General features: G+C 42.4%; 3 protein-coding genes across 15 annotated transcripts; 2 read left to right on the top strand and 1 right to left on the bottom strand.

The window, feature by feature from the left end:
* The first annotated feature begins 24124 nt into the window (after positions 1 to 24124).
* Positions 24125 to 25547, top strand: PTH (parathyroid hormone). The gene is made up of 2 exons (XM_033063401.1): positions 24125 to 24275; positions 24881 to 25547. The coding sequence occupies exons 1-2, from the start codon at positions 24190 to 24192 to the stop codon at positions 25125 to 25127; spliced, it is 333 nt and encodes a 110-aa protein (XP_032919292.1). The 5' UTR covers positions 24125 to 24189; the 3' UTR covers positions 25128 to 25547.
* Positions 25548 to 29115: 3568 nt separating this feature from the next.
* On the top strand, positions 29116 to 57028 carry BTBD10 (BTB domain containing 10). 7 transcript variants are annotated; one of them, XM_033061563.2, is made up of 10 exons: positions 29146 to 29311; positions 29831 to 29865; positions 36685 to 36843; positions 48666 to 48859; positions 49522 to 49807; positions 51226 to 51328; positions 52032 to 52152; positions 53122 to 53319; positions 53885 to 53995; positions 55989 to 57028. In XM_033061563.2, the coding sequence occupies exons 3-10, from the start codon at positions 36743 to 36745 to the stop codon at positions 56297 to 56299; spliced, it is 1425 nt and encodes a 474-aa protein (XP_032917454.1). In that variant the 5' UTR covers positions 29146 to 29311; positions 29831 to 29865; positions 36685 to 36742; the 3' UTR covers positions 56300 to 57028. The 7 variants fall into 7 exon arrangements, with proteins under 7 accessions (XP_032917459.1, XP_032917456.1, XP_032917454.1 ...); XM_033061565.2 differs by lacking the exons at positions 29146 to 29311; positions 29831 to 29865 and adding an exon at positions 29122 to 29138; XM_033061566.2 differs by lacking the exon at positions 29831 to 29865 and having other exon boundaries at positions 36719 to 36843.
* Positions 57029 to 57280: 252 nt separating this feature from the next.
* Positions 57281 to 105410, bottom strand: ARNTL (aryl hydrocarbon receptor nuclear translocator like). 7 transcript variants are annotated; one of them, XM_033061556.2, is made up of 19 exons: positions 105389 to 105410; positions 81020 to 81143; positions 80226 to 80373; positions 77487 to 77507; positions 76564 to 76602; positions 76176 to 76217; positions 75103 to 75260; positions 73250 to 73329; positions 72169 to 72261; positions 71086 to 71203; positions 69011 to 69160; positions 67055 to 67301; positions 63006 to 63112; positions 62572 to 62722; positions 61946 to 62034; positions 61012 to 61120; positions 59352 to 59445; positions 58308 to 58410; positions 57281 to 57979 (listed from the first exon to the last, which is right to left on the bottom strand). In XM_033061556.2, exons 3-19 carry the CDS (start codon positions 80363 to 80365, stop codon positions 57819 to 57821), a joined length of 1902 nt encoding a protein of 633 aa, XP_032917447.1. In that variant the 5' UTR covers positions 80366 to 80373; positions 81020 to 81143; positions 105389 to 105410; the 3' UTR covers positions 57281 to 57818. The 7 variants fall into 7 exon arrangements, with proteins under 7 accessions (XP_032917447.1, XP_032917444.1, XP_032917450.1 ...); XM_033061553.2 differs by lacking the exon at positions 105389 to 105410 and adding an exon at positions 105351 to 105379; XM_033061559.2 differs by lacking the exon at positions 105389 to 105410 and adding an exon at positions 105351 to 105379 and having other exon boundaries at positions 67055 to 67298.
* Between the last annotated feature and the right edge of the window lie 22328 nt (positions 105411 to 127738).

Here is a 127738-nt window from a genome sequence, read left to right as displayed (position 1 = left end):
TGAACTAGACACACTGTAAGCACAGTGCCTGAGTGTTTTGTTTTGTTCTTTGCCTCGGTGTGTAGGTGGTGAGTTCTGCTGAGCTCCTGTGAGCACAGGCTCCACAACCACACCACTGTGGGCTCTGGACTTTCTAAGCCCAGTGTTACAAGGCAGGTAAGAGTATGCAGCACTAATTTTGGACAAAAACACATTACAGACATATTGAAACAAATACTCAATCCAAGCCTTAAAAAACAAGAAAGCTCAGAAAAATAGAGAACAAGCTGTGTCAGGATAGAGCAACACAGCTCTGGCTGTCAGTGGGGACACCAGGCAGAAATCAGGGGAGTGGCAGTAAAGGCACTTCAGGGTTTGTGATCTCTTAGGTTTCATGGTGTAGCATGAAATGCCCCTGCCTGTTCATCACTGATGGAACATAGGGATGCAGACTTTTCTCAAAGCATGGCAGCAGCACTGACCTGGTGGCTTTTCTTGCTAGGGTCAAATGCTTGTCAGAGTTAGGAGAGCATCAGGGGGATGCACAAGCAGAGCAATGTCTGCTTCTTCCCCTTAGGAATGCCACTAAAAGGAGCTGTGCCTGCAGTCTGAGGCCCAGGCAGCGTTGTGCTGTTCTTGCCCTCCCTCTCAGAGACTGTCCCTGTCCCTGTCCCTGGGGGAGCCTGCTCAGGAGCCGTGACAGGCAGCTCACAGAGACCCCCAGGCTCTGCTCCAGGGCAGAGCAGAGCAGACACACACACACACAGCTGAAGCTGTGATATGTTCTAGAGCACCTGGCAAGTTGCAAGAGCCCTGTCTCTCATTGCCCAGCTAATTAGTGTGAGTGCAGTGCCATGAGGTGCAGTGACAGTGACGCTGCTCCCAGGGTTATGCAGCTGGCTGGGCTATCTGATAGCTCACATAGCCAGGGACCTTCCCAGGGATGATGGCCTAATTATCTCTCCTCACAGCTTTTGATTTAAAGGAGCACCTTTTCTCCTGGAAGTCTGAAAAAACCCACTTTTGTCTGTCTTTTAATGGTAAATGCTGCAGCAGAAACAATCAAGACTTGCACTCCCAAAAGCCTGTGCTCTGGACAAAGCCACATTTTCTCTTCAGTATGACAGAATCTGGGAAAAAAATATCAGGTAACAAGAGTTCAGTTACACTGGAGCTAAAAAACAGTGCTAGGCTTTCCCCACTGATCAAACTGCTGGACCTGCAGAGGGTTTGGGTGATCCCCAGAATTGCCAGGCCTGTGCAGATTGATGCTCTGGGAATGCCTTTGGGCTCACAAGCACAGATGTGACACTGCAGCACTCATTAGCTTCTCTATCTGTGCAGTCAGTGGGCAGGAACTCTGAGCTCCAGCACAGTGCACATGTTCAAGACTTCTGAAACAGTCTCCTTGGCTTTTCCCTCATCTGTTTTTTAACATTTTATGCCTATATGTCAGTTCTTTCTAATTTTTTTGACTAATTTTGTTGTCCAGAACAGTTATGAAAGTCCATTTCTCGTCTTGTGTACCCAAGATTGTACAAAGATATAAAGAGAAAACCTGGGTTTATTCTTCTTCCCTTATTTAAACATGAGAACATCTTTTTAACGTGATAGAACTTATTTTTAACCCTGCTCTAATGCAAAAGACTTTGAGTTTCTGTTAGATGACTTCAGCTTCAGCAGGCTGAAAAATGTTTGTGTGGTTTAGGGTTTTTTATCATTTTGGCTTTCACCTATCATATGCAACATACAGTTTTAGCCATCTTCTCTTCCATGGAGCTCTTTAATCTCCTTTTGGGACAGCTTGCAGCTGCTCTTTAGCCAAGCCATCACAGTATTTCTTCATGAGTGCTCTGTGTTGCCATTCTGTGTTGCTTGTTGGTTTTATGTTATTTTTGGGGCAGGCTAATCTTGCTTATAATTTATGTTTGGGGCCACAGCTGATTTCTTCATCAAATGCATTTGGTTTTGAAGTTCTGCAAGGGATTACCCTGTCACAGGGCACTCATTTTAGGACTGCTTTGCTGGGCCTAGCTGGAATAACCCTTTTGGTTAGTCCTGCTGCATTAGGAGCTTTCATACTTTTAAACTTCTGGGTTTGATTAATGCAGCCTTGCCCTGTAGCTGTGAGTCAGCCTCACTTGGCAGCATTTACCTGGTCACCCAAATGACCAACCCTCAAAACTCTGGAATAATCTCACCACACCCACCAGCATCCTCTGTCCTTTCCTGAGCTGCTATCCCCAGTTTCTCTGGGATGTTATGTTATTGCAGAGCTCTGTCTGTCTGAATTTCATAGAATCTTACATACTGGAGGCTGATTATTGTAGAGCTTTCTCCACAATTATTCTGTATTGTTTATAAACCCACTTCATTTGCAGGTCCTGAACCCTTTCTGATTGGTGCTTCTGGGATTCAGGGCCTGTCCTTTTTACCCTCTCTTCCTACTGCCTAGGCAGTGGTGGAAGACTTGTTTTAGGGTACAGTTTAAAGTTATATAATCCCAGCTGAAAGCTGAAGAGTTATCTTTCAAGTAATAAAATATTCATTTGCCCCCACCAACATTTTAAAACACACTAAAGAAGCATTTTATTCATCACTGCAGAGTGGAGTTCTCTAGAAGGAAAATATTTCTTTTGTAATTCTTAACAAACAAAAGAAAAAGCTCAATAAAATAGCTGATCAAATTTTCTTCTAAAATCCATGGAGACTTTAGGAAAATGTCATGGGTCAGAATGTATTTTCTTGCTGATGGTTATGTGATGCAATCAGCACAGTCCACTGTGGGAAATACAGAGGGAAATACACTGAAGAAAATACAGAGAAGTTGCTTGTAGGTGTGAGGAAGAAAACTTAGAGAGAAATTCTTAGTGTTTCCAGGTACAGAAGGAAGGCACAGAGTGCTCTGGGGAGAGCAACTGATACAGGAAGCTCTAAAGAGTAACAGAGTCCACAAAGTTGCTGGAACTTATTATTTTTTTAGATATTTCAAGTTGTTTTGTGAGGATAAGGAATTTTTTGTTTCACAGAACGTTTAAGCCCTTCTTGTGAAGGAAGAATGCTAGGGAGGACTCAGATCCTTGTTTTCCTGGCAGGCTTGAAATGTTAGAAAATAAGAGTAAGCTGACTACTTCTGCCAGGAAGAAAAAGATAAATATCAAAACTGAGTCAGAAAGGATTCTGTATGCCACATCCCAAGCCATGTTGCAGAGTCTAAACTGAAGGAAAACCGAGAGCCAACTGCACATTTGGAACTTCACCAAGATTTGCTCACAGTGTGCTGGAACTCAGCTCTGCTTTCTGATGTCTGCAAACCCATTTTCTCATGAAGAGCTGCAGACATAATTTCATAACTTGGAGGATGATGGCTTTTAGGTTCCCAAGACACATAAAGTGAAGTCAGGCTCAGGATGAGCAGTTTTCCTCCACTGATCCCTTTCTGCTGTGCCATGGCTGATACAAACAGTCACAGCTCTGTGTGTGTTTGTGTTTATGTGCAATCCCTCTGCTCATTAGAGAGTAAAGAGTGAATACTCACCAGGAGACAAGTGAAAAAGCATGAAATTCCTTTTGTGAGTGTGCTGGTCTGCTCACATTGCAGAAATGGGCTGGAGTCCTCAAGGCTGAGACAGGATCACAGGTTGAGGAGAGTGTACTTCATTCCAGTGAGCAGCACATACCTGCTTGCAAATGGTTCTCCTCTCTGGTATGTTTGGTTCCTTGGACTCAACAACACGAGGCTTATATTTCACTTTTACTGTAGTGAAGCCAAGGTACAGAAAATTTCAGCTGAAGGTTAAGCAGCCTGGGAAGAATAAGATTTAGGTTGCTAAACCCACAGTTGCTGCTCTTCTTTCTAAGCCAAACTGAATCTGACTCTGTCCTACATGCATATAAAAATATTACAGTATTAGGTTTATCTAAAGACTTCAGCAAATGTAGCCATGAACTCTGAAAAGCTGGAAACATGGAAAGGCTGCAGCTGCAAGTCTTACAGCCTTGGAGAGAAGTTGCATTTAGAAAAAAGCAGTATGTGTAGCATGTTTATTCAAGACATGTAACAGTTTAAGGACTATTGTGTAGAGATAGTGGGGCATTTGAGATGGTTCTGTGTCCCCTCACACAAGACATGTATTTTTTGTTTGCCTCAGTCTGAAAAGTCACTCTTTTTGAAAGCATTTACTGTCTCCCAGCAAACAGTGGCAGTGCTGGGCAGGTTTTGTCCAGAGAGCAGAAAAGCAGCTGAAATGTGAGTTTTCTTTAGTCCATTTTGCTCCATCCAATTTGTATATTTAATAAACCATCCACATAAGGGATATCATGTCATATTCACGATGAGCTACCCACAAGCAGAGCAAAGTGTGGGATTGTTACTGATGAAAAACTCAGTGTTAATGACAATAAATGATGCTCTGTACTATGCACTGACCCTAGCAAATAGAATCTGCTGGAACGGATACACAAATATTTGTGTGAGTCATGCCAAACCAAGGCTATGCTTCTCAGGGGTGAAGCTCATTCTTAGAAAGGAGGAAAGAAACGTCTTTCAATTCATAAAGCTGACTCAGAAAATGACTATGCATGTCCTAAAGCATGTTCATACAACTCTTTACATGGTTTACAGGCCTCAGCTGCTTTGTTCCCACTGCCTTCAAACCACCTCGTTAGCCTAAGAGCAGTGAACCCCAGAAAGTGCCCCTGGCAACACAAACCACATTGCCCTGACCCAGAGAAAGGTGCAGGTTTTGCACAATGTGATCCCTCAAGGCAAGCAGCTGGAGGAGCAGCTCCAGCCGAGGTTTGCTCATTCACGTTTCTGTCCATGTGGGGCAGAGGTGCACGGATCCTGTGTTTGCTGCAACCTAAACCCCCAAGTGATGAATCCTCCTCTGTCCCTGTGTGCTGTGTGTGAGTTGTGCTTGCTTCACACCTTTGCCACAGGCAGGGAGGGGATTACAGCTCTGAACCTGCCAGTTTGGGGAGAGGGCAAGGGCAGCTGCACAGCCAGCCTCCTCCTGTCATCTCATCTCTGCTCCCTTTCTCCCTCTGCACACCATCTGCATATGAGTGGGATCCGCTGATGCCTTGGGTTTCAGCTTTTTTATTTTTCAGAATCTCTGCTGAGTAGTGTGTAACTCTGAAATTTCCTGTTAGGTGTTAGTAAGTTCTCTTCACAGGGGAATTGGACAAAACAATTCCTTCCCAGCTGGAGAATCAGGGACAACTGGTACCCAAAAGCAGAAACAACAGTCAGGGAAAGGGGGCAAACCAGGGGCTGAGACTTCATAGCCTGAGGCTGTGCTTGGATAATTGACCCCAAGATGAACCAAAACTTATAAAAGTGTAAAAACTCTTGACCAGGATCCAGCCTGGACTTGATTTGGGTGTTGCCCTGGCTGGGCTCTTGTACTGCCCAAGGTGAATCCTTTCAATAAATACCTGTTTTATCCTTTCAATAAATACCTGTTTTATTCCTTTTGCTGTGTCTAGTCTCTGTTCCAAGTCAGCCTTTCCAGGCAACATGACACCTCAGTTTTACATGCAGAGACAGCTATTGAGCCATTTCTGAAAGACAAATAAAATTTCTGTTATGGAGGATACTGCAATACATTGCATGCTAAAAACATTCCTGTTTAAAAAAAAAAAATTAATCTTTACTCCTGATTCCTAGTGAAGTTTTATGTAAAAATACTTTGTAGTTAATTACATTGGCAATTCTACAGATAAGACTGTATGAGGAGTGGAAATGTTTCAATAGCCTGTACCTTCCATTTGATTTTTCTTTTCAAACAAAGAATTCAGGGGAGTAGCTGCTCCAACATCAAAGTCACTACCGAATATTAATATTGGAGCATGGATTCTGTGTGCACTGATTTCCTGACACATTTGAATTCTGAAAGATGAAGAAGATTTGGTGTGTTGACTTAAGGAGATGTCTTTATGTTTGTAAGAAGTATACAGTTTTTCTTGCACCAGAACTTTGCCTGGGGCTTTACTGGGAATGCTTTTACAATTCTACTATATTGGGGTGATTCAGTGTTTTGAATTATTGCAGGCAAAAGTTCAGAGGTTGAACTCGATGATCTTGATCCAGATCAGGATATCCTACAATGATTACATGATTTTCTCTAAAGCAAAAAGTTTGAAAAATGGCTAGTGGAGCAGATCCTAAAGAGCAGAAGTTAAATTATTCCTAATGTCAGGTCATGCAGGAAAAAATTCAATCCTAGAGCCATAGGAAGCAAATATTCTTGAGCATTATCTCTATACAGCTTTATTCATCAGCAGTGCCATGCTGAGTAAGAAGAGCAGCTCCTGGGCCTGGGTTTCTGTCAGGAAACAACACTTCATGCAGTATTTTCTAGAATCTCTCACATTGCAATCTCCAAGTTTCAGCTTTCTTCTCTTTGTTAGCCAGGGTTAGCACAGACTGGAGTCTCTGTTGCTTTTGTTCAATGCATTTGTGTGTTAAAGGTAAAGGGCACAGTAAATGCCAGCTTTGTATAATTTGCAACTCTGATCTTGTGCTGCCTGAGAACAAACAGACTCTTTATGTGTGGGAACAGTGACAGCCACATCCTGGTCTTCACCATGAGCAATTGGGTGTTCCATTTTACCTGGAACTGGAACAGCTTGTATGAACAGAAGCTTAAACCCAAGGAAAGGAAGCAAAGGAATAAAGAATGGTGTGTCTCAATAGGGCTTAGCCTAAAGTGAGCCTAGAAGAGAAGGAACCAGATGAACCCTGCATAATTGTGTCTACAGAGCTGAGAGGGCAAAAGAAAAAAAGTTTAGGATGGATATTAGGTAACTACAAAAAGTCGACAAAACTACTCACACCCTAAGAGCAAATTTAAATTTCAGACTTAGCAGCCAGACAATGCTGGCCTCCAAAACCTTCCTCTGTTTCATTGCTAACCAGAATGCTCCTGAGTGTGTCACAGCTACATGTGGCAGAGGAATTAGGGAGCAAATGGTGGGACCAAGAGAGCCTCCTACCGATGGAGGACACCTGAAAGGAATGTGCAGGAGTAAGGTGACTTGCTTGTTGAAAATAGAAAAGGGTCCAGAAGAATTCACATCGTTTATTAATGATGTAAACACTTGCCTCCTGCTCAAAGACAATGGACAAGGTGAGAAATATCTGAGACACATAAATCACCTCTACTTTCTGGCATAACACTTGCATCATGTGGAGGAGAATGTTGAGTAGAAATATGCACAAACCACACAGGGAACAGTGGGGTTTGTTCTTACAATAAAACTTTGATCTTCACTGCTAAATCCCTTTGCCTTTGTTTCCCAGTTTGTAATGCTGGATGATAACCCATTTGAAATGATGTTATTTAACCATTAAAGTAGTATTTGACAAATGTTTTAAAATTTCCAAGAATTTTTGGCCTTTTTATGAAGTATTGTGCTGATTTTCCTGGAATTAAAATCTCTTCCTTACACCATCTGGGGGACATCAGTTATCTGAAACTTCCATATGGCACACTCGTTTGCATTCCAGCAAGGTTTTTTCCTTGCTCTTTTGAAAATGTTGACAAATTTGACTTCAAGAGAAATGTTTAGCTATTATTCATTAATTTTGAGGGTTGTAATAAAAAGCTGATGGGATTGTTTCATCTCAACATGAGAGCACCCTCTAGAGGCAAATAACACAAACTGTAGCATAAACCTTTACCAATCCCTTAAGTTATTGTTTTCTTTCAGAATTCTAAGGGCTTTCAGAATTATGTTCAATATACTTTTAATAAATATTCCCAAATTAAAAAACACTCTCAAACAATTAAAATGCTGTTTGAGATTTGCCATTAGCCAATTACCTACACCTATCCAGGCCAGAGAAAGGGTCACTTCAACTTCTTTTATTAAGTACTGGATTATTTTTTTTGCAGCTTCACCTAGCTGTGCAGAGATGCCTTAGATATACATTTTATGGCATTACAGTCTGCTTTATAAATCCAGTGTATTCCCACTGATCCCAATGCAGCAATTCTCAGTTATGAAGTTTCCTTTAAACCAGAGGGATGAAATATTAATCCTCTTGTTTCCATTCTCTGGGATGTCACTATCTCCTTTTCTGCCATCACAACGTAATCCTAAAGTAGGAAAGGTCTTAATTTGATTATTGAAATACTTCTTATGCTTTGTACTTCTAGTGCTTCCTAAGTGTTTGCTAAGGAGGGTAAGATCTAAGTGGTCATGGATTTATTTTTCTTTTAGGTTTTATGCCTGGAAATCGTGTGAACTGCACACAGCACCTGCAGAGGATTGAAGATGGAGCTCAATATGTGGCTCAGCTGGGTTTAACTTCCTGTGCTAGGAACAAATGTCAGCTGACAAAATGTGACAAAATGCACTTGTGCTCACTCCTTGTAATTCCAGCAGAGAACACAATTACCTTTGAATGTTGGAGGAGATTGAAGCCTTTTCTGGGATGGCAGTTGAAATTTTCTTGAAGGATAACTCCAGGTTTGAAGGATAATTTCAGGTCTAATGATACCAGAAGATCACTGAAACCAAGGACTTCCAGTACCCAAGGGGAGCCTACAAGACAGATTGGAAGGGACTATTTCAAGAGCTTGTAGTGACAGAACAAGGGGGAATGGCTTCAGACTGAGAGAGTAGGTTTGGATTAGATATTAGGAATAAATTCCTTCCTGTGAGGTGGTGAGGCCCTGGTATAGGTTGCCCAGAAGAAGCTGGTGCTGCCCCATCTCCCTGGAAATGTTCAAGGCCAGGTTGGATGGGGATCTCAGAACCTGGTCCAGTAGAAGGCATCCCTGCCCTTGGCAGACAGGATGGAAATAAATGATCCTTAAGGTCCCTTGGAACCCAGGACATTCTGTGATTTTCTAAGGATCAGATTATGTACTTGAGGATACATGTGTCTCTCCACAGGGAAATCAGCATAAAAGTTTGTCATGGTTTACCCTGGCCCCACACAGCTCCTTGCTCACTCCCACACCAGTGGGATTTGGGGGGAAAAATGAGAAGGGTAAAATCTACAAACCTCATGGGCTGAGATAAGAATAATTTCATGGGGATAGGAAAAACTGTGCACACAAGCAAAGCAAAACAAGGAATTAATTCCCTGCTTCCCAAGGGCAGGCAGGAGTTCAGCCAGGACAGCAGGGTCCCATCACAGGTAATGGTCACTTGGGGAGGACAAACACCATCACCCCAAATATCCCCCTTTTCCTCCTTCTGCCCCCCATTTTCTGTGGCATCCCATGGGCTGGAATCTCCCTTTGGTCACTTGGGGTCACCTGTCCTGGCTGTGTCCCCTCCCACCCTCCCAGGCACCCCCAGCTCCCTCCCCAGCATGGCTTTACAAAAAGCACAGAAGGCCTTGGCTCAGTGCAAGCCCTGCCCAGCAACAACAGAAACATCTCTGTGTTATCAGCCCTGTGTTCAGCACAAATCCAAACACAGCCCTGCACCAGCCACTGCAAAGAAAATTAACTCTACCCCAGCTGAAACCAGCACAAAGACATGGAATTTTATTCTCATTGGGAAACAAAAAAAACCTGTCAGGGTATTTATTTTCTGCATGCCTTAGGTTTTAGGGGATGGTTTTTGTATTGGAACTAAGGAGGAACTAAGATGAAAGAGGGAAAATTATTTTAACATAGATCAGTGGCTCTCAAGTCTTCTGCATTGTATCAAATTACACAGCTCAAGTCCCAAGAAAGTGGAGGAAAAACATTTTCAAAAGCTTGTTAAGTGCATGCTTTAAAAGTATTAAAAGTTGTATTTTACAAAAGCCATGCGACAGTTCTGAATTAGGAACTGTTTGGCACAGTCTGTTTTCAACTGAGCAGATCTTTGGAGACAGCTGATTTCTGAGGTTAAGACTGCATCAGAATACTGATGTAAGTGCTATTGTGTAAGTAAGGCACTGTGTGAATCACTACCACTACATCTTGCTTCTTACATCTTACTTCTCTCAAATACTTACAAATGGTTTCATACAGGCCCAGTTTCTGCTGTTTTTTTCCTGTCCAGAAATCTGTCAGCCTGTGCTCTGCAGCTGATTAGAAACACTCCTATGCCCAATTCATGCAGCTCAATATTTGTGGTAGTGACCTAGCTGGGAGGAGAAGTCAACAGGAAGGTGGGAACATCCTAAAGTATTCTTTCTAAATCTGTAGGAGTTCACCTGTCAACCCTTCAATTGAACAAGAAATGAGCTACATCACAGTCCAGATCGAGCCTTTGTGCAACCACAGTTCATTGACTTGGGCAGGATGACTGCAGGGTGAACTTGGCCCAGTTTCTCTTTGTTCTCACAGTGACTGTGGGAAGGTTCTGTCACACCTGGGCTGCACCAAGAGCAGTGTGGGCAGCTGAGTGAGGTGATTCTGCTCTGGTGACCCCACCTGCAGAGCTGCATCCAGCTCGGGGTCCCAGCACTGCAGACATGGACCTGCTGGAGCCAGGCCAGGGGCAGGCACTGAGGGGATCAGAGACATGGAACATCTCTCCTGAGAGAACTGGGATTGCTCAGTCTGCAGAAGAGAAGGCTTTGGAGTGATCTCCTTGCTGTACCTGGAGGCAGCCTGCAAGAAAGATGGAGAAAGACAATTCACAGGACACTGGCGAATGGCTTCAAACTGGAAAAGGGCAGGTTAAATTGGATATTAGGAAGAAATTCCTTCTTGTGAGGGTGGTGAGACACTGGCACAGATGGCCTAAAGATGCTGGTGCTGCCCCATCCCTGGAAGCGCTCAGGGCCAGGCTGGATGGGGCTTTGAGCAACCTGGTCTAATGGAAAGTGTCACTGTCCTTGGCTGGGCTCTTGCATTAAGGACCATTAAAAGCCCCCTCCAACCCCATCCATACTATGATTCTGTAATTCTACATACTGTATTATTTGGATACAAATGGTTCAGGTTTTTCTTTCCTTAGGAATAGGGGGTTTGGCCGTCTGTTTTCTTCTCACAAACGTGAGAGATTTGTTTCTCAATGCAATGAATAAGGAATCCTGTATCACTAGTTCCAGTAGCAGAAAGAAACCCATTCATTGTGCACCTGCTGGTCCCCCATGCCCAGGAGAGGGCAGCAGTAATAGAAAAATATCTTTGTAATACATTTAAGAAGTGAAGGATATCCATGGAAAGCTGATAAGCAATTTGCCATCAAGATTCTTACCATTCTTTCTCATTTTCCCAGCAAGTGAACCCCTGTCCTTGCTGGTAGTACATGAGACTCTTGAATCTTTTATTGTGGATGTCATCAAAAGAAACAGCCATAGAGAAGAAGGTCCCCAGGCCAAACATCAATGAAACCCTTAGTTCCAGAACTTGTCCCTATAAAAGTTAGAGGAAGTCTCTTAGAAAGCCCTGGCCTGCCTCCCTAAAGTGTCACCAGCTCTTCAGGGACACAATTTGCAATTTTCTTTAAATTTAAACTTGGGTGGTTTTGAACAAGACTTGAGTCTGTTGATGAGGTCAATACACTCACATCAGATATCGGGATTTAATAAAAACTGCCTTTGCCAAGGAATGCTGAGTATCCCTGCTTCTACAGCATTGAAAGAACTGTCTCTACTGGGGAATGCCTGCTTGCCTCCCAGAACAGAAATCTGGGAGCTGGGGAATTTGTTCTGTAGATTCTCCTTTGGAGATCACTGGCACAGAGAGCATTTCCCAGCAAGAACGTTTGGCCTGTGGGAGCAGTGCTCTCAGAGGAACCTCACATGAGAACCTGTGCTTTTGAAAATACCAATAAAAAGCTCAACACCCTGGCAGTCTGCTCTCAAGAACCACCTAAGAAAATTGAATTTACACTGAGGGCAGCCACTGCCACTGGACCCTTGGAAGTGTTGTCACAGCTGTTTTGGTCAGCAAACTTAATTATTCAACATTTCATGCACTGTGTGCATGCACTGAGCAAAGAGAGAAGCATTATAGAGGGCTGCTTCTCCTTGGTGTGTGTGTGTGATCTGGTGTGATAAATTCAAACTACACCTGCTCCCGCATAAGCTTTTGTACTTTTGCTTTGTTTTTCTGGTTCTGAGCTGGATATCTGGAGAAATCAATCGGCTGTTCAGATGTAATGATAAAATGAGGCAAGAAAAGTGCATGTTGGGCAAAAAATGACCTTTGTGATACCTCCATCTCAGCAGATCCGCCCTTGATTGCAAATATTCATGACTAATGGCATCATTTTAATTACAATGGAACACTTGTTGTTGAGGTGCTGCAAGTGCATTACATTTTCAAAACCTTTTGTATTTGAATGTTTTGCCAGTGCTTGCTGAAACTCCTTGAGCTGCAATCATTTTCTCTGAAACTTGCCAAAGCCAACTTACAGCCAAAACAATGTCTGACAAAAATTCTAAATGAGGTAAAAGACATTGATGGAAAAGCTATTTAAATGCACAAATGTTCTTCACATAAATACTTTCATATAATTATTTTTTCCATGTCTGGATTCTTTTCCTGCTGAAAACAGAAAGTGAGGAGACAAAATTCTGGTGGGAAATTCATGTGCCAGTGGATGGTATCTCTTGACAAGGGATATTCTTAGGAATATAGACATTTCTAAATCAGATCATACTCAAGATCCATCTTCTCTACCTACCACTTTTTAGCATGTTCAAATAATTCTGAGAGAGGAGTGAGGCAGGAACTTCTTTGTTTATGTTGGTAATTCTTGCAGTGGTTTCCATTTTAATTATTCAGGCAGACAATGTACCAAAATAAATCTTAGTGTTGTATAACACACCAGATCACTTTGAAGAGCTTTCTTCAAAGACTGACACAACCTGCTCACTGTCCCCTGGAACAGAGGATATTTCTATACAATATTTTGCTTAGTGTAAACAAAACTAGATACTGAAGATCCTCTACCTACCTTACACAACTTGTTTCTTTCCCTAGTTACTGCATCACTTGGCTTATAATTAAGTGGCATTTGAAATTAATTGAAATTGAAATTGAATCAACCTCACTCTAGATATCTTTAAACATATTTACTTTATTTTCCCCCTTGCTTTTTATTTTTTGTTGGAAGCTGCTATGTAACTACCTCAGGCTAGAATCCTTTAAAAAACAACAATTGCTTCAGAGACAGGGTGGTAACTGTGATCTGAGTTGTTTGCAGATCTTTCACATGATTTTTCCCTTTGCTTCAAGAAGGATGAGCTCAGAAACTGCAGGTCAAACATCTTCAGTGTTCCTGTACAGCCACAGCTTGGTACAAGACATTAACCCTGCAATAGTTATGGCTGGGCAAGGACTGGGAAGAAAGAGCACTGCTGCTTGAAAAATGGGAGATTCTGACTAAGGGAAAAAGTGTTTGCCTCCAAGGTAATTAAACAGGTTGTGCAGAGAGCTTCCAGGATTTTTTCTTTGCAGATTTTCAAGAGCCAGCTAATAAAACATGCTGGGTCTGAATGAATTGTCAACCCTGTTTTGAGCAGGCACTTGTGCTACAGGACATCTGAGTATTTAAGTGTTTCTGTGAAACATGAGATAGTTGAAAGCCTCCTCTTTTAAAGGTGTTACATGGACTGTGGTCTCTTCTGAACACTGATAAATTTAAAATGCCCTTTGCAATTTTTCATGGTCTGTACTAAAAAAAAAAAAAAAAAAAGAGCTATTTCTATGGAAAATATTGATGTGATGTCATCACCTAGTTAGTCTAATGCTATTTACAATGCAGGCATAGAAGCTGAGCTAACACCTGTGTCTCACCATCACAGAAGGACTAGGATGTAAGTAAATGCCTGTGACAAAGTATTTATCATACTTGTGCAGTGAGATAGCACAGAGAAGTGTTTCATTACATGGAGGTGGGATTGGCACCAGAAATAACAGCTGTCAGTGTGAGACTCTCCAGAAATCCAGAAAATGACAATCATTCCAGTCAGTGCTCACAGTTTTGCAAAGAGCTTTTACATCATGCTTCAAAAGAACAGAGTTATAAACTAAGCAAACAGTATCTATTCATATTTCTTCAGAAATATGGTATGTAGTGTGCCATAGGGCTGATTAGAAACTAGGAATAAAAATCCCAGAGAGAATCTCAACAGAGATGGATAAAATAGTGAAGGCTGATGGAAAGCAAATAAGTGTGTCTGGGGAGCACAAAACATAGACACACATAAAATGAAAAGCTAGTAACACACAAGAAGCTTAAAAATCCAGCCTGCAAAATTTTTTTGCAGGGGGAGACAAGATGAGGTTGCAGCCCTGGCAGAGTGGGAAATCTGTGTATCTGGCAGGTGTCAGATCCCTGTGCCAAAAGCTGGTACACATTACATAACAGAGCAGCAGTAGGCTGGCAGCCCCATGGCTGGAATGCCCCTTCCCACACCAAACCAGGTCAGCTTTTGCTCTCCACAGCCATGGAAATGTATCTCCAGTCACAGGAATGATGCAGGGACCCTTGGGTGATATTTCCTATTATTGCAGGTAGATTTCAGCTTTGAGATTTGTGCACATAGATTTGCTGCTTTAGTTTGATGAGAATTAACCACGAGCAAGAGAGCTGTTGTGGCATTAGTGGTAACACAGCTGTAGGGCACCCTTTCCAGAAGGATTCTGTTCTCTAAGTATGTCCTCAATGGGATGAGCTCATATTTGAGCATGTCCACAGATCTGTCCATTGCAATGCACTGTCCTCTCTTTACATTAATCAGGGAGCAGGGCCACAGTGATTGCTCAGCCTGAGGAGGCAGAAGCTGGCAGAAATACATTTGCAGGCATTAAGGACTCCTGGGGTATTCTCTTTGCAAGTACTTCCAACACACAGCTCCATTTTAGATGGCCCTAATATTTTTAGAGAGCTAGAATTTGATCCAAGAATTTTTCACTCAGCATACTCTAGGTGCAGTGGTTCCTTTAGGGAGAGATTTCAGAGCTCCAGAATGAAATCTTCCTTTTAAATATATGATGCTAGCTAAATATTAATGGTTTCCAGAGGAAATAACACTTCTCTGGCTTCTCATGCAACCTTAAATTCAAGGCCAACCTTGCAAATGTGTACCATTCTGTTTGAGTATTTGCTTCTCATATAACTCAACCATGTGCATCCTAGTACATCAAAAAAATGCTTTTTTGACCCTACCCAGTTGCACAGTGTTATAATCTGATATTTCAGACCTGCTGTTCTTTTTAAATATTCTTTCTTAAATATAAATATCTGCAGCCAAGGCCCAAATCCTGGGATGCTGAAAATTAGCATTTGCTCCTTTGAGTTGGTGTCAACTCAGGAGCTGCTCCAGCAAGTGCTATGTGTAAACCAGAGGGATGCACTAATTTTAAAGTGGTGTGCAAAGAACCCGATTTGCAGAGTGAATGAGGATGTTTAGAGAACAGAGTTATGTAATTCATCTATTCTGGGGATTAGCCATCCCTGAAGTTCTGAAAAAGGTAACTGGGTTGGGCTATTTATAGAGTGTGTTCCTGCAGTTCCAGCACAGAGCTGCATTCATCTCAAGCCCCCTTCTCTGTGTGCCCCAGGTGAATTTATACATCACAAATGTCTATAGATCCCTCAGATCCAAAGAGATTCCAGGGTCCAGGATGCACTCCCACCTCAGCATTTGTTGGCATGTTAGTATGCCCTATTTCCTATCAGCTTCTGGCCATGCCTTGGGGTTTTGGGTCATTTGTTTTACACAAAGATTCCTTGTGGGTGTCCTGATGTAGGAAAGAAGAGAAGGAGCACTAATCATGGGAAAACTAATGCAGCAATTGCCTAAATTACTCTGCTTTGTAGTTTCACAAGGCTGCTAGGGAAGATGGCTTAGGATCCTTCCTTCACATGATTCTCTGTTTCTAAGATGCCTTTGTAGGATCACTGTAAAAGTATGAAGCCCCTTGTTACTGCTACAGGGTGAAAATTGTGCAGAATTAATGAAAAACTACAATCTGTGATCAGAGTTCTCAATCTTGAAGTAATACAAAATTGTACAACTTACAGGAAGAGAAGGAACAGTTTATAGAAGGATTGTGTAGGCTTGGACTGCTTCTTCTGGATTCTGCTTTTTTGATACAAATATTTGTGTATGTATAGTAATTGCTATCTTTTCTTAAATGTTGAGAACCAGCCATTTGTTTAGGTAGCGGGCAGTGAGAAGAGGGCAGAGGAGACAATAGGAGAAGTCATCTGGGTGATGGTGAAAAGCCTGCTCCTCAGAGAGGTTTACCCAGAAAAAAACAATTTAAGGACTAGATTCTGTAGGGTTGATCATTTTAATAATGACCAGGAACCATGGAAAATGAAGTTACTGCTTGGGCAGAATTGGTTCTTTCTTACCCTCACTAGTCTGTCCCATGAGACAGGGAGATCACAGTGTGAAAAAAAGAATAACAGAAAACAAGGGCAGAAAAACAGGGTTAGATCCTCAATTACTCATCTTTCCAGTTTGCCATTCATGTCCATTGTAAGCTAAGCAAATTTTGATTTTTTACCTTGTCCAAACTGCAGAGATTAAAGTGACAATGTGCAGTGCATGCAAGTGGTGTGCTAGGTCTTTTATAAAAAGCAGAGAAAATTAAGATGAAGAGCCTGGGTGTCATATGGAAGGAGACACAACCTATGAATAGATTTCAGTGGAAGCTAAGCAAAGGAAAAACAGTTAAAGATGAAAAATTTTAAATTGAGATAGTCTGTATAGCATTCATATAAGGTGCTATACTTCTTGGTGGACTAGACTGTGAGAATTACTATTAGATTTTCATGTTAGAACTGATATTTCAAAAGATGCTAGGAAAAAAATTAGTTTTGAGAAAATTTTTGATCAACACAGAAAGATTCAAAAAGAAAGATTCAAAACATATATATAATTAAAATAATATGCATAGATTTAAAATGAAGAAAATTATTAGTTCCAGAATTTGATTTTGACAAATATTAATAGTCTAGCCAATAATTTAGTGAAAAAGCTGTATTAAATAAAGCCAGGAAAACACAGAAAAAGTGTTATCCCTCTAGCAAATAATATAAATGTATGCAAAAATACATAAAGAGATTATAATGAAGAAACTTCAGTTCAAAATATCTATCCATGGAGTTAATCTTTGATAAGTATTTAGCTAGAAGTTTTCATTTAAAGGGGTTTATTTCTAGGACAAAGTCCTTAATATGTAACAGAAAGCATTTTATTTGCTGTATTTTACAGCTCAAATAATGAAAATATTTGTATTAAATATGACACATTTTTAATTCTTAGCATCACCATTATTAGAGGGTCTGCATTTCCTTGCATGTTTACATAGCAAAGTATTTTCTTTCAAAACTCAAATGATGATTTATGCCCATTCTGTACATTTCTGAGTTTTTCAGCAGACTGTGGGCTAAGATTTTTTTCAGGATAGTCACTGGATCGCAGGAAAGGTCTGAAATGTCATCCTGCTTTTGCAAATTGCACTCATCATTCCCATGAGATTTCATCAGGCTCCACATTGCTTGCTTGGGTGCTATCTGCTCATCTGCACTGACTGCAAAAAATATGGGAATATGAACCTGAGCTATCTTTTCAGGAGAAAGGATAGAAAAATACGTGGCTACCTGCATAAAACCTGCAGTCCTTCCCTGGTTTATCCTCTATCATCCCAAGTCTTCATGGTTCTTTTATGCAGAGCTGGCACAAGCACTCTTCCAATGGTTTTGGTAGGTCAAACCTGACACTTGCAGCTATCTGCTGTTCCTAATGTTTAACTATCCAAACCTTTTTTAGTAGATGTCCTGAATGCTTTTAAAATGCTGGTTTTATTGAATGTGCATGTGTGTGATTGTGTGTGCAGAGTTTTATTGAAGAGAAGTTCCTGAATCCCAAAGTCTTGAGACTGGCCAAGGAATGGGAGTGGATTTCAGACTGATTCCTGTTTCAATATCAGATGCATTTCCCTCTGGGATTACTTGTGCTCCAGGAACTGGTGTCCTTGTGTGGCTTGCCAAGGATGCCATGCTGGTTTCAGGGATGGCACTAAAGAACCTGAGCCCTCAGCAGAGCTCCAGGTGTCCTGCATGGCACTGGAAGGCAGCTCAGGCCTGCACTGAGCACTCAGAGCCAGCAAGGGCCTGGAAATATGTGACTAGAGATGTGTGTGAGTATGCGTGTGCATAATCCAGTTTGGTATTATCCCTAAAATCCAATGATCCAACAGCAGTAGCTTCCTACTACTGGAAAAGGTCATAAAGTACTGTATTGTTCATTATAGCACTGAAGCACTGACAGCACGGTGTCTCAGTGTCAGGAGGGCTAATATTTATTAATTACTGACTGTAAAATAACTTCTCAGAACTTTAAAATCCAAATCAAAACTTAGGCTTTCACTCACAATTCTATAAATATTTATATACTTAGTATACACTTCAATGACAGAACTTTAAGAATGTGCCATGGCTTTTCTTATTGTTCAGGATGCACAAGAGCATACTTGTTAGTGACCAGTGAAATATGCAGAGACTCAGAGGTAGCTCTCCTTCATAACTTCCCTTGACAGCCATTTTAGCATTCCTCCAGGCTGCTCTGGGCTGTTTCACCAAGCTTCAGATTCTTCTCATGAGAGAGAGATGAGGTAAGCAGGAGGCTCCATCTGCTCTTCAAAAGAGCCATGTAATGCTCTGTGACATTCTAGGCAGCCACTGCACAGGGTGGCATGCAGGGAGCGAGCACTCTTGCATTCCTGATCCCATCAGCAGAGCCTGCCATGCCCATGAGAGGTCAACAGGGCCAGGAATTCTCTGATAAACTGGACATGGCTGAGTTACAGTGAGGGCAAAAGGAAGTGTCCAACCATTGCATGTGTTCCATTTAATTATCTAAGTCTAGAAACAATTTGGATCGCAATTTCCATGACAGTGTTCAGTCCATCTTCCCAAGTAAGCCAGTGAACTTAAAGTCAGGTGAGTGGGACTAGAATCTACCAGCTTCTCTTCTCTCTCTGATCTCTCAGTGATGTTTGCATTCTATCCATCTTTGTCTAAATGCCCACAGCCTAGAAAAAAGCATCATCAGTATATACTTCCCTCAGAAAGAAAACGGGGCAATTTGGGAATGTCGTGATTCTCAAGTGAAAGATTTTACACAACTGGAGAAAAGATATGCTGGTAAGCAATTATGTCCAAATGCAAGTTGCCAGTGGCTGCTAAAACCAAACTGTATGAAGCAGACTGGACATAAACTCACAAACCAAAACTGTGATAGGTAACCTGTTGAGAAATCCTTGTGCTGTTTTTTATCCAGCTGGATAAAAAACATGGGGTTGAAGCTTCATGTGAACCCAAAACCCACCTGAAGATACTCAGCATTGCTTATATAAATTACTGCTGCTGTGGTATTTGAAAAGCCACAAATCTTGTCAATCAAATGAAGTTCTAAAGAGTTTACTGACTGTCACTTTGGCTCTTCATTGTGTCAAGACAGAAACATTCCTTGGACACATTTAGAAAGTTGCCTCACCAATCATCCAGTGTGTCATCAATTACTTTGTTCCCTTGCTCAGTGACCTACTAATATTCTTTAAGCCATAGCTGCAGTTAGAAAGCATTTTATCTGGAACTACCCTCTGGAACAAGCAATGTGGGAAAAGCCTGCTGTTGGAAATGGCACTGCAGGAATCTGACTGCAGCACTGAAGCCTTAAATCTGGAGAATGAAGAATTCTGAAGGAATATTAATACACCAGATGATACCATTAATTTTTGAAAATGTGCTTTAGTCATGAAACAGTACAATTCTAGAAAGTTTTGTGTACTCTAACCATATTCCAGTGATGTACCTCAGGACGGCTTTAATTTCAAGATGTGGTATAATAATTCCCCTTGACAAAATTAACAGAACATGCAAAAAATGTTTAACAGTAATTGAGGATTTTTGCAATATGGTAATTTTTCACCTACCTGTCTCATTGCTTTCCCCTTGCTTTCAGCCCTGGAGTCTGATTACATCCAATGGCACAAATTCAACGTCAGTGGCACAGCAGCTGCAAACAAAGCAACGCTGATTTCTTCATGCCCAATTGGTTCAGGTATCTGTGCAATCTATAAGGGAAGGTCAGGGAAGGGTAGGTTGCTGGCTGATGGAGAAAAGCTCTTGTCAGAGGAAAAGGCTGTGGTCAGCTCTTCCCTCCCACACTGTGCTTCCAGCACCTTTGGTTTTTCAGGCCTCTCCCTCATCTCCAGAAGCACCATGCCCTGCCTGGTATCTGTAATGCCTCCTGGCCTGGAGAAGCCTTTCCTGGAATTCACTTTTGAGAAAATATTATTGTATTGTCTCATTCCCAATAGCATTCTGTGAGCTTAGGTGAAGCTACTCAAGCTTAGATCTAGCCTGAGAAAGTGTGCTGCTGTGCATGAAGAAATAGTCACACATTTGAACTAAAATCTTCTAAATATTATTGTGTTTCAGCCTAAAAAGGAGCCCGTGCTCCCTTTGTCATCTTCCAAAGGAGAATAAATGTCAGTATTGCAGCATCTACACCAAGAGTTTGCAACCAGTTTCGGAATCAGTTGCCTTTGTCTGGCAGGTACCTGGAACATTTAATGGTTTATACTCTCCTGACTGCCCCGTTCAGTTGTACCCACTGATTCCTGCTCTGGTTGTGTTCAGAATATGGAAACTCAGAATCCACTGTGTTTTCCCTCTTCTTATTCCAAGAGGAGCAAGAATTGTCTTCTACAGGTCAGGTCTCATTTGTAGGCACAAAGAATTCCTAAGGATCTGCAGATTTTTTCATCCATATTTTGCCTTTGTATTTATGTGCACAGTCTTATACCCACAAAATATCATGAGAGGCCTTTCAACTGAAGATATAATATTTAATTTTTCTATCTGTTGTTTCTTCTTTATGGCAGTATTTATAAATTTGGATAGTCTTAAGCCTCTTACTGATCAGCAGCTCAGCACATGTTAGCCCTGGTTTCCTGGGGTCAGTTCAGTAGTGCCCAAAAGAGATCTGAATTTGTAAAAGGATGCTTAAGACAGGGAAAAATCTGAATCTGAATCATCAACATTAAAAGAGCTCAATCCCATTTTCAGCTCCTCATTAAACACTGGATACACTGTGTCCAATGAAAAGTGCAAACAATTACAGCAAGGGGTAAAAAACTCCATTCTCTTGGTCCATTATCTGTCACTCCAACGTTTGATATGCCAAGTTTAGCAAACAGGGGTGACACTGGGTAACTTATTAGCAGCTGTATTTTCAAATAATGTAATTTCTGGGTGTGAAGGAGAATAATCCAAATCAAGTAAGTTCTTTTTTCTGCATAGAAAGCAATACCAATTTTGAGCTGCCATCCAAAATTTCTTTAATTACCATCACAGATTCTATTTGTTTACAAATAATGGGCACATGTTGAATATTTTTTATTTTTGTGTCCTCACTGTCCTGAAATAAAGGGCCTCTTTTTCAAGGCATCAGGTTAAGCTATCTTTGTTTGAAATTTTAGGTACAACCCATCACTACTTTGAACAAAAATGGCACTAGATTTTCTAACACTAGATTTTCTAACATTTTTTGTCCTTTACTTCACATGCTAAAGGTTCTGTACGAATGCCAGGCCTCTGGGAAAAAAATTACCTTGAGAGTTTCATTCAAGGTTTTGCATGTGTTACAGTAAAATCTCAAAAAATTGAGTTTTCTATTACCAACTGTGTGGAGATTTTAAAATCCTCTACTGTTATGCCATTGCACTGTACGTTTGTAGTCCCGTTATACTTAGGAATATCTTTTAATAATATTTTAATCATGTTTTAGCCTTCAGCTTAATGTCCTGGTGTTTCCAGGAGATCCAAATCTCTTAATAAAATGCATTCCCATGAACCCCTGTATGCTGCATTTAGGGGGAAGGATACTGTCAGCTGACAATATAATGCTGGAAGTTATCTTTACTCAGTTTTCCTGAAATTGTTTAAGTGAATTGTTTAATTACTTCTCACTTTGCTCACTACAGACTAAGGAAGCCATGAGATCTTTTTGGAGTTTCTGCTTCTTCCCTCCCTCTCCCCATGTAATTTTACAACTCTTTATGAAATACAACAGGAATATAACATGAGCCAAAAGCACTCATGGTAAAGGCAATCATATCTTACAAATTCTGGGTTACAGTATGCAGATGCAAACTGATTTTTGTGTTTCTGGATGTTTGTTTGGGGTTTTTTGAGGGGAGAAATACACTGGAAGTCAGAAGAAGCATCTAACACAGGAAAAATATCTTGCAACAAAAATAATCTTCCTTCATGCATATGGGAAATTACTGCTGATTTACACATTTCACTTCTCAGAAAGCAGGCAGAATTCTGTATTTTCTTTCCCAAAATTTATAAAGTACTAATTTTTACTTCCTTCAGTTTCTTCAAATGCCTTCATTCTTCTCAGCACATCTGTGATATTAAGGGCTATTCACAGGTATAGGTAGAACAGAGCAGGTAACACCATTTCAGCAACTTCACAGAGGCACCAGCTTCTTATTAAAAACTTGATTCTCTATCATGCTTGGGGTTTCTGCTCCTTTCCACTATATTCTTTCACAAAGAAACCTTGTATGTGACCTGAAGTGACTATTCTTATTTCCCACAAGTACTATAAGTATTTTCTTCTCAGTATTCTGTGAAAATACTTGGTTGTAATCTTTCACTTGTAGATAGATCACTATCCTTAATTAGTGTCTCATTTAAGTTTTACCTGCCTGCATTTAACAACTCAAAGCTTTCTTTGCAAATCCTTCCAACAGCTTCAGAGCTCATATCATCTTGGGCAAATTCTGAATTTAAAAGTCAAGCTCCCTCTCAGCTTCCCAGGACTTTCTGTTGAGGCCTGTTCACCCTGTAAATGAAATGTCAAATCAACAAAAGCATCTGAGGGTGGGTACATGAGGGTCAGGAGGGTGTGTGTGACAGTGACATCAACTGAGACAATAAAAGGGCTTCCAAGTTACTTAGGAGCTCTATTTTGAAGTTACATTTAAGGGGTCCACTAAACCAATTCAGTGGTCTTTAAATACACTTGACATCAAGAGACAGTCATCCGCTGACATACCCAAGCCAGAAATCTCTTTAACATTCTAGCTGGTAAGTATACTCTACTTTTTTTCCAAATTCTTTGAAATTAGAATATTTTATCATTGATTCTTTACCCATTTTTGTGCTAGTTTCTTTTCAGACTATCTTAAAAAACAAGTGAATATTAGTAAGATCAAATAGTTCTGTTAGTTGAACTAAATTTATGAAATTAAAAAGTCAGAGAGAGTGAACAAGAAATATCTTGAAGCAAATTCAAATTCTGAATTTATAATCCTGGGTTAGATGGACTTCCAGGACCTCACTGATACTGTCATGTCAGAGACTTTGTTCTAAATGCTTTTCTGACCTAGAGCAAAGCTGCAAAGAACCTATTGCAAAAAATGGCATTGTGGAGTTTTATATCCTTTAGGTTTCAGCTACTCTGCATCAAATTTCTTAAGGGGTAACAAAAAGATGCCTTTTCTGCCTGCCAATAGTGAAAATCCAGACTAAAAACTGATACTGGAACTGTGTCATTTCTGCCTGTTGTAGCATCATCAATGGTAAATATTTTCTAAATATATTTCAAAAGGCAGTTCTGATGATGATGCAAAAATCAGAGGGGAATTCATACAGGAAATGCAGGATTATCCCTGAAAAAATGAGCGGCTTAATTCTGATTTCTGTGACTCAATAGGGACTGGCTTAACTTAGTAGAGTTATGACTCTATGCAAAATTTTCAGGGAGAGTGTCAGCCTCTTCATTCTAAAGAATATGCAAAAGAAATAGAGAAAAAGTTTTATTCTAGAAAATTTTTCGTTTGAAGAGCTATACACAAGTATTTCACTGGACTTGAAGGCTACAAACTCATAATGATGATGGTGATGATACTAATAATAACATTGGTGCTTTTCACCCAATTATGTAAGAGCTCCTAGATGATGATGATGATGATGATGATGATGATGATGATGATGATGATGATGATGATGATGATGATGATGATGCAGGCCAGCTAAAGCTGACCAAAATTCATGGAGTTGCCCAGGAAGTAACAATGAGTTGCTCACAAAACTAGTATTAGAAGTAAATCCTTCATTTGTAGTCCTTGTTTTAACCTGTTTCACAAAAAAAAAAAACCAACCAAAAAACAAAAAACAACAAAAAAACCCTCTTGTCTGATGAAATAACTTGGATTACAGGCTTTACATGTATTCATTTCTACCTTTGCAGACAAAATGACTTCTATAAGAAACCTGGTCTGGGCTGCAATCCTTTTATGTGCCATGTGCCTTTTTACATCCTCTGATGGAAGACCAATGGTGTAAGTGCGTTATCTCACACTGGATGGCTCTGCTGCTCCTGAGAACGTGGTGGTTTGGCTGTGCATGTGTGTGAGAGCTCTGTCCCTGCTTTTGAGGCCTTTGGCCAAGCTGGCCAAACTCTGCAAACGGCTGTAGAGGTCTCAGACACTCTGAGTGTATATATGTATTTTGAAAATAGGCAGCTGAGTAGAGGGATAACAATCATGTAAGTCTTCTCTTATTATTCAGATGGGATAAGCTCCATTTCTTGGGAGTCTGCACAGGTGCCCATGTTTTTCACTGGGAGAATCTAGCTTGGACATTGACATCCACCAGCTGAGAAACAAATCCACAGGGAATTATGGGGACAATATTGTCACAACACTGAACTACTTCCCACTTTTGACACCTTGTCACTGCTACATCCATCACCAAACACAAATCAGCACCCAGCCACCCTCTCTTCTCCAGATGTCACTCCAAATCAGCCAGGCAGCTTCCTCAGCTCTGTATTGTGCTTCCCCCGGGGCTGTTCCAAGGTGTGCAATGGCTCCCCGGGGCTGTTCCAAGGCGCGCAATTTCAAAGGGCCCCCCGGGGCTGTTCCTTTCCTTTGCTTTGCAGCAGGAAGAGGTCGGTGAGTGAGATGCAGCTGATGCACAACCTGGGCGAGCACCGGCACGCGGTGGAGAGGCAGGACTGGCTGCAGATGAAGCTGCAGGACGTGCACAGCGCCCTGGAGGACGCTCGCACCCAGAGGCCCCGCGGCAAGGACGACGTGGTGCTGGGCCGCAGGCTGCTCCCGGAGCACCTGAAGAAATCCATGGATCTGGACAAGGCTTACATGGAGGTCCTCTTTAAAACAAAGCCCTAGTGAGAGCAGCCAGAGAGCCAGCACATGTCTGTGTAGCATTGAGCAAGTAGGGCACTTCATTCTTATTTATTCCGGTTGCAGGAAGGATTCAAGGCTCTCTTCAAGAGTGAGACATCTCACAACCAAATAATAAAATGTATTTATTACAGTCTACCCAGGACCACTGCTGGGTTCCTTTTGGCTGATGTATCTTATAAATTGCCAGCATAACATGAAAAAGAAACCCAAACCAGTAAGAAAGCTGGAAAACCATTTAAGGCCAGTTCTACAACTCTTCTACAGGCAGTACTTGTGTGTTAATCAGCAAGGAATAAATGCAGGGGAGCCTGTCTCCAGAATAGGGCCTAGGGTTAAACCTTGTTTAACTTTGTACTAATGGAAATACATAAATTAAACCCATGTCTATTTTCAGAAGAAATCAGATGAACATTAATTACACAGCAAAAGCTGCATGGTAATAATTTAGGATTAAAGAGTGCAAACAGAAAAGAAATAGGCGAGGAAGGCAAAGCTTAAGATTAAAGTACAAAGGGCTAAAATTAAAACAAATTCTAAGAATTTTACAAAATACAGAAATGAAGGGAGGGTTTGATTACCTTCCCCTCCTCCAAAAGATGAAACCCTCTAATTAACTGCAGAAACAGTGGGAGCAGAGATGGTAGCACATAAGTAAGCATGGCCCTAACTATAGGACTGGGGAATGATTCCATTCCAGACAATTACAAGTGAAACAGAAATCTTGTGATGTATGCTTTCTGTCCCTCATTTTCTGCCTCTGAAATTCTGTACATTGTGCTAGGCCTCATGTGTAATTTTTTTGTGAGACCAGTGGCTCTCATGAATAAAATTACACATTTCCATATGCAATCTGTGGTAGAATTGGGATCTCGGTTTTCCAGACCTCCAGAATAAGAACCATTAACATGCAGAAATCAAACTGGGAGAGGAACCATTAGCTGGAATACATTCAAACTCCAAGCAAGACTCAGAAAGAATTGTACAGGGGAAAACCAACTTTGGCAATGATTTTTAAAAGCAGCAAATACAAACTGACTTGGGATGGTCTGTGTACATATGTGCTCAGTTATTTCTGATGAATAAGAAGGTTTTCCAAGCAGGAATGCTGGTGAGTCCCTCCAAATTTGCCACTGGCAGAGCTCAAACCCAGCTAAATTGCTGCTGTAAGCCCAAGAGGCTGCATGGATGTTCCCATGCTGGCTCTTATCTGTTTGTTTGATGTCTGGCACACCTTGGAGAGCCTTGTAAACCCCTCCTCACTCCCTACAAATAAATAGACAAATATTTACAAATATAAATGCAACCTGCTGAGGGCTAGAGATGTGTTTGTGACTAGAGAGCTGCAGCCCATCCTCTGGGCCATCCCTGTAGCAATGCAAAGGCCCTGATGCTGGGAGCAGAGGGCACAAGGCTTCTGTGCCACCTGTCTGCTTGTAGGATCGAGGCCTTAAGGTGCACTTTCTATTTATTCTTTAATCAGGCATCTGTGCTAACTTCAATAAATCAAATTGCATTTTTGTACCTATGTCTCACTTACATATTACTAAATAAAGTGGACCAAAAGCTCTTGGACATCATTTTAAAGCATGAGAACTGACTGGCCTGTGACTGTTTGGATATAATAAGACTATTATGCCATTTAATTTTATGACAGGAAAGTAAGCACAAAAGTAATTTATATCTTTCCTTTCACTCTTCCTGCAAAAGGTGTTTACCTAGCACAAACCTATTTATGTCCCCTTACAATAATGACACATGCAGAAACTGTATAATCTTCAACCTGTTTCATTATGATCTAAACAAAAAATTCTATTCTCTGAACAACAACTCCTCCTAATCTTCAGCTATCCAATAGATGAATCATGATTGCACAAATATTTAAGCTTCCTGTACACTTACAGTATGTCTTTTCAGGACTGAAGACAGCACAGTGGCAGATCAATTAGTGCTAGGTAATGCCCATTAAATATAAGATGTAATATTCACATAATTACTTACTAATTATCTAGAAAGTAAATTTGTTATGGCTTTTCAGCCTAAACCTCTCATCAGTGTAGCAGCAGTTAAAACAGCAAAAGCTGAAGCAAAAGGGGCAGAGGATGTTATCAAAAACATTTTAATAGCAAAAAATGCAAAGATCTGCACCTGGACAAATGTGCAATTTTGGTCATCTCTCTTTCATAGACTGAGGGGACCAGAAAGAGGATGGTGAGAAATCATAGGGCCACTGAAATGCTTATATATGATAATAAATCTCATCATCATAAATTGTAACAGCAGCAGCCAGAAAAGAAATAAAAGAGGTGTTATCAAATAAAGGTCTATCCAATAACCAGGCCAGGTATAGCCTCACTAGGGTGGAGGAGAGGGGAATATAATCTGACAAAGGGCTTTTTTGCCAGCACTGTGTCCTATCCTGAGCAGATGCATCTTGACTGTACACACCTGTGCTTTGTAGAATTCTCAGTGAAAATCAATCGAGTCTCTCACTGGTGACTCACTGCATCGATCCTCAGGGGAAGCTAAACAGTAGCACATGAAAATTACCCAAAAAACCAACAAAGTAGTGAAAATTCAGCAAAGCCAAAATCAAAAGAAGCCAGACAGAAACGAGACAGATTGTGGTTAGGCTTTCTAAGATGCTCCTGATCTTGCCTGCTGTAAATGCTGGTGTTTGGTGTCGCTTGGTTCACATGTGGCATCCGGCTCCTCGCCTTGTTTGCACATTCTGACAGCTTTTGTGCCAGCTGCTTGTCCCTCATTGTTCTGCTGCTGCCTTTCTAGAACTGTGTGGTCTCTCTGGTCATTGTTAAATGATGGCAAAGAGAATTCAATTAACAGCTTCACGGTTTGCTGTCTGCTGGAGCAAAGCTGCCATCCTTTGGGGGGCATTTGGATATAGCAAAGGCACAAGTCCTTGCTCTCTTGCCCCCTCTTCCCCTCCTGTCCCCAGTGCGTTTCACATGGTATGGAATTCAAACCCTGATTGTATTTCATCATGATGCATATTTTAGGAAAAAGACAAATGTTTTCTTTAGATCTGGGTTATTCCTAAACACACTGCAGATTCACAGACTCTGCATTTCCTATAGGGCTGTACAAACATAGAGTTGCAATTTAAATCAGGAATCAGTTTTAGGATGAAGGCTGAGATATCAGAGACGCCACCTCAGCTAGATACAAACTGTATTATATGGCAGCTATCATCCCCTCAGTGCTGCTCTTTAGAGGAGATCCTGGCTCCACAGAGGAAATCCCGGCTTCTCAGGGAGAGCCCTGCTCCAGAGGGAGAGCCTGGCTCTACAAGGGAGATGCCAGCTCCTGAGGAGAAATCCCGGCTCCTGAGGGGAGATCCCAGCTCCTGAGGGGAGATCCCAGCTCCACAGAGGATAGCCCGGCTTTTCAGGGAGAGCCCGGTTCCACAGGCCGAGCCTGGCTCTACAAAGGGAGATGCCAGTTCCACAGAGGAGATCCCAACTTCTTAGGAGGGATCCCAGCTCCTGAGGAGAGACCCCGGCTCCTGAGGGGAGATCCCGGTTCCACAGCGGAGATCCCGGCTCCACAGAGGAGATCCTGGCTCCCTCGCCCCGCCGTTCCCATGGCCGTCGGGCGGCGCTCGCTCTCCAGCACCGCCCCGGCCCCTCAGACCGGCCGTCCCCACTCTCGGCGGAGGGCTTATCTCGTTTCTACCTGACTTGTTGCGGTGCCGCTTTTATTAACTCATTTCATTCCCCGCGGTATTTCTTTTTCCGCTGGCTTTTTTTATTCACAGCCTGCAGGTTTTCCACCCTCCCCTCCCCTCAGCGAGCCCCCGGGACGCTCCCTGGCAACGGCGTCCCGCGCGCGCCTCGCCCCGCCCCGCCCCGCGAAGTCTCGCGAGATGCGGGCGCTGCCGCGGCCTCCTCCGCGGCGCGGGGGCGGCTCTCGCGAGAGGTGGCGGCGGTGCCGGGCCTGGCGGAGCGGCGGCGGCGGGAGGCGGCCGCGCCGGAGCCGGTGAGTGCGGGCGGCCGGGGGCGGCCGGCGGGCCTTTGGCACCTTTCAGCCCGGCGTCCCGGGGCTCTCGCCGGTCCTGCTGCAGAGCCTTTGGCATCGGGAAGGATCCCTCCGGTGCGAGCCCCGCGCGGCGGCGGGGTCAGGCGGAGCAGGTGGCAGCGGAGCGCGTCCAGGTGGGTTGGGAATGTCTCCCGAGGGGGAGGGTCCGGGAGCCGCCGGTCAGCTCGGTTCGCTCAGCCGCCGAGCCCCGCAGAGCGATCTGCCCGCGCTGCCGCCGTGCCCCGCAGCTCAGTGCCGTGAGCGGGCTGGGCACGGCTACAATTGCTGCTTTTCGCCGTGCGTGTTTGGGGGTAGCACCTGCAGGCGCTCGGAGGCCTGCACAGAGCCAGCGGTGCTGCTCGGGACTGCCTGACAGCCGTCCTGTCATTCCTCAGCACTCATTTACCCGCGCGAGCCATTTCAGCATCTTTATCGTCGTTATTCTACGTAACCGTGTTTTATTTGCAGAAAATATCAGCTGTTTATATCATAAACATGTCGTAGATCTGTCATAGTGCGGTTGCTCGTTGCAGTTGCCTGTCATTAGTTGTTTTCTTTGCGTTCACTTTTGTCTGTAGCTACTGCGTCTGCATCCTTTTCCTCTTTATCTCTGGTCCCATCCAGTGTGTCACTTTAGAACCCTTTTCTTTCAGAATTTGGATCGAGCTCCATCATAGACCTCTCCCAGGTTTGTTGCTGTCTCTTGTCTGGCTTCTTTGTCCAAAGGAGTGTTTAAGCCTTGTGTCTTTTTGTTCTGTGTTGTTGGCTGCCTCTTACAAATTCGAATACATGCTTAAAATCTGGCTTCTCAGTAGCCTTTTGACTATTGATATTGTTCTCCTTACTTCTGTTGGCCTGTATTCTTCACGAATCACCTCTGGTGATTCATTTAAAGAGGACTCAGCTCAGTTGCTGCTTCAGTTTTGTTGATCTTTTCCCTGGAAGATGCTGTCTTTCCCTCCTAGGTTTGCCAGAGAAACTCAGTGTCCCAGAGAAACAACTCAAATTATCAACCTCATGCTGTTCAGAGTCCATAACCTGGTGGACACACTTGTTATCTTTTTTTCCTGAGCTAAAACACGTGTCTCTGCATCATCTGGTGTCAGATACCTGGAATTCCTGTGGCTTGAACACAAGTACAGTCAAAAGGAACTGGATTTTTTTTTCTCCTTTTTTTTCTCCATTGCCCTGTAGTTAAGGAAGACTGTTGCACTGTGTTTGGCAGGTCTGTCACTGTGTCTTGGGACTGAGTTGCAAAACATCAGAGGTTTTACTTTCTTTTCCTGTTAAGATCCAGATTGCCAGAAGCCTTTGAGTGTTACCCTGGGTTTGTACCATTTCTGTCTCCAAAGCTCATTGTGCATCCTGCCTGTGCTTGTCCTTGCCCTCTGTGCAGATGGTGCTGTTTGGGGCTGCTCTGGAAAGTGTTTTCAGCACGTTTGTGTCTTAATGCCAGGGAACCTGGGGGTTCAGAAAGACAACAAGCTAAAGCAGCTTTCATATCCCACACTAAATTCCTTCTTGAAGCCCACTTTTCCTTTTAGGCACAATTGCATTTGAAAGTGGTGAACAGCTGATGTGTGGATGACATTGTGTGTTAAATTAGTAACAGATGTCATCACTGTTGGGTTTTCTGTCACTTTGTTATAAACTGTGTTTTTGCAGCTTGTGTGCTTCAGGCTGGGGCTGCTTTGTCCTGTATTCATACACAAAAATCAGACCCTCATTCTGTGCCAGTTCCTTTCAGCACAGCTTTCCTCTAGCAACACTGCTTAAATCTTGGCCTGGTGCAGTTGCTTATCAGTGAAAGCATGTATCTCTTTTAAATGTGTATGAAAGCTAATTTAGACTTCATTTCAGGTGGGAAAAACAGTGTGTGGAGGGAGAAGTTGCTCTATTTGTGGGGCTTTTGACAGTCGAGCTGGGCAGGTTTCCCACAGTGAGCCCTAATGCAGAGGGGGAGTTGGGAGTCATCTGCCTCTTGCTTTTTAGGCTTCCAGTGTCAAATAACTGTTCAATCATCATGTTCCCTTCAGGAATTACAAAGTTAAAGTTTGCAGGCTGGTCACTGGATATCTGTTATTTATGCTGCTGTAGATAGGAGTACCATCAGCTTCCTGTGACTGCACAGGTTTTTCTTTCCCCCTTTTTTTTTTTCTTCTCTCTTGCTCATTAAGAGGAACTTCAATCCTGACCTGCTATGTTAATGTTGAGCCTGTATTGCAAAGGATGTCTCTGAGCTGTGCTTTAATCAGTGTCAGTTTGATAATATTTCAGTGATGATCATTTATAAAGCTATTTTGTGTGGCTGAATTGTGACTGATGTCTGCACTAGTTTGCAAGAAACTCACTTGACAGGTATGGATTTCCATGGTATGTGGTGTTTGCATTATGAGCATGTGTCCTTTGAACTGCATTTCTTAATTAGGATGTAATGTCACCATGCTTGAATTCCCAGTGAATCTGACTTGGAAGTTCCTTTTTGTTGTTGCTGCTTTCGTGCTTTGATGACTAGAGGCAGTGAACAGCAGACTGTCACCCCTTACAGAAAGTTTAAATATTTAATCTGAGTCTTGGAGCTTTTTTTGTCACAACTGATGCCAGGTTTTGTCCTTGCTGGCGACTTGTATGTTGGAGCTTCCTGATTGTCCTGGTTTACCTTTCCAGTGCTGAGGGAACAGGTTAGAGCAGAGGAACTTCTGAAACCTGTCCTGCTTTTGGAAATGCTTCTGCCCAATGCTCAGAGCTGAACAGATGCCTGAAATATTACATTAGTTATTTGAATGTTGTCCTCACTACTGACAGCAGGAGCCATCAGATCTTTGTTCCACCTGATGAACTGGTGGCCAGAAGACATCTTGGCCCTCTGCCCCAAAATTGCAGGGTACTGTAATCATCTTTTTTAGTAAGACTCCAGATTTTTGCAGCCTACAGGTATTCTCAGCAATTACAGTGTGACTGACTGGCTGGAAATGCATTGATGTTGGTTTTGATTAGCTTTACTTCTTTCCTGAAAGATTTCCAGAGAGCATTTTCTACCCCCCTGCTGGCCTGCAGTGCCTTGAAAAATGCAAGTCCTGCATTTCACAGAAGTGCATATCCACTTCTGTCCAGCACCTGATGTTGTCTGTGTCTTGCTTGATCTGCTCAGCAACCTTTGTGCATTTTGTTTTGTCATAGCACAGTGTGAATGTGCTTTAATTCTTATTTAAAATAATCTGTTCAACATTTATCACAAATTGGTGTATGATACATCCTTTCATGAGCTCTTTAAGTAGTGCTGTAAGCACATTAATGACTATTTTGCAATATCTGGGCTGACTCTACCACATTGACTTTTAACTTCTCAAACCCACTGTGTCTTTACAATTCCCTTGGATTTCAGTAGCCTACAACTTCCATAAATTGGTGATGGTTCTGGCTTCAAGTTGATGTTAGCAAATCTGAAGTGTTCTAGCTGTCTGTGCTGAAAGCTTTGAAAATTAAAGTCTGCTTCCTGATTTCATATTATTCCCGGTGATGACTCTCTGGAGTATTTGCTTTCTGCAGAAGGGTATGAAATCATTCTTTACACCTGGAGAATTGCTAATTAGCTCATTAGAATGTCAACCACTTTGGCCAATAGGCCAGTGTTGTGTGATCTGCTGAGGGTATTTGGATTTGATTCTTTGTTTCACGTGCTCCCAGTGCCTTTTCACCTTCACCAGCATTTCAGATGTGGTTCCTTGTTTTCGTGGAAGGCTTAGAATAGGATTTGGGGCCGGGTACTTTTGCAGGGATTTTTTTTTTTGGTTGGTTTTGTTTTTTGTCTTGTACACAAGGTCAGACTGTTCTTCAAAACGTGCTTTGTTTACTGTCTGCAGAGTGAATCCATGCAAAAAAACCCAAAAAACAAACCACAGCTGAAAAGTTCTTTTCTGCTGCGGGAAAAAGTGGCTTTGCAGAAATGTTTAAAAATTAATCAGGATGACTGCTTAGTTACTTCAGAGTTAATACAGCATTTCTAATTGAAAAAAAAACTGTTTTCAACAGAGCAAAACAAAGGAGTTCCTTATTTATAGTCTTAAAAATTTGTTAAAACTTACAACAAAATTGAGAAGTACATTTGTTTATAATCTGCACAAAAGTGCTATCAGCAGTGGTCAAGGAGAAAAAATTGGCTGTGTTACAACAAATTGTTTTTTAGAGAAGTGTTAATTGTTGAGATGCTGTGGAGTGGAGGATGGAGGGAGGACTGTCCATAGTGTGACATGCTTGGAACTGAACAAGAAGTTTCACAAGATTAGCTTTGGACACTTGGGATTGTTTCCTTTCTTTTCCTAGCTGTGCCCTGGTTGTGAGTTGGGTGCCAGCCTGGCACTTCATCAATGGCACTGCTGGGGTTCCCTGGGAGGAGGGAATGCTGTTCTTCATGGGAAGCAGTTCCATTTGTTTGTTTCTGTCCTTCCATGACCTCTGTTGTCTGTAAGGATTTGAGTGTGGAGCTGCAGAGCAAAGCTCATGGAGGAGCTGATCCTACTCTGAACAGGCATTTTCCTTGGAGTGCATGTGGACCTGCATCTTCCTGCTGAGTTTTCATTATAAAAAAGATGGGGAGAAAGCAGAGGGTGGGAGACAATTTAAGGAAGTGGCTTTAAATCGGCCTTTCAGCTGCAGTTCTCATAAAACCAGCTGCTTTTTGCACATCTTTAGAGTACAGAAGCTAAATTCAAGTACAGTGGTTTCACGATTATAAGCCGCACCATTTTGACTAAAATTTTGGTCCGAACCCAAAGTGCAGCTTATAATCTGGTGCGGCTTATATATGGACAAAGAAGGAAAAGTTGCTGTTTTAGTTTGGAGGACAGGTGTCTGCTGAGAAAGGCAGGAGCTTCTCTTCGAAATGGAGAATGTAAACCCCCTCCCTTCAAATTATTATAATTTTGAAATCAAGGGGCTCTCAGACAAAGATATGGGAATTAGGAATAACAGTTCTTTTCTAGGGAAATTAAAATAGAAATACAGAACTACAAAGAAACAAACTGCAAACCCTGACAAAGTCAGAGTACAACCTGACACCCCGTCAGGCAGGGTGTTGGTAGCAGTCCCATTAAATGGTGGCTGCATCCTCCTGCAGTGACAGATGTGATTCAGTTGGAGCAGTGCTCCTGTACAAGGTGCAGTTTCCCTCTGGAGGTCCAGTGGTGATGTGGAGAAATCCGGTTTTCCTCTGGAGTTCAGTGGAGAAAGGGGCTCCCTTAGTGTCCCAAAACCTCTGTTTTTATCTTGGTAAGAAATGTTGGGCTCTTCCCCCTGGCTGGAGCAACTTCCAATGGGATGCAGTAATTTTATCAGTCCCACAGTGGGACTCAATGGCCATGAGCAGAAAATGACTGGCTGGAGGAAGGATGGGTTGTGAAAAGATAAAGAACAATGCCCTGCCTGGTTTCAATGGATGGCCCATTAGCAGAATATCTCCCATGGAAATAAGGATCACTGCCCCCACCCTCAACAGATGGTGACAGAACAGATACCTTTTATCACACTCTGTATTGTAACGTGCGGCTTATAATCGTGAAATTACTGTAATGGCCTCTGCAAAGAACCAGAGCTGGATGCTGGGTGCCTCTTTCCTGAGGCACCTGCTTTGGTGTGTACCTCAGAGGGTGAGGTGTCTCTAAAGCTCTTAGACAGCTTTAAAGGGAAGAGAGGCTTTGTGGAGAGAAGCAGAAGCTTGTAGAGAAAACAAGTGGTGCTCCATGAGCCCTGAGGTGCTGTGGGAGCTGGCTGATGGCACCGTGGGGCTGCAGTGTCCCTGGGACATTGCTCCTCTGCCTCTGCGTTGCACACGCTGCTGTTGCAGTGAGGAGCCAGGCTCGCCGTGTGCCTGCCTGGAGACACTCAATCTCATGGACAGTTTGTTTCCACTCAGAATACAGTGTCTTTATTCTTGTGCTTTTGTGTTGCACCTCAGCTGGGAACCAGTGCTGCTGGCTTTAGAAACCAGCCTTCCTCCCCCTTGTCTCCTTAATAATGCTTTTTCTGTTCTGACACAGGTTGTAGGTTTCTCCCTGTTCCTCCTAATACGTGTGTGTAGGTTTCACAACCTTCTGTGTAATATCCTCACACACTGACTGTGCTTTGCTAACCTGACTTTCCAGGTAATACACAATGAACTGCTTATCAGGGCTTTTTTCTTTTATATTTTTTTTTTTCATGAGAAAGTTGAGTATTTCCTGTCATTTTAAATGAAATGCTTTTTCCTTTTCCTGACTCTGTATGGACACCTGACCATAGAAGTCTTCCAATCAAGGTGCATTTAATTATAGAAACTGTAACAGGAAAAAGACCCAACCCTGTGGTGGAGACTGTATACTTTGTATTAAACCTGTTTGTTGGGTAAAACTGAGTGTGAAGGCAAAACTTGGATGCAACCAACATTTTTAAAAAGCTTGTTCTCTTCTTCCCTGTAATAAAAACTTTTGGGTCTAAATTTAGCTAGGAGAATCTAAATTTGCCAGGAGAGCTATTCCATTTTCCATGACTTAAAGGACAGTTTATTTGAGAAGTCTCAATTGCTTTGGGACTCACTTCCACATAGGATAAGTTTGATTGAATGTAATACAAAATCTGCAAATCTATTAAGGGTGAGGCAGAGAGACAATGTTTCTACAACGTGGAGCTTAAAATTGTACAGAAACTTCACAGACTTGCCATTACTTGGAAGGTTTATCTATTTATTCAGTTATCTATTTATTCAGTTTTTTCCTAGATGTTGTATTGTGATCAGCTGCTCACTTGTGGCTGCTTTATCATTTTTGTAACCAGGTTGTTCTGAATTATCCAGCTCAGTTGCCACGAGTGTCACTTGCAGGTTGAAGAGTAGTCTTTGGAGATTGGCTGTCTCTGCTGACAGTCACAGGGTGCTTTGGTCTGTGGGAGAATTCTAAAGGGAGCTGAACATAACATCACACCCCACTTAAGGAAGGGTAGTTATTGTATCTATTTTTATTACCTGTTTGTGACTTTTCTGCAAAAGTCAGTGGAACTGGACCCTATCAAGTGTTTCTAAGGATTGCTGTTGATTCCATTTTGGAGTGAGGACTCAGCTCTAAGTGTTAATTCTGTTTTCTTCTTGGTCAGCCATTCAAATTGTAAAGCTGTTGGTCTCTGTTCTCCATGTGGGATCCTCCTTTGAATTAACTTTATACATCATGATGTGCTTGTCTTGTGTTTTATAACCAGTGACTTTTCTGTTTGGACACAATGAATTTAATTGTTGTGAAATTGAACTTGCCTGCCAGCATTTATAGAACTATATTTCTTGTAACATAATACTCTTTTTAGTGCAGGTATCAGCAAAATGTGTGAAATATTGTCATGCAATGTCTGCTTCAGTGTATCCTAATTTTCTGTAATCTGCATTTAAAAAATCAAAACCTAACAACACTAAATTCTGCATGTCTTGACTTTTTTTTTCCTCCCTGTGTGGCATTACCTAAAGGTAAACACTGCTCTCTTAATGTAGGTTGTGAGTGCTGCATGTGTGCTTTTCAGAGCAGTAGTGTGAGGAAGCTGGCAGTGGAATGGCAGGACGGCCTCATCCTTATGACAGTAACTCCAGTGATCCAGAGAATTGGGATCGGAAATTGCATAATAGACCTCGTAAACTTTGTAAACATTCAAGGTAGGTGCTGTGTCCCATCTATTGCATCTCAAAAACACTGAAAATCCATCCTAAAGGCTACTGTATCTGGTTGTGGCAAGTCCTGTCATAAACGTTGTAATTCTTCTTACCAGGAATGCTTCTTAATCATTTTAAAAGGTGTTTTCTGACCTGATTTGTCAACTTCCCTAATCTATGCTTAGATTTGTTTTGCCATGGGTTGCATTTTAGTCCTTTAAAAAAACCCAACAAAACAGAACCAAAAAACCCCCCAAACCCTAAATGCCTTGTGTACTTATCAAAACACCTGTTGATTGATTAAATATGATTTTTTTGGGGGTGCTTGCTAGGAGTTACATCCCTAAAATATGTGCAGCCTGTCCATGGTGAGAACTAATAGTTGCTTGCATGCCAGTATCACTCTTTGTGGCACTTCCTTTGTTAAGCTGTGTGTCATATCTTGCTTTTGCTTGCATCCCTCACAGTAAGAATGTTTTTTTGAAATGCTTCTTGATTTGACAAAATGATGTCATAAATTAGTGTTTTTCTAGTGTACAGTGTTCAAAAATGAACTAAGCAAAGCAGTTAGTCACCTTGCAAACGTATAAGAAGAAACATACTGCTGGAAAGATATTTAAGCATCCAAATAAGTGTGTATCTTTCAAGTACTTTGCCCTTTTAGAAGTGCTAAATATAACTGAAACATCTCTGTTAACGAGCTAAAATTGTTAGTTATTCAAGCTTTCCTACTGGCAAGATGATGGGAAAAGAGCTAAGGAGCATATTCAGTACCAGCAACTCATTTGACATTTCAGTTGTATAGATGCAGATAAACTGGACTGAAGGGCTGTCCAAAGTACTCTGTAGGCAATTAATACTGCGGGTTATTTTCCTGCCATTAATTCTTCAGCGATTGTGAGAAATCCAAGAGGGCAGGACAAAAGAATGCAGAAGTAATTCAAAGGCTCACGGGGAGACCCGTGTAATGAGAGGGCTGTGCTGTGAGTGATGGGGTGGTTAAGGGAGCCCCGAGGAGGGTGGCTGGTGCTGCTCAGGGGAGGTTTGTGGGGTGTGGCTCTGTCCAGCTGCTGTTGTTATTCGGGTGCTGCTGGCTGCGGGGGTTTTTGGGGTTTCAGTGTGGCACAGCCTGGGCAGTGAGCAGTGAGGGTAGGCTGGGCTTTGTGAGGCTGAGCTTTGTGAGGCTGGGCAGTGCTTTAACCCCCCCATGGTTCCCTGCTGAGCCCAGTCCAGGCACTGCAGTTATAAATCTCCCATCACCGGGGATCAGGAATGAAACTTAAAACTGGTCCGGGACAGAGGAGCCTTGATGGGGCTGTTAGGAGCTCGTTAGCACCTGCAGTCTGCGGGCACTGCAGATACCCGTGTGACCAGCTGAGCTTTAACAGCAGGACAGGGGCCTGGTTTGTCACCTGCCAAGGACAAAGCAGGGAGAGAGGGGAGCACAAGTCTCCAGCATCATCATGTGGTCTAAAGGGCTCTTGGGTGGGCAGAGGAGTTACTGCAAGTCTGGTGTCAGCAGTGCAGAATTGCCTCTAATGAACATCCTCCCTGAAGCTGCTGAGTATCTTCTGGGACAGGGAAAACCCAAAGGATGAAGAATGGCTTCTTGGTCAGTCTCAGAAATTCTGGTGATGGGCAGCAGGCAGGTTGAAATGAAGTGTGGTAGCTGGAAGAAGCTGCAGCTGGAACAGGACACATGTCTGGCCATGTGTGGTCTGGGATGGATTATCTATTTTGGGGAAATGTTTCGATAAAAAGCTGTGCAGCTTTCTGCAAAGATTATTTGATGCAGAGTTGCATGAGTTAACTCAAGGACGTCCATGGCCCGTTGTTTTCAGAAAAGCTGCTGTTGATCATTTCATGCAATCTGGATTCAAGGGTCACACATCACAAGGTAGGAAATCTATGCCTCAAAGATAATTGCAGCTATTGGACATGTTTCTGGCAAAACACAATTTGTTTCCAGTGCTGAACAGCATTTTTATGGAAACTTAACATGTATGCTAGGCATATAGTACTGAAGCTAACATCTGATCATTTTAATTTTTTCCCCAAATAAAGTGTTTTTGGAAATCTTTGAGAATGAGAATCTAAATAATACTTTGTTGTAATAGAATAAGGGATAAATAAGGATAAATATTTTGTTACATTATTCCTTTGAGATACTTGATTACTTCAGAAAATCTAATTATTGGAAAATGGTGTACTTTGTTCAAAAGCCTGAACAAAATAATTGTATTTTGTGTGGCTGAATACAGACATATTACTATAGTTTCTGACTCCTTCAGACAAGTGAAAGTCTATGTGAAAAATACAGCATGAGGGGGAAAATGCATTTAGAAGCATAAGTTGTAATAATATAACCAGAACTGTTATGTTAAAAGGTTTGAGTACTCCAGTCTTGTTTGTCTTACTCAAAATATGAGTATATTATCTTGATGATACCTTGTTATCATCAAGAGGCAAATACTTCTGGTTTGGAAAACATAATGGTGAAATAAGAGCTTTGTAATAAATAATCTCAACAAGGGAGTAATATAGGAGATAGATGCTTTGCTTGTCTTCTTGGTGCTTTGGAGTGCTTAATCCTCCAGCCTTAACATTCTTAAAATAGCTTAGATAATTTTCTTGACTCATAGAAACCATAATCTAGGGCTGTGTGTAGAGCTTGTGTGGCAGCAAGGAAAGCCTCAGGTCTGTTTGGGGCTGAGGACATGGGACAGAACTGTCCAAAGGGGAATGGATTGAATCTTTGTACAGGTCAGCATTATACCCTGTCATTTCTAGTTTGGTGAGTGTCCAGTTTTAGAAACCTGCCACACTGTACTGTTGTTTTCTCTCCTCCTGTTTTGTGTTCTGAGATGGGCAGTGGAATGGAAAACTCAGAAGGGAGAGATGTGGAAAATAAGGACTAAAAATATAATGCATATGATCCCTGGTATGAATCTGCAGAGCCTGTCAGGATGAATTTGTATGGTGTTGAAGATGACTAAATAATCATACTAACAGTCTTGTTTGTCTAAGCTATTAGAGGAAATTCTTCCAGATGCTTTTTATTTAAGTACCTGAATAACATGGAAGAAAATGTTCAGGAACCATATGTTGAATTAACAGTGGTGAAGGTTGAAATAAATAGTCTCTGAATTAATATTTTCATCATTAGGTGTTGCTGTCCTGTACTTATTATTCAAGTCTTCATCAGTTATTTATTTCCCACATGTCATTTCTCTATGCTTTTTCTACAGTTGTGGTAAAAAAACCTTTGACTTAAGTTTGCCTCTTCCTTAAGATTTGTCCTGGATTTAATTTTCTGAATTTGCTTCTGTTTTAGTCCCTCTTGGCAGTTTCTTATTTGTTCATTCTGTTTAGGTAATAATACATCCAAAGTCTTGCTTGCACTACTGCATTTATGAACAAAATGTGACTCTGCTTTGATTCTCTTGCCATGACTCTTGGATCTTTGAAAATCTTCAATTGCTTTTTAAATCTTGTCCATAGATGAGAAGTAGTTGTGCAGATGCTAAATGCTGGGATTTTAACCCCCCCAGTATTACCTTTGCTGGCTGGGAGAACGCATTCATGGGTTGTGAATGGAAGTGCCACATGTCTCAGCATCCCCAGAAGAGTCCCTTTCTCATCTATGCAAGGATATCAGAATGTGTAATGTGTTTTCCACTGTGGGACAGGTTTTATTTCTCTTCCTGTGATTTCTGCAGTTGAACATTTTGCAGCATGGGGCAGGCCTGCACAAGGTATGGCATGAAAATAATGAGGCCTGGTTTGCCATGGGCTCAGGTCATACTGTGCATCACCTGCTTTCAGTTCACTGCAAACATGCCTGCTCCTAATTGCAGCCTGGCACTGGCAGATGAAAATCTCCTCATCTGGGCTTTGTAGGCTCCAGGATAGAAAGCCCTCAGGAGAAACAGAGGTAGAATCCCGAAAAATGGGCTGCACTCAGTGATGACTTTCAGAAACATCAATCTGTTGATCTTTTGTAAGGTACCCAACATCTAGTGAGTGATCTTAGAATTCTGGGCACTGGGGGTTTAATTTCCTTTGACATCCTTCATGTCTGCAATGACAGCTTAGTGGCACTGTTGAGAAGGGAAACTTAGCAACTTCCAGGGCAAAAGCACGCCCTAAAGCCTCCTGAACAACTTCAGCATCCAAATTGCCTTTCCCAAATGTTATCAGATGGTACTTGTGGTGGACTTTGGCACATTTAATTAGGACACAAAACACTTCAGAGGTGACTGTGCTCAGAACTAGAATTTTTTATGGACAACTTTTCATTGTTTGTACCTCTAATCTCTGAGAATGTAAACTATAATAGCTACATAGAGTTTGTGTTTGGTTCCAGCTCTTTTGAATTTGAACTTCTGAAACTGTTTTTTAATAGAGATCCTTTCCAGTTCCAGGATAATATTACTCTGAGTTTCTTAGTTGGATTTTTATTTAACATCCATGTTGAAAATGGAGCAGATATTGGTATATAAATAAAGGCAACCAGCGTTTTTTATGAGGGTCTTGTGTTTGGATAGCTTAGCAGAAGTCATAAGGTGTGAATGTGTTTCCTCCTAAAGGTTAAGTCCTTGCTGCTTTAAGAAATCCCTTCGGCAAGTGAACACTCCACTCATGAGATCCTTTCCTGAAATGGAACTGCATTACTGAGGAGTAACATTACTCATGGTTGAGAGAACCCACTGAAGACCAGAATTATGTGAATATTAAAGGATTTTGAGGGTGGAAAGTGTTGACAGAGTTTCTGCTTTGAGCTGATGGAAGATCCTGTGGCAGCCCCCAAATGAAACAGTGAGAATTCTTTCTGAGGGCTCCCTCACATGGAGCCCCAAGTCAAGTGTGGCTTCTGGACTGTCTGTAAGGTTTTGATGGGTGCATATCCTGTCCTGAGCAGTGCTTTTGTGGGATTTGGGAGCCAATCTATCCATGGCATGTAGGAATAAAGAATAAACCACATCCTAATTCTGCTGTGGAGGAGAGACCACATGCAGGGGACTGGGATGCTTTCTCTTGCTGCTGGGGGACTGTTCCATTAGAGGCAAAAAATGCCTGAAAGAGGTTTTTCCAGCATGCTTTTCATGCAGCTTATTATAGCAGTGTCTTCCTTGAAGGGAAGAAAAGGCTCACAAGGCTGATGGTTATTCTTCCCCTGGGTCATGGGGAGGGTGCTCTTGTGAACCATCACAGTCCCTAAAACCAGGAGAAAAGTCACTAGTTTGGGTAATCGAAATTGTATGAGCAGAAATCTTCCTTCCATGTGTCAAGAGCTGGCTCTTGAGCCTGGAATGCTGTTGTTCTCCTGCCTTTCTGATCACAAGTCTCTTGTTTTTCATACTGACTTCCCTCTTTATCACAGCAGTCATTTGCTGAACAATCCTCTTGTTTCTTCAGCTTGCATCATGTTTTAACTTCCACCCTACGACATCTTGATTGTTATTTATTGTACGACTTACTTTTAAGCTATTCCTCCAGTGTACTGTGACTCCTTAGAACTGCCTGCAAACATTCTAAAAAGAATCATTTAAAGAAAGCTGTCTCATAGTGCCTAGTTATCCTCCCACCAAAAAATCTTTAGAAAATTTTACTGACTCATAAATTAATTGAATTTGCTTTGTTGCTGTTTGTGCTTGGTGGGCTAGCCTCCATGACCTATTGATGTGAAAATGCACAATGATTTCTGACCGGTAAATATACTGATTAATGTAATTATCTACTACTGATGTTTAGGTTATTCCAAAGAATAGTCCATTTTCCCTTGCTTAAACTTGTTGGGAAAAGGGGTGCTTGTAGTTAAAAAATAGAGGTTGTGCTGCCTCGTACTCTTATGAACTCAGTGTCAGGTGAATTCATTTTAAGTATTAATCCGGGCAGACTTTACGGGAACAAACGGCCGTGCCCTGGAAGTGGCGTGGATTTGCGTGTTGGGGTTGATCCCTGCTCGGGAGAGCCGTGCTGGGGGGAGAAGTGTGGGAGCGTTTCTCGGGGTGTGTGTGTGCCGGGGGGAGAAGTGCGGGAGCGTTTCCGGGGGTGTGCGTGTGCCGGGGCTGTGCGGGAGCGTTTCCCGGGGTGTGCGTGTGCCTGGGCTGGGGAAGTGCGGGAGCGTTTCCCGGGGTGTGCGTGTGCTGGGGGGAGAAGTGCGGGAGCGTTTCCCGGGGTGTGCGTGTGCTGGGGGGAGAAGTGCGGGAGCATTTCCCGGGGTGTGCGTGTGCCTGGGCTGGGGAAGTGCGGGAGCGTTTCCCGGGGTGTGCGTGTGCTGGGGGGAGAAGTGCGGGAGCATTTCCCGGGCTGTGCGTGTGCCGGAGCTGTGCGGGAGCATTTCCCGGGCTGTGCGTGTGCCGGGGCTGGGGAAGCTGCGGGAGCATTTCCCGGCCGGGACCGGAATAGCTGCGGCAGCCGGGGCTGGCCCTGCCCTGCCGTGCCGTGCCGTGCTGTGCCGTGCCGTGCCGTGCTGTGCCGTGCCGTGCCGTGCCCAATGGCTGCGGGCCCGCGGCAGTGCGGGGTCACACGTCACGGCTGAGCGCAGAAACCCCAACCACTTCTCATCCAGCGCGCATCCTGCCGGGGAAGGGGATGGAGGGAAAAGTGAGGCTCGCTGAGCTGCTGAGGAAGCGATGGAAATATCAAATATGCTGAACTTAACGAGTGATGCCAAAGGATGCTGATCTGGCTTTCAAAGCTGCCTTTTTGGAAGGAACAGAATTCCTTTGTGCTCTGATTCCGAAATTGTTCCCGTGCTTCTGTGTTTCCTCCCTGATAGACACGAGAGGAAGGTGAGTGTTTGTTAACAGGAATAATGTGTGGGCATGATTCAGGAGAAGAATGAGGAAAAGGCAGAGTGGTGTCCTTTGTGTGCACAGGTCAATTGAAATGTCTGCTGACAAAGAGCAGGCTGAGGGGGAGGAAGAGGGGCAGAAGCGCTGTCGTTGTGTAAGTCCTGGCAGGATGAGCAGAAGGGATTTCTCCTAAAGCCTCGGAGCATGGCAGCTGGAACTTAGTGCACAGATAAGGCTCCACAGCCTGACTCTACAAGTGTTGATCATGGGAATTGCCCTAGCAAAGGGTGCATCTGAGTTTACATGTTAAGGAGAGTTAATACAAGTTTTAGAAGATAGGGGGGGAAAAAAGGGTTAAAAATCTTGGTTAATTTTCCGCTGCTGTGTCCTTTTCATTTATTGAAGGTTTCAGGGTGGGTTTGGGAGCAGTAAGTATGTTGGTTAAGCACCATAATTCTGTGTAGACAAGAACTGGTTTTATAAAACAAGTATATTTGTTGGCAGTATTCACTAGGATGCACATGGAGTTTTAATGTTGGAATACTTGCTAATTGTTTTGGCAGTAGGATTAATTCGGTCTAATGACTTCTTGTAATAATTAGTAATATATTCAAAGCAATCTGTTGTTATGTATAAAGACAAACTGAAGCTCTCCTTCCACAGATGACTCCAAAGCATCATTAAATTGAAGAGCATTTACATTTTTTAAAAACAGCTCTTCCCTTAACTACAAAAATAGGAAGCATTACCAGTATGACAAGTTGCCATTTTGATGGTACTTTTTTTCCCTCCTTCACATAATATTAAGTGGATTTGCTTAAATAAAACCTTGAGCTTATTTGGTTTTCTTCGTGAGGCAGCTGCTTTGAAAGAAAATGCTTCATTCCCGTACAAAGACAGAGCTTCCTTGATCCCTGAGGAGGAAGACAATTTCTGTGACTGACCTAAAGCTCTTGAATGGATGAAGTGCACATGTTCCAGTGTTCCTTTGGAGCCAGGGAAGAATGAGTATTGAATTTGTGAATATTGCCAAAATACATGAATATTCATGAGGTTGTTTGATTTGTTTTGGTTTGAGTTTATCTGGAGGAGGGGGGGGTTTGTTTCTTTTTTCCCCTGTAGGAAAGTAATTGGTAAAGCAAGATGTTCTTCCCTTTCATAAACTTTTGGGTGCTCCTGTTTGCCTGTTGGTAGGAAATGCCAATTTGTCTTGCCTGCCTCACTGGGGCCAGGTTTGTGCTTAATCCCTCATGTTGGTGTGTGCAGTGCAGGCTTTGTGCAATCCCTGCAGTGGGACCTCCTGGCCCCTCTGGCTTTGTTAGAGGGGGGAAAACAGGATGTGACCAAGTCTTTCTATCAAATAAATCAAAATTACTTGGTAGTTCTGATGACTTCCTTCTTCTTTGAATACTTGCAACTTCTTCTAAAGCCTCTTTACAGGAAAATAAAAGTCACAGATCTTCTTTTATATGTACTGGCCACAAATGAGTTCCTTTTTCAGAGTAGCAATAGAGCAGCTCAGGGACACAGCTTTGCTAGTCAGGTATCACAGGGTAAAACCAATGCCTGTCTCTTCTGACAGGCTAAGCTCCACCTCTGTGTTTGCTCTTTGTTCAGATTTAAAGCCATGTTGGTGTTCTTGTTCATTGTGGATCAAAGTTGTATTGAAGGGGCAGCATTTATGTGCTCATGCTGTTGAACACATGGAATTTTGAGTTTGTCAGGTCCATATCCAACAGCTCAAAGAACTAGTTCTTGTGAACTGTGACTCAACAGTGATGAGATTTAAGATTGACATTTTAGATGACTCTTAGTAAGATGAATGAAGATTCATGATTCAGCCAGTGCTTTCTCAAGCCAAATTGCTTGAATTCTCAAAAATCTTGCAATTTTGGCTTGTATCTTGTGGCTCATAGATGATGCATCAGTCTCACAGTTAGCATTAAATCTGTACATTAAAGGAAGAAAGTGCAACATAGGAGCAAGCAAGTGCTGTGGCCAGCTGCAATTTGAAGAGCCCTTTGAAATTATTTACTAACGTCTGTTTCAGAAGCAGTTGATTTACTATTCAAGGATGGTGTCCTCCTCCAGCTGGCAGCCTCTGCCTCTCCAGTGTGGTGTGCTGAGCTGAATTGATGGCCCAGGCTCTTGCAGCAGGATAGATCATCCCTGAGCACTGCCCCTCTCCTCCAGGCTGGCTGGCTGCTGGCACCAAAGCAGAAGTAGCCCCAGTTGCCAGCTGGGGAGGTCCAGCTGTGCCTGCCATGGCTGTTCCTTGGGGCACGGCTCAGGAGGAAGCGTGCTGCCAGCTGAGTCAGTGTGGCTTCCTGTAGCACCTGTTCTTATCAGCTCCTGCAAAGAGATTATTCACCAGGGCTTGCCCTGCTTCACTGGGAACTCTGAATCACTGCTTGGAGCCTAATGTGGCTTTAGATGCTTCTCTGGATTAAGAATCACATTTTAATTGCCTTCTCTGTTAAAGGGGAATTCACGTTTGCTCTGCCAAAACGTGTGATAAGCCTGCATCCCATTACAGTGCTTCAGTTTCATTTTCTAGTGTGTTTCCCTTATTTAAAGCAAATAGAGCTCTTTAGTGCCTGAGAAACAGTGAGTCATGCATTTTGATACTATAAAGTGTGACACCTGCACAACTCTGTTTTCTCACAGCATGGTTGGAAATGTTATCAGGTCTAGGATCAAAGCTGTGCTTCAACACAGGCCTGATCACATGAGGCTTTATTGGGATTTAGAGAGGTGTTTTGTCACAGACTGCTATGTAGGTGTTTGAGTATTCCACACATACACACCCCCTTTTGAGGCACCCTTGATTATACCATAGCATGCAAATATAAATGCACAGATGAGATACAGAGCTGCTTTAAAAAAAAAAAATCCCAATTTTTTGGAAGTTTAGCTGTAGTAGTAATGAATATTGTCATACTTAAACTGGGGCTAGACTTTGGTCCCGAATTCGAGACTGTAATCCATGTTTCTAATAATTTATGGTGTATTTTGTATTTATTAAAATGGCTACATTATGTATGTATGTATCTGTCTCAAAGGAAAGGTACAAAGGTTTTTCCTAAATCATTGTTGTTTTGTTTGGGTTTATTTGGAGGTTTGCAGATCTCACTCTTGCAAACTTTGCACATTTCATTTTAAAAACAAAGAATTCACCTTTCTCTAATAGAGAGGTAAAACAAGCAAGGAGACGTCAGCCATGCTGTAATGTTATAAATCTTAATTCCTTCAGAACTGCATTGGAAGTCCTCAGGAAATTTCCTTTTAATGGAAGTGCTTGGATCATTATTCTTGGACTGTAAATCAGAGTGTTTTCAGCCAGGAGCAAGGCTTGCAGTTTTTCTCCCTTGTTCAATAGACCTTTGGCTGACTCCACATCCCAAAGATGCGTTACTTGCTGCAGCACATTTGAAGCTTGGCAGGAGACAGAATTGCAGTAGATTCCCTCTGCACCAAACTCGTGCTTTATGGACAGGAGATCCTGCCCTCATTCAGGCAGGGTGGGGAGAAGCTCTGTGCCTTAGGGAGAGACACATTTCTGCCTCTTCGCCTGTGCTGAGCACTCATCTGTCACAGCCTCTGTGTTCTCAGTTAAGCTCCTCTTCCCATCAATCACTGAAACTTGAAACTGCAACATCTCATGCTAATGGAAAGCCTTGATTTTTTTGTTTTGTTTTGTTGTTTTTTTTTTTTTTTGTCCCTACTTCTAAGCAACCTAAAAAGAGGGCACTAAACCTGCTTGTCCAGTGATTGCTTTGGTATTTGTTGTGCTTGTCTCAGCGCTGCCATCATTGTTACCTCTCTGTGTTCTACAGCATCCCTGCAGTCATGGTTTCAGGTCTCTTGGTAGGAGTTATAGGATCTGCAGGCTGCCAGCAAGTGGGGCATTGAGGTTCCTCTGGGAAATCATGGCTCTGCTTTGTCTGTCAGACCTTGCTGCTGTGCAGGTGTCTGTTTGGGTTATCCACTACCTGAGGCTTTGAGAATTTCTTCAGTTAAACCCATAAATCAGGACTTTTGTCTCACACTTGAAAGGTAAACAGCAAATGAACTGCTGTAGGAATTCCAGTGGGGTGCAGGGACACAGACGTGTCTGTGCTGTTCCAACATAAATTTGTCTCTTTTAAAGAGTATAAAGAGAAGATGCAAGGATTTTTGGTGAATTCAACAATAGCTGTTGCTGATTGATTTTTAATTTTTAGATAGTTTCTGAGAGTTGTGGATCTCAAAAGTGACTGGTTTTGTTTGCTGGTTTAATAATTGCAAAATGTAATTGATATGTTTAAGTAATGTAACTTAATTGCAGTCTAAAGCATCTTAAACTTTTACATTACATTTGCTGATTTGGAACAAATATCCTGCTTGTTACTGACAGTCTGGTAGGTCGTGGCTTTGATAGTATAGTTCATACTTGCTGCCTGGGTTGTGGTGGCTTAATATTGTGCTTTTTAAGAATAAGTGAAAATTCCAAACAGAATGTGCAGAAACGAGCTCTGGGCTGGTGTGTCGTGATGGATCCCCTCATTTATGACTGACTGCCTTTGCAAAGGGCAAGTTGCAGGAGAGGTGTAAAGTCAGCCTGTGGTCTGAGAAGGTTTTACCAACACAGGTTGTCTTGGAGAAAAAAGTGACCCCTAACTTCTTATTTTATTCTGTGATTAGAATGTGTAATTTAACAGTAAGAATCAAAATAAAATGCTCATTTGTATTTGACCTACCCGTTCTGGAAGTGATTTGTGTGAATGCATCTTCACAGGCAGGCTCAGCTGATCAGGTGCTGTCTCTGTAAGTCACACAGCAGCTGACAGGTAATTCCTGCTGTCTAATTAATGTTCCAAGTAATTAATTGTTAGTAAATACAAACATGAGTACAACAAAGCAAATGGAGCTGGATAATCCTAATCTTGGAAACATGTCTGTGGACTGTGAATGCCTTGAAAATGTAGATGTGTAATGTCTCTGAAATTTTGAAATGCTGAACATGTCACTTGTTTGTGTTTTCAGCACCTCATCCCGTGTTGCTAAAGGAATAGACTACACCAAAATGAGCCTCCATGGTGCAAGTGGTGGACACGAGAGATCAAGGGACAGGCGCAGATCCAGTGACAGATCTCGTGACTCGTCCCACGAAAGAGCAGAATCTCAGCTCACTCCATGCATCAGGAATGTCACCTCACCAACAAGGCAGTATCACTCTGGTGTGTGCTGATCTCTGCATTTCAGGATTAAAAGTGTCTAAATTTGAGTACCCTTTTGTTAAAGGAATACAATAAAGTGTTACTCTTTGGTGGCACAACATACAGATTTCTTACATGTGCCCTGGGCTGGAAATACCCTTCCTGGATAGGCTTTAACTTCTTTTTCAGTCTACAGTGTCTATTCCTACATGATGCTCTTATTTAGTTCAAATCACAAGCACAATCTAATTTTTCAAAGATAATTGAGTGAATACTTCCCCTTTACTGTGTAGGGGCTAGGTATTTGGAAATAGAGGAAATAAGGATTTTTTTTTTAAGTGATAAAATATGTTTTGTTTCTTTGAGCTGTAGCACCAACTGTGATGCAATAGCATCTGTGTTATGTTGAGTTCCTTTCTAAGTACTAGAGTAGTAAATTTTCTTTGTAAAGACTTTTGAGGAAGGTGAGGTGGATTTGATGTCTAGGTGATGCAGGCTTCAGAATCTCATAAATGGGCAGTTATTTTTGTGGGTTTCTTTAACCAGAATAGATTTAACCAAAATAATTTGTGCTTCTCAAATTGATCTGTTTTGTGCCTGGAAAAACACAAACTGTATAAAACTCACATAAATCTCTAATATAATTTCCTGTTTTTTCTCCTTCTGTGTCGTCGCTGCTGAAGATCGCGAGAAGGATCACAGTTCATCCCGGCCCAGCAGCCCCCGGCCCCAGAAGACATCCCCCAATGGTTCAGTTGTCAGCATGGGCACCAGCAGCAGGAACAGCAGCCAGTCCAGCTCGGATGGCAGCTGCAAGGCTGCTGGAGAAATGGTGTTTGTGTATGAAAACGGCAAAGAGGGAGCTCGCAACGTCAGAACTTCCGAGCGAGTAACGCTCATCGTGGACAACACCAGATTTGTTGTAGATCCCTCCATCTTCACTGCACAGCCTAACACCATGTTGGGCAGGTTTGTGTCTTTTTTGGGGTTTTTTTTTTTCCTTAGTCCCCAGCTGTTATAGAGAGTCATAAATCTGTTTTGAGTATTTAAACTGTTTGGACTTCTGTGTTCAGTCTGCCTCATTCTTCCTAGTTTTTAAAGCTAGGAGCTTCATAAAACAAAGTGGCATAGTGAGTGTAGACAGTCTCTTTCAAACAGCAGGAGGAAAACCTTGAAGGAATTTATTCTGCTTTATGGGCCTACCCTGACAATGTTCAAGCTCAGCCCATTTATCTTCTGAAATGTCAAATAATCAGTATAACAGCCCTGAGCCACTCAGCAGAGAGGCTGAATGCTCTAAATGATCAACGCTTGAATGCAATCCTGCAATATGTGTGTAATGGTTTTTGTAGAAACTATAATGAGCAACATATTTAACATGTTTGGTGGGAAAAGATTCAGTACTTGACTTGCTCAAATTCTGGTTGGTTTTGCCTTGTCTAAATGCAGAGGGCACCACTTAAAATTTTGCATCAAGGAAGAGGAGAAAGGCTTGTCTGTGTCACTTTTGATGCAGCTTTTTCATTACAGAAGAGCTATTTCTCAGCACATAAGGATATAATCATATTTAAAATACACCTATATAAATCTCTGTGCCACAGCACAGGTAATAAATGTGATTAAGCAATTTCTACTATGTTTAAATCACTGCAGTGTGGGATAAATAGTGCCTTGGATCCCTGTTTGTGAAAAGTTGGGTGAGTCACAGAGAAGGCAAGAAATGCTTCTCTGTCTAAACTGTCAAGGAAATAAATGGAAGTAGGAATCAGTAAAATTAAATAATTGATTTAAAACACCTGTGTATCATACAATCCGTGCATACATGTGAATATCCAGACAGACTGGAAGCATATCAGCTAAAATAAAGCAATGAAATAGTTTCCTTTTCCATGCCCAGCCTCAGAGTAAGTGGTGCTGCCTAATGCCATGGATTTTTCGGTGCATGTGTGATGCTGAGTTATTCTCCCTTTGGGATTGGTTCAAGGAACAAGCTTATTTTATCTTGTGCTAATTGAAAAGTCGGTTAATAGAGGTACGGAAATACTGCTCTAACACACAGGTTATTTATAAACCCACTTTCCCTCAATGTCAGTCTGCAGGACACTGAGCAGGAACAGCTTGGGAGGTAAAAGTAACTATAATAAGAATGTATCATTTGCCTTAAGCCTGTATCCTGTGACACTGCCTTTTTCTAAATATTATTTCTGGAAGAGTGGTCAGAAAAGACACGTCACATCGTGAAGTGAAAAACATAATCCCAGCTGAACAGAGTGCACTGCTTTTCCCTTGCAGTTTCTGTACAATTTCTTGCATTTTATTTTTCCTATTTGCAAACAAGAAAACCATAGCAAGGAATTCTAACCCAGGTTCCTTTCATTCTTGAGCAGGATGTTTGGATCAGGCAGAGAACACAACTTTACACGACCCAATGAGAAAGGAGAGTATGAAGTTGCTGAAGGAATTGGCTCCACCGTGTTTCGTGCTATTCTGGTGAGTTTTTAGGGGTAAATACTGTTAGGGCAAGCACTAGTAAGAAGTAAAACTTCTTTGTTTAACCCAGCTTGCACATCTAGATTCTGTGGATGACATAGATATTGCTCAGTAGAGGGGGAAAACGCTTGGTATGAATCCCCTTTTCCTAGACATGAACATGTGCCAGTCAGGGAGAGAGAAAGTACACGTGAAGGGAACCAAAAATGACTGCTGCCAGCAATCAGTTCATCTTTCCCTATGCATTTAGTTCACCAAATTCAGGTATATCCCACCCTTCTAGAGCTGAAATTAGGTGAAACAGATTACTGGAAGTGAACTTGCCACAGCTAACAGGTGTAAAGCAAACTTCAATCTGAGATGGAAATGGCCCCTTATTTAAAAAAATAGAGCTGCTGGACTGCTTTGTCAGCAGCATTGAAAGAACTGGAAGCTCTTGGAAGAGCTCAGTGAAATACAGGTAAAAGTCAGCAATATTATCAGTATTAATAATTGTCACTTAAATTAGAATTTTAACCAGAACACTGCTCTGAATGCAGCTCTGAAAATGGATACATTTGAGCTTGGGAAGATTCACAAAGTTTAACAGTTCTTAGATTTTGGGGGCTTTCTTTGAGGAGAAGGTATCATGAATGAAATGGTGAAATGTTTATTTCTGTTGGTGGATGGTTGTGCACTGTGTTTTTCTTGGTGCATCCTGCAGGATTACTACAAGACTGGGGTGATCCGCTGTCCTGATGGGATATCTATTCCTGAGCTCAGAGAAGCATGTGACTATCTCTGTATCTCCTTTGAGTACAGTACTATAAAATGCAGAGATCTGAGTAAGTACAGAGTTAAAATAACTTGAATTATACAAATAGTCTTAAGTGCATGTGTGTTAAGTCTAAATCATGTCCTTTATTGAGATAAAGAAGATGGCTGGCACTACATGAATAAAATCCATCCCTTTTTATCTCTTATGTAATAAAGCCCTAAAACCAATGGATTTATATTCTTTGAAAAATAGTGTCTGATATTTCAGCGTCTGATTACGTGCTGTGGTCACCCTGTGGAATACTGAACTCTGTGATTGCAGTACAGATACAGTAACATTCAGTGGTACCTTTTGTTGCAGATAATTTTTTCAGCACCTTGCCTAGGAGAATGAGGCTGCCTCCCTGCTGGCAGTGGCACAGCTTTGCTGGTGGAGTGCTGCTCCAGAGTTCCCAGCTCCTTCACCCCGAGCCTTGGCCTGTGCCTCTGGCTGCTGTGCTCTGTGTGTGTGTGCAGGGCAGGGCCAGCCCATGGCATTCCTGCTGGGAATGCTGTGCAGGACCCCAGTGCCTTCCCCAGCAGGGCCACCCACCCCGCCACACACCCCGCCACACACCCCAGCTCTCTGTCCTTACAGGGATTTAGCAGCTCCTGCCCTGAGGGCTTTGAGAAGCTTTGGGTTTAAGCTGCTGCTTATGAAACGTGGGTTGTGTGCTCTGCTCTCCCAGCAACTGGCTTCAATGATGTTTCTTTTAGGAAAACCGAGAGCAGCCTTGCACAATTGCCAAATGTTTAGCAGCAGTAAAACATAAAGGAGGTCTCAAAGTCACTCCTGTCTGCCCAACACCCTGTTAATATTTGCAGGGCAGGCTGGTAAATATTCAAACAAGGTCTGAACTTACATAAACTCATGGACTAAGTGTCTTTACACCTGTCTGCAATAATACTACAAGACAGACAGATCTACTCTTTCTTATTGCTGCCTTCATCTCTTTACCAAGCTCTCAAATGTGCCTGTGCTTAAAATTTTCTTCTAGGTGCTCTCATGCATGAGTTGTCAAATGATGGTGCTCGCAAGCAATTTGAGTTTTACCTGGAAGAAATGATTCTGCCATTAATGGTAGCCAGTGCCCAAAGTGGGGAGAGGGAGTGCCACATCGTTGTGCTGACAGATGATGATGTTGTTGACTGGGATGAAGAGTATCCCCCCCAAATGGGAGAGGAGTATTCACAAAGTAAGTTTATCCTCATTGCTCCCATCGAGCCACACTGTGGTAGAGGTGGCATGAATGTGCTGCTTGGAAATAAACCTCTTACTTTGGGTAGTTCTGCTTAGTATTTTGTTTCACAGACGCATATGTTGCTTGTTATGTTCAAATGTAATTAAAAAGAGAAGCTAATTTTTATTATTGAGGTATTGTCAGCCAGTGAGGGGGAAGAAAATTCAGAAAGAGCTTGAGGAGAGAAATGGGTAGGAGTCATATTAGCTGTGGGAGAACAACTAGAGGTTTTTTGAGGGGGAAAAAAACAAGTGTTACTATTTTTGCAGTATTACAGTTAGATGGATGATGAGTTTAAGCACCTGTAAATGGACTGTACTTCCCTGCAAGATGTGCACCCAAGCCATTCCCCAGTATCTTCAGCTGTTATTCTCTAGAGGTCTTGAGTTTCTCCTCACCTTCTGAAATAAAAATATTGGAGTAAAGCAAAACAGTGGAAAAGATAAACTTTTGTGTTTTAAGGCTTAGAAGGTTAATATTTGAATGCAGGGGTTTTTTTCTAATTAAAATGTGTTTTTAGTTATTTACAGCACAAAGTTGTACAGATTCTTCAAATACATTGAAAATCGAGATGTGGCCAAATCGGTTCTGAAGGAAAGGGGGCTCAAGAAGATCAGGCTGGGCATCGAAGGTAAGGGAAGCAGGGCTTGTACTCTGCCTCTTTGGCCTTCAGGCTCTGCTTTATAGTTCTCTCTGTGGCTGGAAAAGCCAGGGGTTGGTGCTGTCTTTCCTGCTGAGGCTGGGTGACAGAATGGCCAGAGGGGGAATGGTTGGCACCAGCAAGCAACAGGCCCAGCTGGAAAACCTGACTATGGACTAGTGTCCACGTTGTGCCTGGCTGCTGGGCTCTGTGCAGACAGCTTAGGTGCTTCCTACTGCCTTCATGACTTGCATCTCATGCCCTTTGCCTTCTAGTTTCCACACAAAATCTCTGTGCTTTGTTTGAAGTAACAGTGCATTTGTACAGCTTTGGATATTGTGTTCTTGGCCTGGTATCCTTTCCAGGGTGTGAAATGAAAAATGTCCTGTTAAGTGTCAGGCAAACATTTTCTTTCACGTAGTACAAAACTATCCAGTGGATCAGTGAGGTGCAAAGAAATACTGATCTGAAATCAACATCATGTCAGTAAGGAGGCTGCTCTGTAAAATCTCACTGAGTAATCTGATTTTTATGGTGAATGTAAGAACTGGGTTTCTTTGCATTATATTTTCCTTCTGATTGTTGACCCAGATATTTTAGAACCCAGCCTTTATAATTAGCAGGATTTCTATCATTCACTCACCAAGTTGTCATAGTTACAGTTGTAATTTGCCAAGAAAAAGCAAATGCTTGTAACTTGTGAGCTCTAAAATAACTGATTTCAGCTGAACAAGGTGGGAGCCTTTTAGCTAAACGAGAACTAACCCTGCCTTTAATGCAGGCTAATAACAGATTATTTCTGATGGCACTTCTTGGTTTGACAAGGAGCAGCTGTGGTGCCAAACTGAGGTGTTGGTGTCCTTAATAATGTGTAAAATGGACATTATGGATAGAGCAGGGGGGAGAGGTGACTCAACACAGCAAAACCATCTGCACTGGCAGGGCCAGTGGGTGCTGTGCTGTGCACAGGCACTGCTGGTGGGGCTGTGCTGTGTACAGGCACTGCTGATGGGGCTGTGCTATGTACAGGCAGTGCTGATGGGGCTGTGCTGTGTACAGGCGGTGCTGATGGGGCTGTGCTGTGTACAGGCGGTGCTGATGGGGCTGTGCTCTGTACAGGCGGTGCTGATGGGGCTGTGCTGTGTACAGGCACTGCTGATGGGGCTGTGCTGTGTACAGTCAGTGCTGGTGGGGCTGTGCTGTGTACAGGGACTGCTGATGGGGCTGTGCTGTGTACAGGCGGTGCTGATGGGGCTGTGCTGTGTACAGGCACTGCTGATGGCGCTGTGCTCTGTACAGTCGGTGCTGATGGGGCTGTGCTCTGTACAGTCGGTGCTGATGGGGCTGTGCTGTGTACAGGCGGTGCTGGTGGGGCTGTGCTGTGTACAGGCGGTGCTGATGGGGCTGTGCTGTGTACAGGCACTGCTGATGGCGCTGTGCTCTGTACAGTCAGTGCTGATGGGGCTGTGCTCTGTACAGTCGGTGCTGATGGGGCTGTGCTGTGTACAGGCGGTGCTGATGGCGCTGTGCTCTGTACAGTCAGTGCTGATGGGGCTGTGCTCTGTACAGTCGGTGCTGATGGGGCTGTGCTGTGTACAGGCGGTGCTGATGGCGCTGTGCTCCGTACAGGCACTGCTGATGGGGCTGTGCTGTGTACAGGCGGTGCTGATGGGGCTGTGCTGTGTACAGGCGGTGCTGATGGGGCTGTGCTGTGTACAGTCGGTGCTGATGGGGCTGTGCTCTGTACAGGCGGTGCTGATGGGCTGTGCTGTGTACAGGCGGTGCTGATGGGCTGTGCTGTGTACAGGCACTGCTGGTGGGGCTGTGCTCCGTACAGGCGGTGCTGTGCTCCGTACAGGCGGTGCTGGTGGGGCTGTGCTGTGTACAATCAGTGCTGGTGGGGCTGTGCTCTGTACAGGCGGTGCTGGTGGGGCTGTGCTGTGTACAGGCGGTGCTGATGGCGCTGTGCTCCTGCCTTTGCCAGGTTACCCCACGTACAAGGAGAAGGTGAAGAAGCGGCCGGGCGGGCGGCCCGAGGTCATTTACAATTACGTGCAGCGCCCGTTCATCCGCATGTCGTGGGAGAAGGAGGAAGGCAAGAGCCGGCACGTCGACTTCCAGTGCGTGAAGAGCAAGTCCATCACCAACCTGGCGGCGGCAGCAGCCGACATCCCGCAGGACCAGCTGGTGGTGCTGCACCCCACGCCGCAGGTGGACGAGCTGGACATCCTGCCCATGCACCCGGCCCCCGGCAGCAGCGAGCCGGAGGCCGAGGGTCAGAACCCCCCGCTCTGATCGCGCCGCCCCACACAAGCATGCTCCCTCAGTGACTGCTCCCAGCTCATGCCACTCTGCAATGCCAGTTTCTCCATTGTGTCCCGGTGTTTAGGATGTTGCAGCAGGGGCCTGGCACGGCCCCGCGGTGCCTGGGTGCTCTGGGAGGAGCGCGGCTCCGGCGCTGGGCTCGGTGACGTTCGTGTCTGTGTTTACCGTAGGTGTGTGACGTTGGTGACTCTGAGCTGGCCTGGCCCCGCTCCACGGCCCTGGAAGCTGAGTGGGAATTGATAGTAGCACTTTACAAATGGTTGAGAAGTGGAATTTGAAGCCATTTTTTATAAATGTATTGCACAATACTAACAAAGTGCTTCTATCAAAGGTGTTAACTGTACATAGTTTTGCTCTGAATAGATTGACCCTTTTAAAGTTATTGTATATGGTTGAGCACAAAACTACTTACTCTTGGGTTTTTGGATTGAGGACGTGATTCAATGACCCATGTAACATCTTGTTCAAGTTCTTTAGTGAATTTTTTCACTTGTTTGCAGCGTGAGCCATGTTCAGAAATTGTGAACAACGGACAGGGGCTTTATCCTAAATTTTGCCTTACCTTAAGCTGTTCACAAATATTTATTTAATACATTTTTCATAAGTGTCATGAAATAGGAAAATGCAAATGGTTCATTCTTCATTTATTAATGATTGTAAACAAGTTTTTTCATGCAAATAAAGTTTCCATTATTTTAATGGGCTTGAATTATCTGTGAGTTATGAATTTTGCAAGTAGTTGCTTTTCTTTCCTCAGGGGCAGGCTAGTTAATAGTAAGTGGAAAACAAGTATTTCTTCAAGCTAATCAGCCCATTTCAATGCACCTCCCTGTTGTGCTTTTCCCAGGATAAATCTGGATCTAGGAGTAAGTAACAACAGCTTCTCTGGGAATTCACTGTGATGTAAGAGTGGGTAAGGCACTGGCTAAAGAAATGATAAATACCAAGTGCTTCTAGCATGCACCTTCAGCAGGGTTTTATCAAATTTATTTATCAAAGTAAATGCTCCATCTTAGAACAAGGGAAACATTTATTTTAAAAATATTTAACTGTCTAATACATTACACTTTAACAATATTTATAGTAAAGGATTCTTACAAGAAAGAATAAACAGCTTTATGGTACAATTAGTATAAGAAATATCCACATGGGGACTGTTTTGCAGTGTAAAAACACACCATACATCTGAAATGGTCATTTGCATATAAAAGCTACCACTGATGCCAGTGAGTTGCACAGTGATTTAAAAAAAATTTCAAACAACAGAATCCAAAATATACAAGTATCGCAAGCTATACACAGCTAACCAAATCAACACAGAACACTGTAGCAGGTTATTCCACTTTGTCTGAAGTTACACATGGGAGGATGAGTTGCGTTCTGACACAGCTTTTATGAAGTTCCCACATAAAAGCCTCTCAGTCCCACGAGTTTCACAGGCTGCAGAGCTGCACCGGTAAATGCACTTGGATCTGGGCTGCTGGAGGATTTATAAGGGCCAGGGCAGGTCGCTGAAGTCCACGGGGCCGCCGAGCCCCGCGTCGGCCTCCAGCAGGCTCATGATGACAGCCATGGCTGCCTCGTCGTTGCTGGGGCTGCTGGAGCCCTGCTCCGTGTCGATCATGTCCATGCCGATGTGGGAGTTCTCCCCTGCGGGAGGGAGCACAGCTCAGCTCAGGGGGGCAGGAGGGGCACTGCTCCCAGGGACTGAGAGTGCCACACTGCACACACAACACTGCAGCAACACCCGCTGACTCAGCAAGAGAAAAGAGCCTTCCAAGCCTCTTCAAGCACTACCCTGGCACTCAGGTAAAGGTATTTACAGAACAGGCTGCCAGGTGCCTCTCTGGGCACACAGTGCTTGGCTGTGGCTTTGTGCCTCAGCTGGAAAAAGCAGGTTACTGCTAAAACCAACCCTCCTGCTGCAGTGTCTGTGTGTGTTCAGGGAGTGAGGGGGTGCAGGGGTGACTTCACTTACCCAGGATAGAGGAGTTGTCGGAATACGGGTACCCAGAATTATCCTGGATTTGTCCCGACAGCAGCCCAGCTGAAGAAATGTCTGGAGTGCCACCATTCAAGATCTTGAAAGACATAAGCAGAAGCTCAATGCACCATTTCATGCTGCTTTAAAGTGTCCTATACTGGAATTTTTAATATAGGGTAGATGGACTTCCCAAAACAACCTTGTGGTTCATAACAAACACTCTTCTAACAAGGAGAAACACCAAGGGGGTGCTGAAAACACCCAGCCCTGCACCTGTATTTTCCTTTATGCCATGCCAGCAGCCCCTATTATGTGCTATCATGTTGAATAGTGTAGGGCAGAAGAAGAAAGAGTGACTATTACTAGAATTGTAACTCTGTTACAACTTGGCATTTTATTTCAAGAACAAAGAGAGCTGGGAATAGACAGAAATATCTACTGTCTGTTCCTCTGTTCCAGTATGAGCAATTCTTAAAGTCATCATTTCTGAGAAAAAAAGGTTAAGTAAGCCTGAAGCAGTGCATAAGGACCTGGATAAGTGTTGTTCTTGCTTTGGATAAAACTTCCACAAGCATTTAGAGATTGCTGGAAGCAGCCAGGACAAGAGTTCAGGTGGCTCAGTGCTGGTAATGGCACCTGAGTGCTACTCAAGCAATCTCTGAGCAAGGCAGGTGCACGGTGGCGACTTAAAAATAAAATAAAAATAATCTCCCAGTGCCCAGGCAAGCACAGAATTGTCCTGGTTTGTGCTCCAGCAGCACAGGAGTGCCAGCACTCCCAGCCTTCACCAGCACGGGGTGGCAGAGAGTTTTGGGAGGGTGGAGACAGATGAGGAGAGCTGTTCCTTGCAGCTCTGCTGAGAAAATACAACCTAAAGGGCAGGGGGAATGTCAAACACTGCTGGTGTTTGGGAGCTGCTGCTGTGCCCTTCAGGCAGTGCTGCCCAGGGGTTGTGACCACAGCAGGGCTTTGGCTCACTCCCTTTTCCAGCCCAACTCCCTGCCCTGGCTGCCCCAGACTGGGGGAAGCTTCTCTCACCTTCTTCCCTCCTGGGGAGGATGTGTCGGGCGGGGGGGTGCTGGTGATGTTCAGGGGACTTGAGCCACAGCTGGATGGTGATGATCCTCTTATCCTAAAACATGCAGAAAACAGGGCATGGATTAACAGGCCACTCAGAGACTTGGAGTTTTAAATGCTGACTTCTTAAGGTGCTAAAAGCATGAGCTTCATTTATGTAATCCCCCATTCTCAGTGTTCCTCACAGCAGCAGGAGCAGCAGTGCTGTTATTTGCAGTCCTGTGTAAATCCAGCCTGCTTGGGCTGCAGGCTTTGCCTCCTCCCTGATTTTATCCTGGACAGACTTCACAGAGTCAGAAGGAAAAGGTCCTGGCTGCTAAGGAAAGCCTCGTTTTTGAGTATTTTACTCAATTTCCACCAGCTAAGAGTTCCAGCTGCCTCAGTCACAGTAACCCAGACTCCTCCATGAGCCCCTGCTGCAGAAGTGCACTGGACACTGGATTGGTTTTAACTGCTCAAAGCTGCATTGTTCACTTCCATTTTCCACAGCTTGATCAAACATCGTTAATAATGAATAATGTATTGACTGTAGAACCAACAAATCTCCAGACTGAAAGGAGGAGGGGTAGTTACAGAGAAAAGCAATGGAAATGGGAATCTTCTCCTTGGCAGAGCTCCCCTGGGAAAGCTGAACAGAAGGCAGCTTTGGAAAATAGTAACAGCTGCTGAAAAAGGACTGGAACTAACCCAGGGTCCGAACTGAAATGCAAACACGGGTGGTAACTGCACTACTACACTCACTTGGGCTAATTAAATGTTTTACGGCTACTAAAAGGGATGGTTAAGCTTCAAAGTTTTTCTTTTCCTCTTTCTTTCTTTTCCTATTCCTACAGAGAGGAATGAAGCCTTAGGGATAGGTCTGCTGCTGCCTAAGTGAGGATGGAGGGAGTCTCCTGCCTGCAGCAGGAACAAAACTGGGACACAGACTGAATGTGCTCCAGGACTGCAGCTCAGGCTGGTTAAATTGCTGCCACCAAACATCTGCTGGTTCAGACCCCTTCTATAGGGAGGGGAACACAGTTCCCAAGAGGAAACCTGTGAGGAACAGGGATTTTTAGAACAGAGAAGCAGCTGTGGATCCCCACAGTCCCTTAGTGACCCCACATCCTCACTGCCATGGGAAGGCCCCCAGCATTGTGTTCTTGCTCCAAGAGCTGCACAAGCTCATCATGCACATCCAACAACTCCAAAAACATCTGAGTGAATGGATTGCATGAAAACAAACATTGCTGCTCTGGCACATGCTGAACAGCTTTGGCACTTGGAGGTTGTGCCACTCAGAGCCTCAAGTCACTGGGAACAGAAGAGTCTGGAATGGATTTGTTTCTAGCTAGCTGCTCTTTTTAACTCCTGTTTCTGGTACACAGGCCATCATCACCACCACTGCAGAAAAAATGCCAGTATCAGTCTTCTGCAACAGGAAGCTGTAGCTTCATGCTTTCCCTGTGGGGACTGACTGCCTCAGGGATGCTGAACAGGAATCTGGAGCTGTCTGAGAAATACAGCTGGATCATTCCTTATTCAGCTTGAATAAATTGTTCTTTCAGAGGAAATTAAGGAAGTCTAACTCCTCCCAAAGAGCAGTAATAAAACAACTGAACTTCACATCATTTTCTCTCACCTGTGAATCTCCATGATTTCTTCAGCAATCATCCTCCCTATTTTACCTGCCCCAGCTCTTGTTCCACCTGGAATTCCAGGCACAGTGGGATGGGTCCTTTTGGGGCCACCTGAAATGAGCAGAAATGTTAAGGTCAGAGAAAAGTTTGCAAACCTTCTCCACAGGGAAATAGTGTTTAGGCTCTGAGCAGCTGCAGGACCTTCTGCACTGGATTTACTGACAGTCCCACCAACTGGTGAGTGCCCTCACATGGATGAAAAGCTCTGGCATGCCCTGAGCTGTGCTGGGTCTCAGATGTCCCTCTGTGCCAGCAGGGACAGGACAGACCACAACTCTTTTAGAATCTGGCTGTTCTCTTCCAGAACTCAGCATCTGGTGCTACCTCTTGTCCAGAGCTGGTGCAGGATGGCCTTGTCAGACTTGCCCCACTCTGTGCCCAAACAGGCTCTTCTCCAAACATGTTTGTTCTCTGCTTTTTGTGAAGAACTTGCCAGTGCATGTTCCATTCAACATGGGATAAGCCTCAGGTAGCTGATGACTGCAGATAAAGCCCCTGCAGGTAACTGCAGGAATCTAAAAGTGGAGGGAGAAGGGAGGTCTGACCAGTTAGGAGCTGTTCCTGTAATGTGATTTCACACTTGCACAGCACTTGGGAGGCTGTCAGGAAGGAGCTTGATATACTCCAAGCAGAGAAAAGCCCACACTGAGAGGGCAGGAAAGGCCTCAGCATTGCTTGTCCAGAATGGACAACTGCCTGCTTCTGGAAATGCATATTGACCAACAGCAACCCTCAGCAGGTGTGGCTCACACCCAAAGCTAAACCTTTTCCTTAGGGTAGGGACCAATCTGGGTGCACAAGGGCAGCAAATGTGTGCAGGCAGGGTGAGCTGCTCCCAGGGCAGGGAGCCAGGGCCTCCCTGAGCACAGGGGTTACCTTCTCCAGCCTGGAGCACGCTGTCCATGCTGTGTGGGGATGCTGCCAGCTGGGGAAAGGCCCCATCCCCACTCTCCAGGACCGTGGTGCTGTGGAGGGCAAGGGTTGGAAAAAAAAAAAATCAGTGAGAGAAAACCCTACAGGTAGCAAACCCTAGCAGTGATGAAAACCCAAGTCAGGGAGAGTTTCAGCAGTGTGTGAGTCAGTGCCACCCTGTGACTGACAGGAATCAGCCACCCTGTTCCACCTCAAACGTGCACTGCAGGACCCCAACAGCTTCCCTCAGCACACAGCTCCTCTACAGCAATTATTCTGCTGAGAAGTCACCTCCAGAGAAAGGGAAAGGGGGGAAATACTGCCAAAGCAAAGAAATGCACATCCCTAAGTTCTTACAAAGACTGAACCCCAGCTTTTCCTAAGGAAAGACATTATTTCTATTTTCTGCAAATTTCTGCAGAAATTAAATTATTGCAATTGTTAAACTAAACCCCCTCTGCCCGTGCTGTTATCTGGAGAAGACAACTTTTATCTTACAAAAGCTGTGCGCAAATTTGGGTCAAATCCCACATGAGAAAAGGGCAAAGCAATGGGAATTCCCAGGCACCTGCTGAGGGAAAAGCACTTACCAAACAACTGTGTTTGTGGAGACAATGTATTCCACTTCTTTGGTCCAAGGGTTCATGAAACTGAACCAGCGACTCCTCAACGTAATAAAAGAGCCATCTTTTATTTTAAACTTGTAGCAGTTAGTTGTAATTTTTTCTCTTGTCTGCAAAACTGAAGACAGGCAGAAAGCAAGTCATGTATATATACCTAAATACATAGAGTCCTTGACAGTTAATTCCTCCCCACATCCCTCAACAAAAATGCTAGTTCTCCCTCATCCCCCTCACCCATCCTGAACCTCAAATATTCCCTCCAAATCCATGCAAACATTTGCAAAAGCATTTGCAAACAGCAATACCCAAATCTTTTCAAGTCTGTTTGGTTTCCCTGAAGCACAACAATTGTTCCTGATATTCTGAACAAAGTTTCTCTCCTGAATTCTGAATGACCTTACCTTGCCTGTGACATTCTGCAAGATGTGCTATATCATCTTGATGAAAATATTCATAACACGAAGTACCTAGAAGTTCCTGGGGTAAGTATGCCAGGATGGCTGTTGCCCTGGGGAAGGGAGGGAGAGGGAGAAAATAAAGAGAAAGAAAAGAAAATAAATCAATCTTTTCAAGTTGGAGTATTAGTCAGAGATTCCTAAAGCTCACACTGAGGCTGGGTACGGCTCAAGTAATGCGGAAAGGAATTTTCAGCTTAGAAGGTAAAAAAAAATTCCTTAAGAATACTATTTTTAATTCTCAGGTAATTAAAAAAGTACCTAACACCCAGAGCCCTCAGGTATTACACTTGACCCACCACCACCAGAGGGGATGTAAAACTTTCTAAATAGCTTTGAAGATTTGCTGTAATTTGGGGGATTTAAGCCTGAAAAAAGCTGCCTTGTAGCAGCCACAAGATAACACAAAGCTTTCTGCATAAAGTGCCACTGCAAAACACACATCAAAGGCTTGGAGAACTCAGGAGTGGGACAGAACAGCACCTCACCAAACTCAACCTGGATTTTGTACCTTTCTTGGAAGAAAATTGCTGAGAGAGAAATGACAGTTCCTTGAAGAAACTGAAAAAAGTGTCACAATTCCAAACTACTGCAATGCAAATAAAACACCAAGGGCAATAAGGAACAAACCTAGATCAACACCTGTTCTGCAACCTCAAAAAACCTCAAATTAAACATTATAAAATGCAGAAATTGGTACATATTAATAATAAGGATAGAAAAAGGCTGAAACACAAAATCTCTAGGATTTCCACACAGGGCATTTTTTATGTTCCCAAACACACCAAGAGAATTCAGCACCAGCTGAGGACACCTAAAGTCGTCCTTGAGAGGGAGCCTGGATAAGGAAACAGGAATTCAAACTGACTTTTGGGGTGACCCTCACCCCAGGACACTTAAAACTCCAACAAAACCCATCAAAGCAATTTCTGAGAGAACCACAAAGCAGCAAAACCAAGCCTGCCATTCTTTGAAATGGAAGAGCTGGGAACCAAGTCCAGCTTATTCCAGTATTTTTCCAAGCACTTTAGCAGCCAAGGCTTTTGGCAGCACTGCTGTGAGAGGGATACCCCACACAGATGGGGAACACCCAGCATGAGCTGCTAATCTGTGAACCCTTTTCACAGCAGGATGAGCAGGGGGAAGGAGAATTGCACCAAATCACAGACCTAACAGACTGGCTGCATTCAGTATCTGACCATGTCCTATTATGCAAGGAAGGAAATTGTTTGTGGCCTTCTGGAATTTCATCCTGTGTTTACTTTTTCCCTCAGCTAGCTGCTCTGAGTCCTGAAGCTGGATCTGATGACATCTGCATAGGTAATAAACTTCATTTCACTCTCAAATTCACCGTGCAGACCAATTAGAAGCCCTGAATAAATCAGAAGAGAGATGATTCTCTTGAAAACTCTGCTCTGTGTGGCTGCCATAAGCAGTTCCCTGGCTAATTGGTAGCACAGCTAATTGGTAATCCAAAACCTAATCCATGGCTCTGCTTCTCCAGGGACCCTGCAGTCCATGAGGACAGAAAGGCTCACAGTGAGTTTAGGGAGTGTTTCTTCCCTGAACAAATGATAAATGAACAGTGCAAATCTATATGAACAAAACAAGCTGACTTGGAAATAAATTGTTTTCAACTTTTACAGGTGCCTAAATATTCTCCAGGAGAAGCAAGGATCATTGGATGTCAACTTTCAGGCCTACAGATGAAGCTTTATTCTAAATAAATTCCCTTTCAAAGAGCCCTTTGAAGTAGCACAGACATCCCAGGGACTGTAAACAACAGCTGGAAAGCAATTCAACAGAAGCATATGTGTTTAAATCCAATGGGTCAATATTTTCTGAGTCTCATTATTTTAGCAATGCCTCCAAACTACACATTCGGGGGAATATGTCTGATCTTTTGAACATAAAACTTGTCTATGAACAAGACAGAATGGCATCTTCTGAGCAACAGAAAGCTAGGAATGCTCCCTCAGCTCCTAGCACTCAGGAGTTGGTATTTTCAAAAGCTTTCTATCAAATTAAAGCCAAAACCACCCAGCCTAACCTACACTCACAAACCCAACCACCCCAAAACAGATAGGTAACATGAAAAAAAAAAATTATATTCTCTGCACTGCACTTCCTCCCATGACTATCCTCCAGTTCCTCCCAAAGGGCACTAAAGATCAGCTGAGTCTCCCCTGGAAGCAATTCCAGCAGGCAGGTTCTGTCAGAGTCTGGAGTTGGGGCTTTTCTGTGTCTCAAGCAGCTGAGCCAAAGGCACAGGGAAACTGGAACAGCCTCACCTGGGCAGCCTCAATCCCTCCTGACAAGGAAGGGAACCAAACAACCCAGCACATCCTCTCCATTCACATCCTGCAACCTCCTACTTCTCCCTCCATGATCCAGTCATTTCCAAGGAAGTTGCAGGTGATATGTGCCTCTGCTGAAGAAAATGCAATTCCATTTTTCTTGGAAAAGGGAAGAATCTGCCCTTCAGATACCAAATGGATGTTTGAAAGCAGATACCACACGGGAACGAGTTGTCAGAGAGTTTCCAAGAGCTAACCCTTAGGAAAAGCTTTCCTTCTCACAGCCACAAAGGGTCACAGAGAGGAGCATTAATCCAGCAGAATGTGTCCCAGTAAACAGTTATGTAAGTGTACATGCTAGCAAAGCTAAGCCAGCCTCTGCAGTCCTAACTGTGTGCTGTTTGCAAGAGGTTTCAAGTAACACAGGAACAAATTAGGGTCCAGTTTCAAAATATTTCCTTCTGAAGATTACATGAATAGGTAGAAATGATCCTGGAGTTTCTCTCCCATGTTTTTGGAAGTCTGGGGGATTTTTTAAAATTTAATCAGTCATATTGAATACGTGTGTAGTAACAGCTTTGAGCTCCACCTCAAAAGCCAACCCAGCTTGCAGTAAAAAAGCTAAAAAGGGCAGCAATTTCTTTTCCCAGTGCTGCAAGGAAAGCTGTCCATGAGGCAGTGCTGGACAGTGACCTGTGGTGGAAGCTGTTAGGGGTGTTTAAATAACTATGCATTGACTTTTGCAAATTATTTTGATATAGTACAATTTGTAATCACTTTTTACTGCTTTTGATATAACATAATTTGTCAACTTTTGTGGTCAATACCCTGGCCCTGTGTAGTTTATGTATTTTAGTGTGATAAATATATTCTAGTTTCGGCTTTTGCAAAATATTGAAATAAAGACTATGTGCTGTGTATTAACAGAGGTAGTTAATGCTTTTATAAGTAATTGACAATGGTAAGAATAACACAGTTCTGTGAAATAGATAATGGTGATTTAATGTACTTGTAGAATACCCTATCTGAATAGGACAGCATTGAAAAGAACCATGACACCAAGAGAAAAATTTACTACTGACTCTCTGGTTATTAGGAAGTGTCAAGCAAACAGAACAGAGCCTCAAGAAGAAATAGAATATATTGATTTCATCTACAGAATGGCCTGAAGACAAGTCATATTCACGTTACTATTCTCCAATCACTAAAAGTTAGTATGGCACAGTTTAAGCTAGAAGTTTTTCAGTTTTCTTGCAGTGGAAAATTCTGAGACCTTTTCTCTACTTGCCACATCAGCAATCTTGTTTGCCTGCAGAATCTTTTTGCTTGGTTAGAACATCTTCTGTTTGAGGTGGGTTTATCCTCTGCTCTGAGTCATAAAAAGCCCTTCTAACTAATATAGCCTTTGCCTTCTTAGTTATCCAGTAAGACAGGCTCAGCAATTCTTTTATATCAAAACTTCTTTCATTTCTATTCCTTTTTCAGATTGTACATTCAAAGACCTTTATGCTATATATGTGAGACCTTCCTGTCAAACCCCGATCAGTCCCAACCGCGACGGAACAAAGGCTTTGAAACAACAGCAGCGTTCCCCTCCCGCTGGTTGTGCACACATAAATACAAATACAACAGAAAGAAAAAACATCCTAGGAGCCCAGGAGGTGTGTTCAGTGTCTGTGGCAGCAGGGGAGCTCCCACCTCTGGTCCACGAAGACGAACTTGCCGTCGATGGCGTGCCGGGACACGTACTCGGTGGGCTTGACGCGGATCTCGCCGTTGGCCGGCTGCGGCACCACGTGCGGGTGCAGCCTCCCGATGGCCACCAGGCAGCTCAGGTTGCAGCCCTCGTTGTCTGGCTCGTTGTCCTCATCCAGCCCCATCTTGGTGGGAGGCCAGCTCTTTAAGTAGCCTGTGCTGTGGATAGTGCAAAAGCTTTTGCGGTCTGCTGCGGAAAGAGAGCAAACAAAACAAAGCAACAGAACCCAAGAAAGCGGTTAGGTCGTGGATACGGCTTTGGAGAACTAAAACTCAGTTCTGCTAATAATGCACCTCCTCTCTCATGCAGGAAATTTGGGGTACTCTTCACTAAGGAGACCCCATAACTCTCCAGAACTGCCTGACAGGAGGGGAGCCAGAAAATTTGGGATACCCTTCACTAAGGAGAGACCCCATCACTCTCTAGAACTGGGGAGCTGGGGGGAAATTGGCTCTTCTCCCAGGAAACAGTGACAGGATGAGAGGCCACAGCCTCAAGTTGTGCCAGGGGAGGCTCAGGCTGGAGCTCAGAGGAATTTCCTCACTGAAAGGATTGTCCAGCATTGGAAGGGGATGCCAGGGAGGTGCTGGAGTCCCCATCCCTGCAGATGCCCAAGTAGTGACACAGCACTCAGTGCCACAGTCTGGTTGACAGGGGGATGCTTGGTCAAAGGCTGGGACTCAATGACCTTGGAAACCTTCTCCAGCCTTAATGGCTCTGTGATTCTAAAAGGTTTTTCAGCACTCCTGCTGTAATGCAGTTAATCTCAGATAATCCAATAAACAATTTATCTTGGCAAAACCACTGTTTATGCTGAAACATCACATAGCTCAGACCAAGGTTGCTTTTGGTAACTTTGAGCAGAAATTGCATCACATTTTATTATTTCAAAGGAGGCAAATAACCCAAAGGAATGCATGGAGAAATCAGTAGATTAATAAATAAGATGCCTCTTCCATCTTGACCTGAGCCACAAAACCCATGTTTGGCAGAATATACACTAACACTGACTGGGCTGTGCAGGGGACAGCTGTACACAGGGTTGATGAAGGTTTGCAATGTCAGTATTCAAAAGGAGAATTCCTATTCCCCAGCACTCAGCAGGCCTGAAAACTCCCAGGAAGATGACTTTCATGGGGAGGTGGAGTAACAGATTTGTGCCAGCCACACAAACTGAGCACAAAAGCAGGATGCAGGCTGAAGCCTCAACCTCACAGGGAGTTGGGGCAGCTGTCACAGCCAGAGAATACACCAAAACTGCCTGTGTTCTCTTGTTGTTTGTATTTACACTTTAACTAACACCAAATGTATTATTCACAGTACTTAAAGAAGAAACCTTCCCATTTGGGCTAAACATATATTCCAACATGCCTAGAACAATAGCCTGCAGAGGAGAAAATATTGCCAACACTGCTAATGCTACCAGCAAATATTCCAGGTGTAGAAACCATATGTTTCCAGTAGCCAGAATGTACCAAACCCACAGGTGAACTTAGAATTACACTGATTTTTTGAGGTGGATATCCATCCACACATCACTGGGCAAATGTGGAGCACAGAACAAGGAACAGCTCCCCTTTACTGGAGACACTGGCCAGGTGGTCAAGACTCAATGTCTGGACCATGTTTTAAACTGAAATCTGACCCATGTCTGAAGATGATGCAGTAACTCCTCAGAACTGTTGGCACAAACTGAAAAAGTTTCAAGAAAGCAGAGTGGAGAATTGGGCTTTAAATGCTAATACAGGTGTGTAAGAGATACTGCAGGGGGCAAAGAGACAGACCTAGACATAGTTCAGAATCTTAATAACATCAATAAATGTAAAAAATTAACCACTGCACATGAGCAGTACAAAAATAAATCCTGACAGCCTTGGTAGTAAAAGCATGATGGTTACCTTTCTTCTTTGAGCAGGTTGAAGGGAAATCCTTGTCCTCCACTTTGACAGAGGGCCTGTTGCACTTCATCCTGCAGAAGAAGGAGCGGCGCGCTCCGGAGCAGAGGCGTGAGGGCCCGGGTGTGATGTCTGTCTTGACAGGGAGCCCAGCTGTGCAAACACCAGGGAGGTTCAGGGAATGGCACAGGGAAGTGCCCCACAAACCCCACCCCACAATGCTTCACCCCCACTGGGCCTGACATCTCCTGCTTTTGGGGTTCTGACTCTGCTTTGTGCTGTTAGAGCTCGAGAACACGGTGCTGAGTGCCAAGAGCAGCAAGGGACTGGACAAACCCACACAGGGCCTGTGATAAACACTGCAGTTCCTCTGAACTGATTAAAAATAGAAAGATTACTTTTCCACAAGCAGAGCAGAATTCCATACACAGTAACTCAGGAGGCTCCTGACTCTTCATACTGGCTCTTTTCTACCACAACACCCTCCCAGAAAAAAATGTGTGCACATAGAGCAGAAGAGCCCAATGACACTCCAGGGACAGGAGGAGGAAAAAAGGCAGCAGGGACCCACACAGGAACTGCAAATCCCCAAGACCTCCAGCTATGTCTCAGAAGTCTCTCTTGCCTTGCAGAAATACATGCCCATGGACATGCCCTAACAATAAATCTGACCTTTATCATATTCTCACAGGGGATTCCTTTCTGTGGGAAAGCCAACCAAAACACATCCCTCTGGTGTGTGTTTCCCTTCCAGGGCTCTGGGAAGACATGGAATGCTTCCAGGGCATGCATCAGGAGCACAGGTATCAGCAAGGCCAGTGCTCCAAGGGTTGATGGAGGATTTAAATCCCACAGCAACTTTTCCACAGCCTGCCATCCACTCCAGCCATGTCTACATAGGGATGTGTAAAACCAAGCAGCTGTCAACACGAACAAAACCTCTCAGGCCTTTGGTGTTTTAACATCAGGAGGAAGAAAGCAATTCCAGTACTTTAGTGGGAAGTGTGCCTCCCTTACAATTGCACTGGAGTGAGGTGATCTGCAGGTCAGGCTGCCTTGTGCCACATGCCCTCCAAGCTGCTGCACCGTGGTGTGAGTACAAGCTGTGCTGAGTTACTCATGCCAAGACAAAAATAAATACGTGCACACATCCTCATACTCTTCACCAGTATGAGCTCTTGAAATTCTACCAATCCGTCTATCATAGCAGATGGGAAGACTGTAATTCATAGTATTTATTTTTGCCCTAACTTTGTCAGAGGCATACAAAAAAAACCACCAAAGAAACTAGGAGGCAGCACTGGATATTCATGCTTGACAACCGATGAAACCAGAAAAAACTTCAGCTGATTCTGCTGAAGCCTCCAGGCTCCCTGCCCTCAAATGATCTCTCTCAACTTCAGCTTCTGAAGCTGAGCTGGTGGCTTCTGTGAACTGAGATCCAGGAGATTCCTGCTCCTGACATGCATGAGAACTTAAGGACTTGGAAATCTGCAGTTTTAAGAGACCACCTTCCACTTAACTTTAACTTAAATTAAACACCCACTCACCCCCAGAGCAGCAGAGATACAGAACTACTTTAAAATACCAGAGTGGAGCAGGGCTAAGAGACATGGCAGGAAATTATTCCAAAGTTAAAACCCTTCTGAGAGAAAGGCTGGGTCATTGATGGCAGTAAGCAATAAGTAGATAAATAAAATCCTCTGTCTTGGCTGACAGCTAAGGATTACCAAGATAATACTGGGTGTATTCTGACCATTTAGAATGATGGATTAGAACAAATGCTTCCTTTGTTCAAATGGGGAAAGTTAAAGCTTTGATGCCTGGAAGAGAGAGGACACCTCACGGGTGAAGCCAGTTCCAGCAATGCCTCTGCCACAGTGCATGCCAAACCCAACAGCTTCCAGTGTTTCACACCTCTCTTTTCTTTTTGTGTTTCTTCCTGTCTTTAAGCTACAACTTTCTTGGCATGAGACAATCCAGACAGCATCCCCCCCACATCCCCACTTGAGACATGAGGCAGAGCCCCAGCAGCAGTGGCTCCACATGACATTTTTCCCAAAGGTGGCAGCACTCACTTTTTGCATCTATGAGTCTTTCTCGTGGCGCAGTGTCAGAAGAAGAGAGCTGCTCCTTCACTTTGGCAATGTCTTTAGGATGGAGATAATCAAATAAACTTTGACCAATCAAATCATTCTGTAGAGATTGAACATTCAGTCAAAAAGTAAAATAATGGCTCGGTGTAATTTCTTCATTTTAGCATCCAGTATGAACAATCCTTTTACATAAAGGTGTAACCAAGGACTACTAAACATCCAGACCCAGCCTCATTGCAGGGGGTTTGGACTGGATGACCTTCAAAGGGTCCCTTCCAAACCAACTATTTTATGGTTCTGTGATTTGATGGAGGTTTTTCTCTGTGACTGTGTCGCACAGTAATTTCTGTCATCTTTTTTCAGTAAGAGTTTTGCAGAACTGGCATGCTCAACTCCCCTCCCACCAAATATTCTGGTTTCTACTCAGTCTTACTTCTACCACACATTTGAATGAAAAAAAATACTAACTGCAAATGTTCTCTTTCCTTATTTACATATGAATAGATATTTAGTATATGCCTAACTAAAGGTTGGCTGAGGAAAACTTTTGAAGCTAATACAGGTTTTAAATTTGATGAGGAGTGCAGATGACACAAAAAATGAAGATTATTTACACAATGCATGGTCCAAGTTAAGCCTTATGTTGAGCATGTATTAAAAACCTGGCTTTGGTAAAACTGCTTTCCAGTTTTCATCAGTAAGCATGCAAGCAAAAACAGAATAGATAGAAAGAAAACTAAGCTTAAAAATCCATGTGAAGACACTGGAAGAAGCCCAGACTGATGTTTAAGTATTTGCATGCACTCCCAATTAGGTAATGCTTTTGCAAGCCTGAGGGTAAATCCTTGAGCAGAATGCAACAATCAGTGAATTAAACTTAGCTCCTTTCCCCTCCTTGATTTGAATGGAAACCAGAAAACAATCTTCTCTAATGACATGGCAGAGAAAAGCTCTCGGCTTTCAGGACAGACTCCTCTCATACCTACCCCCCCAGAAAAAAGCACAAACCATCAAAAAGCTCCCAAATCTTTTAAGACCTAATGTACTTAAAATGGAAAAGAATACCTGACTGTAGTTGAGGATCTTGAAGACAGATTCTGAAACAAACAGTATCTTCCCTCTGTCACAGCCCACAACAAAAAGAAATCCATCTGCTGCCTAATTGAGGGGGGGAGGGGAAAAGTCAAATCCCAAGTTATACATCCTCGCTGCATTGTTATAACCTTTAAAAACACTTTGTGTGCAGTACAATTTCTACACTAAGAGAGCTGCCTTAACATTTAGAGGTAACTGAGTCAACAGGAAAAATGTGAAATTACAATGAAGGGAGTTTTTTGCATCTACAAACATTTTTGGCATCATTCTGGGCATTGTGCCCAGAATGTAAAATAACTTTTATGAGAAGAAAGAACCTATGCCTTGTCCAATAATATTATGATTATGTTTAATAATGCCTTCAAATTAAAATGTTATTATAACTGTACTTTAAAAAACTCCTCTTTTAGAAACCAGCCATAACCTGGATATGTATTTCTGTTCCTGGAGGCAGCTAATTCCTATTTGCAAAGCACTGCCTTTCAGTCACACACAAGCACACAGGAATAGGCCTCAATTATGTATCTTCAGAGTAACAATGCTGCAGAAATTAAATTCTGCATCTGGACACTGCAGTGCTGCTTCAACAATTACACAGCCACTAGAAGAGCTTAACTAGTGACTAATGAGGTGAGCTCTCCACACTATAAAAGCAGTGTAACAGCAGGCAGCTGAGCATGCTAAGTCATGTTACATCAGTGACCTCAATAAAAAGGTGTTCATTGGACACTGAAAAATCATGACAAGGTAACCCAGGGCAGCATGTCTGCAAAAAACAATTTGTGTGATTTTTTTTGTTTATATATGTAATGACTGAAGATTCTGATGGTTCCCATCTAAATCCCCCTCTTCAATCTTTCTGCTTAAATTAAGAAATACTGGTCATCATTAAACTCACTGACTCTGTGAAGCAGTCCCCAGATTTCTTAATTATGCTTCATAATCAAAACATTTTTAAGCTGAGATACAAGGCAGAAAAATACTGCTGGTGTGCTTTGGGAGAGCTATAGTCACAGATATTAATATCTCTTAATTAAAAGTTGGAACATACCCTGAGAATAAGATGTTTTAATTCATCATCTGATAGAAAAGCAGGCTTGTAGTTTGCTTCTGTATATGGGTTTGTAGCACCTAAAGAAAACAAACAAACAAACAATTCTCATCACCAACATTACACACTTAAATGAGCAATTCTCCTTTGGCTCCTTCTTAGACTGTTGTTCATTGCAGGAGTTCTTCAAAATGAACTTTTTTTGGTTTTGTTTTACTATCAACATGAGCTCTGTTGGTATTAACTTTAAAAAGGATGAAGCTTTTTTTGCTAAGACGTAAGTACTGCATTAGTTAGAAATGCAAATTAAATGCCTCTGAGATATAAAAGTATTCCTTGACATAGTTTTGAACCCAAAGACTGTCCTTGATTTATGGCCTAGTCTCAGAATTAGAAATTATAAAAATAAGATATGAAAGAATAAAAGAATTCAAACTATTTCTTCTCCCTATAACTCAGTAAAACATGACAAGCTCATGTAAAAAAATGATCACTTAGGAATGTACAAATCAATTCTCTCATTGCAAGTCAAAGATAAAACCCAGCATTACAATGACATCATCTTACAATGCCAAACCCCCAAAAGTGGCAACAAATGAGGCAGCTATTTATTAAGGAGTCATTCTTCTCATTCTATTCCCTTCATAAAGGCAGAGAGAGTCAAATCAGTGACCACTGAAGTGTTATGAAGAATTAACCTCATCAAATGACAGTGGCAGGAAAGTTAAGCCTTTCAAAACCACGAGGTTAAATATGACTGAATGCTCTCCTAGAAAAGAGAACCATCACCAGGGTCTTTCTTACCATTAACTGCATCCCTTTTCTTTCTCAGTGGTGCATTTCTTGAAGCCTTAAAGCTTTAAACATCAGCACCAATGTACTCAAACACTGATTCACTCATTTGAAGCTTTGGGAAGACAAAGCAATTTCTCACAACCTCAACTCTTCCAAACCTGTTTCCCTTCCAGTTCTTGCAACAGAAACCAAAATTCAGTTTTCAAAGTCATCCCTACTCTTTCACATAGAGCTAAAGGTACAAACACAAACCCTTAGAAGTCCTCTGACCTCTCTATCCAACAACTTGGTGCATTGCCTGCTTAAAGCAGTGCTCAGTACCGCACCAGAATTAACTGTGCCTTCAGCCCTTTGTTCCCTCTCCCCAGCTGCCTTGGTGCTGTGCAATCTGGCAGTAGTGATCAATAGGTCACATGATGGAAAATTATTCTTCTCTCATCCCCAAGTTCCCCCAGTCACATCAGAGTATTTACTGCACCATGAACTATCAAGCTGTGAATGAACACTGAGCATCAGATGCTAAGAAAATAGAAGTCCTCACAAAATGAATTAACTTGCTCCTTTTTGGCAAAAAAGGGAGAGAAAGTGTGGCTTTGGGGAAATGACACTTGGAATGCCCCTGCAGTCCCAGGTGATGCTTAAAGAGCCTGTCTGGAATAGAGGCTGGGCAGAGTTAAAGAAATAAAGCTGGGATTTATTAAAAGGGCTCACCTTGGGCAGTGCAAGAGCCTGGCCATGGCTACACCCAAGATGGGCCCTGGGTCAGGAGTTTCACACTTTTATAAGTTCTGCTCCATTCCCACATTGGGGTTCATTGTCCCATTCCAGCTCCAGGTCCTGCAGTCCCACCCTCCCAGATCCTCTCCTCAATTCCCTGTTTGCACTTTTTGGGGCTGAAGCTGCAGCGTGTACTTGGTTCTGGGGCTGGAAAAGGATTGTTTGGTGTGACTGAGCTGGGAGGAGAACTTGTAACACTTTATATGGAGTTCAGAGTCACACACCAGTACACAATCTGGAAAAAATGAAAGTTGAAACTTAAGGCATCTATGGCAACTCACCACGAAGTGTTTTCATGTGCTGGACAGCCATCCTGAGCACAGTGAGCTTGTCCAGTTTGCGGGACATGGCATTGCACGTGGGCACCAGCGAGGCCAGCTCGTCTATGAAACTGTTCATCTTGTCCCTGCGCCTCTTCTCGATCTGACTGTGAGCCTCCCTGCACAGAGACACACAGAGCAGGGCAGGGTGATACACATGGAACAGTGAAACTGTTCATCTTGTCCCTGAGCCTCCCTGCACACACACACACAGAGACACACACAGTGTGACACACATGGAACAGTGAAACTGTTCATCTTGTCCCTGCGCCTCTTCTCAATCTGACTGTGAGCCTCCCTGCACACACAATTTGGAATTCACAAATCCATTTTCTCATTGCAAGCCAAAGATAAAACCCAGCATTACAATGATATCATCTTACAATGTCAAAACCCCAAAAGTGGCAACAAATGAGGCAGCTATTTATTAAGGAGTCATTCTTCTCATTCTATTCCCTTCATAAAGGCAGAGAGAGTCAAATTAGTGACACACACACACACAGAGCAGGGCAGTGTGAAGCACGTGGAGCAATGCCCAAAACCTCCCCAAGGTAAGTTAAGTGTACTACCCTGCCACCCTTGTGGAAAAGACAGCAGACATCCTTCAGACACTTGATGTTAATTATCTGGGTGAAGAATGGTTATAAGCAACAGGAAAGGTTGCAGCACAAGCTTCTGGTTTGCCAGAAAACACACCAATGTTGGTAAAGTTTACAGTTTCCCATAATAAGATTCACTGCTAACACTCTCACAACCCACTATCAAGTCTGAAAGAAGATGAAGAATTTAACATTACCAGAAACATACCTGGCTTCAATTCCAACAGCAATGAAGTAACTAAAACCAACTTACTCACCAAATTAGTTGTTTTACTCTATGCAAATTTAATGACAAATGTGAACAGTGCAAAGATGTGGAAAAATAAAGGAAGATCAAAGCTTGATAAAGATCTTTCCAGAAGAAACACACACATAATTCATAGATGGCAAAAAGCAAGAGACAATTCTTTTAAATATATTTGTTTAGAGCATTACCTTGCATTTTTTATCCTGCCTTGTTGGTCTGCATACTCCAATCTGTTGAGAAATGACATCACAAAGTTACAGCATTGAAAGCACTCAAACCAACTCTTTTACTGCATCTCACATCCTACTGATCCTCATTAAGAACAGGTTTTTTAGAATTTGAATGTTTATTTAACCTTTCTACAGCAAATATCAGTATCTGTAACATTGTGCCTCAGACTTGGGGGTGTTTTAGCTTGTCTGTTCCATGTTGTTTAAACTAAGGTTTTTTTGATTATTCCTTCATCCCAGCAAAATAACAATTTGAGACCAGGGTGACACTGAGAACAGGCATCCACAGCCAGGATCCTGTGTCAGAAGTGTGGAACTGAGATTTCAGTGACTGTATCAACAGTACCTTCCATGTTGGTCATCTTTATCTGTATCCATACCTTCCCTGCAGAAACAGAACAAAGCAACACATCACAAATTCAGCAGGACTGGCAGAACCGTTATCCAACTACCACAAAGTCAGAATCAAGTATCCCTGCCATCTCTAAATCATCAATACAGAAAGAGGAGCATAAAAACAACAACCTGGAAGGACTAAGGAAGCTGTGTGGTTTTTGTAACATTAAAACATTTTCTTAAATTAGTAGTGTCTCCTTCAGAACTCACTAAATGGCACAGTTTGATGTGTTTGACAGCAAAACATGCTGCAGTTCAAAGATATCATCTGTTGCAAAAATGTTTTTCAGTTAACTAGAGAAGGAGGAAAAAACTCGACTTTGTGCAGATGTCTGTATGCTCCATAGCTCAGTTTGCCTTACAGTAACTGATTTTGGGATAGAAAATGGCAATAACCTAAATTAACACACCACTGGAGATGGTCAAATGCATGGAGAGAATCAAAGGCTGTATGAAACTAATCAGGCACATTGGAAATTACAACTTCTAGTGTAGATACATGGTGTGCTTTTGTTTCACCATGAAGAAAAGAAGAAAGAGAGGCATGAAGAATAGAAATAATCCCCCTTATTACATTTAATATTGTAGCCACAAGTGCACAACTAAGCAGGAAAGGAGAATATGTTTTCACAGCTGTACTTGGTAAAAAAAAAACTAAATGCCCATGAGTACACATCTTTTTTAGACAAAATAATTAGGAAGAGAATGTTTTGATTTATGTAAATCAACTGTGCTTACATGGACATTCCTAGGCCTGCTCATTCTGGTTTAATTTCCACCTGTGAATTTTAAGTCTATAGAAGCAAAAGGCAGGGAAAAATCCACTGGGCATCTTTTTTAAGTGAAACCAATTACTAAAATATTTATACTTACTCAAAAGGAAAGCCATCGAGCCTGAAAAGAAAGAAAAATAAAGTACACCATATATAGGAAATAAGAACAATGGCTTACATTTTCTGCTGAAATTCTCAAGCTAATTCATATTCTATTTGAAATGAAAAGCACAATGAAAACAGGACAATAGCAGTGAGCATTTTCTAAAGAAACAAGCTTGTTCAAATTAATCTACTTTCTGAAAGAATAATTCTGCTTTTTAAGAAAGAGAGAGCATAGTTCATGACACTTAATGTGAAAAACTTACAAAATAACTAACCTAAATTATGTTATGCAAATCATTGAGATATTGTTTCATCTTCAGAAAGGAAAGATCTGTGCTTTATGCGTGTTGTCCTTGTGGTTAGATAAATGGGATTTCAGAGGACTCTAAGGCCAGAAATAAAACATAAAAATAAAAATAAAGTATCCCAAGTTTCTCAGTTTTTGATTCTTGCCCAGCAGGACAGATGCACATTTTGCTTTAGTCTTAAGTCCCAAGCTGAACATTATACAGACTTCATCATATCATGAGGAAATGAAACAGAACTTCTACATGCAAAATAACTGCTGGCATCACTTCAGAACTGTAAAGTGACCTGAAATACCACTGAGCTTTACCATGATAAGATAAATATATGTTTTATAAGAGCCTTATGAAAAAGCCTTCTCTTCCCAGCCAATAACATACTAGTTGTTTCTGTTACACACTGGACACGAGCCTTCCTAAAAACAAACGTGGCAGTCCTTCAGGTATTATTCACTGTATTATTATCTTTGTGATCAGTTTTAAAATAACAATAATAACATGCTAAATGTTTTCTTCATCTCCCAATCTGCACAGCTGAGTTATAGTCTCAGCCACTGACTCCTGATGCTCACAGTTTACCAGCCCCTGTGGCACCACCTTCAGCTCTGGGATGTTTGTGAGCAAAAACCCCCAGAAAGCAAAATCTAGCACAGGTACAAGGTAAGTTACTAATGCATCAGGGTAGCAGTTTGTTTTCTCATCATGCAATATTTCAATTGAAAACATTACTCCCAAGAAAATAAATTTACTGTTCACAGTCCTGTGCAAGGAGTCTTGGACAACAGCATAGGACCAGTCCTTGCTGAAGGGACAGCAGTGATCTGGGCAGGAATTCTCCTGGAGGAGCTGCAGCAGAAAGAACTAAAAAGCTGCTGTGGAGAGCTGAAAGTGCAGCTGATGACTCCTCTTGCTTGCACTCAAGAGGTAAACAAAGGAGCACCCTAAAACACTGCTTCTGCCTTCCTTATTCCCTGGCTTCACTGGCACTTGGATCATTTACGCAATAAAATCAGTTACAGGTAGCAGAAGGTGAACAGTAGCATTTTTGAACATTTTCCCATACATACACATCTAAGGAGGGATCAAGGCTATCACCTTAAGTTCTGCTTTCCAAGAGGAACATTTAGTAGCCACCATTTATTTTGCAACACAAAATGAACTGTGTAAGACTACACAACAAGTAGTGGTATGTAGTGTATGACAACAAAATAAGCAAACTTATTTTACTAAGGATTCAAGGAAGCACTTTTAAAAATGCACACAAAACCTGCAGGGCAGAATTATACCTTACAAGAACAAGCTGTCTTTTGGAAAAGAGGACTTGAGTGATGTTTTCTACCCAGAGGAATAAAAATAGAGAAAACCTTTCTAGAGCAGAGGAAGTTGGTAGGATTGAGGTTGTTCACTCAATTTTGTAGTAGTCAATTCAACTAGAGGGACACATGTGCTTTTCAGGGAGACTAAAGGCAGCCCAGAGAGGTATTTAAAGTTTCATGCATAAGTTCTCCTAAAAAGAATCTAATTCTTAATTGTGATGCTCAGCATGGATTAACAATTCTGCCCCTCCTGGTAAGAAGAGCTGCCAACAATCCAAAGGCCCCCAGCAATAAAATCTGTGCTAAGTTACATAAAAATGGACTCTGTGGCTGGATGAATAATGGATGTGGCCACTCACAAGCTCCCCTGCAGCCACACTTTGTGAAGTTACAATGCAGAGGAGGCTTGCACAGGCACTTGCAGTTAAGTAGGCTGCTCTTGGTGCTCCCAGTGCAGGAGACATTGCAGGTCTGGGAGTTTGGCAAACTCTGCTCTAAAGCAGAGTTGGTGGGATTTCCTTCTACAGCTGAGAACCACTACAAGATAAAGCAGCTGATTAAAAGAAAGACAGCTCTAATACCTCAAACTAGAGACTATTCAGATGCATATTCAAATGAGAGACCAAAACAGCTTCATCAGGCAAAGGGGCAGCACATGGATAGGAACTGACCAAATAGGCAAAAAATAGGTGAAGAAAAGGAACTACTCCTAGTTTTGCTTCCACTTTTCAATAAATTTATCTTCTCCCTCTGTTAGTCAGGCATTGTGTTTCCTATGTAAACAGTATCAATATAATCAACCTTCACACTGTACCTTTCATCAGTACTAATTCCACTCCCCCACCAACCACAAGTTCTCCTCAGCCTTACCCCATGTGATAGCCCTCAATTCTAGCTGCACTGAGATGACAGTTTTATTTTTATTATTATTATTATTAAATAATGAACTTGCCTCTTAGTGCATGGTAGCTTTCTTCTTTATTAAAACCTTTAAAGCAGGTTGCATAGAAGAGGTTATTTTAAAACTGTTATAAATATTTCTAGTCTTCCCCACTGTATTGTTGTGTTACCATGTCCTTCTAGCAGTGCTAAATCAAGAGAAATCCAACTTACTGATAATCAGTTGAGCTTCCCTTTCTTTTCCTATTACAGTCCATTCCTGAAGTGCTAAGGGAACTGGAGATCAAGTCAGCAGGGTCTGGTGACATAAAGTCACTAATTGTAGAAGATATGTCCATCCTTTGGTCTGCCATTGGACTGTCTAACATTAGGGAAGAAATAAAAAACAACCCCCCAAACCAAAAAACCACTGCATTAATATAAGCAGACACATATTTTTAACCAAAAAAGTTATCTCAAACTTAACATTCTTTAAAAACTGCAACAATCAGTTTCTATTCTTTCCTCTTGCTGGAAAAGTAACAGGTAATTTCTCCTTTTCCAGTTACCATGACCACTCTCAAAACACATTATGTAACATAATTGTTTTTAAATTTGTCAGAATGATCTTGAATTAAACCAGGTTTATGTTACCTGGTCAGCCAATTGTTTCTACCTAACAGGAATACTTCTGACAGGGAACACTTGTTTTAGTGTGTCTCCATTTGAAGATCACATTAGAGTTCACAATCTTTTAAAATTCTTTTTCCACTGAATTCAGAACATTTCCATAGAAATAAACACCTTTGCACAGCAGACTCTACAAATAAAGATATTATAATCCAATGGTGGTCTAAGAAGTCTAGTTAAAGGTACAAATGAATCTAATTGGCTTTTTAATCCTCTAGACTGCAAATAATTCAAATCTTCGCTATTTAATCCTCCAGACTTGCAAATAATTGCACTCTTGGAAGAAACCCTGTGAAAAGTTCCCTGCTGAATAGCATCAAGTGTGAAAGACTTTTTACCTGAAGGCCTGTCTTGGAAGCCTAAATCCACTTGGGCAATGATGATGATGCTCAGCCCAAAGCAGCTGATAACCTTAGAACTCTTCCATGTCTCATGTTCTGTTGGTCAAATACTTTCAAAAACCTAAATGGGAGGAAAATCAGCAAGCTTAAAAAACATATTAAAAACAATTGTTTTAGACACAGTTTCCAAAAGCAACAGATGCTCCCAACTCAGGCATCAAATATTCATTTCCTTAGAAAGTGTAGGAGCTTTATCCATCCATCCAAAGGGTTAGATGTTGGGATGTGCATGTCCAAAGGATCAATTTGGGCAGAAGGAATCTCTGGCACCATCTCCTTCTGGGCCCTTTTAACCATCCTGTGGGCTCTGCACAAACTCTCTCTGCTCACAATGGTCACACCATGACAATCAGGAGCACATCTGCTGCCAGATGCTGCCACAGTGAGTGAAAGTGCTGTCACAGAGCAAAGGACAGACTCACCCTTCACTCCAAGGATGCTCCTAAGTTTGGGTTTGGTTTACTGTTTAGTTTTCCACTGTCCTTGGAAGGACAGGGGTTAAACATTCTGCAGGCTTCAAGGTTTATATAAAATCCACATCCCATACCACAACTCAAGCCCTCAAATGTGTCCCCCAAACATGTGGATGCCCTTCCCTTCCACACTGCTGTCACAAAACAAGTTTCTCTTACTATGGAAGATTTAGAAACTCTTCTGCATTTTCCTCCTGCAAGAAATTTCCAAAGTCTATTGGACACACAGTTCTCTGGCTGATGCACCTGTGAGCATCCTGACTGCCTTCCCCAACCTGTGACAGCAGCAGAACCTCCCAAGTACACAGAAAAGCAGCTCCCTGAAGTTTACAAACCAAACATCCTGTCAACATGATCACACTGTAACCAATTCTGCTGAAGCATGTATGTAGACATGCTATGAGTTATTAGCCAAAAAAAAAAAAAAAAAAAAAATCGAAAGTTGCTTGTTATCATTTTCTTCAGTTCTGCCAGAACAGCAAATTCAGAATTTCACAAGTTAAATTATCTAACTTTCTGGTCCTGGCACTGTTGCTGATGGTATTGTCCATCTCATCCAACAACGCCCCTGTAGTCCTTTCCACTATTAAATAACAAATAACCCAACCAACCTCTTTCCCACTTTTGAAAGTGTGTGGAAATACTGGTAGAGGCACATTTAGCTGGCAGCAGAACTGGCCAAAGCTAAATCAGTACAAATTTAAGTCAAATGATGAAATGCCATTGAATCTGTAACCATGTTTGTTTTGCAAGGCTTTCATTCACACCCACAGCTATTAGTAGGTCAGGCTCCCTGTCTCCCTGTGCCAGCCTTTTCTCAGCTGTCTGCTGTGTCTCTCTTACCCAGCAGCCCAACAGTGACAGACTTGATGGTGTTACTGTGGTGGATGAGGTTGCTGCATCTCAGTTTCCCGGTAAAACCAGTCACTGGCCATCTCTGTGTGCTTGGTTCAGACCCAAACCCATCATCTTCAGGCTCAGTTATGTGTAGAAATTAATTATAGCTAAACTTAGTGTGCTTCTGAACACCTCTCCATGTGAGGGTGCTGGCTGAACTCACATTTTACTGCATTAGGTAATTTCATGGACTACCTATGATGAGCTCAGACATAAGGCTGGGATGAGTTGGAACGAACAAAGAAAAAGGGGGGTGGAGGAAAAAGGGTTTATGTTTGCTACAGTCCTCTCTCTTTAAGAATGCAGAACTGTCAGCATTTTAGCTTCAGAACCAGCACACTGCACAAGCCACCATGCACTAATGCAAAAAACAAATTGTTGTTATCTCAGGAAACAAATTTCATATCAGTTTTATACAAAAAAATCTTGAAATAAAGTATCCATTCAGCTGTGCTATTTTCTACCTGTTTATATTTGAAAGTTTCAAAGCAGCTATTTTAAATGTCTTGACCATTTAAGCAGAAAAAAATACATAAAGAGCAGAAGTCTCAATTTATTTTTCAGTCAGCCCTTTCTCTACCATGTCCCAAATACTCATCCAGTCCTACATTTTAGCATTACAGGAGTTAGGAACCATGCATGTCTCTTGAAATGAGTTTTAAAGTTAAGAAGATGTCAACTCAACGACCAGAGTAAAAATCAGCATGCCCCACTAAATAGTGAACAGTTCAGAGAAATGTTTTCTCACAAGGCTTTCTTAAAATTCTAGGAAATTGAATATTTTCTGTCTTTTTAGCCTCCATCTGCTGGATGTTCAATGCCTAAAAAAAATTCTCTCTGAGGAGGAACACAAAAGTTACCCAAACATATAGGCAAAGTTCAAGTCTTCAATTTATGATGCCAAACCTGTTGCCATAGCACTCTGAGGATCTACTTGAAAAAAATGCCATGGAGTCTATTTCCTGACTGAATTCTCCTGCAGAGGAGAATCAAAAGATATTTTGTCACTGCATCCATGACAGTTTGTCTCTACAGCCTGCGTGGGACTACTTCCTTGGGATTCCCCTTCCTTGCATTCCATCCTTCTCTGATCCCCTGAAACAAGGCTAATGCGACAGTAAAAAGAAATCTTACTGTTCATCCCTTAGGGAAAAAAAAGTGAGATGACACGTGACCAGCTTAATCACGCAGCAAAGCTGATCACAAACACCTCTGAGCAAATCAAGGCCACTGTTAAAGTAGGTCAGCTCCAGGAGCCAAGCACCCACACTGTCAGGACCTCTTTACACAACCCCATCAGCTCTGGTCCCCCCAGGCAAGAGGCAGCCCTGTCCAACAGATTTATTCTGAAAGAAATGCAATTCATAACTTTATGAATCACGAGCATCTCGTGTCTCAAAAGCACAATTTCGCAATGACAGAGGAAAACCCTGGTGTGGTTTCCTGAAGAAGTCATTGAAAAGATACTCATTGTCCCTATGGGTAATGACTGAACCAAAAACAGCTCCAGAAAGGAAATCATCTACTTCCTTCACAGCAGTATTCCATTGCTGGGGTTGTGTCACAGCACAAGCTGGTGCAGAACAGAAAAAGAGGTTATTTATCTCCCCTAGCAGCAGTGTGCTGCTGCTGGAGGCTCCTGACACACTTCCCCTTGGTGATGGAGATTTCAGCTCAGCTGCATGAGGACTCCAAGTGTCCCTGAGAAGATTTCAAGATGCAGACCAGCATCCATGGGCTCAGTGCTGCAAGGAACTGATGTCTAAAGAGGATTACCTGGAACAGAGGCTAGACAGAGTTAAGGGAATAAAGGAGATTTATTAAAAACCCTTCAAAGGATTCACCTTGGGCAGTGCAAGAGCCTGGCCATGGCTACACCCAAGATGGGCCCTGAGTCACGAGTTCTCACACTTTTATAAGCTCTGGTGCATTGGGCTCCATTCTATAAGTTTGGGGTGAAATGTCCAATTCCAGCTCCAGGTTCTGCAGTCCCCCCCTCCCAGATTCTCTCCTCCATTTGCTGTTTGCACTTCTTGGGGCTGAAGCTGCAATGGTTCTGGGGTTGGAAAAGGATTGTTTTGTCTGACTGAAGAGAACCTGCTAAAACAATTTATGAAGTTCAGAGTTATATCCTAATACAGGACAGAATCTGGAAAATAGGAAAGCAGAAACTTAGGGCACCATACCCAGCAGCTCCTACATCAAAACCTTTATGGAATACTCCGTAGGAATCACGGGAGGATCTCTGAAGTAAAGCAGGATCGTTTCCTTTGCCCTCAGCACTTAAGGAACACTTCAGTCAGAATATCTTCCCAATATATTGATACTGTTTGCTTTTAATGGCTCCCTAACACCATTTGCAAGTACTCTGCACTCCCAGAAGACAAAAAGCCCTGTGGCTTCCTGTCACATGCAGATGCATCTTACCCCTCTCTCTGGTGCAAAGGAGGGATTTCACCGTGGTTTGTTGAGGTCACCCTTTTACCACCGAATCCTCAGCATGCCCACCAGCCCCTGGCAGCCTGTGATTCACACTGAGTTTTGGAACTCCTCCTGACATCAGCTGCTCATGTTTAGACCCTAACCACACACACAGGGAAGGGGAATGCCCTGCTCTGGGGAAGGCAAAGGCACAGCCCTCAGCTGCCCAAGAGACCCCCTTTTTCAAAAGCTTCCCTAAGGAAAAAGCAGCAGGCTGGAGGGAAGCAGCCCATGGATTTTAACCAGCCACAAAATAAACAATTTTGACATGGAAGGGAAAAAGTCTGCAATAAGCAAGAGAAAAAACTCCATGAGCAGTTTTTCAGTTGATCGATCTGTCCAGGCACACTCCCACACCAAAAGCATCTGTTCATCAGTGGGGTCTCTGAGAAAAGGCAGAGCAGGTCACATCATGGCATCACCTCATCACAGCTCTCCACACTCTCACAGTGGTGATGGAGACACAGAACAATGCATTTTATTGTGTTCCCAGGACACTGAGACCTGCAGATCAAGAGGGGTCTTGGTTCCTATCTCTCCTTCTTTATGAGGGAAAGCACCTGCAATCTTTACTTCAGCTACTTTAACAAAGGACTTGTCTGTTGTTTTCTGTCTCTGCCTCAAAACCAAGAGTCAGTACTAACTAAAATAACTCTCTCTTGCATGGGGCAGCTCATATCTAGACCCAGAACCCAGAAGTGTCTCAGCAGAACTCAGAAAATGGGAAGGATCACTTCCCTCAGCCTGCTGGCAGCACAGCTCCTGACACAACCCAGGAGGCTCTTGAACCATCAATATCTTTTCTGCCAAGCTGTTTTCCAGCTGCTCAGTCCCTAATCTGTACTGAGACATGGGGTTTCTCCTCTCCAGGTGCAGGACTTGGCAATTCCCTCTGCTGACTTTTGAAGGTTCTTTATAAGGTTTTTGGTGACCCTTTTCTCTGGTCTGTAGAGATCCCCCTGCTTGGTGGCACACAGGTGGTGTCTCAGAAACTCTCCCCAGGCTTGCATTTGTCTGCAGCTCTAAGTATAAAGTTTCAGACAGTACAGAAGGAAAGGAAGACAGGCTGGTTCTGGAAAGAGAACCCAATAGAATTAAACAATCTCCAAAAGTCCAAGCTCACGCTCTTCTCTCACTGGAGCAGATAAATATGTGTTTCAAGGTGGTGTAGTCACATGGGAAGGACTTATGGATAGAAGTATGGATCACCTTAAAGCAGAAAAGGAAAAATGGATCAAAACCAAAGCCAACCCATGTCACTGCCACAAATCAAACCTGTTAAGGCCAGCTGTGCTATGGATGAAATATTTCCCTCCTTAACAGAAGGGGACTGGGATATACCTGTGGTGACAGAGCTCAAGGTCTAGCTTACAATTCTACAGAACAGCGCCTGGAGACACCATCAGAACCAGCATCCTGATCATCCAGCTGACCCTCAGCCACAGGAGATTCCATTTCCCATCTCAGGAGTGTCTGCCTCTCTACCTACCCACTGAATCCCAGCTGCAAGAGTGTTTCAACAAAGCTTGCTAGTTTGCAACCATTACTGAAAGCTTGATCTAGTATAAGCTTCTCGTCAGCCAAGATTAGACTCTTTGAGCACTCATTCTTTGAAGTGAGCTTATGCTGCCCTGTTTGCATACTTCATTCTGGGCAGCCATCAAAAGGAAACATCACAAGGGAACTAATCAAGCCCTTGTGAAAAGGTGGTGATGCACACTCTTGGAAATCAGTACTAACACGCTGCTGTTACCAAAGGAATTTGGCCTGCTTCAGTAATCAATCTGCCAGCACATGCTCTCCTAAGGTTCCAAGAAACTGCTTCCACAGGGAAAATAGAAAGGCAGGCCAGGCTGGAAGGGATTTATGAAACCTTTACACATGAAACCAAGTGTAGCCTCTGTACAGGCTAGTGGAACCAAGAAGAACTGGTCCTCACATGCTGTATATATGATATATGGTGTATATATACCCATGTACTGGGTATAGCTGCAGGAATAGCTCCAGCACACAGAATGAGACTGAACCAGCACTTCAGGGGTCTTCACTGAGAGCAGCAACCACTGAATTCTGCCTCAGAGCTCTGCAAACTCTGTGTGCTGCTGGGTGCCTCGTGACATTTTACAGACACACTGAGATCACCACGGATATTCTAGGAACACACGTTCGTATTTCACCTCAAATGTCAACAGGGAGACATTAAGGAGAGTTTCACCAAAAAAGTGTAGCTACCACACAACATCTGTGAGCTAACAGGTGATCTCTTATAAAAAGTTACACTAAGAATTACACCCAGCTCAGTCAATGAAAGATCCACTCTCAGTCAACACACTCTTTTGGATGTCTTTGGATTTCAACAGGTTCTGCTGTTCTAAAACATCCAGACTGATTCCACTGGAAAGGGATACAGCTATTATTCCATAAAATAGAATAAAAAGCAGTCATCCTGAGCAATCCAGCTGCTTGTAGGAAAAGGACTGAGCCCAATGTCAGAAGTGCTTTAATTCTTTAAACCCAAGATGCCCAAGCCAACATACTTTAAAACAATGCTTCAGAAATGTTGCTCAGCACAGCACCCCAGAATTTCTGTAATATAAGTAACATTAAAAATAGAGTCACTAATGTTAAATGTTGATAAAGTAAATTCACAAAACCTGTGTTAGGATGTGATATTTAATATTCATTTATTCCAATCCTTCAGAAGATTTTATGTGTGTGTGAGAAGAAACAAGGTGCTGTATTTTCAAGACTGGAGAGAATGAGAAGAATTAAAATTAAAAGACAACAGAAACTTTGAGTCCTTTGGGCCAGTTATTTCAATCTACTCATTTGACATCAAAATCAGTTGTTCTTTTAGTAATGACAGAGTTAAAAGAAACAAACCCAGGCACAACAAAATAAATCTCCCTCAATTAGCACAATCTAAACTTCTCTGAGATTTCAAGCCAGGTCCAGCCTCTATGTGAGGGACATACTGCTCACAACCACTGAATGCAGTCCTTGCTCACCAACCCCAAGCCAGCCAAGGGATTTGGAGAGGGTGGGAGGCAGAGCAGGGTGTGTGAAAGACAGGAAAATCCATCCTACCACATGAGTAAATCAATTATCCAACATTAATGGGCTTCAAGGAAAAACCTAATCAAAGTCGATTTCTTTAATAGCTCATGTACTTCCAGCATGCTTTGATCAGAAGCACACACCCAAAGCCACAAAACAACAAAACCCCTCTCAGCTGATGAGGCAGCGGCTCTGTGAAGTCTCCCAAGTTGTACACATTACTTCTGATCTGTCAACAACACAAGAGGCACTGTAGAGCTGACTTCAAAGCCTAACTTTCTAGAAGATTAGAAATTTCTCTGTAAGAGGACTGTACACAAGCTGGAGTGACATTTCTGGAGCAGGAGAAGCACACAAGATAACGAGTAGGTAAGCTACTCAACTCACTCCCCGTGTTATACAAATTTACAGTGTGAATTTACAATCGGTGCCTCTGTAACTCATGGCTGGGAATTCCTCCTTTCTGCACTTGCACTCCAAAAGGTACAGATTTTTGTTTGAAATATGAGCACCAGTTTACAGCAGACAGATGTTTTAGATACAGGTCTTAAAGACTTCAATCAGCCAAACAGAACAATTAAGTTTCATGTCGGTAAATGCACATCTTCTAATCTAGAGATGATAAATACAGCCCAACTCTACACTGCAAGTATTATTTTGACTGTGATATGATCTGGGCAAATTTAATTTCCTTACTGCAACTCAGTGAAGCTCATGGATCCTCACATCCCAACAAATATTCTGCCTGTAGTTCATAATCTCAAAAGTTGTCTTACAGTGGGTAGGGAGGCAAAATCCTCTGGAAGTTCAAGGAAATGTGTCTTTTAAATGAAACTGCAGCTCAGCAAAACACTTCCTCGTTTATGTCAAAAGCAGAATTTTACCCTGTGATCTTAGCACACCATGGAACCCCTTCCAGGGCTTCTTCCTCAAGCTCAGAACTACTGCTTGTACTTTAATACTTCTTGTAACAGGATCTCTTGCCTTTAACATTTCAAATGAGCAAAAGCTTAAACTCCAGTCACTCTTCTCACTGGCACAGCACTATCTTAGTACTCACTCCATTAGTTACTCCAGCTTCCAGCCACCAAGTCTTTCTGGGCTTTTGTCAGGTCCTCAATTTCTTCCCTCCTCTTACAGAAGCATTATAGGCATCCAAACCAGACAATACATTCAAGCTATGGCATGAATACTACTACCCAAGTAATATTTTCACACTCAACTTTTAAAGTTTATGCATTATGGGAAGCTAGCCATTTTTCAGCTGACTAGATTGAACCACTACTCACTTCTTTTAGCCTCTGAAGTGCATCTGTTAAGGTGAAAATCCTAGTTTCTTTTGAGTTGAAGCACCTGGTCCAATACTTTCAGAGATATTGCACAGAGCTGTTTTCCAGTCACATCATTGCTACAACAAACCCAAACACATTTGGCATGTGCAAGACCTTTCCTTCAGAGATCTATTGCCAAACTGCAGCTAAACACTTCATATCTTCAGGGGACAAAGCCTTGGAACAAGAGGGTAAAAATATCACCAGAAGGAGCAAAGGCAGGTGATTCTATTTATAGCTGATACTTTCATTTCCAGTTTTTGCATATTCCCTCTGGCCCTGCTGGATTTCATCTCTGGCTGGAAGAAGCCACCCCTGCTCTCAGCACTCTGCCAGCCTGACAAAGCAAAGCCAACAGGGCTGTCACTTTCCCTTCCATCCCAAAGTAAGCCCTGGGAAAAGGAAGAAGCTCTCACCCTGCCTGGAACCAAGCTGGGGTATTCCTCACCCTGGCTCCTCCAGCTCACAAATCCTCAACAGGCTCATTCTTTCCCACTGGTTTCTTACAAGCTCTTTTTACATCACACAAAATCAGCTGTCAAACACAAATGCATCACATCCATGTGAATGTCCCTATTTCTTCCTTCAGACTATCCTAGATGCCCAACTAATTTTTGTTCTCCTGCACTATCAGTGGTTTTTGGACAAGAGGGCATCCCAGCTTTTTGTTAAGTGTACAAGCAGGAATCTGGCAAAAAAAAACCACTCCAGAGAATGTACAATGATGGCATAGCTACCGTATACATTAAAGTTTGTGTGGAAACAAATTTACAACTCTAAAATTATTGTCAGATTTCCAGTTTTAAGAAGACCTCTCCCCACAGATGCACCTGCAAATAGCTGCAGCTACCTCCGCGTGCACCTGGAGTCCCTCTGCTGGTGGAGCAACAATAATCACTGACATCAATAAGCTCAGCAGCTTCTTTTCCCCAAGTCACACTATTTGCCAGGTAATTCCAAATCAAACTAGTGAAACCCTGACACTGCATCAACTTAGCGCCTGCTAAACTGTTTTATGGAAAACACCTAAAGAAACACATCAAAAAAAGACACACATGGTTTTTAGTCTGGGGCAATGCTTCAGAGGTAACTCCACCAGCCATAGCCGAAATGCAGGTTTTTAAAGGAGGATTTGCTGCCTTTCTGAGCCATGGCAGCTCACACTGGGGCATTATCCCACACTGTGCCCTTCCAAGAGAGCCACACAAAGCAGTGGAAGCGCAGCCACAAAGAACACTGAGAAGTAGGGCAAGCTCCCAAGGCCCCCCGGGCCAGCACTAATATTGACACAGCACATTAGGAGCAGAATTGCTGGAGCTGACAGCTCCCTGTCCAGCCAAAGCAGTGCTAAGGACTGCTACAGAACCAGGCAAGGCACGGCAGGGCAGTGAAACCACAGTGGCAGCCCAAAGGAATCCTTTAGCAGGACATTAAAGGGAAAGTTGGATGTCCCATTGCACCATATACTCAACACTTAAGTGAAGGTTCCTGGCTTCTAGTGCAGCACTAGCTACCTTTTATGCTTCCTTCTCTCTTCCTTGGATAAACTGGAATTTCTGTACAAGGTGACACATGTTCAAGGTGAGCCCCAAACACCCTATAGCATGAATCTCACTAAAGCCAGCATTTTGAATGGTTTTGGTTTCGAGGCTTTGTAATTACATCATTCAAAGTAAGACTTGGTGGAGCAAATCAAGTGATAGTTTAGGAAAAAAATATCAGAATATGGCTAGGAGAAAGTCTTATTTGTCTGTCTCAGGATAAGCACAAGATACTGCTGAAAATCTGACAGCAAAGTTTCACAGAACAGCTAATAGAACACCTTAGTGCCAAAGGGATGGCTTTATATGCTTTTTTATTCTCTTGTCACTCTTCCCCCACACTTCCCCTCCAGTACTCCAGCAGAGACTTTCATGAAGTCCCCAGAGCCTGCCTGTACAGTGTGTTGAATTCATCAGGCTGAACAATAACTTGAGAAATGTTATTGTCTTCTAGGGAGTTACACATCCCAACTGCCTTGCTGAAACGTCAGAAGACACCCAGAAGCAGCTCAAAGCAGGGAGAGGAGATGTGGCAGAGAAGAGGAAAGGAAGGAATGTCCCATCCAAATACAGCAAGCAGTTAAAATACCCGTTACAGCCTTTCTGCACTTTTAAGATATTTTCAGCACTCCCACAGGACTTATTTTCAACACAAAAACCCCTCCTTGGTCTGAGCAAGGCAAGGTGTGCTGAAACCTTTCCATTGATCCACATCTGCACTGTGGTACTTCCTCTGCTCTTCTGTGAATGACAAATTATGAATGTGCAGACACAGTAGAGTATTTCCATCCCCTCTGCAGTCACTGCTGCAGTGGGAGTACAAGCTTTATTTTCTTGAGAAAGGCCTACAGCAATAGGACAGCCCTTTAGAGAAATGGCTGATACAACATATTCCTTTTCTGTGCCTCTGGACATTCACACTGATGCTGAGAACCACCAAATTTCCAAACCTGTGACATTCAGCAGCCAGAGATACAGCTGGATACAAGCCTCAGACTTGCATTTCCAGACAGGATTTTAAATCTGTGATTTCTAATTTAAACCAACCAAGTCTGAATGTGTACTTTTACATTACAACTGAAACAGAAGAAATTATAAAATAGCTGCTGAATTTGGAACAAAGACTCATGTTCCCAAATCATGACAGCCTTTATACAGGCAGAGGAACGATCAGGGAATACCAGCAGTTCACTTAATGGGATCCTTATTGCTATGCAGACATCTCTATCATTACAAAAATTAAAAATAATGGAAATGCAAGTGGGGAAGAACAGAGTGTAATAGACACACACATATTAAAAAAAAACAAGAAAAAACCACTAAGAGATAAAAAACCCTGCCAGGACCAAATATGGGCAACTGAGGAAGAAAACCTGTTCAGAAAAAATCCAACACAACAAACCACAGCCACGCACCCCAAAAAAAGACTCTTCATAAAACTGAATTCTGCATGCTTGATTTTTAAAATTATTTCCTGCCCTTGACTCACAGATCCATCCACACAACAACCTCCTTCCCCTCCTAATCAAGAAGAGATGCAACACAAAGTAAAGGGACATCTACCAGTTGCAAGCAGAAGTTTCTCCAACCCATTGTTTTAATTGCAAAGAGAACATTCCACGACCCACGCAGCCTGATCCCAGTGGACCTAGGAAGCATCACTAGACAGCTCACATTCCTCCTCAAAAAAGCTTAAGTAGGTTTAGATGATTTTATTTCTGCAAGTAGCAGATTTGTGCCAAATACTAATATGCAGTCCCTTAGTTACCACTTACAAATGTTCATTATTATTTACAGTTCCTGAACAGAGGATGGCTTGGATATCATCCAACAAATCCACAGCAATTAAATTTATCAGAAAATGGAAAACTTTCTACTTTCACTCAGTAGAACAATAGAGGCAATGAATTCTGCTTAAGGAAGAATGAAATAAACTGGTCCTCTTCAGCTTAGAAAACTGACAGGACCAAGACTTGTCATGGGACATCACGGGACATCAAACCAAGCTTGACTGGAAGGCTCACAACAACACAGTTCTTCCCATGAGGTGGAAACCCTCTGCCAGGTAACAGGAAGCCTAGATGCTTGTGTGGCTTGCACAGAGAGGCAGGAGCAGCTGATGGAAAGGGATTCTGCTGAGGGCCACCACCACATGTGGCTTGTGAAGTCCCTGAACTGAAAATAACTGTGGGCCCTAATCCGACTCTTCATCAGGAGCAACTCACAGTCCTGCTGGAGACTCAACTCTGCAGCACCTGGGTCTTCTTTATGGCAGGCACACTCTTGCCTTCATCTGTTTTCAGTAAAAGAACATTATCTCAATTTCTATGTATTCACAGAAACTTCCATTTACAAGTATGATATACATGGAATACTCACAGGGAAAGTGTGAAATACACAATATCCTCAAAAAGCCCTTCCAGGTCAACTCTATTTGAAGTTAATTCACCTGCAATTATCACCCTAGCACTCAGCACCAGGTGGAACACTTGAACTGAACCAGTAACATTAGAGTTTAGCAAAGCAGTTTGTAAAAGCTTCACTTACCAGAAAGAAACCAGTCTTACACAGGAAGCCAGGTTTATATGCTCGGTGTCTGCTTTCGTAAGTGGAATTCTAAATCCAGTTTGAACAGCTGAACTCCCAGAAACAGCAGCACTGAGCAAGGAACCCCATGAAAGTCAGCAGGCACAAACCACCCAAAACAAACATCAGCATGGCAGGCCCAAAGCTCACCCTGCCAAGCACTGCAGTCCACACACACTGCCCCACTCACCTCAAATCTCTCCTACTGAACCAGATCTTTCCTATCAGTAAGTACAGCTCTCAATTCTCTTTTCAAAGGAGCCACTAAAACAGGCAAACTGGTACTGATCATAGAATCATTAAGGTTTGAAAAGAGCTCCAAGATCATCAAGCCCAACCTTTGACCTTTGATTACATACCAGGAAAAACCCAACCAGACAAACGTGCTTAGAACAGAAAAGAATCACATATTTCAGAGGATCGGGGACTGAACAATAGACACAAAGAGTTCTGGCTTTTTTTAGTCCTACTTTCAGAAATGTTCACTTCACTCTCATACACTATTGTGCCCTGACTTTATTAGAGAAATACATACACTTCTTGTATGTGTGTTTTCTTCAGCCACTCATCTGGTTCTCAACTGAAATGCTTTATCTGTTAAAGTCCCTTCAGCTCTCTTCAAAGGTTTTGTCTCCTCTTCCACCTGCACTGAATTTATCTGTTGTCCCTGAAGGTACAAGCTTAAATTTACTTTCTCTAAATTCTGAAGTAACTGACTAAACACAAAATATTTACTCTAAGTAACTTAACTGACAAATGTAAAGGCACTTTCATTATCTTCATGTTAAATCACTCCATCTTTGTTTTCCTAAATATGAGTGTCAGCTCCTCAGGTTTCTGTCTCACTTTTGTCTCCTTCCACTATCAGTGATCCAAATTTTCACCTTATAGCAAATCACTGGTATTAGAACTTGATATTCTTATTCCAAAATAAAGAAGTTATATTTTGACCTGTTTAATTATTAAGATCACAGACCGAAAGTGATGTTTGCTTTGCATTTTAGTTTTGCTGAACAAAACTCGTGGGTATTACATTTGATGTATGCTTTAGAGCATAACAACATGAGAACCCCCTGTAGTATTTTTAACCTTTTGACTTGTTTTACTGCAAGAGTCTCTGTAGTTCCCTTCTCTCTGGCCCTCCCTGTCCCTCTCAGCCTGGTAAAAGCTGTATGTCCTTGCACTTCCTTCTACTCAAACACAGAGTACAGATAAGCAGGCAAGTTTTATCTTAACACTGATACCAGATTCATTCATATCTGTTCCCTTGTACAATCATGTGTTCTGCTCTCTCTGCTGCAACTGGAGGTAACCTCATCAACTGTTTTATAAGACACACTGATATGCTGTAATTCAGGTCAAAGTTTACTTTACAGAGATATCATGGAAGAAGTTATGTGTTGTAAGAATCCCTTACCCACCTCCCAGCTTTTCTGATCCAACACTTAGTTCTTGTTGCTAACTTCCAACTTTTCTAGCCTGAATTTCACTAAGGGTACCTATGTGCTATTAAACCTCATTTCAATTTCTCCTACCACATAATGTTACCAGCTCATTGACCGAAGGACTAATCCAGTGAATTGCTTTTTCTTCCTTTAAGTAAGTTTAGTTGTGTTCCTTTCATCTGACACTCTAAATTCATGTTTGCAAAACAGTTCATTCCTTGAACTCCTTTCAGTTTTCTATTCACACTTTATCAAGGAAAATATTAAAGTCATGACATAATTAACATCCTACACAGATCAATCTACCTTTGAGTCCAGCTCGATATCCTGGTTTACCAAGGCACAGATTGTTTTGTGCACCTCTCTAATGTTGCCCTGGGAACTGCCAGTCAATAAAGTCCTTCCACCCTCAGTCACTTCCTCTTGGAAGTGTGACATACAGAAACAGGACTTGGCTGCTAGTTAGAAAGGGCACATGTATTTCTCAAGCAAGCCAAGTTGGAAATTGCCAGAATCAATCCTACTGACTAATCCTTGCTCAGCTCACACACAATGACTATGAATCAGTCCAGTAGTTTATTTAATACAGGACTAAGTGGATTTTTACGGTGCAGCACACACTCCTCTCTGGGAGATTCAGGTGAGAGAACTCACAGCATTTCATTAGTTGAGAAGTTGAAAATCTAACCTTTTAACTCTTTCTAACTGCAAGAGCTTTTAACCTCCTGGCTCCAGCATTCAGCTGGGTACTCCCACACAGCACCAGTGCTTACCTAACCCCCCAGTGAACCGTTCAGAGATCAGAAATAGATTAAACCTAATCCAGTAAAGAGTAGTTTTTTTAAAAAGCCAAAAGTTTGAGATGACAGTAAGGTGACTGAGAAGTCAAACAGATACCAGCACTGTACAATGGAGGGGAGAGATGATGAGCTCACCAGTGAGTGTCCATGTAACTCCCCTTGCAAACACACACCTGAACTGGGAGCACACATGCATTACAGCATATGCAACCCTACAAAGCCCCCAGGGTCATAGAAGCATTCAAGAAACACTCTGAAATGTCTTTATTTTGTTTGTGAGTTGCTGCTTTGGATAAATTTGCTCCTTTTCTAAAAGGCTGTTTCGTCAACCCTCAAGTGAAATCCCATCCACGGCAGCACAGTCAAGAAAACCTGGATGAAAGTTACTCCAGCTAGGTTTAAGAGACATTTCTCAGTGTTGGGATGGCACATGGAACCACCGAACTGAACTGCACTGAGGTGATTGCAATGAGCAGTGGCAATGTGCAAACCACGAAGATAAAAGCAGAGCACACAGGGAGCCACCAGGAAAACTAAGTGAGCAGCCCTTTGAAGGGAGGAAAACAAGGAAAAGCTCACATGTGGAAATGATTGGGATGAGTACACTTCTGGAAGAATGTGTGGAAAATACAGAACTACACCGTGAGCAATGACTGAAGAGAAACTCACCCTCTGCTGCCAAACAAAGGCTCAGCCAAATTCCTGCAGAGGGAGGAGTTAAAGGGGATATGTTTGGTTGTATTTGGAGGTGAAAAACTAACCCTTCACTGCAACGTGCAATGAGGTTTGTTAAAAAGGGCAACCAAAGTTAGCTGTACTTATCCCTAATGTTTCTCCTTTAAGCTAGTGCATCAAGATTCTTCCAGGTGTTGGTAGGGCAGGGAAGTTTCTTTTTCTGCCTCCTGAAAGTCTTTGAAATCCACATGCCAGCCACTCCTCCAGGCAAACCTGAGAACCTGCACCAATATTATTCTGTGACCTGGTTGCCAACACAGCATCGCTCCAAAACATCAGCACCGCCACGAAACATGCACGCACCAAAGAGCAAACAAAGCGCTCACAGAGCTGAGACTAAAGGACAGAAAAACACACACAGGAAATTCTAAGGGTGAATTCTTCAGTGTCTGGGTGTGTAAATAAAGTCAGAGGCCAGCTAAGACTCCAGTTACCAGGTCTCCCAAAGTCACCAAACAAAATTCAACAGGAAAATGGAAAAATAGGTTTCATTGACAAATGACAGAAACCAGTACTTCTCCAGGTTTGTTAAGGGATAGCATCATCCCAGTGTGTTTGGGGCTACAGGAAATTAAACCACAAACCACAGAAATATCCTAAAACTAGAGGATGAGGTGGACAAACGATCAAATATTTGTTTTAAAAAATAAGAAGTATGCATGAAAGAAATGTGCGCCAAAGAAAGTAGATTACACAAGTGAATGAATCCATGGAGGCTTGAGCACTTGCCTGAGCAAATCCTGTTCTAAAAGACATGTTCATTTTGTCTAAAAAGAAGCAAGAATTCTGAAATCCTAATTTAAGCACTTGAAGGAACTTTAAAAATCTTAAAATGTTGAATAATGATCACCAATATGCTATAACACTACCTAGATCTTTATTGAGATACCAATAGGGCACTTTTTGCTCCTTTTTTGTTACATGGAAGATTTTTTTTTTGGTTCTGCTTTTTCCCAAGGTGTGCAGCCACTTGGTCTTTATTAGTATTCATATGCTCTGGGAAAAAAATCACTTTAAGTAGAAGCCATTGATTCTGTTATCTGCTGAGTTAGACTTTGTCTTGCATTCCATTTATATTCCAAATAAAGTTCAAAATTCTTAGTAAAGCTCTTTAATAAGAGCACATTACAGTCTTAAAGTTTTTTATTAACACAGTTCTCCAGAAAACAGCTATTTGATAAGAACATCAAAAACAATCTACAGTGCCAATATTTCTCTAAATGGAAGTCTGGGTAGGTTTTAAGAAGCTTTGCTTCTTGAAAACAGAATATTTGAAAACCAACTGGCAGCAAGATGAGATACCGGCCAAGTTTGAGAATCATTCTTAAACAGAAATTCAATTTTTTATTTATTTTTTCTTTTAAACAGACACATTCCCTCCTCAAGGACAGAGGTGTGCACAATTAATGGAGTTCAAACCATGTATTGTCTTGGGGAAAATCTTTCCCTCAGTCTCTTTCCTATATTCCATTTCCTCCAGACTTCCTGGCAAGTTTAACTGGAGACATGGCTGGGTCTCTGCCAATTTTACATAAATTATCAGTTTGACAACTTGGACACGTAGTGCTCAGCTCTGGCAAAGTCAGGTGACGGTGGTGAATGAGCTCCTGAGAGATTTGGGTATCTGAAACATTTCTATATTTGTTCATCTGGAAACCCAGAGGCACACAGGCCAGTGAGGGGAAAGGGAAAAGAGGCAGAGGTCTGCCTGACTTACTCTTCCTTGTTATAAAAGAGAATTCTTCAAAAATGGCACCATAAAAGCTCCACTGTACAGATGAAAGTAAAAAGTTGCTTATTTTTCTGCGTTTCAGTGCCAAAGCCAGATTTTTTCATCAAATTTTTATGTAGATTTATGAAAGAAATGACCCAACATAGCTTAATCCAAAAATACTCTGTCACAAAGCCTCTTCTTGCACATGAAGGTTGCAGTGTAACACATTTCAAACAGCACTCTTCACACTTCCTGCCTCTCCCACCTCTCCTGCAGGAATACTCACTTTGTGAGCTGCTTCCTAAGCCACAAAAGCAAAAATGTTTATGAAGCCACAAGTTGTAAGGCATCAGCAATCTCACATGGTTCTTCTGGGGCAAACACTCAGCTTTGAGACCCAGCAGACTCCCCAGGCCTGGATCCTTGCCCAAACACAAATGCTAGCAGGGAGCAGAGGGATGGAAATTCTCAGCCAGGAAGGGGCTGGAGCACCGATGGAGGCTGCATTGTCCATGGCAAACTAGTTCAAATGATCATCAGAACTGCTGTCCAAACTCATCCAGAGGATGCAAAGGACTCGTGTGTCATTAAAAACCAAACTGCTGGGCACCAAAACCAGGATTTTTTGATCATCAGAGCCCTGATGATCCTGCTCTGAACAATGGTAGGTTCCTTGAAAATCCATCAGTCAGACCAGAATTCTTGGGAGGAACACACACAGAAAGGACAGTCAGAAAAGGTGCACAATGGTATCAGCTGTATCCAATTGTTAAAATTTGCACTAAAATGTGGAATTGATAATCTCTACCAGGAATGGAAATGTAGAAACAGTTTCTCCAAGAGCTGGCTGCAGTGATCTTCTCCCCTCACGGGCTTTTTTTCCCCTCATCATCTTATTCTTGATAATTACAAAAGCATTAGAGTAAGACAAATGAAGAGCCACTTCAGCTAAGAAAATAAAGCAGGCATGTGCTATGGAACAGTCTCATGGTCAAGGCAGATAAATGAGGACAGGAATTACCTCATTCAACAAATAATGCCAAGTACAGTAATTGAGATCTCATAATTGCCAGCTGGGATATCTTAAACAGACTGAACTAGATTTTTAAATGCTGTAATAGGGAAATGCCCATCTTTCTTCAGACTGCTTCCTGGCCAGAAAAGCTGACCAAGTTGCACATGTCTTAAAAAAAGAAAAATAACATAAACATCCTAAAATTTCTAACAGGAGTGAAACAGAAAATCCCACACAAACCCAAACCAGCATAAACTCTTAAGATCTGTCTTTCTATTTAAAACAGGAATATCCAATTGCTGGTCTTGTATTTCTAAAATGCAAATAACTTCTAGTACTTCTACAATTTGGAACCAAACTGCATAGAAAGCATTTAACAACATTTTGAGCAGACTGTTCTTTAATTACAACACACTTCCAGCAATTCTAATGTTTCATGTGACAAGGTCCTCTAAGAAGTCAATGAGCCTGACTTGACAGATTTTTAAAATAAACCACAATATTCAGAGGTTGGTTTGGTCACTGCAGTGAAAATAAATTTTAAAAAAAGAAAAGAAAGAAGAAACTCTATAAAAACATGAAGAAAACAACATTGTTTGTAACAGAAATTCCCAAGTCATAGTAAATTTGGTACAGACTAAAACAACAGTAAAATGTTATTCTAGGGAAGAAAATTTGCCTAATATTCTGGGGCTTTATCAGATTGATATTCCAGGTATCAGAGCCTCCTAAGGTCACAAACAAACAGACATTTCTGGATTTATGAATTTGGGCCATATCCTGACTATAACACAAAAATATTCTTTAGTATGTTGAGGGCACAGTGTTCATACCCACTTTTTCCCACTAGCTTATTGAATTAATTTCATCAATAACAAACCAATTTGCAAATGCAAATGCCAAGATTGCATGAAATCCCTTGGCAACAAAGCACATTGGGAAAGAGGAATTAATGGGCCTCCTGTTTCTTAGTCAACAATTCTAGAACTTCAAACTGGAAATCTCATTGTGGTCAAGACAAGGTTAAAAAAACATAAACCTCCAAAACAAACACATGATTTTTTTTTTTCCCAATCTATTCTAGAGCACAGATTATCCCTGAAAAATGACCAGGCTATTCAAGTCTATGGGCAAAATAAATGTTATTTTCCAAGTTGATATGAAAACTAAGAAGACAGCCAGTAGCCAAAGTGCAGCAGAAAGCCCAAAACTCAAGGAGATTTAAAATACAATTATCAGAGGTCCTTGAGTGAGAGATAAAAATAATCTCAGTAGAAATCAAACCAAAACCAACTTGCTGCCACTCTCAACAGCTACAATGCATATACACAACACAAAGGATGAAAGTTTTGATATTTTAATAGATCATTTTGCTTCAAATTGGAACACAAGTCCTAAATTTCGTAACACTCCAAGAAGAATCCACAGACAAAGAAATCCATTCATAACAAGTTAAGGAAAAGAAAGCCCAACCAAACCAGTTCGAGAAAACTATAAAATAGCTTTAAAGACAGAAAAAAAAACATTCTTACAAATAAAAAGAAAAAAGATAAATTAAAATAAAAGTTTATAAGCTTTATTTTCTCCTGTCTTTTCTAGGAAGTAACTTTTCCTTCTCACTTCACCTGATAAATATTCTGCAGTACAGCATTATTTAGCAATTTCTACTAGTCTTTTTGATTTTGTCCATTTTGGTAAGGCAAATTATAAAAGACACTTAAAAATTTGCCAGGATAAAAAGAACTTGAGATCAAGAAGAAGAACTTCTGAGTTCTCTGGCAGCCTTATTTCCTTCACCCTTCAAAACCCACATCAATCCCAAATGGATAATAAAAACTTGAGAGTTTTCTGAGTAGTCCTGTATCAAGAATACATCCAATCTTTAAAACACATGGGTTCCATTAACTTATTTTTTAGAAAGGAATCAAGGCAAAAGGTTGCAACTAAATGAACATAGGAATTCCCATAAAATGTCTTTCCAGGAAAGTGATTTCAGAGACATGGTGCCTAGGAATCACCAAACATCCTTCCCACTGCTACAGCAACTGCCCATGAGAAGATGGATTTCCACACCAGAACTGTTAAGGATTTAACCATGTGTGTGCTGCCCTTCCTTCCCAGATGCCATTAAACTGCCCTGTACCTGTGGAAAACACAGCCCACCAACATCTGCAAGGAAAACCCAGCCAAAAATCACTCCAAAAACTACAGCCTCAGTCGCCTGGGCTGTGAATGAGCCCCTTGCAGTCAGCAGAGAACGTCAACACCTTGGGCCCCAAGAAAGTAGGCTTGTTAGTTCTCCCCTCCAAGCTGCTGCCAGGGAGATCTCCTGCTCTCCAAGTAGCCTACTGGCACCATTCCTACACAAGGCCAGCCTAGTAAAGTCCAGCACAGGGCCACAAGCTGCTCTGACATCAGCAACTGACCCAGAAGTGCATCTGACACAGCAGACATTGAATAACAGCTTCTCAAATGGCAGCAGACTGAAAAGGTTACAAATTCTGAGTGTGCTGCCTAAGAAATACTTTTTGCATGGCAAAGTAGAAAGTGTGACCTGAACAGAGAGAGAAGAAAAACAAATCCTTGCAGGCATGGGTACTCAAACAATCCTGTACTTCACACATTAAGAACCCAATATCAGCCAGTTCTTGAATCAAATCAAACTACAAACCAGGAACTTGAGCATCAGCTACAACAAATTTGAAATAATACCCAACACAACAGAAACTATCAACCTTCTTTGGGGCAAAGACTGAAATGTCAGACTGGTTTTTTTCAGGTAATGGATAGTTCAGACTAACAAAGCCTGAAGATGCTGTTTTGATCTGTGTTCTTCTGCAGAATGGATTAAAAAAGAAATTACATTTCTCAACATCTGGTGGGAGATCAGGTTTCCAAGGAGATGAAGTCTGGGCCTTGGATAAGTAGCCTTACTGCATTTTTCCAACAAATTGAGGTAAAAAAGGCAGGTGTAATATGCAGTTAATGGCAGTGAGTTACCTCAATACCCATCCCATTCAATGTGCAGCTCAATTTAATGCACATCACAGGTTATCTGACAGTGTTCAGAGTCATTAAATATAAATAAAACCAATTGGATAATCACAACTGAGATTTCTTCCTCACACAAAAAATATCCTCAAAACTTAAATAGGCTTTCTAAGTAACTCAATACAACTCCTAGGGAGAAAAGCCTTCTAATTTTTTTAAAGTGCATCATTTTTCTGCTTCAGTGTCTTGAGTTTCAAGTGTGTAACAGCTGAGCATCAGTCTGGATTTGATCTGACTGAACCTGCAACATATTTCCCACTACAATGCAAGACCACCACATCCTTACAGATATATACACACCCCTCACAGGCAGAGCACTCCTTTGCTTTGCTTTATCCATCACCAACCTACTGCCCACATCTATGAAAGACCCACACTGAAAGCTCTTTCACCAGGTTTGAAAATGCCATCAACCACCTCATTTGCATCTTCAAGCACCTCCAAAACACAGACTGTAACTTCTGTGGGTTGATCAAGCAGAACTTTCAATAACCACACTGAAAAGCTGGTAACTGAGTTCCAGTCAGCATCATCTACTGCATTTATCAAAATCAATTATTTCAGGCTGAAGCTCTCAAAATATGATGACAGCCAAAAATTAAAGTTTCAAAACATGTTTAATGTATCAAAGTAAATAGAGAAAGCTTAAATATTGCATTCTGTACACTTGGTGAGAACCAGAAAGCTATATAAGATTAAAAATATGCATTTATTTTGGGTTTCTCTTTGCATTTGCATATGATATGCCTTTATACAGCTTTTATTGAAGACAACTAACTTCAGAGAACTTCCTAACACTTGATATAGGCAGCTGCTTTTTACTGCTTTTCTGCCCTTTTTTAGAAACGAAACTATGGACAAAACTGATGGCAAAGGTTAAGAATGAAAAGCATGCAGGTTACAGAACTGAAACAAAGTCACAGCCGTATGCACCAAATTTACTTTGTTTCACTGAACAATAATGCATTCCTTCAGGTTTTCCTGTAGCTCCTGTCAAAGTATAACAACACAGGCTGAAAATAGATTAAAATATTGTATTTGAGCATGAAAACAGCACTTCTGTACTCATGTGAACTAAATAGCCTGCATGTCTCCTGGTATTTCTGGCATCTTTGATATCAATTCCCTTGGAAAACCTGCCTTCCTCACCTGCAGCTCTCACAGGTCTCAGCTCTGCCATCAGTATTGCACAGCATTGAAGAACTGTGTGCAACTCTAAGCTCCACCAAGTAAAACCAATGGATGCTCTCTGTTCCTATTCCTGGCTGCCCAAAAGAATCCTGGAGAGCAGGTATCTGAAGGAGAGAAACAGATCTCCTTTAACAAACATCACCTTCCTAAAACATCCCCAGCAAGGGTCCCCCAACACCAGGTCTCTCTGAGCACGTGGTGGCAGGCCCTAATTCTAGCTCTGGCTTTGTGAAATCCCAGCTCCAGCCACCTGAATTTTCTAAAACACAAACCAAGCAGTTTTCTTCATGTTCTCTGTGGTGCTCCTCTCCTGTCTGCTCTCCTAAGGAACTTCTTTTACAAAGCTCAATGCTTCACAGCCCCACAAAGAGACAATGGAAATGCACAGCGTGGAAGGGAATATGGGATAAAACAGCAAAAACCCCCAATGAAATGCTGTGGCTGTGGATTATTTTACACACTCAACTTCTCCAAGCAGGGATAAAAACCAAAGAATGGTCATGAGAAGCACAAACCCACAGAAGTCAGGAAGAGTAAAGCCTTCCTCCTTAATAAGCAGCTGTGGTTTAGAGTAACCAGAGAGAGGTCTGTAGTTCCTGATGCTTCAAAGAGCTATTAACATTTGCATATTCCTGGAGGATACAAAACATACTTTCTGAAGAGGGCAGAGTTTAACCTCAGCCTTCTGCAGGACCGTTTGCAGAGACAGTTAGCTGGAATTAATACTTAATTGGAACAAAAACTCTTCCACCCTTACAGACTTAGCTGCAGCATGTGTATTATCAGTCACTCACGTTTAAAAAGAAGAGACACACAGGCAGGTACTTTTAATATGAGCACGTTAAAAAAAGAAATGTAGCATTTTGAGTGTTGAAGCTCCAAAACAAAATTTAAAAATTCTACGTAAAGACTGAATTTAGAAAAGAGATTAGATCACGCTCCGCAGCTGACCCTTTCTACCTCACATACTCAGGAAATACTTCAAAATTCCAGCAGGCATATTTGCTTCCAAGGCAAGAAAACACACCCACTTGTTCCTTCACCGTTGTTTTTCCAAGTACGAAAACCTTCCCAAAGAGGAAGACACGGGAGGATCAGAAACCTCAGCAATTAAAAAGGCAAAGTGATTCCCTTGCCTCCTCAAGCGCAAAATCCCGATCTGGGGAAGCCGCCTCGGTGTTCCCGGTGTGCTGCCGGAGGAAAACCTTCCTTCCTTCCCCTTGCGCCAGCACGGCGCATACCCGCGTCCGAGCGGGCACCGGGACAGCTGCTCGGGATTAGGGGATCCCCAGGGAAACTCGCCCGGCAGGTGCCCGGGATGCTGCCCCGGCCGCGGGGCTGGCACCTGCCCGCAGGTGGCCACACAAGCGGGGAATCCCCGAGCCTCCCGCCCGGCACAGCTCCGAGCGCGGCACAGAGCAGGAGAGGGGGCACGGAGCGCTCCGTGAGAGCCGCCCGCTCTCCCGCTCCCGGGGGAGATCCGCGCCGCGGAGGGCACGCAGCCCGGCACGGCCCCCGACCGGCCCTGCCCTCCGCGGGACCCCGGCCCGGCTCTGCCCGCGGCCCCGGACCCGCCTACCAGCCCCGTCCCCCCGCTGCGGCCACACCGCCCCGGGGCCGCTCCGGAACGGGGCCCCCCGGAGTCACAGCGCGGCACCGCCACCGGGGGTCCCGCCGCCCCGCCGCCATTCCCGGTCCGGGCCCCCACTCCTCCTCCTCCGCCGCCCCCCGGCCCCTCCCGGGGCTCCCGCGGCCCCCGGGGGCGGCGGCTCCGCCGGGGCCGCGCTGCCCCCCCCGCCCCTCAGCGCCCCCCGCCCGCCGCCCCTGGCGCTCACCGCGGCTCCGCGCGCCCCTGGCCGCGCCGCGCCCGGCCGAACGGAGGGCGGGCGGGGGTCGCGGCCCCCCGGCAGCGCCGCACGCCCGGCGCAGGCAGCCCCCGTCCCTGACCTACTTTCCGCCTGGCTTGCCACCCGACGGCGCACCACTAACCTACTTTCCAGCCAATGGCACCCTCCCCCGGCCCCGCACCGGACGCGCCCGCCCGCCAACGGGAGAGCGGCTCCGCGCCCGCCTGGCCCAATGGGCGGCCGCCGAGCGGGCAACGCCCGCCCCCCCGAGCGCCGGCAAATCCCCGGGCGGCCCCGCGGCGCCCACCAATCGGGAGCGCGGCTGCGGGCCCTGCTCCCGCCCCGCGCCCGGGGGCGGGGCTGAGGGGCGGTGAGGGGTGCAGCCGGGACCCGGATGTGGCGGCGGGGTTGGCGAGGGTTCGGGGCGGGCGTGCCCGGGGCGGCGGGGAGGGCTCGGCCTCTGGTTGTGCCTCGGCCTCGCCCGCTCTTCTTACGCCGCCTGCTCCCCGCCCGCTCCCCGCCCCGCCGCCGGGGCTCGCCCGAACCCCTGCGGCACCGCCGCGTGACGTCAGCCGCGGCCGTGACGTCACGCGCCGAGGTGTGAAGGTCATGGCGGCGCTGCCCCAGCCCGGCCGCGGTGCCCGGGCCTGCTCCCCTTCCTCCCGGGCTGCACACTGCCCTCCCGCCTTTGGGCTCAGCTTCTGCATGGGCTGAAAGGGCCAGCGGTGGGGAGGCCTGAGAGGCTGCCTGGAACAGAGTTAAAGGAATAAAGCAGATTTATTAAAAGGCCTTCAAAGGGTTCGCCTTGGGCAGTGCAAGAGCCTGGCCATGGCTACACCCAAGATGGACCCGGGGTCAGGAGTTTCACACTTTTATAAGTTCTGGTCCATTCCCACATTGGGGTTCATTGTCCCATTCCAGCTCCAGGTTCTGCATCCCACCCTCCCAGATTCTCTCCTCAATTCCCTGTTTGCACTTTTTGGGGCTGAAGCTGCAATGATATCCTTGGTTCTGGGGCTGGAAAAGGATTGATTTGTGTGCCTGAGCTGGGAGAAGAACTTGTAACACTTTACACGAAATTCAGAGTCACACACCAATGCAGTGCAGAATCTGGAAAATATGAAAGCTAAAGCTTAAGGCATCAGTGGAATGTGGAAAAGCCATCTACCACACCACGTTCTACTCTAAATTTAGATAATCCACAGGGCAGCGTAGAGGAGATGTGTTGCAAGCACATAATCACAGTGCGGCTGCTTTCAAATGCAAACATTTGCTAAACGTGCTTGCGTGATCGCTGCATCAGATTATCATTGCCACATCCTAATTGTTTTAACATTTCCTGTGCTGTGATGCCCGTCCCGGAGGTTTGGTTTACGTTTCCTAGTGTAACATCACCAGGGAGGTGTGGGTTGCAGCAGGGTTGCGTCACGTTGGTTGTGGTTATCCCAATTCCCTGCCGTGGGCAGGGTTAACAGCTCCTTCCCACCTGGCTGAGTGGGGACTAAACACAGGCAACAAGTGGCCCCTGCTGGATGCAAACTCTGTTCACATCAGGATACTCCTACGCGGAGAAACCCCCCAGCAGGATGGAAATGTACACCATCCATGAGGAGAGAGGAGAAAACACATCCTTTTATTTCCAGCAAAACGGGGCTGCTTTGATTTGTTTTAGTGCACAGAAGTTATGGAGGTGGAAAAGTCTCCTTGACTACTTCTTTCGACTCAGCCTTTGTAGTTCTGCTCGTTGTGTAGAAATAATTTCCCTTATGGACTCGATCACACAGTGTCTGTTTGGATGAGCCCAGTGCCTGTTGTAGGGAGGGATGCCAAGAGGAATGATCTTTAGCTATTTCTGTAGGAGAGCAGCTTAGCAGGCCATATGTCAGATTTCCCACTGAGCAATTGTTTGGAGTTGTTTTTACACCGTAGTTTCTGTTCATGAGATATTAAAGAAAATAACAGCATCTGGTTAATCAAATTCCAAATCTCACCATATGATGACATATATCACTCCTGCTCTGGGACTTCCTTTGAAACAGATTGTCAGGTCAGTGCAGGGAATTTCTACCTGTAGGTGAATCAGGCATCTTACACCTTGACATTTGAAAGGTGAGGAGCTAAGAAATGACAGTTTCAAATTTTACAAGACCCGAGTTCAGCTCCTGACGCCAAAAAAAGTTTGCACCACACGTTTCAAGGGAGCAAAGGCAAACAGGAGAGGTGAGGCTTGGCCAAAGGTGGAGCATTTTCTCCTTGCAAGGTACTTGAGGGAGCACTGAAGGTAGAGCACTGCACAAATCATGGGAGCTGCTGGGCAGAGCAGCTGTGTTGTGTGCTCAGCTCAGGACACTGCACTGCTGTGTCTGACACAAAAGCAGAAACATTTCCTCATCCAGACAACTCTCACCTGATGAATTTTCAGATTTTATGCTTTTTCTTCCTAAGAATGTAGTAAATTAGGTCTTAGGCTATGTTAATGGTTAGTTACACCATTTAAACACCAAAATTTGCACTCATTTTTGGCTTAAATGACAATTTAAAAGCAGGAAGAGGTTGTACTATGTGGCAATTGTGCTGAAAATGGTGTTTTATTAATTGAATATTGGAAAAAGTAGCTGATGTTCCAGCTGATTTTCTTTACCATATTCACATTTGAATGCTGCAGTAAAAACTTTCCAGGTCTTAGGATTTTGACTTTGTATCAAGAAGAATGGCAGATACAATCTCCATTAAATGCAGCCTACCTAAGGAATCTGCAAGTTTTTAAATCATGATAACTATTTCCCTGCAGAAAAAAGGACTCTGGTTTCTCAGCTGATAACCCAAAAATGGATAGTTTTTTTTTTTTGGGGGGGGGGGGGGGTGGTTTGGGCAGGGGTTGCTTTCAAGAAGTCTTGGTGTATCTCAGGTGTTCAGAAGTAACCAGCCAAATTAGTTCTTTGAGGCTTTAGTTGTGTTTTCTCTCAAACATGATCCATGACCCCAGTTAGAGACACAGATCTGTGAGTCTTTGGAGGCTGAATTTTTGTGAAATGGTTTGGAGATAGAATTATATGTGTTTCTTTTTTTAATGTCTTCCAAAATATGAGTGAGATAGGATAACTATTTCAGCATCTAGCTGTGGATCCAGCTGCTTTAGAGCATTTTAACCAGCTGCTGCTTGTTTTTAGGTTTTCAGCCATGCAATATTAATTAACCTGTCTTACCCTTTTATCCAATCTCTTCTTCCATTTGTCTCTAAACCTAAGCCAGAGGAATATTAGGATTTTCTGCTTTTGTTTGTACAAACACTTGCTGCTTTAAAGGATACACCTTCTACCAGAATGTTTCCACATTTGAGCATTACGTTCATAAATATAAACCAATAAATGTTGATCTTTTCATGTGCCTGCTTCCTTCTGTGCTTTTTAAAAACCCTTCTTCTTTCTCCTGACCTTTATCATAATTTAAAGGGCTAAAAGCTTGTTTCAGGCAAAAAGAGAAGATTCTTCTCCAATCCATTGATTTCAGCCCTGTGGTTTCTGAGAACAACAATTAATGTTCAGAAACTCAGAAGGAACTCCCAGGAGTTGGCAATCCACTGTCTGGCAGCTTAGCAGGAACAGGAAGAAGAATCTGAGGAGGAAAATCATGCTAAAGCCAGGGAATTAAGAAATTCTAAGCACTTCTTTGCAAGATATTTTCAATCTTTGCAGAAGGTTCAGGACAAAGAATTTCTGTCTTTATCTGAATTTGACCTAAATGAAGGAAGCACTTCAGAGGTTTTACTTCATTAAAAATATGTAGAATTGTGTTTGTATTTCAGAGTCTGGAAATCAGTGTTCATTCTTGGAGTAATTTTGAGTCAACACCATATTTATTGCTTATATTTTTTTAATGCATCACATACAACCCTAGTGTTAGTTGGTGTGAGATTCTTCCCTTCCTTCACAAAAAAAATAATAAAGAATTCTAGAAGCCCTTTTGTTAGAAGAGGATTGGGCCAAAGGCACTCTTAAAAACTGCTGACAGTGTTTCTTCAGGATTTACTGAGGACACTGAGATTCAGGGTAGAGTTTTGCTGCCTTTCCTTGGTAGGGGTCTTAAAATTTTCTAAGTTCCATTAAGCACCAAAACTTTTGCTTTTGGTACTGAAATGAACAGAGACTGGATTTCAACCAGCCTTGATTTGCTTGTTCTGAAGGGTAAATAAGAAGCAGGGACAGCTGAAAAGAAAAGTGTAGCTGGGATTGTAAGTGTCATTTAAATAGGTTTGTTTGTTTTGTTTTCTTTAACTAAACAGTCACAGAGTGTATTAATTAAATGAGTATATAATATCCTCCCTTTTGCAGGTTGGAAAAACAGGCCTGGAGATTAATGAGCTGGTCAGGATTACACCCACATATTAAGCCACAATTAGAACTGGAGCAACTCATGGCAGCCTTCTAAAGAGTTTGGGGAGTCACTCAGCACCTCCACTTGGTTTCCCATATCAGTTAGATAAAACATTTTACTTTCCCAAGGAAATTGTGAAGCTTGGAGCATATTTTGAAAAGAAGCTTTGCAAACTGTAAAAGTTAGGGGCTTGATTCTATTTTCAGTTAGTGCTGATAACTTTAGTAGGAGTTTAACAATCCATGGTGGGAAGATAGATTTCCACACTGACAGGCTATAATAGGATAGTGGGACAGGGAATTTATTTTTTCGTGTTTCATCTTGTAAATCTACTCAACCTTATTTTGGAGTTTTTACTTCATTCTTACACAGTCAAAATTCATGCTTGTTCCATCAGGTCTCTGCAGTGAGGGTCAAACCCATGACATAAGTTGCTCTTCCCCTCAGCATTGCATCTTTCTGTCCAGTGTTTTAAGATTAAGGTGCTTTCAAAGCCCTGAGTGGCTGCAGACAGGAAAAAGGGAAAGAATCTTTCATGTTTCATGCCAAGCTATGCTCCTCCTTTGTCTATTAATTAAGCAATCTATTAATACTGCTTTGGTACATACTAATGTTAGACCAAAAAACTGTTTTGTTGCTAGAGGAAAAGCTGCTATTTAAAAGCCAGAGCAAAAGCAGACTAATTCTGAGGCTTGTGAGTACATCAACCAGTAGGTGTGCCTGGAGTGTTGTAAATGGGAAGGGTGGGAGGACTCTGTCTTGTTATTAGCACATGCAGAAAGACAGGAAGTACTTAGGGAAGGTTTCCCTCTTGTTCTGAGTTCCAGGGAAGTTATTCAGCCAAACACATGAATCACAAAGCAGACTAGAAGGGTGTTTCTGTGTGGCATGAAAATAACAATCTTGGAGCCTGAGAAGTGAAACAGTTCGACGCTTTTGTTCCGCTGCAGACTCTTCATGGAAAATAGCAACCCCACGAATATCTGACAATGAAATGTCTCAGTGCATGAAATGTGAAGTTTATATAAGAGAGAGTGTCTTACTCATCAGCTGCTCTATTTTAAGCCCTGCTCAGCATGAGGACTTTCATTTTGTGATCTATTTGGACAGCAGCTGGTGCATTAGAGTTTTACGTTAGCTGACATCTTTACAATCTAAAGGATACTTAACATAATCCTGTAAAACCTATTCTCATATTTGAGCTCAGTCACTCAGTGTCTTGTCTTTCCCCATGGATATTTTTCTGTCCATTTCATGTTAAAAATTGGCCAGTGTATCAACAGCATTAGAGGGATGTTTTGTGATCAAAAATTATATATACAGCATAAAATGGATGTGCCATTTCAGTGACTGCAAAAGGCAATGAAAAGGAATCCATAGTAACATATGTTGGGGATAAATTCCAGCAACTAGCACAAATAGCAGAAAAGGTGGTATGCATTAATAATTACATACAAAGATGAGCTACATGCATCATTTAGATTCACTTGGAAATATTTACATCGTGGAAGGATGAAGCAGATGCCAAGTTGCTACCTAATTCCAAAGTTCAACAAATATCAAGTAGTTTGCCCCTTGCCTCCTAGGACTTCATCTATCTGTTCATGCAAAAAGGAAAGTCTTTTCCATCTTTGTGGATTTTAAATCCCAGTCAGCTGTAAACAAATGACAAAACAGTCCTGAGAGAAGCTAAAGTTACCTGCTGCTGGAGATGCTTGGGAAAAAGGCTGATGCAGAGAAAGGACAAAATAAGGCACTGCTGAGGGGTGGCAGGCACTGGAGCCTCGAGCATGCAGTGGAGCTCCCTGGTGATGCTTTTCCCTGAATCCCACACCTCTTACACCCTCCCTTGGCCCCTGTTGTCATCACCTGGCCTGCCTACTCAGGAGCTGTGCTCTGGGGGATGTGAGCTGGAAACTGAAGCTGGGAGGTGGCAGCATGTCCCACTGATGACTTCAGGTGCTGGAGGGGTGATCTGACTTTTCTCAGCACCAAAACCTGCCTAGGAAGGGTGGAGAGCTACTTTTCTTCACACATTTCGTTTCCCACCTGAGTGACCTGGCATCCATTGTGTTTTGTGTGTTTAGCCAGCTAAAGATTTCAATTGCTTGTTGAAATATTAGGCTGCAATGCCACACTAAATGTATTGTCACCCAGACTGCTGCTACAATCCCTGGGCTTTTAAGGGAGGGATTTAACAAGGGGAATTTAATCTCTTGGTGGCCAGAAGGTTCTGCACCACAAGTCCTTCAGCTCTGCTTTCCTGCTGGGCTTGCACCCACCACTCATTTCTCCTGCAGTTGCCCAGTTTGAACTTGAAGTAAAGCTACAGAGCTCCCTCCCACGTCTGATAACAGCCCCATCCTCTCCACACCCACACCATGGCTTCATTAATCTGCTTATTAATTACGTGCACGTTGCTGGGAGTGGCATAAATTTGAACTATTCTTGCATTCCTTTATATCAGCATGATGTTTATGTTTCCATACATGACCACAAACATGAACATTAGGGCTTTTATGGAATGATTTTGACTCATATAATGTATTATTCTATGCTTTGTGAGCAATTATTTTTCCTTTTTTATTTTTCCTTGTGTTTTATTTTTCCTTGTGGAAAAAACCCCACTAGTTCTCAGTGTGATGAGCAAAAAGACAATCATCAAAGTGACCTGTTACACTATTTATCTTAAACACAACCCAAATGTATCCCCTCACCAGGAACATGTGTTTGGAGACAAGAAGGGCATGGAAGGACTAGTCTGGACCATAACACTCCATAACAGTCTAAGCAGAGGGTTATGCCTTGCTCTGAGTGCTACAGATTTCTCTGGGATATGTTAATCAGCACATTTTAATGACCAAAACAATGCCATTTTCTTTCAAAAAAATGCCAATGGGCAGTTGCACTTCTTGTCCACTGTTACTTCAATAATTTTCACATAATGCCAATGAAATTTAAGATGCTCTGTGTATGCAGTTACTGTGTTTATTTCCCTGCCCATTTCTTTGCTTCCTTGGATGTGCTTCCAGGAAGTTGTCTATTTATAAGTTTTATGTTCTGTGAACCAATGTTTGAAGCAGAGAGATGGAGAAGTGATGCAGGAGATTACAGGGGAGTCTTAACAACTTAATGACGGACAAAAGTGCAACACATACCAAAATCAAACCCTGTTCTGTGCCTCCTCCTTCAGGCTCCTCAAAGCCTTGGTGTGATACCCACAGCCCTCTTCCTTCTGTGGAAAGAAAATCTGTGCTAAAATTCCCTCCTGCCTTCTCAGGAGGGTAATCCTTTCAGGCATGTGGTTTTCTGCTGTTGTTTTACACTTGATCTTTTAATTAATTCAAACTCCAAGGTGGAAGCAGCAGCTTGGGGTAGCCAATTACTTTGAGTTTCCTTAGGTTTGCTTCCATAATGCTTATGCTGTGTCATACTTAATTATGTCGATGGCATAAAACAACATGAAGCATTCTCTTTAGTATTTTTAAAGTCTCTCCAAAGTCTCCACTGAAATACAAGGTAAAAATGAAATTCATTGCTCTTTTTGCTGGTGTTTTGTTGTGGTACATCTAATTCCTTTTTTCACACTATCATTTTGTTTTGTTTGGGATTTTAGGTCCTAGCTCGAGGTTCAGAGGGTAAAAGGCTAAAACACAAATAATAATGAAAGTTAATAAATAATTATATTAATTGGCCAATGTGAAGATTTTGCACTAATAAGAACACCCAGACTTCTATTCCTTGGCCTGTATTCAGACATTTCTACCTGTTGCATTTGATATTTCTCATGAGTATTGAGTTCCCAAATATGGCTAAGAAAAGAAATCACACACTTATTGGAAATATGAAGGGTAGCCAAGATTCTCTTGGCAGACTAGAAATGCATTCTGTATATCTCATGTAACCCTGTGCAATCCATTTGGATTGTTTAATAATCTGTGGGTTTGCTTAATGAATGTGCCCTAACTCAGCATATCTGCAGATGTATGCAAGGTAGCTCTGAAGCTGAAAGTACAAATAAAATGACAAAGAAATTGCAAGAAAATGTAGTCCAGGTGGTATCTTCATTTTTCATGGCATTAACATGATCCCGAAGTTTAAAATTTAATGAAGACCTGAAAAACAATTGTGGCAATTGGGGAAAATAGACGGTGGTGTGATGAATAAATCATGGCTGTGAGAGACAGTAAATGTGTATTTTGTCCAGCTACCATATGTCTCACTCTTGACCTACAATTAGTCCTGGAAGACAGTTCTGATTTTGTAGTCATCAGTGGGCTAAAGTAAAGAAAGTGGTCACACAGTGAGATCTGAGCAGTTTTTCTGATGGTACCAAAGCTACAGGAGTTTGGTTGTGCTGGCAAATTTTGGCTCTTGGAGTCACCCTGCACCTGGATAATGTAGTGTGCACATAGGTTGTAGGGGTTTTTTTTCCTATTATATTCATTATTTTATCTTCCAAGTACAGTAATGTCACGATTATAAGCCGCACCATTTTGACTAAACTTTTGGTCCAAACCCAGAGTGCGGCTTATAATCAGGTGCGGCTTATGTACGGACAAAGAAGGAAAAGTTGCTGTTTTAGTTTGGAGGACAGGTGTCTGCTGAGAAAGGCAGGAGCTTCTCTTTGAAATGGAGAATGTAAACCCCCTTCCTCCAAATTATTATGATTTTGAAATCAAGGGGCTCTCAGGCAAAAATATGGGAATTAGGAATAACAGTTCTTTTCTAGGGAAATTAAAATAGAAATACAGTACTACAAAGAAACAAACCCCAAACCCTGACAAAGTCAGAGTACAACCTGACACCCCGTCAGGCAGGGTGTTGGCAGCAGTCCCATTAAATGGTGGCTGCATCCTCCTGCAGTGACAGATGTGATTCAGTTGGAGCAGTGCTCCTGTACAAGGTGCAGTTTCCCTCCGGAGCTCCAGTAGTGATGTGGAGAAATCCGGTTTTCCTCTGGAGTCCAGTGGAGAAAGGGGCTCCCTTAGTGTCCCAAAACCTCTGTTTTTATCTTGGTAAGAAATGTTGGGCTCTTCCCCCTGGCTGGAGCAACTCCCAATGGGATGCAGTAATTTTATCAGTCCCACAGTGGGACTCAATGGCCATTAGCAGAAAATGACTGGCTGGAGGAAGGATGGGTTGTGAAAAGATAAAGAACAATGCCCCACCTGGTTTCAATGGATGGCCCATTAGCAGAATATCTCCCACAGAGATAAGGATCACTGCCCCCACCCTCACCAGATGGTGATAGAACAGATACCTTTTATCACACTCTGTATTGTAACGTGCAGCTTATAATTCCTGAAATTACTGTAAATGTAATTTGCTGAGACAAACTACTGAAGTGATTTTTCTTCCCTATTGTTGGTCTTGTCTTGCTTACTACAGCAAGGAATGCACCTTTTTCCTTTTTTTCCAAAGGTGTGTCATTTGGAGGATGGCTGTGTGTGAGGACTGCAGTTGTGGTTGGTTAAACAGTGTTTTGGGGCTTGGGCTGTCACAGGGAAGGCAGTTAAATATGCACATGCCTTGTTATAATAATTATATATATATATATATATAAAATGTGATCAGTAAATCATTAGGTGAGTGTTTGCTTGTCTGAGGTGTTTCTGTGCCAGCAGAGGAGGAGAAGACACTCTTGGTGGTGCTTAGTGCAGATGTCACTGGCCATGGGTGGCATCACCTCCATAACTGCAGTCCTACTGCATGAAAACCCTGCTTCTTCAAAGGGGCATTTTTCAGTCTTTTCATGCCTATTGTTCCTCTTGCTAATCACACAGAAACCATTTTTACATCTTACTTGTCTCTGCTTTTAAATAGTCAGGTACGCTTGGTGCTTTAAAAACAAACCTTTAAAGGCATTTCCCTTTATTTCCTGTGAGAAGTCACAGCAAATGCCATATGCTTTTAAGCAATTAAAAGGCTTTGTGACTGTGTTTTGTGTTGTTAATGCAGGTGGTACAGATTCAATGGGCTTTCATGTGCAGCAAATTCATCATATATCTATTTTCTGTCTCCCAGCACCTCTGTTAGTTTGATGTTGGGCTCTGAGTAGCTCTTCATATTTCCATGGTTACAAGTAGTCACAAGGGTTCTGTTAACCCCCAAAGGCAGAGTGATTTATCTCTCTTTTTTTGTCATAAGAAGCAGAAAATGAACAACTTATAGTATGGATATGAAAAGATTGTTTAAAACACTTCAATATAAACCTTTAGTTATCACTCACTCAGGAAGTGTTGGAGTCTTTTGTCACAATTATGGCTGCGTCATGCTTTTTGTAAAGATGAGTTTTACCTGAGAACCCGAAGGATCTTTTTTCTTTCCCTTTGAATTTTGATTGGGATTGAAAATCCATTTTGAAGGCAGTGGATTTAGAGCAAACAATGCAGGTTCAGAGCAATGCTGTGATTAAATAGTCAGCAGTGACCCCTAACCATTAGTGTGTGTACTATTGCTTATTCTTACAGGCAGAACAAGTGGAGGTGAGAAGCTCTTCAACTTGCTTCAGATCTCAAATTGCTTCATTTCTTTCTAACAACAGACTGGCAGAAAGTTCCTTCTAACTTTCAGATCCTGTTAAAGCCTAGATTCTTCCCAATAAATCAAGTGCAGAGAGCTGCACCTTCTGTGAGTGGGTAAGAGCTATTAGAGACCCTTAATAGGAAGGCAGCTGGAAGGAGCAGTGTTTTTTCTGAGGCTTTCTCAGACTGAAGCAGTAGCAGGGGTTTTTTTCAGTGGAATAGACTCAGGTAGGTGTGATTTGTCCTGGTATCCTGTGATGAAGAGCTCTAAATCAAAGGGAGGTTTCTGGATCTTCCCTGGACAGAACAGGCAGTGAGCTGCTGAGGGCAGAGAAGTGAGAGGGAGTGATAAAAGCAAGCTGGAGAAAAGTCTCTAATTGGAAGAGAATATCTTGTCTGCTGAAAAGGTTTTGTACAGTGATAGAAGCATTGACTGGGACTGGAGAAAGGGTGACAGAAAGCTCTGCCAGGGAGGGAGACTGAAAGTGTTAGTACCTATATGGTGTTACTGCTTCAAGGCACACAGCAAAAGAATCTTCCCAACTGGAGAGGAGAAAATCCCTCCTTTTCCTTTCTTTTTGTCAGGTTTCTTTTTAGCTGGAGTTACATTTGCCAAGTCCCCAAGCCGGTAGAGGCCTAAGCTGATTTAATGGTGAAGTAGCAGGCAACACAGTAAAATAGTACAACTTTAAATAGTACAGCTATGGGAGAAAGAAGTATATTAATGGGGGAAATGGACCAAAAGACACCTGTTATATTCTGTCTACTCACTTGAAAGACAAACAATAGTAAAACACAGTTTTTATCCTCAAAGTGATTTGTGAATGTATGTTCAGAATCCCAGTGGAGTGCATGGGCACACAGGTTATAATCAGGCGTTATGTGTCAGACATGCTGGATGTTTTATTATACAACAGGTCTAAACACTTCCAAGCAGAAACATAGTCTGTGTATGAACAACTGCTGAGAAATGGAGCAAAAAAACCTCAGGAGTGGTGTTTGAGCTGTGGCAGGATGCCACAAGTGCCACCAAGCATGCAGAGGGGAGCAGGACAGCACAAAGAGCAGGATTGCTGATGGGAATGTTGGCAGCCCATCCCAGGTCCACCTGGGACTTCACCAGCTGAATCAGGGGCCAAGACATGGCAGCTCCTGCTTCTCAGGGTTTTCCTTCTGCCAGGTTTAAAGTTCTTAGGAGCTTGCTTGTTCCCAAGGTATGTTTGGGACTTTTTCAAGTAAGAGTTGCATGTTTTAAAGTTGGTGGTTGCTCCCTTCAAAACAGAGTTTTCTCCTGGCAGTGCAGCCACAAAGAGATGAGAATGTCCTCTCACTTCTTCTGTGGCTGTGTTTTTATTGAAATAGAGAGGTTTGGTTCAAACTCTTTGGGAGAGTATCTGTAAGAACAGCAGTGCAGGATATTCAGATGTTCAAGGCAGTAACAAAGTTACAAAAGGAGAATATTGGGTAGATGCATAATTAGCATGAAATCATTCTGGAATCCTGTAAATTGGCATGATAAATTCAAATTATATGACAAATCAATTCTTCTGTCTCCAGAGCAAGAAAATCACCCCTTTGGAATTTCAGTGGGAAACAAATTAATTATAAACTTACTATCAAGAAACTAGAATATCCTAATATCTGGTTAAAATATTCCAGTATTTTATATATTTACATATTGTTACATCAGTGCTTCTAAAACTGTTATTGAGTGCAGTAGAACTTGTGTGTAGCTTGTGACTCCATATGTAGAAGTACACATTTTCCTCTCAGAGCAGTAGTTTTGCTAATTGCCTGGGGAAGATCCTTGACGCTTCTATATGACAAAAATTGTTTTTAAGATAAATTTTTCTTTTGTAGACTATGCTGGCATAGTTCTGGTAAGGATAAGACAAAAACTATTTTATAGAAATACAAAGATAGTTCTGTTAGGGGTGGGAGATTGGAGCTTTTCCTTTCCTGAGTTCTACACACTTGGAGTTTTTGATTCTGCCAACACTTTGGGCTAAGCCCCTCTGTGAAAAGCTGTTTAGTTGTTTATAAGCCTTTTGCTAGAGCACCTGCATTACAAATTGGAAGAAATTTTTTTATTTGTTCTAACCTCTCTTCACTTTTCCAGCTATTATTGTTTGGAAAGCAAACTTTTTTTTTTGGGGGGGGGGGGGGGAGGGTCAGATGTTTATTTTATTGTAAAATCTTGTTAAGGCTCTAAATTCAGCTTTGGATCACTGTGAGAGGCCAAGGCCCAGAGATGATCCCTTTGTAGGGTTACTTTCAGGGAAGCAGGAGCAGAAAATAAGGAATGTCTTCTTATAAAAAAAAAATTATAGAAGTGAGAGCTTTTCTTGTTATTCTGCAATATTTTGACAAGTTTCTCTTATCGTTGTTCACTCTGCATAAATGTCCTAAAAAATGACATTTTTAAAAATGTGCCTGAAGTGCTTATCCAAAAATTTCACATAGCTGGTTAAAGCAGGATTCTTTGCCTTTTGAGACTGATCTGCTTCTGCAATAAACAACTTCACAGCAACCAACAACTGCTCTTGTCTCTTTGAAGACCTAAACCCATGAAAAACTTGGCATTGCTGCACAGTAATTTATTTTTCTGTGTGTTTTCTGTGTCTGCTGCATGAGTTGGGTGCACCAGGAGAGGGCAGAACTACACAGGTGTAGTCACTAACTCTGCTGGGTGGGCAAAGCAGAAGTGGAGAATGTCTGTGAGCAGATTTGCTGGCAGTTTTTATTTATTGTTCACCTAAAATCTATAACTGGGATATTCAGAAATTATGTGTTTTCTACGTGAGGGTTTCATTGCTGCTCTGCTGCCACAGAACGTTTGTGAAGGAAAACATTGCTGGGATTTATAGCACTGTGAGGGGAGCTCCAGCACTTAACTGGGTTATTCAGAGTCCACTTGAAACACAGTTATCATTTTCACTATGGAATGTTGTTTTGATACAGTTTTTGCTTTATTATTATTTTTATTATTTATTCTATATTAAAATATTATAACTATTTTAATAATTTTATAATTACTAAATATTTAATGTTACTTTTATTCTATATTATAATTATGAATATTTTATATTTATTATTATGTCTTTCTACCAAAGGCTCTTCTGGGTTGTTTCCCCCCCACCCCCCTCCCCAGCTGGGAATTAAATAGAAAGATACAATAAAAAAATCCTAATATTTCTGCTGCAAGAAAAATCATCCATGCTAATGGTAAGGAGCTGTAACAAACCTTGTTTTATAATTAATCTGCAAGTATTGCTCTTGAGCCTTCTTTTGTTTATTTAAAAACAACAGGAGTGTGCTTAAGCAAGTTCTTGAGTTTTATAAAGTGTAATTGGCTCAATCTATCAAAATGAAATTTTGATCATTTCATCAAATGTCATCAAAATGAAATGGCTAAAATGTCATCACAGCCTGGAGGTAAGTAGGCAGAAGGGCTTGGGGGGTGTTTAAATCACTCACAGTAAAAACAAAACAATCTTTTGTAGGCAAAAAATATCAATACTGCTACAGAAGTGCTGTTTTAGGAGCTATAATCAATATTGGCTATAATCAATATCAAATCTGTCAAAACTAAGGGAGGATTGGTGTTTGTTTAAAGCTGTGGGTCAGGAATGCAATCTGTGACACTTTGTAGATCCTGGGGGGCTGAGATTCCAGCTGGAAGGGAGTTTGGTGTCCCAGAATGTGTCCCCAAAGCCTTGTCAGTTCAGATCCTGTGTTATGTCCTCTGTATCAGCAGCTCTGACTGCCTTGCTGTTTTATTAGATACCATCCAATCATTTGGAGTTAGAGGAGTGCCATAATTCCACATATAAAATTATTGCTAGCAACCTGACTTAGACCCTCCCAATATAAATTGACTTTTTATGAGCTTTGTGACCTCTGTTGTTGAAATTCACCTGATAAACTCATCTAGTTGTGCAGTATTTTTATACCAACTCCATTACAGCACACGTGTGGCTATGAACCACAAACCCAGCACTTTTCTGCTGTGGAACAATTTGGATATTTCATAGACTGCAAGCACAGAATGCCCATTTTCCTGCAGAGCCTTGCCTCAGGATCCAGCTGCTCATCCCTACAGTGGGAGACAGATCCTGAAAACCTGAACTGAGTGTAAACTGATGCAATTTGTGCTTCTGCATCTGCAAGCCAAACATTTTGAAAGGACATGAGGACTTGGCAGCCCAAACCTGACTCTTCCTATGCCCACATTCATTTTCACTTAACTCACTCTAACAAAAGCACCAAGCTAAAGTTTAAAAGTGCTTCTAATATTAACTCTGTTCTTGGCAATTTCATCTGACAGAACTTCCAACTTCCTGTTTCATGTTTTCAACAGGGAGTTGTGTTCTGAAGGCCAAAATAGCCCTGTACAAAAACCTGTATGTAAGGATCCAGATAAATATAGCATCTTGAGCTAATTTTGAACTGTTTATAATGCAAATAAACACAAGCTTTGCTTGTCAGTATGAGCTTGCTGTATGATTTGGATCAACAGATGAAGCCAAGGCTGTAATTGCCTGAAAATATTGTTTTGAGAATTGAATTTGATTAATTTTTTAGAGCCTTATCTTCTGTGTACTGCTTCAGTTTTCTTAGTGAAAAAGACATAAGATACAGGTTTCTCTTGGCTTTTTAGTCTCCTTCAGTCTGCCTATCATTTTAGCAGCATGCAAGTAAAGACACTATTATGTAAGTATTTTCATTCATGACTTCCAGTTAAAAATGCTCTTCTGATATTAATGGTTAGTGAATGAATAATGTTGAAGTCATCAAGAATTATGGTAGATTTATTCAATTTGCTTTCACCTGTAACCTGGAATATTTTGTATTACCTGTTTGGGATTTTACAATTTTATGAACTGCCTCAAGCATTTCTTCTCATGTTCTCCTCTGTCAGGTAAATTGCCATATAAATTAGTAAAGTTTAGAGAAATTAACTTGCTGAGACTCTGCTTCTTTAACAATTCTCAGGATTTGTACTACAATGAACTATAAAACTCATTGGTCTCTCCACTATGGTAAAAACTTAATTACTACTCACTATCAATTTTCAGTCACTTCTTCCAAAATAGCCTGGAAATGCTTCTTGACTGAGTAGAAATTGCAGGGTTTATTCTCAAATACAGAGATCACATTGAACACTGCTTCAAACCTAATGCAGATTATATTTAGAGTGGATTTTTCTTCCTGAATGTCCATCAGTGACTCTCAAGAGCTGATTCAAATAAGTGGACCATAGGCAGTAGCTGGTGTTATCCCTTGTCACGTGAAAATGTGAATTATTTTCTTCTTTGGGGAGATAAGAGTGTTTCTGCAATAGCACTCTTTATTCCTGTATCTTGAAAACAAAGAGATGTCCTATGCAAACATACTAGAGATCAGTATGTTTGCATCTCCCTGCTTATGAACTTCTAGCATGTTTAAGAAAGATCAGAATTCTACCTACAGATTTCTGCTACTTCCCTTGGAGTTCTAGGAAATAACTGTATTATTCTGTAGCTAAACAAAGAATCTCTATCTGTTATATCTAGAAAAGTTTCCTCTGAGAGCTTTGAGTTTTACTTGAGTTGAATTTCTGAAGCTGTGGATTAGATGTAACTTGATTGGCTGCTTCTTGAAGTTTTTGACATGAAGCAGGCAATTATTTTTACTTTAATTTTGTGGACACTTCTTAGCCTTGCCTTTTCAAAAGCAAGATGTGCTGTTCAGCTCCTAAGGACAAAAATTTTCTTAGAGTTTCAGTGAGCTCAAAAACCCTTGGATGCTGCACCTGCTGTCATCATTTGCTCATGACTATCTGCAATTCTGCCTACTGAAGTATCACCTCTCACACTTAATGCTCAGCTGAGATCTCTCCAGTTGAGATCAGATGTTCTGATTTCCAAGCTGCCATTGTTTCCTTCTTGAGACTCTATTCATGGCAAGCATTTTTGAGGGGTAAGCTGCTTAGAGGTTTGCTGGTTTAGAACAGCTCTGGTTTCGTGGATGTCAAGATCAAAATTTAATTTTTTTAAGGATGCTGATCCTGTGATGTTTGTTATGAAACAAAAGGAAATTGTCTTGCCCCATTGGCAGTGCCTTACCAGCTGCAAAAAAAAAAAAAAAAATTATCCAAGAGGTTTTAGGAGTTGCCAGGTTGATGGGCATGGAGGAGGTGAAGCCTGTGATGGAGAATTCTGATGGTCTGCAGTGGTAAAGTGGTTCATTGTGTTTCCTTCTTCACTGAGCCTTTGTTTGCACTTTTTTCCCTCTCCCGTTGTTTGTGTGTTCACACTCCTGTGCTCTGCAGTGTTTGTCCATCTTTGGGCAGATCCATCACTTTCTGCTGGGCTGGAGCTTATGGTTGGGATATCAACCAAAAATGGGCCAATTCTGTTAAGTTGCATTCTGTTTTTGGGAAACAAGGTGAAACTTAGGTGGGTCAATTCTACTTGGACATGCTTTCTTCTGCTGCTGCTCCATCCAGAACATTGCATGAAACCACTTAACACAATAGATAATGACACAATGAACCTGACAGGAGACAAATGGAAGCTTATGGGGAGTGTAGTGCCTTATATGTGATATTCCTGTTTTAGGGAAAAGGATTGGCAGCTTGGCTAATTCCATTGTTTATTCCCTGGAGAAGTCACTCACAACTCTGCAGTCTGGTTAATGTGCTCAATTTAGAACTGTATGCAAGTACTTGTAAATGAAATGTAGCTTTCAATTCTTTAAAGCCATCAACTGTTGTTCTTTTTGTAAGCAACAGAAAGATGTTTTTGTTTGAATCCAGTTGTTTCTGCAATTAATATTTATGTTAGTTGTCTAGCAGCAGTATGTCTTATTTTGGCCTGTACCCACCTGAATACTGGGGAGTTTCTTTTGTACTCAGGCACTGAGTAGAAATGCTGAAATCTATCTGGAATTGGTACTACTGCTGAATAATTTTACACTGTCTTTACTGGGAAAAATGGTAGTACTCAGAAACTTGTACAGCTGCACTGTCTTGGTGGTAGAGTCCATTTTCAGAGTGATAAACTGACATACACTTTCTGTCCAATTAATTATATCCTTAATTTAATGGCTTCTGACAAAGCATTTTAAACCCCTTTTCCCAATGGGTAGAAACCCGTGCTGGTTTTAAAAGTGTCAGGCTATGGACCTAACACTTTTTTGGACCCCTTTTCCCAATGAGTAGAAATCTGCAATGGTTTGAAAAGTGTCAGGCTACGGGGCCGTGCCAAGAAATTCCCTGGCTAAACAACTAATTATGTCCAGGGACAAAAGTCTGACAAAGAAATCGCTTCAAGCCACAAGTCAGAGGCTTAACCATTGTTAGTGGGAAGTTGTTTTCCAGCTGGGGATTGGGGAGTGTTGGGAGGGAATGTGGCCGGGAATCAGAGCCCTTTGTTGGGGACACAGGCCCTGGCTTAGGGAGCCATCCCTAAAACGCCCTCTGTGCTTTCAGTGAGCAGGATGGCGCTCACCTTTCTGCTCTGCTGAGCAGCATCCCATGACTTCACAGGCCGGGAATTAAACCTGAGTGCACAAAGGCAGCTTTGGCAGGAATTGTGCACGGATTAAATTTCCCGCCCGCTCCCGTACAGCGGAGTGGAGCTGTATCAGACACGCTCCTTCCTGCCAGGAAAAGGAGGCTACTGGAAAACATCACAGCCCTTGGGATGCTGTTCCTCAGAGATTCCATGGCAGGGCTGGGGATTCCGTGTGTCCAGCGTGATGTCAGCCCCGTTGTGTTTCATGGTGAAAACAAATCGCTGCGTCCCCTACTAAAGCACCAAAGGGTCTCAGTGGTGGTGGCTACTGCCGGGAGCTCAGTTTTATGCTGTGACTTCTAAATTCCCCTTGTTGTAGTGTTTGGCAGGTTGGAATGTTGATTTTATTTTTGTTTAAAATTTTAAGCAGTCAACAACACTCAGATTAAATTTTTTTTAAATTAGATTAATTTCTGTAAAATAATCCTGACTAGTTATGCCTTTTTCCTTTCACTTTTGTGCATTATATTTTTACAAGTGGGGAGTATAAAGCTATTAATTTCGGGAAGAAAACATTTAAACATAACAAAATTAAAGAGCCAGTCAGTTTCTGCTGCAGTGGATTTATGTATTTCTTTCTTCTATTTCTATTTTCTCTTGACTGTTTACTGTATAACTGAATTGGCAACTGCTCCATAAATTCTTGACTCAGAATTTGCTGCTTAAAAAAAATTTATCTCACCATTTCCTGTCCAGCTGGTGTGGCTGATGAGTAACAGTTTGGGGCTCACCATCCCTTTTAAAATTTCACAGCCTCTAATTTACCAACAAGCTTCATGGTTGCCAAATTTATCCCACCAATCTTTCAGAGACCAGGACACTGACACATAACTCAATATAATCTTTACACAGTTTCTGTAAGGATGTTATATCTGAAAGTCATCTTAAAATATGAGTTTAGGGTCACCAGCAGTAAAGAACCAAAGAAAACAGAGATGTACCTTCACGTTTCTTAATGCAGGAGAATCTGGGAAAAGTTGATCTTAATGCATTCAGCCTCAGTCAGATTTTACAAAGTGATTTTATGTTTGGGGTTTTTTAAATGAAAAATGCCAAAGATCTCTCCTGTCAGAAGAATGGTGTTGAAGAAGAATAAGAATGTACAGCCTTTAGATTGACTTTTTTTACATGAAGGTTTTCATTCTTCCAAGTTTTAACAAATTCTTATGAATCACTGGGACAACACTGAGTCATTTAAGAGCTGGTCAAGAATTAAAGTACTGTTTTGAACTGCACACACAGAAAAGAAGAAAGAATAGACTTCTGAAAATCAATTGTCTTCTATTAATAATTTCTTCTTAAAAAATAAAAGTATTAAGCTTTGTTTAGTTGTATAAAATATGAAATTATTTGCTGAAGGGGAAAAGAAAAACACCCCAAGGTTTTTTTTTGACTGAAAAGATTTGAGGCACATTGTAGCAGGAATGATCTAGCAGAAGATTGCAATAATGGTGCAATAATGATAGAATTCTCCATCAGCATAGTGGTGGGTGTACTTTAGTCAGCAACACAGGAAGGATTTTGAAAAAGAAAAAGGGAATATGGAGAGTTTATTTCTAGCAGGACTGTGGCATAAATAACTTCCTTAGGAGAGGCTTGAGGAGATGTATTGTGCCTGCAACACCAGCCTCCTTCCAGCACCTCATTTTTGTCAGCCTGGCTTTGCCAAAGGCATTGGGTTCTGTAGGTGGAGCTCCCAGCCCAACGAGAACTGGATCTAAAACGTTGTTACCCTAAATGCCACGGTGTCGGGGCAGTGTGTACATGACCATACACGTTATTACACACCAGACTTCAGTGCCTCTTTCATTTTTCTTTCTCTTTCTGCCACTGCTGGCATGGTACATTTACTCCTTCCTGCTCAGTCTGATTCAGCCTTTGTTTTCCATTCACAAGGCCAGAACTCTCACTCAGGCCCTTATCATTTCATGTCTTGACAGCTCCACTCATCTCCCTTCTAGTCTCAACAAATACTGCCTTGCAACACGTGGATCTTTGAAAATATTTTTCATCTTTTTATGCTGGTGTTCCATTGTTCCCTCTCTTGTGCTGTGGGATTATTTTCTTTAACTTTCCAGACCACACCTTATTTGCTTATTTGCTTGCACTGCTGACTGTGTGGCATCTGCAGTGCCAATCTTCATTGCCCTTTTAGGTGTCTCCAGCAAGCAGCTTTACATTTCCCCCGTGGTTTTTAATGTGTGGCATTAACTGAAAATCCCCAGTGCTGCTTCATTGTCCTCTCATTTCTCCTTAATTGGGACCTCTGAGTTCTGCAGTTTGAGGATGTGATAATAACAGTGCTGACCTGACAAGGCATGGAAGAATTCAAACAGCACCAAATTTAACCAACACTGAACTCAAATACACTGCTGCTGTATACCTTAGATAAAACTTATCCGTTGTACTGTGTTAAAACTCACCTGGAGAGTGCTGAGTCTCATCCATGCCAGTCCATCTAATGCAATTTTCCTCTGATTTCCAGGACATTGCAGGACACTTAAAATCAGCCATTGCAGCATTGAATGGAACAACACTGAAGCCCTTTGGAGGATTCTGGCAGAAATCTCATCTGAGAAAAAGAATTAGGGTTATATTTTCAAGGACCTAGAAGTGTCCAATGATTAAGATGGGGAATTAATAGCATTTCCAAAGAAGGATGAACAGCCTATATAGTTTTTATATCATATGCAGATTTCACTCATTTCTAGGTCTCTCTCCTCAGTTTCTGCCTGCCTGTGAAATCCCCCAATTTTGTAAGAGGCAAAATATTTGGGTGATGAGCAAGTGGAAGGGAAACTTATCTAATTATCTACTTTTGTATCACAGGGGCTTTGGGCTACTTCATTAGATGTTCATTAGTTCATGTTACAGTTGATACCCAGCTAATCCTATTAGAATTTAGTATGTTACACAGCTTTGGAAGTGATAATGGGGGAGGCTTCTGGAAGGAGTAGCTTGCAGCCCTAGATTGCTGTGGAAGATTTATTATCTTCATAGCAAGCTGGGAGAGGGAAACCATGTTGTCCTAGGGATCATAAAGAGATCACATTATTACAGAAAATAGCAGTATTTCTATTAGAAGCCCACATACTACCACAAAACAGCCTAGAGAAAAATTACTCTGAAATTTAAATGTGCAGGTTGAAGAGTCAGTATGAAAAGTAGAAATTAAGGAAGCCATGGCAATAAAAACTGTGGGATAAAGGCTGCCTATAAACCTTCCCAGGTATTTAATCACCAACAAATGCAGTCTGTTAATAGTCTGCAAAGATTCAATTATATTCTCAGAGTGTACAAAACTGCATTAGAAAGTGTTTGGGTATCAATTTACCATATTTAAAGAAACATTCCTGAAAGAACGTTTGGGATTGAGAACAAAATTTGTAGACAATGTGATAACAGTAAGGAGGATGTCTTGTGAAATGGACCTTTATTAAGCTTGATCACCACAAAATAAAGATCCAATTAAGGCATTGAAAAGATAAAGAAAGACCATCTGTGAGGGAATTTGCCACAGATCTAATGACCAGCTAATTTTTCAGATGAAGCTGAAAGCTGAGTCCTGTGCTTTGCAGGGGGTGGAGCAGAGAAGTTAGAAATCATTTTAGATTGCATTTTTGCCAGGAACACGAGCAAATTGGATAAAAACAGCAGAAACAATGCTTGTAGGTCAGTGAAGCACAAGGTTCTGAACACATTCTTTCTTTCTAAATAGTGACATTGCAGTGTTCCTCCTTTCTGGCAGTGCCTGAAGGGATCTTGTGGGAAATGGGGAAATATATTTATTATTCTGAGGCATTTTACCTGATTTCTAACAGCCAGAAGTGACCCTGTGCACTAAACTACTTTTTCCCAGAGGTTTTATTAGTGTGCATGGCTCTAAGTTTAGTGTGGTGGAGCACAGGTACCTCTTGCAAAACTCTCCTGAATGTTATTTAGGTCTTGTCTGTCTGAAGCTAATCAGGAAAATTAGAAGTATTAAGACTATGGGTGTCATTGAAGAATTTGAAATCCCACCTCTTGCCTTGT

The sequence above is a fragment of the Catharus ustulatus genome, chromosome 6 (genome assembly GCF_009819885.2).
Source record: "Catharus ustulatus isolate bCatUst1 chromosome 6, bCatUst1.pri.v2, whole genome shotgun sequence".
NCBI lineage: Eukaryota > Metazoa > Chordata > Aves > Passeriformes > Turdidae > Catharus > Catharus ustulatus.
This window is presented reverse-complemented; position numbering and strand designations above follow the sequence as displayed.

Coding starts and splice junctions, on each gene's coding strand:
- PTH (XM_033063401.1), top strand. CDS start 24,190: ATGACTTCTATAAGAAACCTGGTCTGGGCTGCAATCCTTTTATGTGCC. Junction 24,276..24,880: donor TCTGATGGAAGACCAATGGT/GTAAGTGCGTTA, acceptor GCTTTGCAGCAG/GAAGAGGTCGGTGAGTGAGA.
- ARNTL (XM_033061556.2), bottom strand. CDS start 80,365: ATGGCAGACCAAAGGATGGACATATCTTCTACAATTAGTGACTTTATG. Junction 62,035..62,571: donor TCCACAAACACAGTTGTTTG/GTAAGTGCTTTT, acceptor TGCCCTCCACAG/CACCACGGTCCTGGAGAGTG. Junction 59,446..61,011: donor GAAATCATGGAGATTCACAG/GTGAGAGAAAAT, acceptor TGCATGTTTTAG/GATAAGAGGATCATCACCAT.
- BTBD10 (XM_033061561.2), top strand. CDS start 43,513: ATGCCAAAGGATGCTGATCTGGCTTTCAAAGCTGCCTTTTTGGAAGGA. Junction 51,329..52,031: donor CCGTGTTTCGTGCTATTCTG/GTGAGTTTTTAG, acceptor TGCATCCTGCAG/GATTACTACAAGACTGGGGT. Junction 53,996..55,988: donor GATCAGGCTGGGCATCGAAG/GTAAGGGAAGCA, acceptor TGCCTTTGCCAG/GTTACCCCACGTACAAGGAG.